General features: G+C 45.4%; 1 long non-coding RNA gene, 1 other non-coding gene and 1 pseudogene across 2 annotated transcripts; 2 read left to right on the top strand and 1 right to left on the bottom strand.

The window, feature by feature from the left end:
• The first annotated feature begins 39,892 nt into the window (after window positions 1-39,892).
• Window positions 39,893-39,952, top strand: LOC115934446 (U7 small nuclear RNA). Its single transcript, XR_004070241.1, has one exon. It is a non-coding gene; the product is annotated as a U7 small nuclear RNA (small nuclear RNA).
• Window positions 39,953-69,294: 29,342 nt separating this feature from the next.
• Window positions 69,295-107,553, top strand: LOC115934333 (uncharacterized). The gene is made up of 4 exons (XR_004070159.2): window positions 69,295-69,541; window positions 83,596-83,689; window positions 103,280-103,373; window positions 107,411-107,553. It is a non-coding gene; the product is annotated as an uncharacterized lncRNA (long non-coding RNA).
• Window positions 107,554-132,349: 24,796 nt separating this feature from the next.
• LOC101137329 (inositol-3-phosphate synthase 1-like) lies at window positions 132,350-134,283 on the bottom strand (annotated as a pseudogene).
• Window positions 134,284-144,179: the final 9,896 nt, after the last annotated feature.

Raw genomic sequence — 144,179 nt, 5'->3', positions numbered from 1 at the left:
AATGGAGTGAGCCTGGGCAAAGGTGTGAAACCTCATCTCTAAAAAAAAAAAAAAAAAAAAAAGATGTTTTGCAGCAAAGCATTCTGTGGCTCCCTGCTCCTTCCATGGCAGATTTCGTCACATTGATGTCTTCATATAGACTCCACAAGCCACACCAAGGGGCAGACCTGTGTGCGCATTGCTCATTCCTGCCTTTATCCATTTACATATGGGGAATGCCCTTGAAGTGCCCTTCGCTTTGCCTCTGGAGATCCGTCTTCTTTCAGGACTCACATCCTCCACAAAGATTTAGGGATCTTTTTCTCCTTACAGGCACACACCACCACACCCGGTTAATTTTTGTATGTTTAGTGGAGACGGGGTTTCGTCATGTTGGCCAGGCTGGTCTCCAACTCCTGACCTCAAGTGATCCACCTGCTTCAGCCTCCCAAAGTGCTGGGATTACAGGCATGAACCACCGTGCCCAGCACAAAGTTGTTTTAGCAGTGACAAATACATCAGGAGATTAAAACAGAGTTATGAGATAAAGAGGCCAATGATTAGAAACTGATCAACTTTAGCCTTCACTAAGTCAGGAAACGGAAGGCTAATTCAGATCTGGGTGGTCCTTTCTGAGATAGTGACCTGTGTGCTGAGACCTGAGTGACCAGAAGCAAGCCCCTTGTGGAGATTCAGGGACAGCATGTCAGGGAGGAGGGACAACAAGGGTAGACATGGAAGAAGGGCCTGGGCACATTGAAGCATGTGGCTCTAGAATGCAAATGAGGAAGCGCTGTGGCAGAGAAGCCCAAGCAAAGCCAGAGCTGATCGTACAGGGCTGTAAGGGGGCTCTTGTGGGTTCAAGTGCATTGAAGGGTCTCAAGCAGACAGAGGAATCCTATCCTCTGATTCATTCAGTTACCAGCTGACTCTGCTGCTGTGTGGAGAATGTTTGTAGGTCCAGGAGGAAGCAGGGATGCTGGCTAGGAAGGGACAGAATAGTGCCAATTGGATTCACATGGCTGTGAAAGATGAGGGTGACCAAAGACCCCAGTTTGCTGGGTCTGAGGGGTTTCCTGGGACACAGGAACTTCAGTGCTAAAATGAGAAAGTCCTTGGCAAACCTGGATGGGTGGTCATCCTAGGCCACCATGGGTAGAGATCAAGTCCACCTTACTCGCTGATGGATAGAAGGAAGGAAAAGAAAAAATTGACAGTGACTGATAGGAATTTAGCTTGAGCAACTGAGTGGCTGGTGGTGCCATTTACTGGGATGCAGAAAATGAGACTGGAACAGATTCAGAGAGAAAATCAAGAGTTCAACTTTCTGAGATACCCAAGGCGAGCTCCATAAATCTCTGCCAAATGGCAAAGCCACTGTTACAACCCTTGAGAGAGACCTTCTGCTCTCCCAGATCTATGGAGATCCAAAGTGAATACAAAAATAGGCAATCTAATCAACAGCAAAATTGCTCTGGGATCTCATAATTGCTGGCTAGCAGTCACAAAGGAGCCATCCTTCCCAGAAAGAGGGGGATGCATCCGTTTCCAACAGATATAATTTTAGCAAAATCCAGAAGTGAGCTGGGGGCCATGCTGACCCTGGCCTCTGCTGTCTCCTTACAGACCCCACCCCCAGCAATTTGTGATGGATGCAAATTTAATTCAAGATGGGGAGGGGAGGGCAGCAGGAGGGGTCACATCAAGTTAATATAGGAGCATCATTCTCTGTCTCTAGCTCCACCGAGATACTCCACCCCGGGTCCAATTATTTCTCTTTCGTCTGTCGTAGAACACCTTTCTCCTTCCTCTGACCTCAGCTGCCAATGATGCCTTTACAGCAAATGGGCTTCTAGAAGCCTTTCCCAACAGAGTTAGTCCTCTGTCCTACTAAAAGGACCACTTTCCTATCCCATGTGCTGGCCTTTCCCCCAAGACCTGCTCTTGGTAGCCATATGCTTCCCTTGGAGGGAATATCACCTCCTGCATTTCCTCCCACAAGCTCCTCCTTCTCCATTGCAGCAGCTATTCCTGCTGTCTGCAGAGAACCCTGCCCACCAGTCTAAAGTGAAGAAAAACCAGTAGGTTCCCTAGGGTGAACTGGGAGGGAAGGGAGGAGAAGCTGGACCGTCCTGTCTCCGCTTAACTGCCCGAGGCTGTTAGCATTCCTGCTTTTTCTTCCTTATGTCTGGTCCCACGTCTCCCACCCAAAAATATGTGTTCTCAGAGCAGGAGGAGGAGAGTAGTGATGCACTTGGCACAAATTCTTTATTTATTTAAATTTTATGGCCAGACGCAGTGGCTCACGCCTATAATCCCAACACTTTGGGAGTCTGAGGCAGATGGATCACTTGAGATCAGGAGTTTGAGACCAGCCTGGCCAACATGGGGAAACCCCGCCTCTACTAAAAATACAAAAATTAGCCAGGCGTGGTGGTGCACACCTGTAATCCCAGCTACTTGGGAGGCTGAGGCAGGAGAATTGCTTAAACCTGGGAGGCAGAGGTTGCAGTGAGCTGAGATCACACCACTGCACTCCAGCATGGGCAAAAGAGCAATACTACGTCTTATTGTTATTTTGTTCATTATGAATTGTTTGCATTAACTTAGATTACTTTTTAAATATTGCATTAAGATATTATTTTTCTTGGGTGCTGAGTTTTTTGGTATCCTTTAGATTTTGTGCTCCAGGTGAGTGACTCACTCACTTCACTGTAACCTGAGTCCTTCTGGTTTGCTGGAAGTGACACATGCATAAGGAGACTAAAACCTGAAAGGTAAGACTCTTTTTCGTTTGTTTTGGAGAGACAAGGTTTTGCTGTGTTACCCAGGCTGGTCTCAAACTCCTGGCCTCAAGCCATCCTACCACCTCGACTTCCCAAAGTGCTGAAATTACAGACATGAGCCACTGTGCCTGGCCTGGACTTCCAGTTTTATTTATTTATTTATTTGTTTATTTATTTATTTTTATTTTTTTATTATTTTTTTTGAGACGGAGTTTTGCTCTCATTGCCCAGGCTGGAGTGCAATGGTGCGATCTCAGCTCACCACAACCTCCGCCTCCCAGGTTCAAGCGATTCTCCTGCCTTAGCCTCCCGAGTAGCTGGGATTACAGGCATGTACCACCATGCCCAGCTAATTTTGTTTTTGGGTTTTTTTTTTTTTTTTTTTTTGAGACAGAGTTTTGCTCCTGTTGCCCAGGCTGGAGTGCAATGGTGCAATCTCAGCTCACCGCAACCTCTGCCTCCCAGGTTCAAGTGATTCTCCTGCCTCAGCCTCCCAAGTAGCTGGGATTACGGGCACGTGCTACCACGCCCGGCTAATTTTGTATTTTTAGTAGAGACGGGGTTTCTCCATGTTGGCCAGGCTGGTCTCAAACTCCTGGCTTCATGTAATCCACCCACCTCAGCCTCCCAAAGTGCTGGGATTACAGGCGTGAGCCACCGCGCCCGGCCTATTTATTTTTAGACGGAGTCTCGTTCTGTTGCCCAGGCTGGAGTACAGTGGCATGATCTCGACTGGGGTTCATATCCTACGAGAGGTCCCCAACTCTGTCCTGCAAAGTGCTCCCCTCTCCCAATCCATGCTGGTAGAGTGTTCAGCTTGTCTCCATCCCCCCGGCCTCAACTGATTGGCCCACAAGTAGACATCCGACCTGAGTGGAACCAATGGGTTCCTGGCCTCAAACTTTGAAATCATGCTAAGAGATTTCAGTGCCATGGTGGCTGGACCAGTCAAGAAATCCTAAGGCCTTGGCCAGGTGCAATGGCTCACGCCTGTAATCCTAGCACTTTGGGAGGCCGAGGTGGGCAGATCACCTAAGGTCAGGAGTTCAAGACCAGCCTGGCCAACATGGTGAAAACCCATCTCTACAAAAATACAAAAATTAGCCGGGCATGGTGGTGGGTGCCTATAATCCTAGCTACTCAGGAAGCTGAGGCAGGAGAATCGTTTGAACGGGTGGACAGAGATTGCAGTGAGCTGAGTTTGCACCACTGCACTCTACCCTGAGTGACAGAGCCAGACTCTATCTCAAAAAAAAAAAAAAAAAAAAAGAAAGAAAGAAAGAAAAGAAAAGAAAAAGAAAAAGAAATTCTAAGGCCTTTTCTACCCCGGGAACAATAATAGGTTGCAGAGACAGTTTTCAGGAAAAGAAAGAGAGAAGAGTGAAGCAGAAATATAATAAGGGCTGAAATGGGACTTGGAGACAGTCCTGTGGGCATTCCTGTCCCTGGCAAGTCCCCGGTCAGGGCCTCATGAGGTGCAGGTTTGTGTGTTTTTGGCTGCCCAGTACCCATTAGCTTCCAAAACAGGCCCCCATTTCCACTGTGAGCGCTATGTCTGAATGTTTATGTTTCCCCCAAATTCATGTGTTGAAATCCTTTTAAGGTGATGGTATCAGGAGGTGAGGGCTTTGGGATTAGTGGCCTTATAAAAGAGGCTCACAGGAGCTCATTCACCCCTTCCACCATGTGAGGATACAGGGAGAAGGTACTTTCTACAAACCAGGAACTTGGTCCTAACCAGACATCAAATGTGCTGGCACCTTGATCTTGGACTTCCCAGCCTCCAGAACCGTGAGAAATACATTTCTGCTGTTTGTGAGCCACCCAGTCTGTGACATTTTTAACAGCTGCCCAAATAAACTAAAACAGTGGGTCGCCTTTCAAAGAAGGGTCATTCCAGGCCACCTTCACCATACTGAGGGGAGCCAAATTCTTCTGCCCACAGCCAGGGACTGCCACACACAGGCACGTGTCTTCAGCTGGCCTCTCCCAGGTCACAAATCCCACACAAGTGACTGCAGTGGTGGCTGCCTGCCCATGCGATCCTGGTAAGTCTCCTGCCCACCCCTCCAGGCTGCCTTGGCTCTGCCTCAGCTGTCCTCAGCCTTCAGCCTTGTGTGCCCCCTTCTTTCTGTCTTTAAGTTCCCTTTTGTTTTAGCAAAACCAGAGTTGGTTTCTCTGATTTGCCACTGAGAGGTACCAACTGATATATGCAGTTATATCAGGTGCCTGAGTTCCATGAGACAGCCCTGTATACATCCCCCAAAGTAAGCTCCAGGTGTATTTCCATCTCTTGTGGTCAAGAGTCCTGCCGGGCGTGGTGGCTCATACCTGTAATCCCAGCACTTTGGGAGGCCAAGGTGGGTGGATCATTTGACATCAGGAGTTCGAGACCAGCCTAGCCAACATGGCAAAACCCCGTTTCTACTAAAAATACAAAATTAGCCAGGCAGTAGTGGCGTGTGCCTGTAATCCCAGGTACTCAGGAGGCTGAGGCAGAAAATTGCTTGAACCCAGAGGTAAGGCCGGGCGCGGTGGCTCACGCCTGTAATCCCAGCACTTTGGGAGGCAGAGAGGGGTGGATCATGAGGTCAGGAGATCAAGACCACGATGAAACCCTGTCTCTACTAAAAATACAAAAAATTAGCTAGGCGCAGTGGTGGGCACCTGTAGTCCCAGCTACTCTGGAGGCTGAGGCAGGAGAATGGCATGAACCCGAAAGGCGGAGCTTGCAGTGAGCTGAGATCGCACCACTGCACTCCAGCCTGGGCGACAGAGCAAGACTCCATCTCAAAAAAAAAAAAGAAAGAACCCGGAGGCAGAGGTTGCAGTGAGCCAAGGTCATGCCACCGCACTCCAGTCTCGGCAACAGAGTGAGATCCTGTCTCAAAAAAACAAAACAACAACAACCAAAAAAAAAAGAGAAAACAAAAAAAGACACAAAACTCCTTAGAGGTTAGCGGTGGACTCTGGACAAGTTATTTTACCTCTCTGAGCCTCTCTTTTCTTATCTGGAAAATGATGCTACTAATTCTTGCTGTGCAGAGTAATTGGACAAAACAGCAACAGCAATAATAAAGGTGATCAATAGCAAATGCCAGATTGTGCTTACTACGTTCTAGGAGCTATTCCAGGAGTCTACATCTAGTAAGAAACTCATTCCACCCTCATAACAACCCTTTGAAGTAAGTAATTTTTGCCTCATTTTAAAAGTTAGAAAATTAAGGAACAAAGGGGCTAAGTAATCTCCCCAAAGCCACACAGCTAACACGTGCCAGGGTGTCTCATACATATTTTGTTGTTGTTCAGTAAATGGTGGTTATTGTTTGTGCTCGTCAAAAGATTTGACAAACTCAAAAAGTCAATTTATGATGTAGGTTGCACCCCTTGTGTAAAGAAACGGTTGAGCTGGGTGCGGTGACTCACGCCTGTAATCCCAGCCCTTTGGGAGGTCGGGGCTGGTGGGTCATTTGAGGTCAGGAGTTTGAGATCAGCCTGGCCAACATGGAGAAACCCCGTCTCTACTAAAAATACAAAAATTAGCTGGGTGTGGTGGCGGGTGCCTATAGTCCCAGCTACTCGGGAGGCTGAGGCAGGGGATCCTTTGAGCTCAGGATTTCAAGGCTGCAGTGAGTTATGATCACACTACCGCACTCCAGCCTGGGTGACAGAGCAAGGCCCTGTCTCTAAAATAAAATAAAATAAAAACAACAAAAAATTAAATAAATAAAACAATTAAAAAGACAAACAGTGCATGTTTGCCCCACACCTGTCTGGTCTCCAGTGCTTTCTGCTCTAGTGGATGGTGTCACCATTCCCCCACACCTGTCTGGTCTCCAGTGCTTTCTGCTCTAGTGGATGGTGTCACCATTCCCCCAAGCTTCCTGAACCAGCTGTCCAAGGGTTGCCTCTGCTTCTTCTCTCACCCCAAATCCAATCAATCAATCACCAAACCCAGTCTATTCTGCCTGGATAATCCTCATCTCTCCAGTCCCTAGAGCAGACCACTGTCACCCAGCTGCTGATCTCATTTCCCACATCCCCCTCCAATCCAATCCCACATCACAGCCAAAATGATGCTTCTAAAGCACAAATCTGGCCACTCTTCCTAATCTTCAGTGGCTCCCCCTTGACTCCAATACAAAGCCAAACTTCTTTTGACAGTTTATGAAACTCCCTGATCTAGCCCCTGCCTACCCCTCCAGCCATCAACCTTAACATTTTCCCTCTGCCATTTAACAAAAATCTGTTGAGCTCCTAATGTGAGCCAAGCCCTGGAAGAATAAGAAGGCAACATGATTTCTGCTCTTATGAGGGCTACACTGGGCTGGGTGGCTCCTTTTTATCTTCCAGATATCAACTTAAATATCAGTTCCTCAAGGCCATGCTCCTTCTTTCTTTGAGTCCCTTGGTGTGTGTCTCCAGAATGCTTTGCTCTTCTCTACCATAACTTATCCCACACTTGATTGCTGCTCAACCTCTCTCTTTGCTGCCAGAGCCATGGGGATGGGCACTGGCTCTCTTGCTCATCTCTGTGTCCCCAGCACCCAGTGTGGTGCATAGTAGACATTCAAAAAGTAGTTGAGGTCGGGTGCAGTGGCTCACGCCTATAATCTCAGCAATTTGGGAGGCCGAGGCAGGCGGATCACATAAGATCATGAGTTCGAGACCAGCCTGGGCAAAGGAGCGAAACCCCAGCTCTAAAATATATATATGCTGGATCTGGTGAGGCATACCTGTAGTCCTAGCTACTCAAGAGGTGGGAGGATGGCTTGAGCCCAGGAAGCGGAGGCTTCAAGGAGCTGAGATTGTGCCACAGCACTCCAGCCTAGAGGATAGAGCCAGACTTTGTCTCAAAAAAAAAAAAAAAAAAAAAAGTAATTGATGATGCCAGGTGCAGTGGCTCACTCCTGTAATCCCAGCACTTTGGGAGACCAAGGTGAGAGGATCACTTGAGGCCAGGAGTTCAATACCAGCCTTGGCAACATAGCGAGATTCCATCTCTATTAATAAAAAATTTAAAAAATTAACCAGATGTGATGACACATACTTGTAGTCCCAGCTTCTCAGGAGGCTGGGGTGGGAGGATCGCTTGAGCCTAGGAGGTCAAGGCTGCAATGAGCCCTGATTGCACCACTGCAGTCAAGCCTGGGTAACAGAACAAGACTCTGCCTCTAAAAATGAATAAATAAATATTTAAAAATACAAACACAAAGTAGTCAATGAAAGCCAGGCATGGTGGCACATGCCTGTAGTTCAGCTATTCAGGAGGTTGAGGCAGGAGTTCAAATCCTGCCTAGGCAACATAGCAAGATATAGCAAGATCCCATCTTTAATTTATATGCATATAAATATGTATATATGGCCAGGCACGGTGCCTCACGCCTGTAATCCCAGCACTTTGGGAGGCCGAGGTGGGAGGATCACCTGAGGTTGGGAGCTCAAGACCAGCCTGAGCAACATGAACAAACCCTGTCTCTACTAAAAATACAAAATTAGCTGGGCATGGTGGTGCATGCCTGCAATCCCAGCTACTCAGGAGACTGAGGCAGGAGAATCTCTTGAACCTGGGAGGCGGAGATTGCAATGAGCTGAGATTGCGCCATTGCACTCCAGCCTGGGCAACAAGAGCAAAACTCCATCTCAAAAAAAAAAAAAAGTATATATCATATACATAATAAATAAATAATAGTTGATAAATGAATGTATAAATATATGAATGAATAGCACAATACTTATTAAATAATCATACTTCTGGTTTTCCTCCAAGACTATATGCTTTATTTTTTAAACAGGAAAGGTCATGTCGTATTTATATTTTTCTCCCAGTAGCTGCTACACTGATACTCAATGAGCCTTGGTTGAATGGGTGGACAAGTGTGTCCCTGTGTGGAAAAATGAGAGTTAGGAAGGATGGTCAAAGCAGAAAGGCAGTGCCTTTGGAGACCAAGGTAAGTGTGGGCACCCCCGGAACTTACAATCTCATGATCTGCCTATTCTCCAGAGAGGTGTGGAGTTCATTGGTTCTCAGTATTTGCTGAACATGGAGTCATGTGGGGCAGTTGATAAAATACCAGTTCTAAGGCCTCTCACCCAGAGATTCCAATTCAATGGGCAATGATGAGAGTTGGACACTGGATTTTTTACTTTTCTAGAGATGGGGTCTTTCTCCGTTGCCCAAGCTAGTCTCAAACTCCTGGACTCAAGTGATCCTCCCACCTCAGTCTCCAGAGTCACTGAGATTACAGGTACAAGCCACTGCACCTGGCTAGAAAATAGATTTTTTTTTTTAGACAGGGCCTCACTCTGTTGCTTAGGCTAATCTTGAATTCCTGGCCTCAAGCCATCCTCCTTCCTTGGCCTCCCAAAGTTCTGGGATTACAGGCATGAGCCACTGCACCCAGCTGAGCTGAAAATGAAACAAAATTTTTTTTGGAGACAGGGTCTCACTCTGTTGCCCGGGCTGGGGTATAGTGACACAACCTCAGCTCACTGCAACCTCAACTCCCTGGGCTCAGGTGATTCTCCCACCTCAGTCTCCTGAGTAGCTAGGACTACAGGTGTTCACCACTACGCCTGGCTAATTTTGTATTTTTAGTAGAGACAGCGTTTCGCCATGTTGCCCAGGCTGGTCTTGAACTCCTGGGCTCAAGCAATCCACCCTCGGCCTTCCAAAGTGCTACGATTACAGGCGTGAGCCACCGCACCTGGCCCAAAAATGGAATTTAAAAAAAAATGCTTCCTGGTTAGCCTAGTCAACAAGACCCCACCTCTACTAAAAGTTAAAAAAAAATAGCCAGATGTGGTGGTGCACCCCTGTAGTTCCAGTGACTTGGGAGGTGGGAGGATTGCTTGAACCCAGGAATTTGAGGCTGCAGTGAGCTATAATTGTGCCACTGCTCTCCAGCCTGGGCGACAGAAGGAGATTCCATCTAAAAAAAAAAAGCAAAAAAAAAAGCTTCCTGATGATTTTAATGTGCAGCCAGAGCTGGGCAGTTTTGGGGCCTCCTGGAATTTATAAGGCTTTGGTCAGATCTAGGCATGCAGATATGCAGACAGTCTGCCAGGAACTGCTGGGTATCTGCTGCAGATTGAGAGTATGACATCATCAGAGGTGAAACCAAGGAAACAAACTCAAAGAAGCCAGGACCAATTCACTATCCCTCCTAGATACACACGTATTGAATGAATGAATTAATGCGTAGTCTATAATGGTACTCCAACTTTCTTCTGATTAGAAAAAAAGAGAAAGAAGGCCGAGCATGGTGGCTCTGGCCCGTAATCCCAGCACTTTGGGAGGCTGAGGCGGGCAGATCGCTTGAGGTCAGGAGTTCGAGGTCAGCCTGGCCTATATGATGAAACCCCGTCTCTACTAAAAATACAAAAACTAGCCAGGTGGGGTGGCGGGCGCCTGTAATCCCAGCTACTTGGGAAGCTGAGGCAAGAGAATTGCTTGAACCCGGGGGCACGGAGGTTGCAGTGAGCCGAGATCACGCCACTGCACTCCAGCCTGGGTGACAGAGCGAGACTCAGTCTCAGATAAATAAATAAATGAAAATTAGCTGGGTGTAGTGGCATACAGTTGTAATCCCAGCTACTCAGCACACTGAGGCAGGAGAATCACTTGAACCCAGGAGGCGGAGGTTGCAGTGAGCCAAGATCGCACCATTATACTCCAGCCTGGGCGACAGAATGAGATTCTGTATCAAAAAGTAGAAATTTGGACACAAACACAGAGGACCCTGTGAAGTCACAGGATAGTCACCTAGAAGCCAAGGAGAGAGGCTTCAGAAGAAACCATCCCTGCCAACACCTTGATTTCAGACTTCTAGCCTGGAACTGAAAGAAAATACATTTCTGTTATTTAAGCCACATAGTATGTGGTACTATGTTTGGCAGCCCTAGCAAACTAATACACAGCTATAAATAAGACCAAGTCCCTGTCCTCCAGCACCTCTATTCATCAAGCATTCATTTTGTGAGGTTGAGTGAATAATTTTTACATATCTATTGCTATCTTTCAAAGCTGTGTAATCACGTGAATTTCATCCAAAAAGCCTTCATCGAAAGAGTCTCTTGGAGGAGGTGGGGGGAGGGAGAGCATCAGGATAAAAAGCAAATGTGTGTGGGGTTTAATACCTAGGTGAGGGTTTGATAGGTACAGCAAACCATCTTGGTACACGTTCACCAATGTAACAAACCTGTACATCCTGAACATGTATATGTATCCTGGAACTTCAAATAAAATAAAATAAAATAAGAAAGAGTCTCTTAATTCTTTTTTGTTTTGTTTTTGAGACAGGGTCTCACTCTGTCACCCAGGCTGGAGTGCAGTGGCATCATCACAGTTCACTGCAGCCTCAACCTCCTAGGCTCAAGCGATCCTCCTGCCTTAGCCTCCCTAATAGCCGGGACTACAGGCTCACACATTATGCCAGTCTAATTTTTTAAAAATTATTTCTTTCCTTTTTTTTTTTTTTGAACAGAGTCTCACTCTGTCACCCAGGCTGGAGTGCAGTGGCGCAATCTTGGCTCACTGCAACCTCTGCCTCCCAGGTTCAAGTGATTTCCCTGCCTCAGCCTCCTGAGTAGCTGGGACTACAGGCGCGTGCTTGGCTAATTTTGTATTTTTTTAGTAGAGATGGGGTTTCACCATGTTGGTCAGGCTGGTCTTGAACTCCTGACATCAAGTGATCCACCCACCTCAGCCTCCCAAAGCACAGGCATTGCAGGCGTGAGACACCGTGCCCGGACTGAAATATTTCTTGTAGAGATGGGGATCTCCAGCTGGATGCAGTGGCGGACGCCTGTAATCCCAGCTACTTGAGAGGCTGAGGCAGGACAATCGCTTGAATCCGGGAGGCGGAGGTTGCAGTGAGTCGAGATCGCACCGTTGCACTCTGCTTGGGCAACAAGGGCAAAACTCCGTCTCAAAAACAAACAAAAACACAAAAAAAAGAGAGATAGGAGTCTCACTATGTTACCCAGGCTGATCTTGAACTCCTGGACTCAAGCAATCCTTCCCTCTTGGTGACCCAAAATGCTGGGATTATAGGCATGAGCCGCCACACCCAGCCAAGTCTCTTAATTGTTAAGTGGCATTTTATCATTGTGTATATTTGTACTAAAAAAAGTCTCAGTTGGATACTAGCTTGCCTTTAACACTTTTCTAATACTTGCTAAGTTCCCTTTTTAAGCAGTAGAAAGGAAGCCATAGGCTTAGAACCTTCCTTAAGAAGCAATACCTGCATAGAATTGAAAAACATTGCTGTTTTATTTTTTCCATTATATGCACTTTCAGGGTTACTTCTATCTAAATACAAAGTGATAATAATATTCCATTTGTCACAGTAATAGCATGTTTTCATTTCAAATAATTTTTTTAGGCAAAAAGCAAGTGATTAGGCTTTAAGAATGAATATTCAATAAATAATAGTAATGTGATTTGTGTATACGGCAAAATCATGATGATGGTATGAAAATGACAGAAAATTGGAAAATACTGAATGAGGTGATTTCTGTGCTCCCCTACTAAACAATCAGAGAAATTGCTAGCTTTATCATTTTTATTCATGTATTCACTTATTCATTCCACTGACACTGATTAAGCCCACCCTAGCTTCCAGACATTACGTTAAGCATTTTCCCACAAAATATCTATTTCAGTGCAAAAATAGATGAGAAATATACACAGAACCACCTTTGTCTTATCCATTTCTGTATCGCCAGCACCTAGCACACTGTGAAGGCACTCAAAACTTTGCCTTTGCATTATAGGGGCATTTTTGAGTCAAGATTCAACCTTTTTTTTTTTTTTTAAGATAGGGTCTTGCTTTGTCGCCTTGGCTGGAGTACAACGGCACAATCATAGCTCACTGCAGCCTCGACCTCCTGGCCTCATGAAATTCTCCCTCCTTAGCTCCCCACACCAACCCCCACCCTCCACCAAATACATGGGATTACAGGGGCATACCACCATGCCTGGCTAATTTTCTTTTTCTTTTCTTTTCTTTTCTTTTTTTTTTGAGACAGGGTCTCACTCTGTCATCCAGACTGGATTGCAGTTGTGTGATCACTGCTCACTGCAGCAGCCTTGAACTCCTGACCTCAAGCAATCTTCCCACGCTGGCCTCCCAAAGTGCTGGGATTACAGACATGAGACACCACACCCTGGCCAGGCCAGGGGTTTTACCATGTCGGCCAGGCTGGTCTCAAACTCCTGACCTCAAGTGATCCTCCCGCCTCGGCCTCCCAAAGTGCTGCTATTACAGGCATGAGACACTGTGCTTGGCCCACTTAAGCAAATTATAAACCCCCTTAGGCTCCCAATCCCATCTCGCCTCTACTTTAAAGTCTAATGTGACCTTCTCAGTGGAGAGAGACCCATTCTTCCTCAGAACTCCTGCTCATTTAGAGTTTGTATACATAACATGGAGACTCAACAGAAAGAATGATACAATTGCCTCTTCTGTTATTGCCTCCAAATGGTTTTAGCTCATTTCCTTGTGTAGACTATGAGCTCCTTGGTGACATAGAATAGCTTCCATTTTATGCGCTCTTTCACAGGGCTCCAAAAAAGTCCCCCCTTTTCTGGAGATAACCAAAATCAGTTTCTGTTGCTTGCAACGAAACTACTCCCTGACTTATCCAGCATGAACAACAGGTGGGAAAAAATTTTTTGAATTAAGTTAAATAAATGCTACTAAGGACAATTTAACAGTCACATAGGGTGCTTAAGAGATTCCCTTACATCTCAGGCAGGGCCTATTTACTTATATTTTAAATTCATTCCTCACAAGCTCAATTATGCAGTTTTTATCAAAGTTAAAAATGAATATTAGGAAAACAGCTGTGGCAGGTGCTTCTATGAGAGAAAGAGCTGATAGCCCAGCCAAAACGAAGAGAGGAAAGCCACACGTGGCAGAGACAGCCAGAAATTCAACAATCACAGTGATTTGGGTAGAGGTTAAAAAAAAAATTCATGAGCTCAATAGAACTGGATGATAGCCCAGTATAATAGGCAGTGTTCATGATGGTGCCCTGAGTCATTTGGAGTAGGTTTAATTTTCTGGTATCTTCTATCTGCAGATAGCATGGAACTGAATAATTCATTTTAGAAAATTTCTAACCCAAATATCTACTTAAGAAAAAAAAAGTGTGGGGCGCTGTAGAAGGTTCACACTTGAAGAAATTCATACAATCATGAATTTCTTCATTCAACAAATATTTATTGAGCACCTACCCTGGACCAGGCACTGTCCTAGGTCAAGGATAGATGGATGATCAAGACAGATGAAGTAGATGCAGTGGGACACACCTATAGTCCCAGCTACTTGGGAGACTGAGGCAGGAGGATTGTTTGAGCTTGAGAGTTTGAGACTAGCCTGGGCAACATAGTAAGACCCTATCTCTGAAAAAAAGACAAATGAGATTCCTGGAGTTTATTTTATTTTATTATTTATTTATTTATTTATTTGAGACAGAGTCTTGCTCTATCACCCAGGCTGGAGTATAATGGCGCAATCTCAGCTCACTGCAAACTCCGCCTCCTGGGTTCAAGCAATTCTCCCGCCTCAGCCTCCCGAGTAGCTGGGATTACAGGCACCCGCCATCATGCTCAGCTAATTTTCGTATTTTTGTAGAGACAGGGTTTCACCACGTTAGCCAGGCTGGTCTTGAACTCCTGACCTCGGGCAATCCACTTGCCTCAGTCCCAAAGTGCTGGGATTACAGGTGTGAGCCACCTTGCCCAACCTGGAGTTTATTTTACATGGGGAAAAGACCATAGTCAAAGAAACCCTTAAATAAACAGGATTATTTTATTTTATTTATTTTTTGCAAGTTGTTTTATTTATAATACCACCTTTTAAAAGGTCACTAAAGTTAACTGGACAATAAACTAGGCAGACATTGCTTTACAAAAAAAAAAGAAGGAAAGCTCAAAATGTCACTTGTAGAGAACCCACAGTTCAGTTTTATTCACAGCAAAGAGAAAAGAAACTTTTGATCATACTAGAGGAAACTCAACCACAGGTTTGGAATATGTACTCAAACTACACATGCAGTGAGGACAATATTCTGCTAATACAATTGATATGCTGCTGCGCTTGTCTACTGTTTGTCTGATATTGACAATTATAAACAGGGCAGTGCAACCAGTATTTGAAACTATCCTTACAGTGTGACAGTGTCAGGCACAATATTTCACGTCTCTTCACACCACTGGTTCTCTTTGGGTATCTGAGCTTCCTCCAGTAAAGTCAGTTTTGGTATCAACGGAAGCCTGTTTGTGCAAATCTCTTCAGGAGCCTTCCCCTTGATCAAATAGGCAACAGTCTTGCATGGAACATCAAGCAAACCTTTGATGTCTAAGTAGCTTGCAGCCAAAATGACTTCAAAAAGTGTTCCTGGGTCAATTTTCAGGAATTTTTGGTCCCAAGCAGGGATAGCATCTGTTCGCTTTTCTTCATTCTCATCAGCCTCTGGAGGAGGAGGAGGGTTATCCTTTTGGTTGGTGCACCACTGAATTATCTTTTTTTAAAAAATCATTATTATTTATTTATTTATTTTTGAGATAGAGTCTTGCTCTGTCACCCAGGCTGGAATGCAATGGCGCGATCTCAGCTCACTGCAACCTCCCTCTCCTGGGTTCAAGCAATCCTCCTGCCTCAGCCTCCCGAGTAGCTGGGACCACAGGCATGCTGCCACCATGCCTGGCTAATTTTTGTATTTTTAGTAGAGACGGGGTTTCACCATCTTGGCCACACTGGTCTTGAACTCCTGATCTCATGTGATCCGTCGGCCTCAGCCTCCCAAAGTGCTGGGATTACAGGCATGAGCCACCGTGCCTAGCCTGAATGACCTTTTTAATATTGCTGCATTAACATTTGGCAGAGGAACTGGGTCATTATCTCCTTCATCATCCATTCCCAAATTTTCCAACATGATTTTGAGAGTCACAGATTGTTTGGCAATTTCCACATCAACTTCAAATAGCTCTCCATCAGAACTCAGCAACTTAATTGAAGGTATTATGGGTGTTGGGTCTTAAGGAGACAGCCAGCCAGAGGCTAAGGAGAGCTTGACGGCCCCAGTGGAGAAAGAGGAAAGGCAGAGGACGGGGCCTCTGCAGCAATGCAGCATCTGCTCAAACAGGATCATTTTAAATAGCAATGTGTTATACTATGTATGGAAATATATCAGAGTGATATAGTAAACAGTGCCTGGAGAGGGGGGGTAGATAAATTATGTTGGGTGATCTAAGGAAGAACATTTAAAATCATTCCTTTCTCCACTTTTTTCTTTTTTGAAAAAAAATTTAGGACTGGGCCCTGTGGGAGGGGTGACCTGGGAGGAATGACCTTCCCAGCACTTTGGAATGCCTCCCAGCACTTTGGGAGGCCAGGATGGGCAGATTGCTTGAGCTCAGGCATTTGAGACCCGCCTGGGCAAAACAGTGAGACACCATCTCTACCAAAAATACAAGAAATTAGCCGGGCGTGGTGGCGCATGCCTGTAATTCCAGTTACTCGGGAGGTTGAGGTGGGAGAATCACTGGAACCAGGAAGGCAGAGGTTGCAGTGAGCGAAGACTGTGCCATTGCACTCCAGCACTCCAGCTGTGTCTTTTGAGACACAGCAAGACTCTGTCTCAAAAGACAAACAAACAGAAAACCTATTTTTAATTATTATGTATACATGAAGTTGTACATAGTTATGGGAACTTCCTGCATTTTTACCCACCTAATCCCAGAGGTACCTGTTTTCAGCTGGAAGACTCTTTGCCTCAGAGAGCTATTGACAGCTTCCCTGAGCTGGAGAGAAGGAAACAAAATAACCACATCCTTTGGTCAAAGAGATATTTGAGTAAAGTTAAAAGTCCTGGCTTCTAGAAGGAAGTTCTTTTGCAGTACCTAGATCAACACATCCTGTAGCCAATCTGAAAGGCTGTCCAAACAGGACCCAGAACATAAGTCAGCAATGGGTTAAGGGCTGTCAGTGGAGAAGGCGGTTTTATTCCCCTGGTTTAGCAGTCAGGGGCTCGGCCCCCCACAGGCAAGAGTTAATAACCAAACAATGACTGTCACTAATTCACGGAAGGTTTGAAGCTGTTTTAGCCCCGATGTGCTCTGTGCTCAGTCATCCAGAAGTCACCTAGGGTGGAGGCGTTTCATGGTCTGACACTTTGACACAAAGCCATGTGACAAGCAATCTCTCAATGATTCCTCCAAGGCCAGCAACTGTCCCACCCTGGCTGCCAAGTACAATCTATGACCCCCATGCATGCCCTCCAGCTGCCGACTCTCTCAGCAAAGTTACTTCTTTGTCCATCAGAATATCTGGCATTTTCCCCTAAAGGCTGGTTATAAAACTTCCACCTGCTTCCAGCAAAAATACTCAAGCAGATTCCAATTTTGCTTCACATGCCGCAGGAATGTGAATAATCCCATTTAGGAAGATGCTTGATTAAGTTTTGAGAACCCGAATCAACTTGGTCATTCTTCAACCCCTAGAGCAGGGCTGTCAAGAGAAGAAACACTTCTACATCAACTATTGCCCAGAGAGGAGTCTTGTTAGGCTGGTTCCAAACAAAAGGAGTTCCTGTAAGAGGCAGTAATGCGATTTCCACATACGAAGTCCCTTAGACCAGTGCAGACTCTTTGGCCCCAGTGAACGTGTGCTCCAGGAGACAGCTGGCCTCTGACAAAAACCAATGTCCCCAACGCAGAGAGAAGAGAGAGCCTGTATCATCAGGACTATTATGTCATTCATCCTCCCAGCTGCCCAGCCTTATAGGTGGAAAGACTCAAAAACCAAATTTACTGAGCCATTACCTATATGAAAAGTGTGTTATCGACTGAGTGTAGTAGCTCACGCCTGTAATCCCAACACTTTGGGAGGCCGAGGCAGGAGGATCATTTGAGGCCAGGACTTCAAGACCAGTCTGGGCAACATAAGGAGACCCTGTTTCAATTTTTTAAAATTCTAAAGAAAAAGAAAAATATGTGATCACATCATTTAACAGGTTGGTAGCAAAGTCTCTCTCTGATCTCCCCCTATGCCAACTGCTGTGGTAGCTCCCTCCTGCAGGAAGCTATAAAAGAAGAAGGCTGGGCCAGGCACGGTGGCTCATGCCTGTAATCCTAGTACTTTGAGAGGCCGAGGTGGGTGGATCGACTGAGGTCAGGAGTTTGAGACCAGTCTGGCCGACATGGTGAAACCTTGTCTCTACTAAAAATACAAAATTAGCCAGGAGTGGTGGTGCACACCTAGAATCCCAGCTACTCGGGAGGTTAAGCCAGGAGAATCTCCTGAACCTGGGAGGCAGAGGTTGCCGTGAGCTGAGATCGCGCCATTGCACTCCAGCCTGGGAGACAGAGAGACTCCATCTCAAAAAAAAAAAAAAAAAAAAAAAAAAGAAAGAAAGAAAGAAGAAGCCTGGCAGCTCTGAGAACAGGTACCTCAGTCCTTGTAGTTCCCCGTGCCTGTCTCCCAAACCTGAGCTAAGACAAGCACATGGCTTCAAGGTGGCAGAGTCCTCATCACAGCCAGGAAGAGAAGAAAAGCCCTTGCTTTAAGACCTGTGCTGGGTACCTTGAAAACTGGTATGTTTCAACAGACAAGAATTCCCTTGCTAAATTCTTTTTTGTTGTTGTTTTTGAGACAGAGTCTTGCTCTGTCGCCCAGGCTGGTGTGCAGTGGCGCGATCTCGGCTCACTGCAACCTCCGCCTCCCGGGTTCCAGCAATTCTCCTGCCTCAGCCTCCTGAGTAGCTGGGATTGCGGGCGTGAGCCACTGCACTCGCGCCCCCCGCCCCCCTGCCCCGGCTTGCTAAATTCTATCAAAGGAATATTTCCCCCAGAAGGGTACCCGGTATGATCTTGCATATATGAATACCTAAATAGTTTCCCTCCATTACTGCAGAGGTGGCACTAAGGGGCCTATAAAGTGTGAAATGAGAAATGGTTGCTGTGTCGTTTAATGCTAATTACCACTCAGGTGATGTGGCTAAGGCTTCCACATTCTTACAGCTCCTGAAATCAGAATCTGGTTAGCGGCTATTTTAAGACTGCATTATAAAACCTGCCCCCAAATGCTTTCTAAATAAGGAGACTGTTATGGGCTGCCACCCATCTTTCCCTTCTGTTAATCATTTCAAGGATTTATGTTGTATACACAGGGTGACTGCTAACCAATTAAATCATTAAGGACATTTTTCAATTTGAATGATTTAGTTGAACTTTAGAACAATTCTCCTTCCCCACCATCCCCCTACATCTTTTAATTTAAGTACCTGAATTCTTCTGTCACTGTCTATTAAAGGTATAAATAAATAAGTTACGAGTCTACTGATAAAAGCTAGGGAAATGGTTTTTATTTTTAAATAACATATTTGTGTTAGAATGATTGGCTTCATTACAGAACTAAAAACAATTGTGAACCCTAAATTTTCTCTTCCCAAGTTGTGATGTTTTGATTGCTTCAGCGGTAGGATAACCAATCCATTCATTTTGTTCTATTTTCCAGGTTTCCAACTCTGCCATATTTACACTAAAAATCACTGGTGATTCTGCAAGACAAAAAAAAATTTAGTGACATGTAGTTCTCCCAATATCTTTATTGAGTTACAAAATTACTAATAACATTCATAGTCTTTCCCTCCAAGCTACTTTTCTTCTTGTGTCCATATATCTGCCCAAAGTCAGAAGCTAATTATTCTTAGAATATTGTTTCGACTTTGCAAAAATAAAAATTATTGTTTCAACTCTAATACCCACTCAGCCTCCACCCAATCCAATCAATCAACAGCCCAAGTTGATCCTATCTCTGAATTAACTCCTTTTTTGTTTGTTTGTTTGTTTAATAGAGATGAGGTCTCGCTATGTTGCCCAGGCTGTTCACAAACTCCTAAGCCCAAGCAATCCTCCTGCCTCAGCCTCCCTAAGTGCTGGGATTATAGCACTTAGTGAGCCACTGTACCCAACCTGAATTAACTCTTTAACTCTTTTTTTTGGGGGGGGGGAACAGAGTCTCACTCTGTTGCCCAACCTGAAGTGCAGCGACATATTCTCCACTCACTGCAACCTCAGCCTCCAGGGTTCAAGCGATTCTCCTTCCTCAGCCTCCTGAGTAGTTGGGACCACAGGCCTGTGCCACCAATGCCTGGCTATTTTTTGTATCTTTAATAGAGACAGGGTTTCACCACGTTGGCCAGGTTGGTCTCGAACTCCTGACCTCAAGTGATCTGCCCTCCTTGGCCTCCCAACGTGCTGCTGGGACTACAGGCGTGAGCCACTGCACCCAGCCCTGAATTAACTATTGAATCCACAGCCCCTCCCCAGGCCTGGTACCACTGTTGTAGCTCAGGACCTGGCTGTGTCTCACTGGAATAGTGAGTGTAATAGCCCAGTGGGTTCACCTTGACCACTGCCTAGACAGAGCCAATTTATCTGGACAGGAAGAATTGCAATAGAGAAAACAGTAAAGAGTAATTCACGCAGAGTTAGCTGTGCAGGAGACCGGAGTCTTATTATTACTCAAATCAGTCTCCCTGAGCATATGGGAATCAGAGTGTTTTTTTGGTTTTTTTTTGAGATAGAGTCTCGCTCTGTCACCCAGGCTAGAGTGCAGTGGCGCGATCTCTCCGCCTCCCGGGTTCATGCCATTCTCCTGCCTCAGCCTCCTGAGTAGCTAGGACTACAGGCGCCCGCCACCGCACCCGGCTAATTTTTTGTATTTTTAGTAGAGATGGGGTTTCACCGTGGTCTTGATCTCCTGACCTCGTAATCCGCCTGCCTCAGGAATCAGAGTTTTTAAGGATAATTTGGTGAGTAGGGGGAAAGCCAGTGAGTCAGGAGTGTTGATTGGTTGGGTCAGACATGAACTCACCTGGGTGAATTCCACAAGAACACAGATGGATGGGGGCCACAAGATCAGATGAGCCAATGTATGGATCTGGGTGGTGCCAGCTGATCCATCAAGTCCAGGGTCTGCAAAATATCTCAAGCACTGACCTCAGGCTTTATAAAGTGATGCTATCTCCAGGAGCAATTTGGGGAGGGTCAGAATCTTGTAGCCTCCAGCTGCATGACTCCTAAACCATAATTTCTAATCTTTTGACTAATTCGTTAGTCTACAAAGACACTCTAGTCCCCAGGCAAGAAAGGGGTTTGTTTTGGGAAAGGACTGTTATCGTCTTTGTTCTAAACTATAAACTGTAAACTAAGTGCCTCCCAAAATTGTACCTATGAATGAACAAGGACAGCTTGGAGGTTTAGAAGCAAGATGGAAATGGTTAGGTCAGATCTCTTTCACTATCCCAGTCATAATTTTGCAACAGCGATTTCATGAGCAGTCCCATAATTGTGCTCCCTAGTACCAGTCTGGCTGCCTCCACCCTGCTAGTGTGATGTTCTGGTCTTTTTTTTTTTTCTCTCTCTGTTTTGAGACAGGTTCTCGCTCTGTTGCCCAGGCTGGAGTGCAGTGGTTGGATCTTGGCTCACTGCAACCTCCGCCTCCCAGGTTCAAGCGATTCTCCTCAGCCTCCCAATAGCTGGGATTACAGGTGCGCACCACCATGCCCAGCTAATTTTTGTATTTTTAGTAGAGATGGGCTTTCACCATGTTGGTCAGGCTGGTCTCGAACTCCTGATCTCAGGTGATCCACCTGCCTCGGCCTCCCAAAGTGCCAGAATTATAGGCATAAGCCACTGTCCCCAGCCTGTTTTTTTGGGCTTTGACACAGGGTCTCACTCTGTCGCTTAGGCTAGAGTGCAGTGGCACGATCACAGCTCACTGCAGCCTTGACCTCTTGGGCTCAAGCAATCATCCCACCCCTCAGCCTCCTAAGTAGCTGAGACTACAGGCATGCACCACCACACCCAGCTAATTTTTGTATATTTTGTAGAGGTAGGGTTTCGCCATGTTGCCCAGGCTGGTCTTCAGCTCCTGGCTCAAGTGGTCCACCCACCCTGGCCTCTCAAAATTCTAGGATTACAGGTGTGAGCCACCACTGCACCCAGCCACGTGATGTTCTAAACACAAATCAGAACCCTGGCTCCGCATCCACCATATACGAAGTCCATGGTCTTTAGAATGGCCCATTGAGGCCATTTCTTGCCTCCCCCAGGCCAACTTGGGGCCCCTCTCTCAGACCTTCACATATGTCCCCTGCACTGGGGATTGCACAGCATTTTAATTCTTTGCTTGCAAAATTATCTCCCTCAAGGCCGAGCACAGTGGCTCATGCCTGTAATCCCAGCACTTTGGGAGGCCGAGGCAGGCAGATCACTTGAGGCCGGGAGTTCGAGACAAGCCTGGGCAAAGAAACCCTGTGACTACTAAAAAAAAATACAAAAATTAGCTGGGCATGGTGGCACATGTTTGTAATCCCAGCTACTTGGGAGGTTGAGGTGGGAGGATTGCTTGAACCCGGGAGGTTGCAGTGAGCTGAGATCACACCACTGCACTCCAGCCTGGGTGACAGAGGTAGACCTCATCTCAAAAAACAAACAAAAAAACAATCTGCCTCACTAGACTATGAGCATCCTAAAGGGGGGAACTATGTTTTTCCTGGCGCCCCACACTGAGAAAATGGTTTAAAAACAAACAAACAAACAAAAAATTACTTGTAGATAAAAAGAAAAGGCCAGGTTTGGTGGCTCATTCCTGTAATCCCAGCACTTTGGGAGGCTGAGGCAGGTGGATCACCTGAGGTCAGGAGTTCGAGACCAGCCTAGCCAACATAAGGAGGCCCTGTCTCTAAAAAAGAAAGAAAAAAAAAGAAGGAAAGAATAGAAGATGGGCAATAGGAAGCCCATTGAGCTTCACATATTGTGATAGTCCACAAAAGTGACTTGTCAGCCTGCCCACCTAACTTCTCGGCATGAAAAAGGGGATTCCAGTAGAGTGGCCATTGCTGCATCCAATCTATTTGGGGAGAGTCCCCTAGCAGCAGGCCAGCTTCAAGTATGTGTGACCTGTACCACCACACAGCATCCCACACTTAAAAAGCCCTTACATTTAATTTAACGTTCTTCTGTTACTATCTTGAAATTATTTTTTCTTTTTCTTTTTTTTTTTTTTTTTTTTTGAGATGGAGTCTCACTCCATCGCCCAGGCTGGAGTATGGTGCGATCTCAGCTCACTGCAACCTCTGCCTCCTGGGTTCAAGCGATTCTCCTGCCTCAGCCTCCTGAGTAGCTGGGACTACAGGTGCATGCCCCCACAACTGGCTAATTTTTTATTTTTAGTAGAGATGGGGTTTCACCATGTTGTCCAGGCTAGTCTCAAACTCCTGACCTGGGGTGATCCACCTGCCCCGGCCTCCCAAAGTACTGGGATTACAGGCATGAGCCACCTCGCCTGGCCTCAACCACCATGCCCGGCTGAAATTCTTTGTTTTTTTTGTTTTTTTTTTTTTTGGTTTTTTTTTTTTGAGATGGAGTTTTGCTCTTGTTGCCCAGGCTGGAGTGTAATGGTGCGATCTTGGCTCACCGCAACCTCCACCTCCTGGGTTCCAGCGATTCTCCTGCCTCAGCCTCCCGAGTAGCTGGGATTACAGGCATGCGCCACCACGCCCCGTTAATTTTTTTTTTTTCAGTAGAGACAGGATTTCTCCATGTTGGTCAGGCTGGTCTTGAACTCCTGACCTCAGGTGATCCACCCACCTTGGCCTCCCAAAGTGCTAGGATTACAGGCATGAGCCACTGCGCCTGGCCCGAAATTCTTAATAAGTTATTAACAATGAGCTCACATTTTCTATCAGCACTGAGCTCTGCAAACTGTAACCGGTCTTGCCTAGTGGTTATGGAAATCATAAGCGCTAGGGGCTCAGATCCTCCTGCTTCCTACTCCCCCTCTCATACTCTCATGCATATATTCACCAAGCAGTCATTATCTGCAGGCTGAGTGAATACTTCTAGTGTTTCTATCTACTGCTATTTTTCAGGGTTTATGTCATCACTTTTTTTTTTTTTTTTTTTTGGAGACAGGGTCTTGCTCTGTCACCCAGGCTGGAGTGCAGTGGTGTGATCTCGGCTCACTGCAGCCTCCACCCCTCGGGTTCAAGCAATTCTCCTGCCTCAGCCTCCAGAGTAGCTGGGACTACAGACGCGTGCCACCACGCCCAGGTAATGTTTGTATTTTTAGCAGAAACGGGGTTTCACCAAGTTGGCCAGAATGGTCTCGATCTCTTGACCTTGTAATCTGCCCACTTCAGCCTCCCAAAGTGCTAGGATTACAGGCGTGAGCCATGGCGCCCAGCCCTATGTTATCACTACTGAATGTAATAAAATACACATTTATTTGAAAGAGTTTCTTAATTTTATGTGACATTTTATCGCTGAGTATATTTTCTACCCAAGAAAGTCCTGGTTAAGTACCAGCCTGTCTCTAACACTTTTCTAACACTTGCTAAGTTCCCTTTGTAACTTAGAGGAGGCTACAGGCTGAGAACCTTCCCCAAGCAGAAATATCTGATTAGAATTGAACAGCTCCTGGTGGTACTTTTCACCTCCTGGGAGCCAGGAGCCCAGGCACACCTAAGCACTGTCACTTAGATGCTACTACCCAGGAGATGAAGAGGTGATGAGAAGCTCTCCCAGGGAGATCATGGTTGCAGTATCCCTGCTGGCCATCACCTGCAGGGCTCCTCTCCAAGGCTCCTTCTCAGCTCCTACCCATCTTCCCAACCTGCACCTTTGGGCACCCACTGATTGCCAGAGCCCCCACAGACTTCCAATAGATTCCATTTCCATTTGAGGAAGCATGAGTGGGTTGCTGCTGCTTGTCACATGGGAAAACTTTCTAAAAAGTGAAAAAAATCAAAACTGCTTTTGCTGCAGGTTCTCCTTCCTTTCACCTGTCGCCACTTGTCTAGTGAGAGGTGAAGCCAGCTGAGCTTCTGGGTCGGGTGGGGACTTGGAGAATTTTTGTGTCTAGCTAAAGGATTGTAAACGCACCAATCAGCACTCTGTAAAATTGCACCAATCAGCACTCTGTGTCTAACTGAAGGAATGTAAACGCACCAATCAGCGCTCTGTAAAATGGACCAATCAGCAGGATGTGGGTGGGGCCAAATAAGGGAATAAAAGCTGGCCACCCGAGCCAGCAGCTGCAACCCACTGGGGTCCCTTGCATGCTGTGGAAGCTTTGTTCTTTCACTCTTCACAATAAATCTTGCTGCTGCTCAGTCTTTGGGTCTGCACCACCTTTATGAGCTGTAACACTCACTGCGAGGGTCTGCAGCTTCATTCCTGAAGTCAGCGAGACCACGAACCCACCGGGAGGAACAAACAACTCCGGACACACCACCTTTAAAAGCTGTAACACTCACTGCGAAGGTCTGCGGCTTCACTCCTGAAGTCAGCGAGACCACGAACCCACCAGAAGGAAGAAACTCTGGACACATCTGAACATCTGAAGGAACAAATTCCGGACGCACCATCTTTAGGAGCTGTAACACTCACCATGAAGGTCCGCAGCTTCATTCTTGAAGTCAGCAAGACCAAGAACTCACCGGAAGGAATAAATTCCGGACACAGTAGGTAGGAGTGCATGGTGCTAGATAACACAGCTCCCTGCCTCCAGGGGGCTCAGCCAAGCTCTGCCCTAGCCCCTGGCCACATGGAGCAGGCATTTGACTCAACGTTTGGCATTTGACTCAACAGGTAGTTGTTGTTAGTTCCCCACCCTCTCTCTCTACCTGATCCACCTGGGAGTAACACCTAAAGGTTACTTTGGCCTCACCAGGTGCATAGTCTGTCCCGAACCCTTTGTGTGTGTGTGTGTGTATATATATATTTTTTTTTTGAGACAGAGTCTGGCTCTGTTGCCCAGGCTTGAGTGCAGTGGCGCTATCTTGACTCACTGCAACCTCCACCTCCCGGGTTCAAGCAGTTCTCCTGCCTCAGCCTCCCAAGTAGCTGGGATTACAGGCACCCGCCACCATGCCCGGCTAATTTTTTGTGTTTTTAGAAGAGACAGGGTTTCACCATGCTGGCCAGGCTGGTCTCGAATTCCTGACCTTGTTATCCACCCACCTCAGCCTCCTAAAGTGCTGGGATTACAGGCGTGAGCCACCGTGCCTGGCTCAGAGCCAAGCTCTTTTACCACTAAACACTACTGCCTTCCCCTGGACCATCTAGCTAGCTGTGGTCCACTGTGACCTCAGATTTCTTTCTAGATCTAATGCATTCATACCAATTCTGTGCCTGCATCCTACATGCATAAACATGCCATCTTATAATAGTGCCTACTGAATGGCATTATTTTTCACTAAGAGTCGCTCCAACTGCCCACCCCAATCTGTGAAGAAGGCTGGTGGTAACAGTTCAGAGTGGGGGCAAAGGTGGAAGTTCAGGGCTGGAAGACTGGGTGTGTAGAAGCTAAAAGAGATGAACAATATGGCTTCTGTGAGAAGTACATACAGTGGATGGATCAACATTTCCTGCCTTCTCCTAGGGTGGGTCTTTCTCCACAGCAGAGGCTGGAAAGTTAAGAACCACAATTCCCAGGCTCCAGGATTCCACATGCTGATGAGATTCCATCAACCAGCAGGAAGCAACGAGGATAAGACCACCCTTCTGCTGCTTCCACTGTTTCTTGTGGCAAGGGCCATTCCTGTGGAGTCTGGCTTTCCCACGGTGGCTTCCCAAGCCAGCCAGTAACATAAGAGTCAGTAATTTCCTTGCTGCCTGACCTTCCACTTCTTTTTTTTCTTTTTCTTTTTTCTTTTCTTTCTTTTTTTTTTTTTTTTTTTTGTGGTGGGGGCGGGATGGAGTCTCGCTCAGCCACCCAGGTTGGAGTGCAGTGGCGCAAGCTCGGCTCACTGCAACCTCCGCCATCACCCCGCCCCCCCACCCCACCCATTCAAACGATTCTCCTGCCTCAGCCTCCCAAGTAGCTGGGATTACTGGCTCACACTACCACACCCAGATAATTTTTGTATTTTTAGTGGAGACGGGATTTCACCATGTTGGCCTGGTTGGTCTCCATCTCTTGACCTCGTGATCCACCCGCCTCGGCTTGGGTGGGATTACAGGCGTGAGCCGTGAGCCACTGTGCCTGGTCTTCTTTTTTTTCTTTTCGATTCTTATTTTTTTTTTTTTTTTTTTTTTTTGAGACGGAGTCTCGCTCTGTCCCCCAGGCTGGAGTGCAGTGGCACTCTCTCGGCTCACTGCAACCTCCACCACCTGGGTTCAAGCAATTCTCGTGCCGCAGCCTCCCAAGTACTTGGGACTATAGGTGTGTGCCACCACGCCTGGCTACTTTTTTTGTATTTTCGGTAAAGACAGGGTTTCACCATGTTGGCCAGGCTGGTCTCTAATGCCTGACCTCAGGTGATCTGCCCACCTTGGCCTCCCAAAGTGATGGAATTATAGCCGTGAGCCACCGTGTCTGGCATATCCTCCCCCTTCTAAAGCTCAGAGTGGTACTTTCAGCCTCCTGATTGATTCTGTAATCAATATTAATTCTCCTTCAGCCTAAACTAGCTAGCCAGCCAGAGTCGATTATGTCTGTCACTGACTCCTGACCAGTACAGCATTGAGATGAAAACTTGACCATGACTGGGGCGGGGAGGAGATTTCATTGCCAAATGCTTTGTTCAAACAAAAAGCATAGAGAATAGCATGACAAACATCTTTGTATCCACCACCAAGTTTCAAAAATAAAACAGGCTGGGCGAGGTGGCTCACACCTGTAATCCCAGCAATTTGGGAGGCCGAAGTGGGCGAAATCACTTGAAGTCAGGAGTTCGAGACAGCCTGGCCAACATGGCAAAGCCCCCAACTCTACTAAAAATACAAAAATTAGGCTGGCATGGTGGCACCACCTGTAATCCCAGCTACTTGAAAGGCTGAGGCACGAGAATCGTTTGAACCTGGGAGGCGGAGCTTGCAGTGAGCCGAGACTGGGCCACTGCACTCCAGCCTGCATTACAGAGTGAGACTCCATCTCAAAAACAAATAAATAAATAACAAAAAATGACCAGGCACAATGGCTCATGCCTGTAACCCCAGCACTTTGGGAGGCCGAGGCAGGCTAATAACCTAAGGTCAGGAGTTCAAGACCATCCTGGGCAATGTGGTGAAATACTGTCTGTACTAAAAATACAAAAATTAGTCAGACATGGTGGTGGGTGCCTGTAATCCCAGCTACTGGGTAGGCTGAGGCAGGAGAATCGCTTGAACCCGGGAGGTGGAAGTTGCAGTGAGCCGCGATCTCACCACTGCACTCCAGTCTGGGTGATAGAGCCAGACTCCATCTCAAAAACAAGAAAAAAAAAAAAAAGAAGGAAATAAAATTGATGGCTCTGTTTCCTCTTTACCACTTAAAACCCCTACCTCTTATTTCAAAGACCTATCATCTTGAAGTGCCTCTGTATGTGTTTACATTTTTACCTCTTATGTAGCCCATATATCCCTGACTTTGTGTGCCTCCTACAACTTCCTTTTTTTCCTCAACATTATGTTTTAGAGATTTACCAATACTGATATATGGTCATCCCAGTTTATTCTTTTTTTTTTTTTTTTTTTTTTTTTTTGAGAGACAGAATCTTGCTCTGTCACACAGCTGGCATGCAGTGCAGTGGTATGATCATAGCTCACTGCAGCCTCAACCTCCTTGGGCTCAAGCGATTCTCCTGCATCAGTCTCCTGAGTAGCTGGGAGCACAGGCATGTGACACCACGCCTGGCTTATTTTTTTATTTATTATAAAACCAGGGTCCTAGCCAGGCACAGAGGCTCACGCCTATAATCTCAGCACTTTGGGAGGCTGGGGCGGTTGGATCGCCTGAGGTCAGGAGTTCGAGACCAGCCTGGCCAACATAGTGAAACCCCGTATCTACTAAAAATACAAAAAATTAGCTAGGCGTGGTGGTGAGCACCTGTAATCCCAGCTACTAGGGAGGCTGAGGCAGGAGAATTGCTTGAACCCGAGAGGCGGAGGTTGCAGTGATCCAAGATCACACCATTGCACTCCAGCCTGGGCAACAAGAGTGAAACTCCGTCTCAAAAAAAAAAAAAAAAAACCCCAAAAAACAGGGTCTTACTATGATGCCCAGGCTGGTCTTGAACTCCTAGGCTCAGGAGAAGCCTCAGCTTCCCAGAGTGCTAGGATTATAGGCGTGAGCTACCAAACCCAGCCCTCAGTTTATCACCCAGGCTGGAAAGCAGTGACTCAATTATGACTGAATTGCAGCACCTTCCTGGGCTCAAGCCCACCTCCCGAATAACTGGAACTACAGCCATGGCTGGCTAATTTTTTTTTTTTTTTTTGTAGAGGTAGAGTTCTGCCATTTTGCCCAGGTTAGTCTCAAACTCCTGGGCTCAAAGGATCTTCCTGCCTTGGCCTCCCAAAGTGCTGAGATTATAGGTGTGAGCCAGCATGCTCAGCCAGTTTATTATTTTAAACAGTTGGATGGTATTCCATGCATGAACATATTATCTGCATGGTTATATCATAGTTTATTCTGCTATTAATGAAGGACGTAGTTTAACTTTCTGAACTCTAACTGGGGATGGCATTTCAAATGTCTTCAGGACAGACAGATAAGAGAAATACATGAAATGCTTTGCAGAGTAACAATAATGGCCGGTGCCAATGGTGACCAAGGCATTCACTTTTCTGTCTTAAAACTGCACTGGCTGGGCACGCCTCATCCCTGGAGCATCAGTGTCCACTGTGGTGTCCCCAGTCTCTACGCTTACGGTTGAGGCTTCTTAAGACAAAGACCCATGACAAACGGTACCAGATCACTTTCAGGAAATGAAAATAAAGTGGGTGACTGGCTTCCCATCCCAACAGCTTGCACCTGAGTTCTGGGAAGATGGTGATGATTTCACTGACCAATCATGGAGCCGTTCTAACACCTTTGCCAGGAATTCTGGATGAAACCGGCAGCTCAGTGCAAACAATTCAGGAGTTTCTCAATAACCAGGGCTGGAGATTAGTTACTTTGTCACTCAAAGCTACTGAATCATGGAAATGGAGATGCATTTGCTATGGTTCAGTTCCAGTCGGCAGAACTTCCTTGGACACTGTGGGAAGAAGGATAAAAGAATGGCTTTGCAGACAAACATGCATAAATCCCAGTTCTGCCTCTTTCTTTGTTTTGTTTTTTGGATTCTTTTCTTTTCTTTTTTTTTTTTTTTGAGACGGAGTGTTGTTGTGTTGCCCGTGCTGGAGTGCAGTGGTGCGATCTCAGCTCACTGCAACCTCCACCTCCTGGGTTCAAGCAATTCTCCTGCCTCACCTTCCCGAACAGCTGGGATTACAGGCATGCACCACCACACCCGGCTAATATTTGTATTTTTAGGAGAGACGGGGTTTCATAGTGTTGGCCAGGCTGGTCTGGAACTCCTGAACTCAGGTGATCCACCCACCTCAGCCTCCCAGTGTATTGGGATTACAGGCGTGAGCCACTGCACCCGGCCCAGTTCTGCCTCTTTCTAAGTGAATGACCTGGTACCAACAGTTTCCTCTCTCTGAGCTTTGGTTCCCTTATATCTAAATGGGAAATTAAAATAATAACTGGGCCGGGTACGCTGGCTCATGCATGTAATCTCAGCACTTTGGGAGGCCAAGGTGGGTGGATCACCTGAGTTCAGGAGTTCCAGACCAGCCTGACCAACATGGTAAAACTCTGTCTCTACTAAAAATAAAAATTAAAAAAAATTAGCCAGGCGTGGTGGTGGGTGTTTATAATCCCAGTCACTTGGGAGGCTGAGACAGGAGAATCACTTGAACCTGGGAGGCAGAGGTTGCAGTGAACCAAGATCATGCCATTGCACTCCATCCTGGGCAACAAGAGCGAAACTCCATCTCAAAAAATAAATAAATAAATAAATAAAATAATAAAATAATAACTGGACATGGCTGGTTTGATTTCCTTTTCTTTGGGTAACAGCATCCGGATTTGCTTCTGGGGAAACACCCCTCTGCCACTCGTAGTCCATACATTTTGGATGGTGGCACCACTGCCCTTAACTTCAGAGGTAATATAGGACGCTGACCGCCAGCAAGACTTACCACATCCCTGGCCAAATCACTGGTTCACAGGCAGGCATTTCATGCAGTTAGAGCCAGTGCAATACAATGAAACTTTTATTGGAACATCAAGTGCTTTTCCTTGATGTACTTGAACTTGGGGAGGATGTGAGCCTACAGTTGCAGGAGTCACTAAAAGTGATTTTGTTCCTTTCTTGGAGACAGGGTCTCGCTCTGTCACCCAGGCTGGAGTGTGGTGCTGTGGTGTGTTCACAGCTCACCACAGGCTCCACTGCTCGACCTCCCTGGCTCAAGTGATCCTCCCACCTCTGCCTCCCAAGTAGCTGGACTACAGGCAAGCCACCATGCCCAGCCAATTTTTTTTTTTTTTTTTTTTTTTGAGATAGTCTCACTCTGTCACCCAGGCTGGAGTGCAGCGGCACAATCTCTGCTCACTGCAACCTCCGCCTCCCAGGTTCAAGCGATCCTCCCACCTCAGTCTCCCAAGTAGCTGGGATTACAGGCATGCACCACCATGCCCAGATAATTCTTTGTATTTTTAGTAGAGATGGGGTTTCACAATATTGGCCTGGCTGGACTCAAACTCCTGACCTCAAGTGATCTTCCAGCCTTGGCCTCCCAAAGTGCTGGGATTATAGGTATAAGCCACTACCCCAGGTCTTGGAGCCACCACAGTTTTGACCAAGAATGAAGGCAATACGGAAGACAACATTGCTGAGAGGGGGACAGAAACCAGGACCTAGTGTCATCATTTGAGTTTGCTGGAGCACAGAAACCAGTATATGGCACTTTGACATGGTAAACTGAAGAAGCCTCAAGGCCTCCCTGACCGTCCCCCTCCCCAGCCATCCCTCCCAAAGCACAGGATAACATTGAAGTTCCTTTATCTGACTGAAATCTAGACCTGCCAGAAAAACTACTGTGTTTTCTTTCCCCTCCCTGTTAGACCAAGAATGTAACCACACCTGAACAGACCTTTTCCCAAGATAATCTCCAAGTTTTTTTTCTTTTTTCTTTTTGAGACTCAGTCTCACTCTGACCCCTAGACTGGAGTGCAATGGTGCGATCTCAGCTGACTGCAACCTCCGCCTTCCAGGTTCAAGCAATTCTTGCTGCCTCAGCCTCCCCAGTAGCTGGGATTATGGGCGTGTGCCACCACGTCTGGCTAATTTTTGTATTTTTAGTAGAGACAGGGTTTTGCCGTGTTGGCCAGGCTGGTCTCAAACTCCTGACCTCAAGTGATCCACCCGCCTCAGCCTCCTAAAGTGCTGGGATTACAGGTGTGAGCCACCGTGCCTGGCTTGTCCAAGTTCTCTGTTCCCTGACCCACTCGTTCTTCCTAGTAATCCCCTCAATAGATTTCCTCTTTTCCCATCCTCCATAGGCTATTTTACCAGGATGGTATATAAACTTCTGAACCACTGTGTGGTTGGGTAATCACTCTGCGATTCTCCCCAAATACATATTAAGATTTGTGGCTGGGAGCCGTGGCTCCCGCCTGTAATCCCAACACTTTGGGAGGCTGAGGCGGGCAGATCACTTGAGGCTAGGAGCTCGAGCCCAGCCTTGCCAACATGGTGAAACCTCATCTCTACTAAAAATACAAAAATTAGCCAGGTGCGGTGGCATGCGCCTGTAATCTCAGCTAATTGGGGGCTAAGGCAGAAGAATCACTTGAACCCAGGAGGCAGAAGTTGCAGTGAGCCAAGATCGCACCACTGCACTCCAGCCTAGGTGACAGACTGGAAACTCTGGCTCAAAAAAAAAAATTAATTAATTTAAAAAAAAGATTTGTATCCCTTTTCTCCAATTAATCTGTCTTTTGTGAGTTCATTTTTTTTTCTGCAAATCTTCAAAGGGTGAAGAGGAAATTTCCTTTGGTCCCTACAAGTTCCTGCTCAAGTTATTTTCTTTTTGTTTTTTATTTTTTATTTTATTTTTTTTTTTTTTGAGATGGAGTCTCGCTCTGTCGCCCAGGCTAGAGTGCAGTCGTGCGATCTTGGCTCACTGCAAGCTCCGCCTCCCAGGTTCACGCCATTGTCCTGCCTCAGCCTCCCGAGCAGCTGGGACCACAGGCGCCCGCCACCACGCCCGGCTAATTTCTTGTATTTTTAGTAGAGACGGAGTTTCACTGTGTTAGCCAGGATGGTCTTGATCTGACCTCATGATCTGCCTGCTTCGGCCTCCCGAAGTGCTGGGATTACAGGCATGAGCCACTGCGCCCGGCCCTGTGCTCAAGTTATACTGAAGGCTCAGATCAACTGTGGGACTTTTTAGCTCCTCATTAGTGTATTTATTTGTTTTGCTTAAGCCAGGTTGAGTTAGGTTGTCTGTCACTTGCAGGACAGTAAGTCTTGACCAACAGTCGGCCTTAGTGTGCAGCTGTGAGGATTAATTGAGATGACATGAATTATTCCTACTATGAGCAAGATTCCTTCCCTTGTTCAGATCCAGAACTATTTTCATCTAACTCCTTTTTAATTTCATGTAATCCTAAAATCATTCTGAATTTCTAAAAACATCTGGAAACGATGACATATCAGAAACATGAAAAAATTAGAGATGCTTAGCTTAAAAAAGATTGTTTGGCAATGTCATCACTTTCTTGAAATAGTGAAGAGCCTGTCATATGGACAAGAATCAGAGTTGGAGAGCAGAATTGGGCAACCAGGTGGAAGTCAGCAGAAGATGCTTTGCTTCAATGTGACGAAGAACTTTTTTTTTTGAGATGGAGTCTCACTGTTGTCACCCAGGCAGGAGTGCAATGGTGTGATCTCGGCTCACTGCAACCTCTGCCTCCTGGGTTCAAGTGATTCTCCTGCCTCAGCCTCCCAAGTAGCTGGGATTACAGGCTTGTGCCACCACGCCTGGCTAATTTTTGTATTTTTAGTAGAGACGGGGTTTCACCATGTTGTCCAGGCTGGTCTCAAACACTCCTGACCTCAGGTGATCCACCCACCTCAGCCTTCCAAAGTGTTGAGATTACAGGCGTGAGCCACCGCACCCAGCCTGGAAGAACTTTTTGGTCAGGAAGCTCTGGACTGCTCCTCTGGGGCAGTGGATTTCCCATCGCAGGAGACCTTCAGGTGGAGAATGGACAATCACTTACTGTGATTTGTAGAGGGGATTTCAATTTCAAGGAGAGAGTTACAGGGATGGCATCCAAAGCCCTCTCAATTTTAGAATGCTATGATTCGAAATAAAGTGCCAAATATGAGGCCAGGCACAGGGGCTCACATCCATAATCCCAGCACTTTGGGAGGCTGAGGCGGGTGGACTGCTTGAGGCCAGGAGTTCAAGACCAGTCTGGGCAACATGGTGAAACCCCATCTCTACTAAAAATATGAAAATTAGCCAGGCATTGCGGCGCTCACTTGTAATCTCAGCTACCTGGGAGGCTGAGGCATGAGAATCACTTGAACCCAGGAGGCAGACGTTGCAGTGAGCCAAGATCATGCCATTGCGCTCCAGCGTGGGTGACAGAGTGAGACTCTGTCAAAAAAAAAACAAAAAACAAACAAAAAAAAACTAAATACAATGACTACTTATGTTCCTAATATCTCCAATGTTTTTCTTCATGAAAAAGGTTTTCAGCCAGGTGTGGTGGCTCACACCTCCAACTTTTGGGAGGCTGAGGTAGAGGGATCACTTGAGCCTGGGAGTTCTGAGGCTGGGAGTTCAAGACCAGCCTGGGCAACATAGTGAGATCCCTATCTCTGAAAAAAAGTGAAAAATTAGCTGTGCATGGTGGCATGTTTTTGGACTCCCAGCTACTCGGGAGGCTGAGGCAGGAAGACAGCTTGAACCCAGGTGGTTGAGGTTGCAGTGAGCTGTCATTTTGTACCACTGCACTCTAGCCTGAGGGACAGAGCTAGATCCTGTCTGAAAAGTAAAATTTAATTTAATTTACGAAAAAATTAAACCGTAATTCCAGCACTTTGGGAGGCCGAGGCAGGAGGCTCCCTTGAGGCCAGGATATTGAGACCAGCCTGGGCAACATCGCAAGATCCCATCTCTACAAATAAAAAATAAAAACCAGTAGTGGTGGCCTGCACCTGTAGTCACAGCCATGAGGGAGGCTGAGGTGGGAGGATCAGTTGAGCCCAGGAGTTCAAGACTGCAGTGAGCTGTGAGGAAAGCACTGCACTCCACCCTGGACAACAGAGTAAGACCCCATTTCTAAAATAATAATAAATAAGGCCAGGCGCAGTGGCTCATGCCTGTAATCCCAGCACTTTGGGAGGCCGAGGTGGGTGGATCACGAGGTCAGGAGTTCAAGAACAGCCTGGCCAAGATGGTGAAACCCTGTCTCCACTAAAAATACAAAAATTAGCCGGGCGTGGTGATGGGCACCTGTAATCCCAGCCACTCGGGAGGCTGAGGCAGAGAATCACTTGAACCTGGGAGGTGGAGGTTGCAGTGAGCCTAGATCATGCCATTGCCCTCCAGCCTTCGTGACAGAGTGAGACTCCATCTCCAATGTAAATAAACTAATTAATTAATTAATTAAAATAAATAAACTTTTAGGCATATAGATGAAATAGTCAAATGTCTATTCATACTTTTCTTTCTTTTTTTTTTTTGAGACGGAGTCTCATTCTATTGCCTAGGCTGGAGGGCAGTGGCGCAATCTCGGCTCACAACAACCTCCACCTCCACCTTCAAGTGATTCCCCTGCCTCAGCCTCCTGAGTAGCTGGGATTACAGGCACCCACCACCGCGCCTGGCTAATTTTTGTATTTTTAGTAGAGACAGGGTTTCACCATGTTGGCCAGGCTGGTCTCAAACTCCTGACCTCAAATGATCCGCCTTCCTCAGCCTCCCAAAGTGCTGGAATTATAGGCGTGAGCCACCGCACCTGGCCCATACTTTTATTATATCAGTTATACAAATCTTTACATTTACTTATTACATAAAATTATGAATAGGAATTTATAATTCTAAATTCTAAATAGGAATTTAGAAAATTTGCTTTTTCCAATTCTCTTTTTTTTGGAGTCAGGATTTCACTCCGGTTGCCCAGGCAGGAGTGCGGTGGCATGATCTCAGCTCCTGGGCACAAGCAACCTCTGTCTCTTGGGCACAAGCAATTCTCTTGCCTCAGCCTCCCAAGTAGCTGGGACTACAGGTGCATGCCACTGCATGTGGCTAAATTTGTATTTTTTGTAGAGACAGGGTTTCATCGTCTTCCCCAGGCTGATCTCAAACCCTGGAGCTCAAGTGATTCGCCCATCTTCGTCTCCCAAAGTGCTGGGATTACAGGCATGAACCACCAAGCCTGACCCTCAATTCTCTCATTTAATGAAATAACATTATTCAAGCCTTTCACATGCACTTAGACATTATTTTTTTTTTTGAGTGACTTTCGAACCATATGATGTTGGAATTCTCCAATTATGTTTAACTTTTAGAGCTGTGCCCTTATAACTATTAAAAAAAGTACTCTCGGATAGACATTCCAGCATAAAAAAATACCCTTTTTGAGGGAGTCTAAAACTTTCTAGCCTGTAACCTCTCTAGTTCCATTGTAAGTGATTTTTGATCAAGTGAGTTTTCTTGAAAACTGAACTACTTACTGCAATATGGCAGAACAAGCCATACTTAGTAGCTGGTAGAATGTCTTCTAAATAAGGCAAAATACCAAACTGCAAATATAGTCTGATCCAAAATACGATGAAAATTTAGATAACTAGATGCAAAAAAAGATGGAAAAAAAACAGAAGTTAAACAGTCATCACTAAATTGCGGTTACCATGCATGTCACTGTTTTATTTTTCATACTTTTTTGTATTTCCAAGTTTTCTAGAATCAGCATGAGTAACTTTTATAATCAGAAAAAAAGAAACAAGTTACAAAAATAAATGCGTGAGTGGTAGTTATAGAATCTAGACCACTATTCCAGCTTCTGAGAAGTTTACAATTTGCAGTTAGACCGAGGGTCACAAACTCAACCACTTCCATGTAACGTAAGTGACAGAAGTGGGCCAACTATGATATGATATAATATAATATAATATAATATAATATAATATAATATAATAATATATATAGTAAGTACAATGGGTACTGTGGCAAATTGAGGAAATTTGTCTAAACAGGGCAGCCAATTATTGCCATGTGAAAATGTGAGGCCAGTGTTATCAAATACTCTGATATTGGACATTTAGGTAAAATTCACTCTCCTTTTTTTTTTGTGATGGAGTCTCGCTCTGTCACCCAGGCTGGAGCGCAATGGTGAGATCTCAGCATGCTGCAACCTCCACCTTCAAGGTTGAAGCGATTCTTCTGCCTCAGCCTCCCAAGTAGCTGAGACTACAGGCCCTCACCACCACACCCGGCTAATTTTTGTATTTTTTAGTAGAGACAGCGTTTCACCATGTTGGTCCTGCTGGTCTCGAACTCCTGACCTCAGGTGATCCACCCACCTCAACCTCTCAAAGTGCTGGGATTACAGGCATGAGCCACTGCACCTGGCCGAGAATCTGCACTTCTAAGGAGTTTTTAGGTGATGCCAACACCATGGGCCATGGGTCACACCTTGAATCACCAGGGTTTAGAACAGCGATTCGTAGCTCCAGCTGTCCCCTAAGGTCACATAAGAGGCCACATCTAACCCTACTCCAGGTTGATTGAATCAGAGTCTGAGGTATTCCTGAGCACAAGCATTTCTACAAATCTCCCTGTGGCCTCACCCACTGCCCCGCATCTTTTTTTTTTTTTTTAACAGTGAGGTCAAACAAAATCTATGTTCCAGTTTGCCATTGTCAGTGACCTTTAAGTTAAAGTTTCTGGTCACTCTGACTTGATACTCAAACTTCTGGCTTTTACTCCCAGACTATAGATTTTAATTGCCCTGCCCAGCCAGGCATGGTGGCTCATGTCTGTAATCCCAGCACTTTAGAAGGCTGAGGCCAGAAGATCACTTGAAGCCAGGAGTCACAGACCAGCTTGGGCAACATAGTGAGACCACACTTCTACAAAAAACTTAAAAACGTATTATAATTGCCCTGTTCCCCTTCTTCTCCAGCCTCTCTATTAGCTTGTTTCAACATTAGTACCTAGGTCAGTATTTCCTGAAGTATATTCCAGGGAACACAAGTCCCATGAGATGCTCTGTTGAAAACAAAGGTAGGCAGAGGGTTCCATGGTTCGATGTGTTTGAGAAACACTGCTTTTTATATTTCCCATCCAGAGATTCCCAGTGTCCACTGGTGCTTTAAAATGTCTGAGAAGTCCTGCAGTTTACTAAGCAAGTAAACTTTGCGTAGTCTACTATTTTTTTTATTATACTTTAAGTTTTAGGGTACATGTGCACAACGGGCAGGTTTGTTACATATGTATACATGTGCCATGTTGGTGTGCTGCACCCATTAACTCGTCATTTACATTAGGTATATCTCCTAATGCCATCCCTCCCCCATCCCCTGACCCCACAACAGACCCCAGGGTGTGATGTTCCCCTTTATTTTCTAAGCTCACGTGGCCACAGAACCCTTTGGGGGCATAACTTCTCATATATATATATTTTTTTGAGATGGAGTCTGGCTCTGTCGCCCAGGCTGGAGTGCAGTGGTGCAATCTCAGCTCGCTGCAACCTCCGTCTCCCGAGTTCTCCTGGGAGGCGATTCTCCTGCCTCAGCCTCCCAAGTAGCTGGGCTTATAGGCGTGCACCACCATGCCTGGCTGATTTTTGTATTTTTAGTAGAAATGGGTTTTCTCCATTTTGGCCAGGCTGGTCTTGAACTCCTAACCTCAAGTGATCCACCTTCCTTGGCCTCCCAAAGTGCTGGGATTGCAGGTATGAGCCACCACACCTGGCACATTTTTTTTTTTAAGATAGGGTCTTGCTCTGTTGCCCAGGCTGGAGTGCAGTGGTGTGATGACAGCTCACTCTAGCCTCAAACTCTTAGGCTCAAGTGATCCTCCTGCCTCAGCTTCCTGAATAGCTAGGACTACAAATGCACATCACCATGCCCTGATAATTTTTTTATTTTTAATTATTTGTTGTAGAGACAGGGTCTTGCTCTGATGCCCGGGCTGGGTGTCAAACTCCTGGCCTCAAGTGATCCTCCCAACTCGGCCTTCCAAGGCATTGATATTCTAGGCATGAGCCACCACTCCTGGCCAGCATAGCTTCTATTAAATTGTTACTGCTGGCAGGGCACGGTGGCTCAGGTCTGTAATCCTAAGCACTTTGGGAGGCTAAGGCAGACGGATCGCTTGAGCTGAGGAGTTTGAGACCAGCCTGGGCAACATGGTGAAACCCCATCTCTACAAAAAAATACAAAACATTAGCCAGGTGTGGTGGCACGCGCTTGTAGTTTCAGCTGCTTGGGGGTCTGAAGTGGGAGGACTGCTTGAGCCCAGGAGTTTGAGTCTGCAGTGAGCTGAGATTGTGCCACTGCATTCCAGCTTCAGTGACAAAGAGACCCTGTCTCAAAAAAACAAAAAAGGATGGGCATGGTGGCTCACACCTGTAATCCCAGCACTTTTCAGAGGCTGAGGTGGGTGGATTACATGAGGTCAGGAGTTTGAAACCAGTCTGGTCAATGTGGTGAAACCCTGTCTCTACTAAAAATACAAAAATTAGCTGGATGTGGTGGCACACACCTGTAGTTCCATCTACTTGGGAGGCTGAGGCAGGAGAATCACTTCAACCTGGATGGTGGAGGTTGCAGTGAGCCAAGATTGCGCCACTGCACTCCAGCCTGGGCGACAGAGTGAGACTCCATCTCAAAACAACAACAACAACCACCAAAAAAAAAAAAAAAAACAGGCTGACAGGCCAGGTGTGGTGGCTGACGCCTGTAATCCCAGCACTTTGGGAGGCCGAGGCAGGCGGATCACCTGAGGTCAGGAGTTGGAGACCAGCCTGGCCAACATGGTGAAACCCTGTCTTTACTAAAAATACAAAAATTAGCTGGGTGTGGTGGCACTAGCCTGTAGTCCCAGCTACTCAGGAGGCCAGGAGGCTGAGGCAGGAGATTTGCTTGAACCCTGGAGGCAGAGGTTACAGTGAGCCGAGATCACACCACTGCACTCCAGCCTGGGTGACAGAGACAGACTCCATCTCAAAAAAAAAAAAAAAAAAAAGAAACAAACAAACAAACGGTGTTATAGCTAGCTCTTTTGGAATTTATCCAGCAGGCTTTCTGGCATTTGCCAGAAAGCCCTGCCCCCCAAAAGTCAATAAAAAAACAAAAACATGTTACTGCTACAGAAATTATAGACCATGGAACACAATTTGAGGAGCACAGATTTAGGTTACTTAAAGTTTTCTTTTTTTTTTTTTGAGACAGGGTCTTGCTGTGTTACCCAGCCTCACTACACCCTTTACCTCCTGGGCTCCAGAAATCCTCCCATCTCAGCCTCTGAAGAAGCTGGGATTATAGACATGCACTACAATGCCAGGTTAATTTTTAAATTTTTTGTAGAGACAGAGTCTCATATGTTGCCCAGATTAGTGTTGAACTCTGGGTTCAAGCAATCCTCCTGCCTCAGCCTCCCAAAGTGTTGGGATTACAGCTGTGAGCCACTGCACCTGGCCCATTTAGAGTTCTTGGTGGAAAAAATAATCTAAGCTACATGGATGTTAAGTCTATTTTCCTGAATGAGGAGATTCATGGGATGTCGCAAAGGAATGAGCAGAGATTGAGAATAAAATGCTGAAAATGTGCGTGTGTGTGCGTATGTGTGTGTGTGTGCGTGTTTTGAGATGGAGCCTCACTCAGTCACCCAGGCTGGATTGAGTGCAGTGAATGAGCCCAATCTCAGCTCGCTGCACCCTCTGCCTCCTGGGTTCAACCAATTCTCCTGCCTCAGCCTCCCTAGTAGCTGGGATTACAGGTGCCCACCACCATGCCCAGGTAATTTTTGTATTTTTGTAGAGACAGGATTTCACCATTGTTGCGGGAAGTCAGGGACCCTGAACGGAGGGACCGGCTGGAGCCTCAGCAGAGGAAACATAAATTGTGAAGATTTCATGGACATTTATCACTTACCTAATAATACTCTTATAATTTCTTACTCTTGTCTTACTTTAATCTCTTAATCCTGTTATCTCCATAAGCTGAGGACGTACATCACCTCAGGACCCTGTGATGATTGCGTTAACTGAACAAATTGATTGTAAAACATGTATGTTTGAACAATATGAAATCAGTGCACCTTGAAAATGAACAGAATAACAGCGATTTTAGGGAACAAGGGAAGACAACCATAAGGTCTGACTGCCTGTGGGGTCGAGCAAAAAGAGCCATATTTTTCTTCTTGCAGAGAGCCTATAAATGGATGTGCAAGTAGGAGAGATATTGCTAAATTCTTTTCCTAGCAAAGAATATAATATTAAGACCCTAGGAAAAGAATTGCATTCCTGGGGGAAGGTCTATAAATGGCCGCTCTGGAAGTGTCTGTCCTATGTGGTTGAGATAAGGACTGGGATACACCCTGGTCTCCTGCAATACCCTCAGGCTTACTAGGATTGGGAAACCCCAGCCCCGGTAAATTTGAGGTCAGACTGGTTCTCTGCTCTCGAACCCTGTTTATCAAGACAATACGTGCACAGCTGAACATAGGCCCATATCAGGAGTTTTTGATTTTGCACTTTGCCTTGTGATCTTTGCTTTGCCCTTTGCCTTGTGATCTTTATTGACCTCAGAAGCATGTGATTTTTGTGACCTACTCCCAGTACGTACACCCCCTCCCTTTTTGAAATCCTTGAAAAAACTCTGCTGGTTTTGCGGCTCAGGTGGGCATCACAGACCTACTGATATGTGATGTCACCCATGGAGGCCCAGCTGTAAAATTCTTCTTTTTGTACTCTTTCTCTTTATTTCTCAGCTGGCCGACACTTAGGGAAAATAGAAAGAACCTACATTGAAATATTGAGGGTGGGTTCCCCTGATACACCATGTTGGCCAGGCTGATCTCAAACTCCTGACCTCAAGCAATCCACCTGCCTCAGCCTCCCAAAGTGCTGGGATTACAGGCATGAGCCACCATGCCAGGCCCTAATTTTTGTATTTTTAGTAGAGATGGGGTTTCACCACGTTAGCCAGGCTTATCTCGAACTCCTGACCTCAGGTGATCGGCCTGCCTCTGCCTCCCAAAGTGCTGAGATTACAGGCATGAGCCACTGTGCCCGGCCTGAAAATGTGTATTCTGATAGGTTCGTGTGACACATAGTAACCACAGGTATGGTCCTCAAAGCCAGACTTCCTGAGTTCCAAGGCCTGGCTCTGCCATTTCTTAGCTATATCACCTTGGGCGAGTCACTTAACTTTACTGTGCTCAGGTTTCTTGATATATTAAATGGAGTTAATTATAGGCCCTCCTCAAGGAGTTGTGCAAATAATAAATGAATTATGTAAAATGCAGAAAAAATCCTGGCACATTGCAGGGGCTCAATAAGTGTTAGCTATTATTATGTTCACTTATCGGCTCACCACATTTGCTAGTGCATGAATAACAATAATGGCTATAGTGATATCATTACCTATATTATATTTTCTTTTTTCTTTTTCTTTTCTTTTTTTTTTTTTGAGACAGAGTCTTGCTCTGTCACCAGGCTGGAGTGCAGAGGCATGATCTCAGCTCGCTGCAACCTCTGCCTCCCAGGTTCCAGCGATTCTTCTGCCTCAGCCTCCTGAGTAACTGGGACCACAGGCGCACACCATCATGCCCAGCTAATTTTTTGTATTTTAGTAGAGATGGGGTTTCACCATGTTGGCCAGGATGGTCTCGATCTCCCGACCTTGTGATCCACCCACCTCGGCCTCCCAAAGTGCCAGGACTACAGGCACGAGCCACCATGCCTGGCCTACCTATATTATATTTTAATAGCTAACATATATTGGGAGCTTACTCTGTGTCAGACACTATACTAAATAAATTATCTCCCCACAATAACTGTATTTGGTAAGTATTATGATTGTTCCTAATTTATATTGGGAACTGAAACTTTGGAGAGTTGATGTGACTTGCTTTAGATTAAAGGCTTAGCATCAGTAGAGCTGGGATAAAATCGTGGTGGTTGGATTTGAAAGTCTCCCTTCATAACTGTTACATTCTGCTTGCTCAAAGGCCAAGCCTTGAAACTTTAAAACAGGAAGATTCCTTGAAGATGAGCTACAGGAATTCACTGGTTCCTCCATTTCACTGATGCAGAAAGGCCCAGGGGTTTGAATGACCCACCTGAGGTCAAATAGATGGGAGCAGAACTGGAATTACAGGAAAGAGGGACAGAAGAGAGGGATCCAGAAGGGAGAGAGAAGGATGAGACCAAGACTTCCATATTGGCCATAAAGAGGATCAGAATATGCCTCTCCAAAATATGCCACCCCAAAATATACGTCTCCAAAATATGCCACCCCAAAATATGCCTCTTTGGCAAGAAGATTATTTTGAGATGATGGCAGTTGAGAAACAGCAGACACAGGAAAAGCTCTCTACCACCCTCCTTTCTGTCTAAAAGCAGGGCATACATCTCCTATTGTGAAAGTTTCCCCCTCCCCTCTCCAATCCAGGAAGAGAAAACAACTTTTTTTTGGTTTTTTGAGACAGAGTCTCGCTCTGTCACCCAGGCTGGAGTGCAGTGGCAGGATTTTGGCCCGCTGCAACCTCCACCCTCCAGGTTCAAGAAATTCTCCTGCCTCAGCCTCATGAGTAGCTGGGATTATAGGCGTGTACCACCACGCCCAGCTAATTTTTGTATTTTCAGTTGAGACAGGGTTTTATCATGTTGGCCAGGCTGGTCTCAAACTCCTGACCTCAAGTGATCCGCCCACCTTGGCCTCCCAAAGAGCTGGGACTACAGGCGTGAGCCACCTCACCCGGCCTTCTTTCCCCCATATATTTACCTTCCCAGAATTACCTTCCCTAGAAGGCCACACCCTTTTCCTTCATCTTTTCACTTCTCTATAAATGTAACGCTCTTTGTTACTATATAAGCTCTCAGACCTAACTGCTTCTTTAGAGTTTTACTTCTTTTTCTATGAGATCCCTATGTACATGTAAAAATTAAAATATTAACATCAAATAAAATGAACATGGCTTTTTTCTGTTAATCTGTCATTTGTTTAATTTGCAGAGCCCTTGTCACTGACCTAAGAGGGTAAAACAAAATTTTTTAAATTTCTTTTTTATTTAAAAAAAAAAGCAGCGATGAGGTTTCACTATGTTGCCCAGGCTAGTCTCAAATTCCTGAGCTCAGACAATCTGCCTGCCTCAGCCTCCCACAGTACTGGGATTACAGGCATGAGCCACCGTGCCCAGCCAAGGGTAGAAGAAAAAGTTTTTCCTCCCCTGTAGCCACATCCAATTGGAAAAGCCTATTAGCTGTCTGTGAGGATGGAGAAGAGGTAAATTGGGTCTTCAAGCCTGGAGCTCAGGTGCCAGCTTGGGCCACATCTCCTAACCTGGTCGTCTACATTGCCAAATCCGTCTCCTACCCTGGGAGCCATCTAGACACTAACCTTCCCTCGCTCCTCACATTCCATGAACGCTTCAAGTCCTGCAGACCCCACCTCCACAATGCCTCTTCAGCGTATGCACTTCTCTCCATCCCTTTGTCACTACCTACGCAGGTCTATCATCATCTCTTCCATGGATGCCTAGACCAGCCTTCAACTTGTCTTTCTGACTTTAGGCTTGCCCCTTGCAATTCATCCTCCATACTCTAGCCAGGACAAATCTGATTCATACTCTTCTGCTTAAACACCTTCCATGAGACTTTCCTTTCCTTCAAACTGCAGGCTCACCAATGTTCTCGTTGGTCCCTGCTCAGCTCCCCAGTCGCTTACCCTCCAGCTGCACCCCACAACTTGCAGCGTCCTGAGGGTGTCATGTTCTTTCTCTTCCCCCTGCCTTGCTATGTGCTATTTCCTCTGCCTGGAGTTCTCTCCATTCCTCCCACTTGCTTCAGTGCACTAGTTTGCACTCATGCTTCAGGTCTTCCTCTAGAGACACCTTCCTGACCTTCACTCCTGGGTAAATGCCCTCCAAGGGTCCCCATAGCACCTTGTAGTTACCCTCATCAAAGCACTCATCATTTTGCATTATAATTGCCTTCACTCATCTGTCTCTCCTAAGGAGATTGAATCGAACAATTTGAGTGCAGGGGTGCATCTTTTTGCCCAATGCCTGTCACATAATAGGTGGACAAGAAATCACTTATTTATTTATTTATTTATTTATTTATTTATTTTGAGATGGAGTCTCGCTCTGTCGCCCAGGCTGGAGTGCAGTGGCACAGTTTCAGCTCACTGCAACCTCTACCTCCTGGGTTCAAGTGATTCTCCCACCTCAGCCTCCCAAGTAGCTGGGATTACAGATACGCGCCACCACGCCAGGCTAATTTTTGTATTTTTCTAGAGACGGGGTTTCACCATTTTGGCCAGGTTGGTCTCGAACTCTAGACCTCAAGTGATCTGCCCACCCCAGCCTCCCAAAGTGCTGGGATTACATGCGTGAGCCACCGCACCTGGCCAGAAATCACTTTTGAATGAATTAGTGAGTGAACAGCAATTTATACTAATTTACGACCCTGCATTTTAGATTGCCATCGCGCTGACCTCACTCAGCAGCTACTATTTTTATTATCAATAGATCACATTTGTTGCGTGCATTCAGTGTGAACACCAGCTGTGTATCTAAGTCAAAATCACCTACCACCAACCTTCTCAGAATGTGCTAGCAGTAACATTTCTACCAAATGTTATGTATAGCTTTTTGGCTCATGTTATGTGGCTCCAGGAAAAAAAATCTTTCCATGTTCAAATTCTAGGCTCCCAGATTCTAGCTGGCTACATTATTGGTGTACACTGTCTGGTGCCAGGAAGAGGAGAAACCGGTTTGCTCATTCCCATGAGATGTATTCATGGAAAATCGACTCTGTAGCCAAGGAGACAAGGAGGGTGTTGTGTCTGTCCATCTGGGGGAGTTTTAACAAAGGAACCTGAAAACCAATTCCTCTTGGCAGCTGCACCTAATGAAGCTGGGTGACCTACACTACGTCCAGATACCCTCGCGCCAGATACCCTGGTCGCTCTCTGGGAATGAGAATTTGGGTTACTGGATAAAAATATAGCACAACCAGTTAAATTTGAATTTCAGATAAACCACAGATTTTAAGTATGAAAATGCCACATGTATTGCAATGGAGCATACTTATACCAAAATAATTACTTGTCATTGTTCATCTGCAATTCAAATGTAAATTGGATGTCCTTTTCTTCTTCTTCTTCTTTTATTTTTTTTTTGGCTGTATGTGGCAACCCTAAATGAAGTTGAAGATTGGGATCCCAGCAGGCATTCCCAGTGCAAGCCTACCCAGCGATTATAGGCCAATCCCAGGGAATTCCAGAGCTTGGGAGGATGGATTTTAGCAGCCAGAAGGCTGTCTCCTGGCCAGACGAGGTGGCTCACGCCTGTAATTCCAGCACTTTGGGAGGCCAAGGTGGGCAGATCACTTGAGGTCAGGAGTTCAAGACCAGAATGGCCAACATGGCAAAACCCCATCTCTACCTGGGATTACAGGTGCGTGGTGGCACACACTTGTAATACCGCTACTTGGGAGACTGAGGCAGAAGAATCACTTGAAGCTGGGAGGTGGAGGTTGCAGTGAGTCAAGATGACACCACTGCACTCCAGCCTGGGCGACAGAACAAGATTCTGTCTCAAAAAAAAAAAAAAAAATAGCCAGGTGCAGTGGCTCACACCTGTAATCCTAGTACTTTGGGAGGGCCTAGGTGGACAGATTGCCTGAGTTCAGGAGTTTGAGACCAGCCTGGGCAACATGATAAAACCCCATCTCTACTAAAATACAAAAAATTAGCTGGGCATGGTGGTGCGTGCCTGTAGTCCCAGCTACTTGGGAGGCTGAGGCAGGAGAATCGCTTGAACCCTGGAGACAGAGGTTGCAGTGAGCCGAGATCATGCCATTGCACTCCAGGCTGGGTGGGTGACAGAGTGAGACTCTGTCTCAAAAAAAAAAAAAAGAAAAAGAAAAAAAGAAAAAAAAAAGAGAAGGCTGTCTCCACTCAGAGGACTGTGTCATTTGGGGCAGGAGAAAGGAAGAGGTTGCTTGCCTCTGCTGCACATTAGAATCACCTGCATGACTTTTACAAAGTCTCAAAGCGGTCGGGCACGGTGGCTCATACCTCTAATCCCAGCACTTTGGGGGGCCAAGGTGGGTGGATCACCTGAGGTCAGGAGTTCGAAACCAGCCTGACCAACAAGGTGAAACCCAGTCTCTACTAAAAATACAAAAATTAGCCGGGCATGGTGGCAGGCACCAATAGTCCCAGCTACTTGGGAGGCTGAGGCAGAAGAATTGCTTGAACCCGGGAGGAGGAGGTTACAGTGAGCCAAGATCGTGCCACTGCACTCAAGCCTGAGCGACAGAGCAAGACTGTCTCAAAAAAAAAAAAAAACCTCTCAAAGCACAGGCCACATCTATTTCAGTTAAAACCGAATCCTTAGGGCTGGAACACAGCCTTCAGTACTTTTTTAAAGATCCCTAGAAGATTCCATCGTGTAGCCAAGGTTGAGATTTACTGATCCAGGACCACTTTCCTCCCCTCTCACAAGTCACATGCTAATCATCTTTCCCCTTCACAGAGTGTGGTAAGCTGTCATTCAACTAGCAAATACTTATGGGAGGCTGGTGACCCTGATTATTGTGGTCTGGTATCTGGTGCCAGAGAGTTGGAGTTGCAAGGCCTGGGTGGACCCATATTGTTACTAGTAGAAGATGTCCAGGTTCTCGGCATCTCGAACAAAGAATTGGGCAACGGCTGGGTGTGGTGGCTCACGCCTGTAATCTCAGCACTCTGGGAGTCCGAGATGGGTGGATCACCTGAGTCAGGAGTTTGAGACCAGCTTGGCCAACATGGCGAAACCCCGTCTCTACTAAAAATACAAAAATTAGCTGGGCGTGGTGGTGTGCGCCTGTAATCCCAGCTACTCGGGAGGCTGAGGCAGGAGAATTACTCGAACCTGGGACGCGGGGGTTGCAGTGAGCCAAGATCGCGCCACTGTACTCCAGCCCTCCAGCCTGGACGACAGAGCAAGACTCCACCATCTCAAAAAAAAAAAAAAAAAAAAGGACAAAATGCACAAACAAAGCAAGAAGCGAGGAAAGCAAAAGCAGGGATTCATTGAGAATGAAAGCACCCATCACAGTGTGGGAGCAGGCCTGAGCATAGGGGCTCAAGAGCCCCAGTTACAGAATTTTCTGGGGTTTCAATACTCTAGAGGTTTCCCATTGGTTGCTTGGTGTATGCTCTATGTAAATGAAGAGAATGAAGTGAAGTTATGGAGTCATTTGCTAGGAATGCGCCCTGTGGAAATGGAGAGGATGTTACCTGTGTGTGATCTATGTAACAGAGAAGATGAATGTGAAGTTACAAAGTATAAACGGTGTAAATGGAGAGGATGAAGAGAGGTTACAAAGCCGTTCGCATTCCTATCATTGCTGAAGTGCTTTCATTTGATTAAGCCAGAGTGGATCAGCCTTATGTTCCCTGCCTGCAGGCCCTATTCTCCTGCCACAATACTAGATATGGGTCTTCAGAAAGAGGCCGCTTTGAGAGCCTCGGTCTCCACTTTGTCAAATAAAACCATGAACATGGTGCTATGATGCCTGGCCAGCCCTCTTTGCAGAGCAGGATGAGGTTTAGGGTTAGGGAAAATGCAATTAGGCCACTTCAAATGTCTGGCAAGCTCTGAATCACTGTAGAAATATCCATTATTAGCATGCTGACCTTCTAGTGGGCCCACGGACAGATCTCAGACTTAGGGTTTAAGAAGAGCTAAATCTAAATCTGAATCCATATGTTAACATGATTCCAGGTAAGATGCAGGCACATTGTTTGAGAAGTTAGGATGCAAATTTGGAGTCAGTGGGTCTTGAGTGGGGCTGAGAATCTGCACTTCTAAAGAGTTTTTAGGTGATGCCAATGCATGGGCCACACCTTGAATCAACAGGGTTTAGAATGGCGATTCTCAGCCCCAGCTGTCCCCTAGGGTCACATAAGAGGCCACATCTAACCCCACTCCAGGTCGACTGAATCAGAATCCGAGGTGTTCCTGAGCACAAGCATTTGCACAAATCTCCCTGTGCCAGGCGTGGTGGCTCATGCCTGTAACTCCAGCACTTTGGGAGGCTGAGGCATGAGGATTGCTTGAGCCCAGGAGGTCAAGACTGCAGTGAGCTGTGATCACACCACTGAACTCCAGAGCCTGGGTGACAGAATCAGACCTTGTCTCAAAAAAATAAAAAATAAAACCAAAAATCTTCCCAAGTTCAGCTACAACATGGATAATGGAGGAACGCCCTCTTCCAGATTCCTGGAAAACTGGGCTCAAAATCTTGAAGGCAAATTCAGCTCCTCTCTTATGCATGCTCCCTGGGTCTAACTGCTGTGGGGTCCCATCGATTGTCACACCACCATCTTCCTTCCATGGCTGGTGTACCATGGATACACTATCTTCCTTCCATGGCTGCTGCCCAGTCCTAAAATCGATCCCATCTGGGTGGCATCAGGCCTATATCAGGATTTGGACAATGGCCTCGGCCTCTTGTGCTGGGAAGTGCTCCACAGTTGCCCCCCATCCCTGTCATTAGCCAGGAACTGTGCAAATCTTGCAGGCAGCATCCACTCACAGCAGCTCTTGCTATTATTACTATTACAAGGAATAGTTGGCCGGGCGTGATGGATCACGCCTGTAATCCCAGCACTTTGGGAGGCTGAGGCGGGTGGATCACGAGGTCAGGAGTTCAAGACCAGCCTGACCAACATGGTGAAACCCCGTCTCTACTAAAAATAAAAAAATTAGCTGGGCGTGGTGGCATGTGCCTGTAATCCCAGCTACTCAGGAGGCTGAGGCAGGAGAATCACTTGAACCCGGGAGGTGGAGGTTGGGGTGAGCCAAGATTGCGCTATTGCACTCCAGCCTGGGCAAGAAGAGCAAAACTCTGTCAAAACAAACAAACAAAACTACAAGGAATAGTCTACAGGCTGCTTCTCCCTTCCTAAGGCCCTTCCCAGATGCCTAACCGTCCAGTTGCAATGCACACGCTTGCCCCCCAAGCTAGCCAGGCTGAGGAATGGGCTATGTCCGCATTTCTAATGTCCTGATCCTGAGCCTCCTTCCTGCGCCTCCTCCTTCCAGAACTGCAACAAGGTAAAACCAGGGGGAGTCCTGCTCTGTGACTTCTAATTAGTGTGTGGAAAGAGTCCTTTGTGATCCACAGATGAAAGGCCACTCTCAGCATCATTACCGTGATGAGTTTCCCCATCTGTAAAATGGACTTTAATGAGGCTGCTTGTTTATGGAGCTCCTGAGATGAAAAGGGTGTGATGGACAGGATGCTGATGAGTCTTGGCTTGGGGGTCAGCCTGAGGTTCCATGAGGGGAAGCCTCTTTCCTTTGCTCACTCTGGCCCCAACGGGCCAGAAAAGAGCATTGGCCAGCTCTATGGGGACAGAGCAAGGGTGAGAATGGACAGAAGGGAGGGGGTAGGGATAAGAAAAGGAGGTGATTGGTGGCCCACAAAGCTACATCTGAAAGGGAGGGAAGCCCAAGGGGGAAAGCAGAGGATTAGGCCGGTGTGTGTGTGTGTGTGTGTGTGTGTGTGTGTCTGTGTGTCTGTGTGTCTGCGTGTTTCTGTGAGTGTGTGTCTGCTTGTGTGTCTCTGTGTGCGTCTGTGTATCTGTGTGTGTGCCTCTGTGTGTTTCTGCATGTGTGTCTGTGTGTGTGTCTGTGTCTCTGTGTGTGTTTCTGTGTGTATGTCTCTGTGTATGTCTGTGTGTGTATGTGTGTATGTCTCTGTGTATGTCTGTGTGTGTATGTCTGTGTGTCTGTGTGTGTGTTTCTGTGTGTGTGTCTCTGTGCATGTCTGTGTATGTGTCTCTTTGTGTATGCCTGTGTGTGTGTCCGTATGTGTGTCTTTGTGTGTGTGTCTGTATGTGTGTGTGTGTGTGTGCGTGCGTGCCTGTGTGCATTCAACACCAAGGTGGACAGATAAGGTCCCAGTCTTGAGGTCAGGAAGAAACCATGTGTTTCTACCCCAAATTCCAAGAATTCATTAAGCCGAAGCTGAAATTAGTTATGGCTCAGATGATGTGACTGTTCCACTTTTCAGCCAGCACCCTGTGGAGCCCCTCCAGGTTTCAGATGCTGGACTAGGGAAGAGGAGGGGGAGGGATGAGGCTGGGGCACACAGCACCCCTCCCCCTTCAACCTAAACCCCACCTGTGGACCTGTTTTCACCTTAGACTTCCTTACAAGATTTCATTGGAAGAGAAGATTTCGGTGGCTTACAAATGCTTGCAAAACACAGTCTGGGGGCAGGAAAAAAATAAAGGAAATGAAAAGGGCTCTCCCCAGTGTCAGAATAGCATACTGGTAAGGAACACAATCCTTAGGAACAGATGGCCTGGCTCTTAGCTTTGTGATCTTGGGCAAGCTGCCTCACGTCTCTGTGCTGGTTCCTGAACAGTAAAGTGTGGCTAAAAATAGTAGCTGCTGGCCAGGCGCAGTGGCTCACGCCTGTAATCCCAGCACTTTGGGAGGCCAAGGTGGGCAGATCACAAGGTCAGGAGTTTGAGACCAGCCTGGCCAAAACGGTGAAACTCCGTCCCTACTAAAAAATACAAAAACCAACTGGGCATGGTGGCAAGTGCCTGTAGTCCCAGCTACTCAGGAGGCTGAGGCAGGAGAATTGCTAGAACCCGGGAGGTGGAGGTTGCAGTGAGCCAAGGTTGTGCCACTGCACTCCAGCCTGGGCAACACAGTGAGACTCCGTCTCAAAAAAAAATAGTAGCTGTGTTTTGGGGTTGCTGTGGTTGCTGTGAGAATTGCATGAGTTCATCCGTGTAAAGTTCAGGGTGCTGTGCCTGAAGCACCCATCATTGTTACCGGGAACCTCTATCTCCCCCTGTCAAATGTGTTGGGTACAGTGCCTGACACTTGCTTCCACAGATGCTTCTTTTTGTTTTATTTATTTATTTATTTATTGAGATGGAGTCTTGCTCTGTCGCCCAGGCTGGAGTGCAGCAGCACCATCTCGGCTCACTGCAAGCTCCGCCTCCCAGGTTCACTCCATTCTCCTGCCTCAGCCTCCAGAGTAGCTGGGACTACAGGCGCCCGGCTAATTTTTTTCTTAGAGACGTATTTAGTAGAGAGTATTTTTTTAGTAGAGACGGGGTTTCACCGTGTTAGCCAGGATGGTCTCGATCTCCTGACCTCGTGATCCGCCCACCTCAGCCTCCCAAAGTGCTGGGATTACAGGCGTGAGCCACTGAGCCCGGCCTCTTTTTATTTAAAAAAAATTTTTTTTTATAGAGACGGGATCTCACTATGTTGCCCAGGCTGGCCTCTAACTCCTGGGCTCAAGCAATTCTCCTGCCTTGGCCTCCCAAAGTGTGGGGATTGCAGGTGTGAGCCACCATGCCCAACCCACAGACACTTCTTTGTGGAATCCTCTACAAATATATGCTGACCCGTTGCACAGATAAGGACATCAAGGCTTGGGGAGGGAAATGGAAGAATCACAGCTGGAGCCCCAGCTTAGGTCTGCAAGCCAGGGCTTCCTGCTGCTACTCTTAGGACTAGAAGGGAGGGGCTGTTTCTCAGGCAGCTGCTGTCCCAGTACCGAGGTCGGCCCTTCACACTCTGGCCTTCTCCCCCTTGCTCTGTCCATCTGGGCAAGCAACCAGCTCACGATATGAGCTCATCAACCCCCAAACAACAGGAGCAGGAGGTCCCCGCAGTGACCAACAAAGGCTGTGACTGACCCATTGTTTAGGGGCCCTGGTAGGCACGGGCGGGATTAAAGTTTCTTTAAGCTGTGCCCATTCACTCTAGGTTAGTGTTTCTCCAAAGGTAATCTGTGGATCTTGCATTTCAGAACCTTCAGGGGCTCTCATTAAAACATAGATTTCAGCCCTGCACTGTGGCTCACACCTGCAATCCCACTTTGGGGGCTGAGGCAAGCAGATCACTTGAGGCCAGGAGTTTGAGACCAGCTCAGCCAACATGGCCAAACCCTGTCTCTACTAAAAATACAAAAATTAGCCAGGCGTGGTGGCATACGCCTGTAATTCCAGCTACTTGGCAGGCTGAGGCACAAGAATCACTTGAACTCTGGAGGTGGAGGTTGCAGGGAGCCAAGATCGCATGCCACCGCATTTCAGCCTGGGCAACAGAGTGAGACTCTGTCTCAAAAAATAAAATAAATAAATAAATAAATAAATAAATAAATAAATAAATAAAATAAAATACAGATTTCTTGGCCTCAAAAGGATTAAATTCCAACCTCTAGAGAAGAGGCCCATCTCATGGTAAATTGCTTTTGGGAAAAAAAAAAAAGAAAAGAAAAGGAAAGAGGCCGGGCGTGGTGGCTCATGCCTGTAATCCCAGCACTTTGGGAGACCGAGACGGGTGGATCACGAGGTCAAGAGATTGAGACCATCCTAGCCAACATGGTGAAACCCTGTTTCTACTAAAAATACAAAAATTAGCTGGGCATGGTGGTGCATGCCTGTAGTCCCAGCTACTTGGGAGGCTGAGGCAGGAGAATTGCTTGAACCCGGGAGGCGGAGGTTGCAGTGAGCCAAGATTGCACCACTGCACTCCAGCCTGGCAACAGAGTGAGACTCCGTCTCAAAAAAATAAGGAAAAAGAAAAAGAAGAAGCTGAGTGCGGTGGCTCCCACCTGTAATCCCAGCTCTTTGGGAGGCCGAGGTGGGCAGATCACCTGAGGTCAGAAATTCGAGACCAACTTGGCCAACATGGTGTAACCCCATCTCTACTAATAATACAAAAATGAGCTGGGCATGGTGGCAGGCGCCTGTAATCCCAGCTACTCAGGAGGCTGAGGCAGGAGAATTGCTTGAACCCAGGAGGCGGAGGTTGCAGTGAGCTAAGATCACACCACTACACTCCAGCCTAGGCAACAGAGTGAGACTCTATCTCAAAAAAAAAAAGGAAAAGTAAAAATAGAGAAGAAGCCCTACTGTCTAAATGTAGCAAGCACCCAGGAGATTCTGGTCTTCCCAGGGTAGAGATCCCTGGGTTCATGTCCTGTGTGGGGTGTGTGAAGGATGGGCTTGTTCATCTGACCTTCTCCTTGCCTCTAGGCCCAGGGTTGAGCCCCCCTCCTAGAACCCTGGCTCCAGAATAGTGAGGCCTTTTCTGGCTGAGGCCCAAACCCACCTCACATCACAAAATCCTGCCTGGCACGAGTGGATACTCAAGCCCCAGGAAGCTGTACTGAACCGAGCTTCATTTGTCTATCCTGGGTGTGGGTCTTGCCTCCACATCTCCTGTGTGTAATTTTGCCTCTTTCTTCTATTCCCTTTTGCCATGACCTCTTCTCCAACCCTTTCTGCCCTTAGTTGCCCTTTTCCCATCTGAAAAATGCAGGGGCTGCTCTTGTACTTCTCCTAGATTCTTTCTTACAAAATATTTAAGGAGCTGAGTAACCAGTAACTGCTGTCCATTTTGGAGATGCAGCACCCTCTCCCTGCCACACACACAGTTTCAAAGTGATTTATGGAGGGGGATGCGGGTGGCTACTAGAAGGAGTTGTGTGCACCAAGGAGGGTTTCTATGTCTGAGCAAGAACAGCCAGAAATTGCCTTGCCATGGACTAGACTGTGGCTCTCTTCCCTAGCAGAGGGTGCCATGACCTGGCCAAAAAAGGAAGGCTAAGGTGGGCCAGTTGAGAAGATAACTCCCAACAAAGTGAGAAGAGTGTAAGATCTAAGAGGAGGGCCTAGTGGTGTGCTCCTGCAGTCCGAGTTACTCAGGATCTGAGGCGGGAGGATCACTTGAGCCCAAGAGTTTGAGTCCAGCCAGGGCAACATAGCAAGATCCCATCTTAAAAAAAAAGATCTGAGAGGAATTTGTTGAGAGACGTTTTATAAAAAGAAAACATGCAGAAGTGAGCTTCATCTGTTAATTTGTTGTAAATGTTCTGATGTAAAATGAAGGTGGAATGGGATCTAATGATACAAGTCCAACTTAGTGCAGGTATAAGCCTGTATTGAGGTATAAGCCTGTGAGATCTCATTCCTCAAGAATTGTCCCCTTAATACAGGTATAAAGGATTACACCTCTCCCAGAACCCTGGCTCCAGAGTAGTGAGACCTTTTCTGGCTGGGGCCCAAACCTACCTCATGTCACAAAACTCAGCCTGGCAAGAGTAGATTATACCTGTATTAAGGGTGTGGTTTCTTTGTTTTGTTTTGTTTTTTTGTTTTTTCAAGATAGAGTCCAGCTCTGTCACCCAGGCTGGAGTGCAGTGGCACAATCTCGGCTCACTGCAACACCTGCCTCCCGGGTTCAAGCAATTCTCCTGCCTCAGCCTCCCAAGGAGCTGCGATTACAGGGGTGCACCACCATGCCCAGCTAATTTTTTTTTTTTTTTTTTTTTTTTGAGACGGAGTCTCGCTCTGTTGCCCAGGCTGGAGTGCAGTGGCTCGATCTCGGCTCACTCATGCTCCACCTCCCGGGCTCACGCCATTCTCCTGCCTCAGCCTCTGGAGTAGCTGGGACTACAGGCGCCTGCCACCACACCCAGAGAATTTTTTGTATTTTTAGTGGAGACGGGGTTTCACCGTGTTAGTCAGGATGATCTCAATCTTCTGACCTCATGATCCACCCGCCTCGGCCTCCCAAAGTGCTGGGATTACAAGCGTGAGCCCCAGTGCCCGGCCTGCTAATTTTTGTATTTTTAGTAGAGATGGGGTTTTGCCATGTTGGTCAGGCTGGTCTCGAACTCCTGACCTCAGGTGATAAGGGGTGCTTTTTGAGGAATGAGCAGGAAGCAGTGGAATGGAGTGAGGGCCTGGGCTTTGCCGTTGGATTCACCTGGGGATCAGTACAGGCCCATCACAAGCTGTGTGGCCTTAGGAAAGTTACTTCATCTCTCTGAGCCTCCATGTCCCTATTAATAAAATGGTGACAATCACAACACCACATGGGTTTGTGGTGAAGACCTAATGAAGTCATAATGTAGTATGCTTGGCACAGTTGAGTAATGTAGTATGCTTGGCATAGTTGAGTGTTCCATAGTCCATGATTCCCTGTCTTTCTGGACAGCTCAAAACTGATGGTAGAAGGGGGTACAGGACTTCTAGGCAAAGTCATTGACAAAAGACAAATGCAGGTTCCAGTCTTCAGGTATGAAGAAGGAAAAGAAGACGGGTGATTATGAACAATGATGAGGCACTAAATACCTTATTAAAATACGTAATAATAAACAGCTCCAGCCTGGGCCTAGGCATTTTTCCAACCAGCAGCAGCTTTGAGTCTGTTCAAATGTTCAAATTCATCCTCATTAGCAGCCTGTTTAGGAAGCTATCTTTCTCTCTACCTGCTAATCTTTTTTAATCTTTTTCTTTTTTCTTCTTTTTTTTTTTTTTTTTTTTTTTTTGAGATGGAGTCTTGCTCTGTTGCCCAGGCTGGAGTGCAGTGGCATAATCTTGGCTCACTGCAACCTCTGCCTCCTGGGTTCAAGTGATTCTCCCGCCTCAGCCTCCTGAGTAGCTGGGATTACAGGTGCGTGCCACCATGCCTAATTTTTGTATTTTTAATAGAGTCGGGGTTTCACCATGTTGGTCAGGCTAGTCTCAAACTCTTGACCTTGTGATCCACCTGCCTCAGCCTTCCAAAGTGCTGGGATTACAGGCGTTGAGCCACTGTGCCTGGCCTTTTTTTTTTTTTTTTTTTTAATAGTGATGGGAGTCTCTCTGTGTTGACAAGGCTGGTCTCGAACTCCTGGCCTCAAGTGATCCTCCCATCTTGGCCTCCCAAAGTGCTGTGATAACAGGCATGAGCAACCATGCCCAGTCCCTTTTTTTTTTTTTTTTTTTTGAGACAGGGTCTTGCTCTGTTGCCCAGGTTGGAGTGTAGTGGCAAGATCACCACAGCCTCAAACTCTCACACTCAAGTGTTCCTCCCACTGCAGCCTCCTGAGGAGCCAGGACTACAGGTGCATACCACCATGCCCTGCTAATTTTTGTTTTTTGTAGAGACAGAGTCTCACTATGTTGCTCAACCTGTTTTCAAACTGCTGGGCTCAAAGAATCCTCCTGCCCTGGCCTCTCAAAGTGTTGGGATTACAGGAGTAAGCCACTGCACCTAGCCTCTACTTGCTAATTTTCTGCAGGAAAGTTCAGTAATTTTACCAACGATAATATCAACCACATAGACAGCAATGATGACGGTGCCAGGACCTGGGCTGTGTGATGGATGACCATGGTCTCACTGAATCCTCTCGACCTTCTGAAGTGGTGGTGTGACTCCCAATCTCCATCTTCAGATGCCAGTGCTTGGAGGTCACCTTGCCTAAAGTCACGCAGCAGCAATGTGGCACCGCCAGGACTCGGATCCAGGCCTAATGGGGGTGGGGAGGGCTGGAGAGCACTCTCTCATGCAAACATGCCAATTTCAGAGAAATCGTCAGCAGGACAAACGTGCAGGGAAAGGGGGAGCAGGAGAGGAAGAAAGAGTCTGGAAAACTCTAAGGACTGCGTAATAAACATCCGCCTCCGAATCATCCACTCTGTCTCTGAAATTAAGAAAGGAACAACCAGCAACCAGAAAGCGGATGAGGAAGCTTTGGATCGGGGTTTGGATGGTGGTTTAATCTCTCACTGACATCCTGCTTTTTCACGTGATCCTTGTGATCTCCAAACACTTTGCAATCGGATTAAAAGCAAAACCAAACCTTGCAGGCTGGGAGAAGGTGGAGCTGGCAAGGTCAGAGGATTAAACCCAAACGCCCAGAGCAAAGTTTGACCGTGACAGCCTGTTTGTGCAGGGTGGCTGGTGGGTGCCCGCCTGGCGGCGGCGCAAGGGCTAAAAGGGCAACGCGCCTTCGCAGACAGCATCCTCAGGTGTTAGACCCGCTGCCACAGGCCCCCAGAGTGGGAAGACGTGAGGGACAGACAGGCTGACATCAAACCTGACCACCAGGGGCGACAGCATTGACCCTGCAGTGAGCAGAAGACTCAAGTTGTCTGGAAGGAAGGGGAAGGAGTTTCTTGGGATGAAGGTGCAGGGATGAAAGAAGCCCGACTGAGCTTTCTGCAGAGGGACTCACTGCAGGGATCAGCAGTGGAGTTGGGAGGCCAGGACAGAGCCTCTCCTGATGGCTGTAGCCCAGCCGCTTGGTGCCTACACAGGCAGTCCCTCTCACCTCTCAGGTATCATAATGATGCCTCTTCCTCTCAGGCCACACTAAATAGGATTTATCTGCAGGGTGTCATGGCCCATGCCCTATAATCCCAATACTTTGGGTGGCCTAGGTGGGAGGATCTCTTAGCCCGGGAGTTTGAGACCAGCCTGGGCAATATAGTGAGACCTCATCTCTATGAAAAAAATAAAATAAAATGTTAGCTGGGCGTGGTGGTGCAAGGCTGAGGTGGGAGGCTTACTTGAGCCCAGGAGGTTGAGGCTGCAATGAGCCATGTTTATGCCACTACACTCTAGTCTGGGCAACACAGCAAGATCCTGTTTCAAAAATAAAATAAAGAGGCTTTTTCTTTTTTTTTCTTTGAGATAGAGTCTCGCTCTGTTGCCAGGCTAGAGTACAACGGCGCCATCTCGGCTCACTGCAACCTCCGCCTCCCGCCTCCCGGGTTCAAGCAATTCTCCTGCCTCAGCCTCCCGAGTAGCTGGGACTACAGACGTGCGCCACCATGCCCAGCCTTTTTTTTTTCTTTTCTTTCTTTTTTTTTTTTTTGTATTTTTAGTAGAGACGGGGTTTCACCATGTTGGCCAGGATGGTCTCGATCTCTTGACCTCATGATCCGCCCATCTTGGCTCCCAAAGTGCTGAGATTACAGCTGTGAGCCACCGCGCCTGGCCTTTAAAGAGGCTTTTTCTACTATCATGTAGAAACTGGGAGGAAAAAAATGCTGCAAGACAAGATCTCCTGCAGTTCTGGAAGCCAGAGTAGGAAGGAAGAAAGAAAAGAAAGAAGAAAGGAGGAAGGCCTTAAATTTAGAGAGAAAATCAATTAACAATTGTTTTCTACAAAGAAATGGTTCAGGCCGGGCATGGTGGCTCACTCCTATAATCCCAGCACTTCGGGAGGCCAAGGTGGGCGAATCACGAGGTCAGGAGTTAGAGACCAGCCTGGCCAATATGGTGAAACCCCGTCTCTACTAAAAATACAAAACATTAACTGGGCATGGTGGCAGGCACCTGTAATCCCAGTTACTTAGGAGGCTGAGGCAGGAGAATCGCTTGAACCTGGGAGGCAGAGGTTGCAGTGAACTGGGATCGCGCCGCTGCACTCCCAGGCCACAGTGCAAGACTCTGCCTCAAAAAAAAAAAAAAAAGTTCGAATTTAACACAGTTTTTTTAAACTGGAAACTGCAATGGCCCTCCATATCTGTAGGTTCATCCTCAGATTCAACCAACAACGTCTGGAAAATATTTGGGAGAAAAAAATATATAACAATTAAAAAAATACAAATTAAATATGCAGTATAACAACTATTTACATTAGGCTGGGTGCGGTGGCTCACACCTAAAATCCCAGCACTTTGGGAGGCCGAGGCGGGTGGATCGCTTGAGGTCCGGAGTTGGAGATCAGCCTGGGTAACAGGAAGAAACCCCGTCTCTACTAAAATTACAAAAAATTAGCCAGGCGTGGTGGTGCGTGCCTATAGTCCAGCTACTCAGGAGGCTGAGGGCTGAGGCATGAGAATTGCTTGAACCCTGAGGGGTGGAGGTTGCAGTGCTATTGCACTCCAGCCTGGATGATAGAACAATACTTGGTCTCAAAACAAAAAACAAAAAACAAAAAAAAACTATTTACATTGTATTAGGTATTATAGGTAATCTAGTGATGATTTAAAGTATATCAGAGTAGCTGGGCATGGTAGCTCATGCCTATAATCTCAGCATCTCAGGAAGCAGGAGGATGGCTTGCACCTAGGAGTTCAAAGCTGTGGTGAGCTGTAATCGTGCCACTGCACTCATTCAGCCTGGGCGACAGAACAGACCCTATCTCTAAAAGAAAGAAAGTATACAGGAGAAAGTGCATGGGTTATATGCAAATACTATGCCATTTTATACCAGAGAACCGAGCAGGATTTTGGTATCTTCAGGGGGTCCTGGAACCAATTCTGCTCCATTTAAGCATTTGTTTGGAGATCCTTAGCTACACTGCAGCAGTGCAAATGGGCACAGAAACTTAAAATTCAAGGCATTTGGTCATCCACAAAAGACTGCTGAATTCCCAGACCAGCATAACAATAGTGTAGGTCACTGGGGAGGGGAAACAGCTCATGATTATGTAAACCATGGAAATTTTGTTTCAGGAAAAATCAAAGAGAGTTCTACTTAATATACTGGAAGACGAACTTGGAGAACTCACACACACACATACACACACACACACACACACACACACGCATATCCCAAACCCCCAGGGTGGATGGAGCAAGAATATAAAGGTGACAGAAAAACAGAGATCCACGATGAGTTGTCTATGCATCCTAAAAATCCTTTCCCCCTTGGGAACAACTGCCTTTCTGCAAAACAACCCTCAGAGCCACTGACAGAGGCTGAGAGCAACACATAATTGCAGAATGAGCACTGAATTTGGAGTCAGACAGCCCTCAGGTATAAACTCCAAATTCCACGTCAGACTCACTCCCACCCTAATTTGACCTCCTGCAAGTGCCCTAACCTAAGTTGGTGTTTTTTTGTTTGTTTGTTTGTTTGTTTTTGTTTTTTTGAGACAGATTCTCCTCGCTCCGTCACCTAGGCTAAGTGCAGTGGCACCATCTCAGCTCACTGTAACCTCTGCCTCCTGGATCCAAGCAGTTCTCCTGCCTCAACCTCCCAAGTAGCTGAGACTACAGGTGTGCACCACCACCCTGGCTAATTTTTGTACTTTTTGTAGAGATAGGGTTTCACCATGTTTCCCAGGCTGGTCTCGAACTCCTGGCCTCATGTGATCCACCCACCTCAGCCTCCTACAGTGTTGGAATTACAGGCATGAACCACTGCACCCAGCCACAGATTCACGTCCTTAACTTAAGCAGGGTTCACAGAATTGTAAGGGGGAAAAGATATTTAAATATTTACTGAGAGCACAATGGTGCACACCTGTAGTCTCAACTACTTAGGATTTGAAGCGGGAGGATCACTTGAACCCAGGTGTTCGAGGCCAGCTTGGGCAGGCAACATAGTGAGACCCTGTCTCTAAAAAACAAAGTATTTCCTGAGCACCAAGCCCTGTTTTAAGCAATGGGGACATACAGTAAACAAAACAAAAGTCTGCCTTCATGGAGTTTGTAACTGAGAGGGCAAGATGAACACTAAACACACACAGAAGTCAAAGCAGAGTGTATCAGATGGTGGTGAGAAGGGAGTGGGGAGAGTCGGGGAGGCTGCTGTTTTATTTAGGGCGGTCCGGGGAGGCTCATGTTAAGAAGACGTGAGGCAGGGCTGGGCGCAGTGGTTCACGCCTGTAATCCCAGCACTTCGGGAGGCCAAGGCAGGCGGATCACAAGGTCAAGAAATCGAAACCATCCTGGCCAACATGGTGAAACCCCGTCTCTACTAAAATACAAAAATTAGCTGGGCGTGCTGGCACAGGCCTGTAGTCCCAGCTACTCAGGAGGCTGAGGCAGGAGAATCGCTTGAACCCAGGAGGTGGAGGTTGCAGTGAGCCAAGATCGTACCGCTGCACTCCAGCCTGGGCAACAGATCAAGACTCTGTCTCAAAAAAAAAAAAACAAAAAAAAAAAACACGCCAGGTGTAGTGGCTCATGCCTGTAATCCCAGCACTTTGGGAGGCCAAGGCAGGCAGATCACCTGAGGTCAGGAGTTCGAGCCCAGCCTGGCCAGCATGGTAAAACTCTGTCTGTACTAAAAAATAAAAAAGACATGAGGCAGTCATGCAAATATCTAGGGGAAAAGGATTCCTGACAGAAGGAACAGCAAAAGCAGAGCCCCTGAGGCAGGGACTTTTTGTGGATTTCACGTCACGAGGAGACCAGTGTAGCAAGCAGGGGTGAAGAGGTGTTCAAATAGGAGGATGCAGGAAATATCTGGTTTTCACCCGGAGTGAGCTGGAAAGCCACGGAAGGCTATAGTTGGCTTCTATTTGAAAGGTTTGCTTAGTCTGCTGTGAGAGAGGTTGGAAGGATCAAGGGCCTGAAAAGAGAGACCAATTAGAGGCTACTGAAATAGTCCAGGCAGGAGATAATGGCTGTTTCAGTGTGACAATGGGGCGGAAGGACTGAGATGTGAATGGGAGAGGGGCACGTTTTGAAGGTAGGTTCAGCAGGATTTGTTGGAGTCTTAGCTGTTGGTATGAGAGAAAAGGGTCATTGATAACTGCAGTGTATTTGGCCCGAGCACCTAGAAGGATGGAGCTGCCACTAACTGAAATGAGCAAAACCACAGGAAGACTAGGTTGGCAGAGAAGAAAACAAGAGTTCAGTTTGGGCTAAGTTTGAGAAGTCTATTGGATATACTGGTCTATTGGTTTGGATGTGCTCACCCAGGGACTAGGTACAGAGGGAGAAGAGAAGAGTTCAAGGACTCTGGGCTTAGACATCAAGGAGACGAGGAGAAGCAAAGAAGACCAGAAGGAGTGGTCAGTGGGGTAGGAGAAAACACCAGGTCCCCAATGAGTCTGTGCCACGGTTTGGCAAGTTGGCCCATTAAGGGGCACATAGTAAATATTTTTGGCTTTGTGGACTATGTGGTCTCTGTTGCCACCTCTCAACACTGCCATTATAGTGCAAAAGCAGCCATAGACAATATGGAAGTGAATGGACACAGTTGTTTCAGTAAAGCTTTACTGGATTTGGCCTGCAGGCTGTAGTTTGTCAAACCTTGTTGAATCCACATGGCGCCCATGAGCTGTGCAATGAGGAGAAAGAATGGTAGCCATGGTGCTCTGGAAGCCAAGTGGACAAAGTGTTGCAAAGGGGAGTGATCAGTGGTATCAAATGTGGCTTACAGTTTGAGTCAGATGAAGAAAGAGAAGCAGCCATTGACTATGGGAACACAGAGATCACAGATGGCCTCAGCAGGAGCACTTTTCCTGGAGTGGTAAGAACAAAAGCCTGATGAGAGTGAGCTCTAAATTGTAAGCATGGGCATGAGCAGAAACAACTCTTTCAAAGAGTTTTTTAGGACTTGTTCAGTGGTGGAAACTGAACATTTTTCCATTGTTTCAAGTAACTTGTGCTATTTGTATTTGCAAGAAAAAATAGCCCTTAGGATCTAGAGTTAAGTTAGAAGCCATTAAAATATGGTTAAGAGGCTGGGCACGGTGGCTCACGCCTGTAATCCTAGCACTTTGGGAGCCCAAGGCAGGTGGATAACTTGAGGTCAGCACTTCAAGACCAGCCTGGCCAACATGGTGAAACCCCCCGTCTCTACCAAAATTACAAAAATTAGCCAGGCGTGGTGGCGGGTGCCTGTAATCTCAGCTACTTAGGAGGCTGAGACAGGAGAATCTTTTGAACCCAGGAGGAGGAGGTTGCAGTGAGCGGAGATCGTACCACTGCACTCCAGCCTGGGTGACAGAGTGAGATTCCTTCTCTTTTTGTTTTTTAATTTTTTTTTTTTTTTTTCAGACAGAGTCTTGCTCTGTCGCCTAGGCTGGTGTGCAGTGGCATGATCTTGGCTCACTGCAGCCTTGAGATTCCTTCTCAAAAATAAAATAAAATAAATAAATAAATATAAGGTTAAGATTTGATGGTGTGGTCCCAGGCATTATTTAGATGGGCCACTGTATTGCAGATCCCAAACACCCAATGCCTATTTATTTGTATGTTGCCCTGTGATAAAAAGTCTTTTTTTTTTTTGAGACAGGGTCTCACTCTGTCACCCAGGCTGGAGTACAGTGGCACGATCTTGACTTACTGCAACCTCCGCCTCCCAGGTTCAAGTGATCCTGCCACCTCAGCCTCCCAAATAGCTGGGATTTACAGGTGCGCACCACACCTGGCTAATTTTTGTATTTTTAGTAAAGATGGAGTTTCACCATGTTGTCCAGGCTGGTCTCAAACTCCTGACCTCAAAGTGACCTGCCCGCTTCGGCCTCCCCAACTGCTGGGATTATAGGCATGAACCACTGTGCCCAGCCTGAAAAAATCTTGAGACAAGTGTCTGCATCATGGTTAGAGGAAGTCCATGCCTGGCCAAAATATTCCATTCTGAACTCAGACAGTAGCCTGCACATTCCTGCTGTCTACACAGCCAAGCAAGTTTTTCATTAACTGGGGTGAGTTATTGGCATGAGGATCCATCCACTGAAAAAGCCAAAATTTAGCCATACTTTGTTTCCCAGAGAGCCCAAACTATTTCATGTAAATTACCTCATTGATCTCCAAAGCCCTTGTGTGAGATTTAGAATTATTACTTTTTTTTCACCTTGACACCCAGTCTGTAGGGGGGCAATAAATATTACATTCTGCTGTTCATGATGCAGGACTGAGGACCATGCCAGTGAACTTCGAATTGTGGCTTTTGCATCTGAGCAGAGCCCTGGTGCGGAGAGCTGAGTAGGAGAGGACTGGTCTCACAGACCGCCCTGGGCATGTGTCCTGGGCACACTCAACCTCAGATCTTGCCTGCTTGTGGGACCACATGTGGCATCCTATGACCCTGCTTTCTTCTGTACACCCCTTGCCAACCACAAAAGGATTGGGAATGGGGCCCGTCCCCAGTAGCCCCTGTCTATGTCTGGCATAGCATGATGAGCTGGGGCCAATCCTCTGCCTCTCTCGGGAAAGAGTCCCCCATCAGACACAAGGAGATGAGAGGAGCAGACACACAGAGAGCCCCCATCACATTGATGGTGCAACCCTAAGGTGAAAATCCATGAATTTCTGGATGCAAGAGGTCCCTGGTGCTAGCTTGGATGCAGATGCCCTATAACTATGCTTTCAGGGAGTCTACGTCCTCTTGCACTTCCTGCTCCTAGCTTTCCATGAGATTCTGTCCTTATGATCATCACACACACACAGCCCTGGGACCAACATTCTTTCTTTTTGAGGGAATTCCAGGAGAACTTTATTCCTTGTAACCAAGCACTTAGCTCCAACTCAGATGAAGCTGACCCACATCTACCAAGGCTTGGGAGCACCAAACAGCAAACTATTCAAGCAGCCTCTTGCTCTTGAAGTTCTGTCTGCTTAAAAACAGGCAGTAGTTGGAAGGGGCGAAAGAGTGCCACAGCAAGGTGGGTATTTTGGTGAGCAGGCACCCGGGGGCCTTCCTCTCTGGTTTGTTTTTCTTTCTTTTTTTTCCTAAGAGACAGGGTTGGCAGGTGCTGTGGCTCACACCTATAATCCCAACACTTTGGGAGGCCAAGGTAGGAGGATTGCTTGAGCTCAGGAGTTCCAGGCCAAGCACGGGTGGCTCACGCCTATAATCCCAGCACTTTGGGAGTTCGAGGTGGGAGGATCAGTTAAGGTCAGGAGCTCGAGACCAGCTTGGCCAATGTGGTGAAACCCTATTTCTACTAAAAATAAATAAAAATAAAAATAAATTAGCTGGGTGTGGTTGTGGGCACCTGTAATCCCAGCTATTTGTGAGACTGAGGCAGGAGAATCACTTGAACCCGGGAGGCAGAGGTTGTGGTAAGCCAAGATCCCACCACTACACTACAGCCTGGGTGACAGAGCGAGATTCCATCTTAAAAACAAACAGACAAGGGCCGGATGTAGTGGCTCACACCTGTAATCCCAGCACTTCGGGAGGCTGAAGCAGGCGGATCACCTGAGGTCAGGAGTTCGAGACTAGCCTGGCCAACATGGCAAAAAACCCGTCTCTACTAAAAACACACGAAAATTTAGCCAGGCATAGTGGGGGGCGCCTGTAATCCCAACTACTCGGGAGGCTGAGGCAGGAGAATCTCTCGAACCTGGGAGGCAGAGGTTGCAGTGAGCCGAGATTGCGACATTGTACTCCAGCCTGGGCGACAAGAGCAAAACTCCGTCTCAAAAAACCAAAAACAAACAAACAAACAAAACCTCTGATGAAAGGAGTTTGAGAACAGCCTGGATAACACAGTGAGACCCCAACTCTACAAAAAAATAAAATTAGCTGGATGTAGCGGTGCACGCCTGCAGGCCCAGTTACTCGAGAGGCTGAGGTGGGAGGATCTCTTGAGCCCCGGAGGTTGAGGCTGCAGTGAGCAATGATTGTGCCACTATACTCCAGCCTGGGTGGCAAAGCGAGATGTTGTCCAGGCTGGAGTGCAGTGGTACCATCATGGCTCCCTGTAACCTCAAACTGCTGGGCTTAAGCAATCCTCACACGTCCCAAGTAACTGGGACCACAGGCACATGCCACCATGCCTTGCTCCTGGTTTGTTTTTCTTCTTCCGAAAGTTCTGTATTATTCTAGGTCATCTCTGTTGTATAGACCCAGAGACCCACCCTGCCCTAGCTCATCATTTGTTCATTTATTCAACATTCACTGGACACCTACTATGAGCCCAACACCCTAGGCACTGAGGCTACAGGAGTGAATAAGTCAGACCCAATCTCTGCCCTTCAGGGCTACAGTGTAAAAAGAGAAACAGACGATTAAACAAGCAAGTGCATTATGATGTCCTGTGGCCTCAGAGAGGAAACTGTGGGTAGAGGAAACCCCAGGGCAGGCAAAGCAACTTCTTGTCTTGAGGAAGTCATGGGGGCTTCCTGGAGAAAGTGGCCCCTAAGCTGAGGCTTGACAGGGAGTTGGGGTTACTCAAGGAGGAGGCAGAAGGGTGTTGGAGGCAATGGAAGCCACACAACTGAGCAAAGGCCAGGCCAGGTCAAGGTCCCTGGAGCAATCGGATTAAAATGAGACACAATCCAGGGTCCCAAAATGCCCCAGTGGGAGAGGTGACAGCACATGCTCCAAGTTCCTGTCTTACTCATAACATTTTTTATTCTAAATGAAGCTTAGGATCCAGTCAGTCCACCTCGGAGCAGACCTACATTTCCATCCTGAGCCCAGAGAATCTTTTGGCTGGAAACCAAAGCAAACCGAGAGCAGCTCATTCATAGGACCCCAGTTGACCACATCCACAGCAGAGAAAGGGGGGCTGCGGCCCATAGACTTGGGGCTATGCCTGCTGCCAGCACAGGAGAAAACACACCAGGGGCTGGAGACCCCAAGGGTCCCCCAGAAGAGGGGTGATGGTGTATTTTCCTAAGAGTTTTTTCTCCACCATATTTCCTGGATGTATCTCCGGGGTTGATTCCACACATCTCGCCAGCCCAGAATGGGGAGATCTGGCCTTTATGTGTCAAAGGATCTATGTAGCAATGGGGTTCAGCTTCTGCTCTGCATGGCTTTAGGGATTGCCAGCACGTGCTCCCCTTTTTCATCCCATCACAGTGAGCTACAATTATGTTTGGAGCAAGCCAAAAAAATTGCATTCCAGCCTGAGCCACAGAGTGAGACCCTGTCTTCAAAACAAACAACCATACAAAAAATAGAGAGAGAGAGACACGGTCTTACTATGTTGGCCAGGCTGGTCTGGAAGTCCTAAGCTCGTGCCTTGGCCTCCCGAAGTGTTGGGATTACAGGCATGAGCCACTATGCCTGGCCCCATCTCTATTTAAAAAAAAAAAAAGAAGAAGAAGAGTGAAGCAGGCTGGGTCTGCATTAGAAACGTCTGAAGTTCATACCATAGGTTAGTGAGGTGAAGACAGACCAGGTTCCATCCTAGGCTATAGGCCACAGAACTCAACTTACGTCCAATAAATGATCACTGTGTGCCAGGTAGTTACTATCATTATTATTCCCTTTTACAGATGAGGAAACAAAGGCCCAGAGAGGTCAAATGACTTGCCCAAAGTCTCACAGCTAGGAAATGTAGAAGCTGAGATATGGATTCTGGTAATCTGCTACTAGAAGTCAAGGGTTAGAGGTCAGAACTGCATCGGTTTAAGTCCAGCCGGGAAATCTGATACACACACCTGGTAAGTGGGTTTTAAGGATGACATGCATCTTAAATAGCTCTTCATGGCTGCTCTTCAGGCAGCTGAGGCTCTGAAGAAAACTTAGCAGCTGGAATTGCAAATGTTTGTTGAATGAATTAATGACTGAACCAGGGTTATTTGGGGCCTCATCTTCCTTTCCATCTTCTTCCCTTGGCTTCTCTCTTAAAGGATTTTATCCTCCAAGACACTTCTTACCTCACTTGTCCACTCTGATAGCCAGTTCTTCCCCTCTCTGACCTCTCCCGTAATTCCCAGCCTCACTGGGACTCTGGGTTAAAGTTGTGGCTCTGCCACTCACTAGTTCTGCAACTTGGTGCAGTTTCTTTTCCTTTTTTTTTTTTTTGAGATGGAGTTTTGCTTTTGTTGCCCAGGCTAGAGTGCAATGGCGCAATCTCAGCTCACTACAACCTCCGCCTCCCAGGTACAAGCAATTTTCCTGACTCAGCCTCCCATGTAGATGGGATTACAGGTGTGTGCCACAATGCCTGGCTAATTTTTTTTTTTTTTTTTGAGACGGAGTCTCACTCTGTCATCCAGGCTGGAGTGCAATGGCACGATCTTGGCTCACTGCAACCTCTGCCTCCTGGATTCAGGTGATTCTCCTGCCGCAGCCTCCTGAGTAGCTGGGATTACAGGTGCCCGCCACCATGCCCAGCTAATTTTTGTATTTTTAGCAGAGACAGGGTTTCACCATGTTGATCAGGATGGTCTCGAACTCTTGACCTCAGGTGATCCACCTGCCTTGGCCTCCTAAAGTGCTGGGATTATAGGCATGAGCCACCATGCCCAGCCAGAGTTGGTGCAGTTTCTTAACTCCTCTGAGTCTCTACTTTCTGGACTGCTAAAAAGAAGTCGATGGCCCTATCCTCTTAGACCAGTGGATCAAATAGAATAACGCAGAGCATTGCTTGACAGCATGACTGTGCCCAGCTCATAGGAGGTATTTGCTCCCCTCCTCTTTAGCTTTCAAGCATAATAAACCTTTGGACTTTCCCTCTATCACTCCATCCATTCAAAGTTAATTTCTTGTTTCAATATATCCTGAAGGCATATGTTTCTTTGGTCTCGGCTGAGAACCAATTTTTTTTGTTTTTTTTGAGACAGAGGCTCACTCTGTCGCCCAGGCTGGAGTTTAGTGGTGCGATCTTGACTCACTGCAACCTCTGCCTCCCGGGTTCAAGCAATTCTCCTGCCTCAGCCTCCTGAGTAGCTGGGATTACAGGCGAGTGCCACCACACCCAGCTAATTTTTGTATTTTTAGTAGAGATGGGGTTTCACTATGTTGGCTAGGCTGGTCTTGAACTCCTGACCTCATGATCCACCCACCTCGGCTTCCCAAAGTGCTGGGATTACAGGCATGAGCCACCGCTCCCGGCCTGGCTGAGAACCAATTCTAAGCCACCACACAGAGTTGCAAAACCATAAAACAATTAGCAATAACTCTGCTATCAAACAGTTAATTACCAGGGAGTGTAAATATGTGCTCAAGGCTCCAACTTACAGACTAATAGGAGTTTTGAAGCTTGCCGTTTTTTGAAGGCTTATACAGAATAGTTTCCTGCAAACTCAAGTGGCTGGGAAGCCCAGCTGAAGGTTACTTCTACCCCAAGGCCATGTCAGCAGAAAGTGGCCAACAGGACTTGGGCCTGAAAAAGCTCAGACTGAATTTTAGGAGTGACATCTGAAACTGCTGGTTTCTCACAAGGAATAAAAGCTGTCTGGGAAGCTGGAGAGGCAGCTTGCTGTCTGGAGCAGGGACTTGCAAATGGGTAAGTAAATATCTGAGGAGATTAAGAGCCCAGTGTCAGCCGGCTGCGGTGGGTCACTCCTGTAATCCCAGCACTTTGGGAGGCCAAGGTAGGCAGATCACTTGAGGTCAGGAATTCAAGACTAGCCTGGCCAACCTGGTGAAACCCTGTCTCTACTAAAAACATGAAAAGATTAGCTGGGTGTGGTTGGTGGCACATGACTATACTCCCAGCTTTTTGAGAGGCTCAGGCAGGAGAATTGCTTGAACCCAGGAGGGGGATGCAATGAGCCAAGATTGTGTCACTGCACTCCAGCCTGGGCGACAGAGTGATACTCTGTCTCAAAAAAAAAAAAAAAAGAGTGAGTACAATATTGATTGGGGTGGTCTTCAGGCATGGAGCTCAGATGTTCTGTTTTTCAAACTGTGGCCCAACACATGACCACGGTAGAAGTCAACAAGTCTGAGTTCTTGGAACTGTCTTAAGATGCTGACTGGTTGGATTGCAGGGCCTTTGGTTCTTCATTTCTCTGCCAACTAAGATTTTCCAGATCAGCAGTAGGAATACTGGAAGCACCCTCTTTCCTGCTTTGACTGAGATAAGTCACCAAGGAATCTTTGGATTTCCCCAACATGAAACATTTTAATCAAACCTGAAGAGAAATTGAGATGTTTGAGAGATTAAAAGAGGACTTAAGATGTCTTGGTTCCATTCAATTTCTCTTAAGGGTCAACTCTTAATCATAAAGCAAATATGTTGGTATTTTGTAATATATTAGTCTTACGTAATTTCTCCAGACTTCCAACCTTTAAGAAGAAGGATTGAATATAAATTAAATGGTTTCTATTTACTCTAACTCAATAATACAGAGTTTGACTAGAAAGTAATCAAAGTGACTTTTAGAATAAACCCTCCAGGCTGGGCGTGGTGGCTCACGCCTGTAATCCCAGCACTTTGGGAGGCTGAGGCAGGCAGATCACCTGAGGTCAGGAGTTTGAGACCAGCCTGGCCAACATGGTGAGACCCAGTCTCTACTAAAAATACAAAAATTAGCCAGGTGTGGTGGCACTTGCCTGTAATCCCAGCTACTCAGGAGGCTGAGGCAGGGGAATCGCTTGAACCCAGGAGGCGGAGGTTGCAGTGAGCCGAGATGGTGCCACACTCCAACCTGGGTGACAGAGCGAGACTCCATCTCCAAAAAAAAAAAAAAAGAATAAACACTTCAAAACTGTCATAACAGAGCAAGTAATGGCTTTGGAGTGGATACCTTCAGAGCATATGTACCAATCTGGAAAGTTGTTATAGCTCAAAACACATTCTGCAGCCCCCTCCATCAAGATTGCCTTCAAGGCTAATTTACAACACACAAGTGAAAATCTACTTTTGAGTCCACATAGAGTTATGTGGCTTGTCTACTCTATATTAATCCCCAGATTTGGCCACAGATGGTTTGTGTCTATTTCTAAAAATCAAATCTACCTCCAAAGGACGAAGATTTATCATTCCCCCAAAGACATACAGAAATTTAAAAATGCAATGCAGGCTCTGAAGGTAATTCTCAAGCTCCGTTGCTAAAGTGTGAATAATAGAAGCATTGTTTGAAAGTCAAGGTTTCCCAGGTGGTGACTTTGAAGACTACATACCTCATTTGTATGCACTGGGTCACAAAATGCCAGACCTAGAAGAGGCCTTGAAGACAGGAGCAGGGACAAGGGGGACAGGATCCTTAGACTTTGTGTCCCAGGTCCCTCACTCTCCTCATCCTCATCCCAGTCTTGCATCAACATTTTCTAGCACACATTTAAGCTGCCTCCCTCCAACCCATCCCATTCATGGCTTTGTTAAGAGCATCAATCATGTTATTTTACATCACATCTCATGAATGTGGTTCTAAACAATGATAATAGGAGTTGAAAGAGAAAACCAGCTTGAGGCCGGGCACGGTGGCTCACACCTGTAATCCCAGCACTTTGGGAGGCCGAGGCAGGCGGATCACGAGGTCTGGAGATCGAGACCATCCTGGCTAACATGGTGAAACCCCGTCTCTAGTAAAAATACAAAACATTAGCCGAGCAAGGTGGCAGGCGCCTGTAGTCCCAGCTACTCGGGAGGCTAAGGCAGGAGAATGGCGTGAACCCCAGGGGGCGGAGCCTGCAGTGAGCAGAGATCGTGCCACTGCACTTCAACCTGGGTGACAGCGAGACTCCGTCTCAAAAAAAAAAAAAAAAAGAAAACCAGCTTGAGGCTTATGTTGGACTTAGTGCCTTCCACAGCCTAGTAAGATGCTCAGTAATGTTGATAAAATGAACTGGACTTGAGATGTGATACTAGGAAATATATTTTAGCTATGGAATATATCATCACTGTTATCAGTGCCAGTGTTCACCACTGCATTGCAGACTGTGGTGGGAATTACAAATGCCATGCTATTAAACCACCTCAGATAGATGTCTGTTGAATTTTTTTAAAGCTTCAACTATTTCTGGTATTGATTTTCCCGAATAAGGGGCTATTATCAAGAACTGTAAAGTACTCTGTTCAGTAGATAACCATTAAAATCCAATCCCTGCCAAGTCACAGAGAGAAGAGATGGGAAAATGTGCTTTGTCAGAGGCTGGCGGAAGTCAGCTGCAGGAAGAATTTGGGGGCAAACCTTAGGAAGAGCTCAAGTTATCAAAAGCAAAATCGCCAGCCTCATGCAACAGTGAATTGGCCATCCTAGAAGTATTCCAATAGAGGTCAGAGGACCCCTTTTTGGGAGACGGTGTCTATAGAGGGGCTTCTACAATAAGCTACAGAGCTCCTTGGTCCCCCTCAGAGGTTGAGTTTTTAGGATTCTTTAACACGGATTGCAAGATAAGAATCTATATAATACAGACATCAACAGATTCCTTGACTAAATCATTATCCTCTTTTATTCTGTTTTGATAGAACAATTTTTCTTTAGCTTCTTTCTTTCCTTCCTTCCTTCTTTTTTTTTTTTTTTTGAGACAGGGTCTTGCTCTGATGTCCAGGCTGGAGTGCAGTGGCACAATCTTGGTTCACTGCAACCTCTGCCTCCCAGGTTCAAGCAATTCTCATGCCTCAGCCCCCCAAGTAGCTAAACTGCAGACACATGCCACCACACCCAGCTAATTTTTGAATATTTTGTAGAGATGGGGTTTCACCAATTGGCCAGGCTGGTCTCGAACTCCTGACCTCAGGTGATCTGCCTGCCTTGGCCTCCCAGAGTGTTGGGATTACAGGCATGAGCCACTGCACCCGGTAGCTTTTTTTTCAATCAAAACTCTAATCCCGTTCACTAAAAGGAATCTTTCTGATTAGCCAAGTGAGGTATTGACTTCATACCCACTTCCCAAGTCAATCAGAACGGTCTTTGCCTTTTCATCAGGATTTCTAAACAGCAATAGACATTCATAGGGAAGGAAATGAGCATCTTGTTAAATCTTCACAAATACTCTGATAAGCAAAAATTCAGGTCCATGTTATGCAAACAAGGAAACTGTGGGTGAGGGAGCTCTCAAGATCTTACAGCTAGCAAAAGCTAGAGTGGGCACTCCTGCGCAGGTCAGCATGGTTCCAGAACACATGCTCTTTCCGTTATACCAGGATGTCCCGTGTCCACATGTGTGTATAAACACTGCACTGAGTCACCCAATCCACGTATTGTTATTTCAGTTTTTATCGATGCATCGACACTCTTCACAATACGATTCTTTTTTCTTTTTTATTTTTTGAGACAGAATTTTGCCCCTGTTGCCCAGGCTGGAGTGCAATGGTGTAATCTCAGCTCACTGCAACCTCCTCTTCTCAGGTTCGATTGATTCTCCTGCCTCAGCCTCCCGAGTAGCTGGTACAGGCATGCGCCACCATGCCCAGTTCATTTTTGTATTTTTAGTAGAGACTGGGGTTTCACCTTGTTGATCAGGCTGGTCTGAAACTGCTGACCTCATGTGATCCACCCATCTCAGTCTCCCAAAGTGGTGGGATTACAGGCATGAGCCACTGAGTTGGGCACACGATACGATTCTATGTTAGCCATGAAAGGTCATCTAGTGGTAGCATTGTCCCGAGCACGGCCCTGGGAGCTTACTGTAACAAACTCGTGGTTCCCTAGCAGTAGGTACTGTTGTCATCTCCATTTCTGAGATTAAAAACTGAGGCTGGGCCAGGCGCGGTGGCTCACGCCTGTAATCCTAGCACTTTGGGAGGCCAAGGCAGGTGGATTGACTGAGCTCAGGGGTTTGGGCAACACAGCCTGGGCAACACAGTGAAACCCCATCTCTACTAAAATACGAAAAATTTGCCAGGCGTGCCAGCATGTGCCTGTAATCCCAGCTGCTTGGGAGGCTGAGACAGGAGAATTGCTTGAACCTGGGAGGCGGAGGTTGCTGTGAGCCAAGATCTTGCCACTGCACTCCAGCCTGGGTGACAGAGCGAGATTCCATCTAAAAAAACAAAAACAACAACAACAAAAAAACCTGAGGCTTAGGGAGTTTAGGTGACTTGTACAAGTCACATGGCTAGTAAGTAGTAAAAAGAGGGTTTGAGCCAGGTGCAATGGCTCACACCTGTAATCCCAACACTTTGGGAGGCCAAGGCGGGAGACTGCTTGAACCCAGGCTGTGTTAGTGCCACTGCACTCCAGGCTGGGTGACAGGACAAGAGCCTGTCTCAAACAAAACAAAACAAAAAGAGGGTTTGAACCCAGACTTTCTGTCAGTCAGTATCCTTATCCGCCTTAACCACTAAACTATACTGCCTCTACCCTACTTGAGGAGGAAGAGTCATTTTACATTTTAACAAAGCATCCGCAGATAGTGTCATATTCATAGCAGGAAATTAATAAATATGGTATTAATTGGTAACGGGGGGGAGACAATCAAGGAAGGGAGGAAATAACAAATTACTAGGTGGGCAGGTAGTCAGAATGGTCTGGTGGATTGTCAGAGATCAAAGATGTTTGGCCGGGCATGGTAGCTCACACCTGTAATCCCAGCACTCTGGGAGGCTGAGGCAGGCAGATCACCTGAGGTCAGGAGTTCAAGACCAGCCTGGCCAACATAGTGAAACCCTGTCCTACTAAAAATATAAAAATTAACCGGGCGTGGTGGCACACACCTGTAATCCCAGCTACTGGGGAGGCTGAGGTAAGAGAATTGCTTGAACCTGGGAGGCCAAGGTTGCAGTGAGCCGACATCATGCCCTTGTACTCCAGCCTGGTGATAAGAGCCAAACGCCGTTTCAGAACAAACAAACAAACAAAAAACCAACTGCAGGGTCAAAACCCTTTGAGAAAAAGCTGTGATTATCCAAATGTAGTGTTGCCTTCTTGTTCCAGAAAACTGAACTGAGGGGCTGGAAAGAGGGAAGAGCTCCTGGGCACCCTTTCAGATCTGCAAAACTGGCCCTGCCTGTTTGATCTAATGCTTTTGAAGGGTTAAATCAGCTCCTTTGGCTCTCCAAGCATTCATTCAACAACAATAAAAAAATTTTTTTGAGATGAGGTCTTGCTCTGTTGTTCAGGCTGGAGTTTAGTGGCGTCGTCACAGCTCACCGCAGCCTCAACCTACTGGGCTCAAGTGATCCTCCCACCTCAGCCTCCCAAAGTGCTGGAATTACAGGCATGCACCACCACGTCCAGACATTCAACAAATATTTACTGAGAGATAACTCCATGCCAGGCACTGGGAACAAGCAAAGGCCCAAATACAGCCCCTGCCTCATGGAGCTTACATCAGAGGAGTCATGAGTAGAATATGATACTTCGGGTGAGGCTAATTGCTATGAAGGTAAACAAAACCATAGCGAGAGTAACAGGAGAGGAGTGCATTTTAAATAGAGTACTCAGGCCAGGTGCTGTGGCTCATGCCTGTAATCCTAGTACTTTGGGAGGTCAAGGCAGAGAGATCACTTGAGGTCACGAGACCAGCCTGGGCAACATGGCGAAATCATGCTGGCACGTGCCTGTTGTTCCAGCTACTAAAGAGGCTGAGGCAAGACAATCGCTTGAGGCCAGGAACAGTGGCTCACGCTTGTAATCCCAGCACTTTCGGAGGCCAAGGCAGGCAAATCACGAGATCAGAAGTTTGAGACCAGCCTGGCCAACATGGTGAAACCCCGTCTCTACTAAAAATACAAAAATTAGCTGGGTGTGATGGCGCATGCCTGTAATCCCAGCTATTCAGGAGACTGAGGCAGGAGAATCACTTGAACCCAGGAGGTGGAGGATGCAGTGAGCCGAGATCGCGCCACTGCACCACTGCACTCCAGCCCAGGTGACAGAGTGAGACTCCATCTCAAAAAAAAAAAAACAAAAAAGAGAGAGAAACACGTCATTAGGCAATTTCGTCATTGTGTGATCATCCTAGAGTGTACTTTCACAAACATAGATGGCGTAGCCTGCTACACACCTAGGATAAATGGTACAGCTACAAACCTGTACAGCATGTGACTGTACTGAATACTGTAGGCAACTGTAACACAATAAGAAGTATTTATGAATCTAAACATAGGCAATTGTAACACAATGGGAAGTATTTGTGTATCTAAACATAGAAAAGGTACCATGAAAATACAGTATTATAATCTTATGGCACCACAATCATATATGCAATCCATTGTTGACCAAGATGTTGTTATGTAGCACATGACTGTATATATTTCACTTGCTTGGAAAATTGTAATATATATATTTTTTCACATAACTTAAAACATATATATTTTATATATACTTTTATTTGAAAAATATGTGTCTATTTCACTTACTTGAAAAGACATCAAATGAAGCAATTAAGAACTTAAGGCCAAGTGTGGTGGCTCATGCCTGTAATCCCAGCACTTGGGAGGCCGAGGCAGGTGGATCACCTGAGGTCAGAAATTCAAGACCAGCCTAGCCAACATAGTGAAATCCTGTTACTACTAAAAATACAAAAATTAGCCTGGCATGGTGGTGCACACATGTAGTCTCAGCTACTTGGGAGGCTGAGGCAGGAGAATTGCTTGAACCCAGAAGGTGGAGGTTGCAGTAAGCCACGATCATGCCACTGCACTCCAGCCTGGGTGACAGAGCGAGACTCAGTCTCAAAAAACACATTAAAAAAAGAAAAGAATTTAGGCTGGGCGCAGTGGCTCACACCTGTAATCCCAGCACTTTGGGAGGCCAAGGCGGGTGGATCACGAGGTCAGGCGATCAAGACCATCCTGGCTAACGCTGTGAAACCCCGTCTCTACTAAAAATACAAAAAAAATCTAGCTGGGCATGGTGGCGGGTGCCTGTAGTCCTGGCTACTCGGGAGGCTGAGGGAGGAGAATGGAGTGAGTGAACCCAGGAGGTGGAGCTTGCAGTGAGCTGAGATCGCGCCACTGCACTCCAGCCTGGGTGACAGAGCGAGACTCCGTCTCAGTAAATAAATAAATAAATAAATAAATAAATAAATAAATAAATAAATAAAATTTAAAAATAAAATAAATTTAAAAATAAAATTAAAAAATAAAAGAATTTAACAACTGGGTTCTTGAGTCAGGCATCCAACTTTTGGCCTGAATCCTTTCTACTCTCTCTCTGTGTGGCTTGGGTAGAAACATATTCCTTTATTTTTATTTTATCTTTTTTTTTTTACCTGCCACCTATTCTTTGCAGAAACATATTTCTTTAACACTCCATTTTTGAGTTTGTAAAATAGAACTAACAAGAGTGCTGGTCGGGTGCAGTGGCTTATGCCTGTAATCCTAGCACTTTGGGAGGCCGAGGCGGGAGGATCACTTGAGGTCAACAGCTCGAGACCAGCCTGGCCAACATGGCAAAACCCTGTCTCTACTAAAAATACAAAAATTAGCCGGGTGTGGTGGCAGGCATCTGTAATCCCAGCTACTCAGGAGGCTGAGGCAGAAGAATCACTTGAATATGGGAGGTGGAGGCTGCAGTGAGCTGAAATCATGCCACTGTACTCTAGCCTGGGTGACAGAGCCAGACTCTGTCTTAAAAAAAAAAAAAAGTGCCTATGGAATGAGGTTATAAGGTTGCTTGAGCATGCACAGAATAGCTGCTCAATAAATGGTAGCTACTACATTATTATCACTATTATTAATATTAAATACCTACTCTCTGTCCAACATTTTGCATGTATTACCTCTATTCATTACCAAGAACCATAGAAGGTGAATATTATTATCCTCAAATACAGATGGAAAAAAATCCCTCAGCTGGAAAGGTTGAGGAACTTGCCCAAGGGGAAGGGACAGCTCTCAGGAAAATCTTTCAATGGTCCTAGGTTCCCATGACCACACCCACCGTGACTTTGCCTTCTCCAGTGAGCATATGTAACAACCCGTGACTTCCATGGTCTTTTCTTGCCCGCACACTCGCTGCATTAAGACTCTCTCTTTGTTTAGAAATCACTCTCCTTGATTTGCACTCCGTATCAGGGTTCTTTCTCTGTTTAGAAATCACTCTGCTTTGATTAGTTTGTTTCTATTAAAGAACTGGAAAACCGTTGTCCTTGATGTCTGAATGGCATAAGAGTTGTGACTGCATGGCCCCACGGCATCACAATTTCTGCCCCATGATCATAATAAAAGGAGTTGGGACCTCTGCCCTGTCAGAGCAGTAACCCATTGGGTCTTGGCAGGAGGGCCGGGCCCCACTGTGTCCTCATCCCAGACATTGAGAGTAATGGAGGTGGAAGGTGCCTCAATAGGAAGGATGAAAGCAGCAGAACTGCTATTTGGGTACGAGAATGAATAAAAAACAAGGGAAACCCCTTTTTTTTGTTTTTTGAGACAGCACCTTGCTCTGCCGCCTAGGCTGGAGTGCAGTGGCGTGATCTTGGCTTACTGCAGCCTCCACCTCCTGGGTTCAAGTGATTCTCCTGGCTGCACCTCTGGAGTAGCTTGGATTACAGGCGCAGCCACCACTTCTGGCTAATTTTTGTATTTTTAGTAGAGACAACGTTTCACCATGTTGGCCAGGCTGGTGTTGAACTCCTGACCTCCGCCCGCCTCAGCCTCCCAAAGTGTTGGGATTACAGGGGTGAGCCACCACGCCCGGCGGGAATCCCTTTCTCTATCCTTTGGGGCCATCTCCTTGAAATGAAAGGAATTAAAGAAGGGTGTGGCCCCAAGGGGAGAGAACCCCGGTTTGACAGAGCCTGGAGTGTCAAGGCTCTACCAGTATGACACATGGAGTCAGGACACCAGGTCCGGGTTCTTGGGCCTCTTAGCACCACACTTCACTGCCACTTAATCTTGAAATTCTGGAATAGTCTCCTGCAAAAGATGAGCCACGTTCAAACAACAATTTGAACCCAACCCGAGCTCTTGTATACTCTTAACTACTACGAGATCAATAACTTTCGCAATCCTCTCATTCTAAACATGAAACAATTTGCTTACTGGACAAAGAGCCATTCATCTGTTCCTTCATTCACTCAGTAAATATGCATAAGATCGTATGATGTGCCAGGCACAGTTCTCAGTGTGTGAACTATAGCAGTGGACACCACAGACAGAAATCCCTGCCCCATAGGGACCATGTGCTGTCAGGACTAGACCAACAATAATAAATACACAAATAAGTAAGTTATATTGGATACTGGAGATAATAAGAGATAAGAATTGAAAAGAAGAGAGAGAGAAAATAGGTGGAGTGAAGCCAGGCATGGCAGCATCCCAGCTACTACTAGAAAGGCTGAGGTGGGAGAATTGCTGGAGGCCAGGAGTTCAAGACAAGCCTGGGCAAGTAGCAAGATCCCATCTCTATTTTTTTTTTTTTTTTGGAAGAAGAGTCTTGCTCTATAGCCCAGGCTGTTGTAAAGTGGTGTGATCTTGGCTCACTGCAACCTCCGCCTCCTGGGTTCAAGTGATTCTCCTGCCTCAGCCTCCTGAGTAGCTGGGATTACAGGTGTGCACCACCGCGCCCAGCTAATTTTTGTATTTTTAGTAGAGATGGGGTTTCAGCATGTTGGCCAGGCTGGTCTTGAACTCCTAACCTCAGGTGATCCACCCACCTCGGCCTCCCAAAGTGCTAGGATTATAGGCGTGAGCCACCACGCCCGGTCACCTGTCTCTATTTTTTAGAATATGGGGGATGAAAGGAATTGAGGATACAGGTAGGGAGTGGTAGCTGATGTTTTCAGGAGGGAAGTTGGGATTGGCCACTTGGAGAGGGAATATTTAGATCTGGAGACTGTAAGGGAGTTAGCGTGTGCACACCAGGCAAAAGAACTCAAGTAGGCTTACAAAAAATGGGCATGTGACTCACGTTTTGTAAGTCTGATCCTACTTTTCCACCATGTTACATAATAACTGAAGATATATATTCCCAAAGAGGGAGAAATGATTCAAAGAGTAATAAAATAGAAATCATCATTGATGCAGGGAATATGGGAACATATGTTTTAAAGCTAAGTGACAGCATTTAACTAAAATCTAAACCACCATTCTTAATCAGTCCCTCCTGGAAATGCCTTGCTAAAGAGATTTGCACACAGTAGCAGCTGAGGAGGCATTCAAAGCTAAATGCTCTTCTTGCAGGAAGAACTTGGGGCTTGCTTTTCTTTTGCAAAAGGAACTTTTCAGAAGTGTCTTGCAGCTGCCTCCCTCTGCCAAACACTGAAAAGGACACAACCTCTCACCCGTGGTTCCCCTGGCTGAGTCTAAACCGTGGGCATACAGTCAGGCAAATCCAAACTGAGGAACACTGTGAAAAACAATTGGCCTGAACTCTTCAAAAATGTTAATGTCATAAAAGATGTAGATAGACAGATAGATAGATAGATAGATAGATAGATAGGCTGGGAGAGCTGTTCAAGAATAAAGGAAGCTAAAATGACATAACAACAAAATACAAGGCCTGATCCTTCATTGGATATGCTGAATTAATGTTTTTCTTGAAAAACCTAAACAACTATAAAAGACATCATTGGGACAACTGGAGAAAAGTGATTATGGGGCCGGGCACAGTGGCTCACGCCTGTAATCCCAGCACTTTGGGAGGCCGAGGCGGGTGGATCACGAGGTCAGGAGATCGAGACCATCCTGGCTAACACGGTGAAACCTTGTCTCTACTAAAAATACAAAAAATTAGCCGGGCATGGTGGCGAGCGCCTGTAGTCCCAGTTACTCGGGAGGCTGAGGCAGGAGAATGGCATGAACCCGGGAGGCGGAGCTTGCAGTGAGCCGAGATCGCGCCACTGCACTCCAGCCTGGGTGACAGAGTGAGACTCCGTCTCAAAAAAAAAAAAAAAGAAAGAAAGAAAAGAAAAGTGATTATGGATTATATGTTATTTTTATTTATTTATTTATTTATTGAGACAGAGTCTCGCTCTGCGCTCTGTCTCCAGGCTGGAGTGCAGAGGCATGATCTCAGCTCACTGCAGTCACCACCTCTCAGGTTTAAGCCATCTCAAGTCCCAGCCTCCCAAGTAGTTGGAATTACAGGAGCTCGCCACCATGCCCGGCTAAATTTTATTTTTTTAGTAGAGACATTTCGCCATGTTGGCCAGGCTGACTTGAACTCCTGGCCTCAAGGGATCCGCCCACCTTGGCTTCCCAAAGTGCCACTATATGTTAAATAATAGCATCTAATGATTACTAAATTTACTGAGTAACAATTTTATTATGTTTCTGAGGGAGAATGCCTCTGTTGTTAGGAGATGCGTGCTGAAGTGTTTAGGGAGATAGTCTTATGATTTCTGCAAGTAACTCTCAAAAGGTTCAGCAAAACCAAACAAACATAAATAAACAAGAGTGTATACATATACAGAGAGAGAGAGAAGAAATGTGGCAAAAATGTTAACAGTTGGTAAATTTAGGAGAAGAGTATATAGAGGCATTCATTGTCCTATTCTTGCAATTTATTTGAAGATGTAAACTTCTCATTTAAATTTTTTGAGACAGGATCTCTCTCTGTCGTCTATGGCTGAAGTGCAGCGGCACTATCATAACTCACTGCAGCCTCAAACTCCTGGGCTCAAGCCATCCTCCTGCCTCAGCCTCCTGAGTAGCTGGGACCAAAGGCTTATGCCATTTTTCTTTTAAAGTTGGGGAGAAAGAATCCTTCAACCAGTCTTCACTCTGTCTAGACATCCTTGCAGTGGTTTTTCTCACTGTATGACTTTATTGCTGCCTTATATCCATTTATTTTTCCTTTTTGAGATGGAGTTTCGCTGTGTCACCCAGGCTGGAGTGCAATGGCATAATCTCGGCTCACTACAACTTCTGCCTCCCAGGTTCTAGTGATTCTCCCACCTCAGCCTCCTGAGTAGCTGGGATCACAGGTACACACCACCATTCTTGGGTAATTTTTGTATTTTTTTATTAGAGATGGGGTTTCACCATGTTGGCCAGGCTGGTCGTGAACTCCTGACCTCAAGTGAACCACTTGTCTCGGCCTTCCAAAGTGCTGGGATTACAGGTGTGAGTCACTGCACCTGGACTGCTTTATATCCTTTAAAAACAGCAGCTTCTTTCCAGACACTTTAATTTTATTTATTCTATTTTGTTTTATTTTATTTTATTTGGTATTGCCAGACATTTTTAGTAGGGAACATGTGATTAAAAAAAAATATAGCCACCTTGCCATTTAAAAGTAAAAATACCTACTGTAAAAAAGACACAGCTACAGGACAGGCACAGTGGCTCACGCCTGTAATCCCAGCACTTTCGGAGGCTGAGGCGGGTGGATCACTTGAAGTCAGGAGTTCAAGACCAGCCTGGCCAACATGGCGAAACCAAGTCTCTACTAAAAATACAAAATTAGCTGGGCATGGTGGCACATGCCTGTAATCCCAGCTACTCGGGAGGCTGAGGCAGGAGAATCGCTTGAACCCGGGAGGTGGAGGCTGCAGTGAGCCAAGATCATGCCGCTTCATCCAGCCTGGGCAACAGACTGAGACTCTGCCAAAAAAAAAAAAGATACAACTACAGAGGCAAAAATCAGGACAGGGGCTGCCAAGGATTGGGATGGGGGAAGAGATTGACTACAAAGGGGCATGAGGGAACTTTAGGGGGAATGATGAAATATTATCTATGTAGTATCTATCGTAATTGTGGTGATAGTGGTACAGCTTACATTTGTTAAAACTTTAGATGTGTGTACCTAATAAATGCAAATTTTACTGTGGCAAGTTATATCTCAGTAAACCTGACTTAAACACACACACACACACACACACACACAATAACAACAACAACAACAACAACTGTTTTTCAACAAGTTGAGATGAGTCTGTATTAGAAACTTGTTCTAGGCCGGGTACAGTGGCTCACACTCGTAATCCCAGAACTTTGGGAGATGGAGGTGGGAGCATCGCTTGAGGCTAGGAGTTGGAGACCAGCCTGGGAAACATAGCGAGACCCCGTCTCTAAAAAAATTAAGAAATTAGCCAGGCATGGTTCTAGCTGCTCAGGAGGCTGGGATCGCTTGAACCCAAGGAGTCTAAGGCTTCAGTGAGCTGTGATTGTGCCACTGCACTCCAGCCTGGGTAACAGAGTGAGATTCCGTTGCTTAAGGAAAAAACAGAAACAAAAACAAACAAAAAAACATGTTCTAAACGAAGTCTTAGAATTGGTACTCTCCTTAAAAGGCAGAGGAGAGAAGATAGAAGTTTCTAACAGCAAAAGCATTTTCTGAATGTTTGAAAAATGCACACAGCATAAGCTGTTCATTGTCTGGGGTTGTTTGGAAGTCTAAATTAATAGATTAAATCTCAACTCTCTGCAGCAGGCAGGAGGCACTTTCAGGTCCCTATCGTAACTTCAACTGGACTCCATTGGTCAGGTTAAGACCCTTTAGGGATCTGCTGTATGGAAGAAAAGGAACAGTTTTATTTACCAAATCAATATGTTGGTGTGCAAATGAGGGCCACTGGGGTGGTGAAAAACAGATTACTCTCAGAAAGATCAAAAATTTCATCTGCAACATCTTTTGGACCATTAGGCATTGCACACTTATAGAACAGGCTGGATTCAAGTCCACCCCTCCTCCCCCAGGGCTAGGCATGTAGAATACTCAAGCCAGTAACTTATGGTCAATGCCTTTGTTCAAAGCCGGAACATTTGGTTCTGCATTGCAGGAACAGTGAAGAGAGACAGCATCTCCTTCCTCTGAAGATTCTGTTCAGAATGGATAAAGATTCAGCATCCTCCCTGGATGGGGCAGCTTAGCAGGTGAGTTCCTGACATGTCTGAGTAGACATGGGACTCCTCCATCCTCCAGTCCTCTACAGAAACTGCACACCAACTTCACTGGTCAGCGAGGCAGGCACCACACCCCACCCCTTTGCATCCAGGTGACAAACAGCCAGCACTTCTTCTAGGTGGGTTGAAGTGTTTCCAATAGTGTGGAAGGTGAACAGCACCAAGGATTAGTGTCTAGGCTCCGGACTCAGTGTCTGGATTTGATTCCACCATCTTGGGCCCTTAAGCAAGCCAGTATCCCTACATTTGCGTGCATTTTGCCATCTGTAAAATGGCAATGATAATACTAACAGCAAATGCTTGCATGTATCTTCTTCCTATCAGACACGGTTCTGAGCACTTTCCACATACCAGCCAGAGAATCCTCACACAGCAGTAGTTGAAGTCAGTAGCATTATTCTCCTCCTCCTCCCCTCCTCTCAGTGAGGAATAAATACATTCATACCATGAAGGGCTTGGAAATAGTTCAGGGCCCAAAACACTCAATAAGTTTAAGCTATTATTACTTGAGATGGTTTCAAAGGTCACATGGATAAGCATTTTTAGGTCCAGAGATGTGCATTTATAAAAATAAATGCAGCCCACGCATGGTGGCTCATGCCTATAATCCCAGCATTTTGGGAGGCTGAGGTGGGCAGATCACCTGAGGTCAGTCAAGAGTTCAAGACCAGCCTGGCCAATGCAGCAAAACCCCATCTCTGCTAAAAATACAAAAAATTAGCCAGGTGTGGTGGGCACACCTGTAATTCCAGCTACTTGGGAGGCTGAGGCATGAGAATCGCTTGAACCTGGGAGACCAAGGTTGCAGTGAGCCGAGATCGTGCAACTGTGTTCCAGCCTGGGCGACAGAGCAAAACTCTGTCTCAAAAAAGAAAAATTAAAATAAAATAAAGAGAGTCAGCAAAAATTACAAAGGTGGAATGCAAATGCCCAAACATGGAAAATACTGCTCTAGACCCAGAACAGCCAAAATAGTGTCTGCTTTTATTTACGTATTTATTATTTATTTATTTATTTTAGAGACAAGGTCTCTCTCTGTTACCCAGGCTGGAGTGCAGTGGTGCCAATGATAGTTCACTGCAGCCTCAATTCCTGGGCTCAAGTGATCCTCCCACCTCGGCCTCCCAAAATACTGGAATTACAAGTGTGAGCAGCCACCCTGCCCAGCCAGTGCCTGCTTTTAGTGGCCGTCTTCACTCCTCTCCTCCCTTACAAATGTCCACCTCTCTGTGGTCCAGCAGGCAAGAAAGAAGTCAACTGAGTTTCTTCTAGAGAAATTACAGAAAGAAAAAGAAAGAAAGAAAGAGGAAGGAAGGAAGGAAAGAAAGAAAGAAGAAAGAAAGAAAGAAAGAAAAAAGAGAGGCAGGGTGTGGTGGCTCACACCTGTAATCCCAGCACTTTGGGAGGCCGAGGTGGTTGGCTGGGTGGATCACTTGAGGCCAGGAGTTAGAGAGACCAGCCTGGCCAGTATGGTGAAACCCTGTCTCTACAAAAAATACAAAAATTAGCACAGCATGGTGGCACACGCCAGCTACTCGGGAGGCTGAGGCAGGAGAATCATTTCAACCTGGGAAGTGGAGGTTGCAGTGAGCTGAGATCACACCATGGCACTTCAACCTGGACAACAGAGCAAGATACTGTCTCAAATAAATAAATAATAAATTAATAAGAGGAAGGAAGGAAGGAAAGAAGGAAAGAAAAAGGAGAGAAGAAAGAAAGAAAGAAAGAAAGAAAGAAAGAAAGAAAGAAAGAAAGAAAGAAAGAAAGAAAAAGAAAGAAGAAAGAAAGAAAGGGAAAGAAAGAAAAGTTGACTGAGATATGGCCCATTCCCTCCCTGGGACCAGCCTCTTCTTTCCAGCTCAAGGGTCAAGACAGTGTCCCCAGGAAGAAGCAAAGGCTGTGTTTTCCACACTCTTATCTAGAGGTGAGCTGGCAGAAGCTCCTCCCAGACTGCATCTATCAGACAGGCAGACAATAACTGCTTGGGTGAGGAACAAAGGGAGGAGACACCAACTGTCCCCACTAATGACAGAAGATGTGGCAGCCTGAAGCCCTAATATTGGCTGTGGCCCTTTAAGATCCCTCCCCACTTAACTGTAACACCCCCCTTCTCCAGGAAATTGGCAAGGACCCTTGGCGCTGTTGGCCAGGGCTCTTGGAGACAGCCGGGACGGGGTTGGCAGGACTGCCTACACTGCTTTGAAAATATTTAACAATAGGTAACTTTGGCATTTTGAGAAGGTCTTGGATCACAGGAGTTGTGGAGGCCCTGGGAGATGTAGAAAAGACATGGTGAAAGATTTTGTTTTGCCCGGAAGGAAAACATGTGGATGTCTCAGTCATCTCAGACTTCTATTTGGCTGATGGGGAAGTCAGGGAGAGCTTGAGTGTTCACAGAATGCCACCTCTACCTTGTAGCTGCCACGCGGAATCATTCAATCTCTCATCTGACATCACCTTCACAGATTCAGTTTCATTCACAGGGAAAACACTGACCAAAAAAAAAAAAAAAAATACAGAAGTAACTTTCCTTTAAAGGGCTCCAAACCTCCTGCTACCAAAAACTAGAATTCTTGGTCTCTCTGGTTTACTGTCCCCCCCACCCCAGCTTTGTCCCCCCCACCCCAGACATCCACATGCTTTCCTTGAGGTCAGGAGTGATCCTCCCACCTCAGCCTCCTGAGTAGCTGGGACTACAGGTGATGCCACCATGCCTGACTAATTTTTTAAAATTTTTTGTAGAGATGGGGTTTCATCATATAGCCCAGGCTGGTCTTGAACTCCTGAGCTCAAGTGACCTGCCTACCTCTGACTCCCAAAGGCTTGAGATTACAGGCGTGAGCCACCACACGTGGCCTAGTTTTATTATTTAATTTTTTTTTAAGAATAGGGATTTGCTGTGTTGCCCAACCTGGTCTCTAATTCCTGGCTTCAAGTGATTTTTCTGCCTTGGCCTTCCAAAGTGCTAGGATTATAGGCATGAGCCACCACACCTGGCCCCAGCTAAATTTGAATTTCACATACACAGGAAATGATATTTTATTTCATTTTATTTTTAATTTGTTTTATTTTGAGACAGTCTCACTCTGTCGTCCAAGCTGGAGTGCAATGGTGCAGTCTCGGCTCACTGACTGCAACCTCCGCCTCCTGGGTTCAAGCAATTCACCTGCCTCAGTCTCCGGAGTACCTGGGACTACAGGCATGCTCCACCAACCCAGGCTAATTTTTGTATTTTTTGTAGAGACAGGGTTTTACCACGTTGGCCAGGCTGGTCTTGAATTCCTGACCTCAAGTGATCCACCCACCTCAGTCTGCCAAAGTGCTGGGAGTACAGGTGTGAGCTACCGCTCCCAGCCAAGGAATGATATTTTAGTATAAATATGTACATCCATTCAAGGGAATAAAAGTCAGGTTAGCAAAGATGAGTCATAAAATAATGTTATTACAGTTTTGTGATCGCTCAGGAAACAAGTAATATAAGCATAAAACATTATGACTTTACTATACTATTATTATTTTATTTTTATTGATATTAATTGAATCTTAGTAGACTAAAATGATACAGGTATTAACCAAAGACATGAATAAACATAGAGTGTGAGATGTTAGAGACTGTAACACAGATAGGTTATGTTGCAGTGCAGCACAAGAATGAATGTCTGTGTGTAGTATATATTAATTCTTTTCCCCATATGATTTTCTAGAGCTGGAGGGATTAAAAATAGGTCTATGAGGCCGGGCGTGGTGGCTCACGCCTGTAATCCCAGCACTTTGCGAGCCCAAGGCGGGGAGATCACTTGAGGTCAGGAGTTCGAGACCAGCCTGGCCAACATGGTGAAACCCCATCTCTATTAACAATACAAAAAATTAGCAGGACATGGTGGCACCAGCCTGTAGTCCCAGCTACTCAGGAGGCTGAGGCAGGAGAATCATTTAAACCTGGGAGACGGAGGTTGCAATGAGCTAAGATTGCACCACTGCACTCCAGCCTGGGCAACAGAGCGAGACTCCATCTCAAAAAGAAAAAAAAAGAAATTTGCCTTTTCTCTCTGAACACTTTCAGAATTTTCTTTTTCAACAACAACAACAACAACAATAGCATACCAAGGATAGGAATAATTGAAGAAATGTGCAAGATGTATGCAAAGAACATTGTAAAATCTTACCGAAGGTCACCAAAGACTTGAACTTGTATTTTCTCTCAATCCTCATCACAGTGCTTCAAGGTGGATATCATTTTATCTTTCTGCACTCAGAAAGATTAAATAAATTGCTCAAGTCCACAGAGCAGCAAAGCTGCAATTTAAACCAGATTCTCACATTTGTGCTCCATATGGTAACTCCTGCTAGCCCCAAGGAACTGATATAAGTTAATGAAGTAACCAAATGTGACTTTATTACTTTATTACTTTATTATTTACTTTATAATTATTACTTTATGTCAAGATTATTCCTACACGCACATGCTGGCTCACAAATTATAGGTTTCTCCTTGGTGGTAAAAATCGCATAAGTCATATTTGTGGCAAGAATCATGTAACAGTGCAAGGAAATTTTGAGATTTTTGGAGTAGATGTTCCTCAGATTCTGAAATGCTCAGGTGAGATAAGGATGTGCCTCCAGGCCCTTGCACTTGCTGTTCCCTCTATCTGGAAAGCACTTCCCCAGATACTGGCATAACTACCTTCCTCATTCCTTCAAATCTTTGCTTAGATATTTCCATCACAAAGAGTTCTTTCCTGGCCACCCTACTTATAATTACAACCTCTCCTGGCTTTATTTTTTCTCACAGTACTTATCACTATCTAGTGTATGTATAATTTACATTTTTATTTTGTTTACTATCTCCTCCTCAGCCTCTACCCACCCCTCTGCCCCCCAGAAAAATGTTAGCTCCAGGATAGAAGCAGAATTTTGTCTTTTTGTTTTGCCATCAGCTCTAAGAACAGTGCCCTATACAGAGTTGGTACTCAGTACTTGTTGAATGAATGTATGAGCAAATGAAACCAGAGGAACACAGCATATACACCACTCAAAGGAAGCCCTGCACTAGCAAATTATGAACTTGACTCCAAGGTCATCTCAAGATGGCAGGAGAGAGGAACAGAAACAGAGAGGAACACAGAACTGACTGGCTGTGAATATAGGTTCGTTCTACTGTATCTGTTTTTGCATTTTCTATAGAGAATTCATGATTTAGATGTCCTTTTGTGACCTCCTTCTGTTATTTATATTCTGATTGCAGGATTTATCCATGTTTTCATGTGCAGCTGTAAAATTTTGTTATTACTCTAGCTGTATGGGAACCATTGCAGGAATAATATACAATTTATTTATCCATTCTACTATTTTGGACATTTGGGTTGATTCTTCTTTGGGGCTATTTTGATCCATGCTGGTGTGACCACTTTGTCAAGTTTCAGGTGCACATGAGTAAGAATTTCTCTAGAAGGACAGGCATTTCTTCTATTTTGCCAAATAATATCAAACTGTTACCTAAAGTGGTTGTGCTAATTAACACTCCCACCAGCAGTGTATGGGAGTCACCATTGCTCCACATCTTAGCCAACACTTGTTATTATCAGACTTTTTTTTGTTTTTGAGATAGAGTCTTGCTCTGTGGCTCAGGCTGGAGTGCAGTGATACAATCTTGTCTCACTGAAACCTCCACCTCCCAGGTTCAAGCAATTCTTCTTCAGCCTCCCAAGTAGTTGGGATTACAGGTATGCACCACCATCCCTGGTTAATTTTTGTATTTTTAGTAGAGATGGGGTTTCACCATGTTGGCCAGGCTGGTCTTGAACTCCTGACCTCAAGTGATCTGCCCACCTCAGCCTCCCAAAGTGCTGAGATTACAGGTGTGAGCCACTGTACCTGGCCTATCAGATTCTTTAATTTTGCCCTTCTGGTGAGAGTAAAATGGTGTCTCCCTGTGGTTTTATTTTTATTTTCCCTGATTATAAATGAGATTAACAATCTCTTTATAAGATCAATTTGTGCTTTTTACATTTATTTATTTATTTATTTAGAGACGGAGTTTCACTCTTGTTGCTCAGACTGGAGTGCAGTGGTGCGATCTTGGCTCACTGCAAACTCCGCCTCCCCGGTTCAAGCAATTCTCCTACCTCAGCCTCCCGAGTAGCTGGGATTACAGGCACCCACGGCCACGCCAGGTTAATTTTTGTATTTTTACAAAATACAAAATATATAATACATAATACAGAAGGGGTTTCACCATGTTGGCCAGGCTGGTTTCAAACTCCAGACCTCAGGTGATCTGCCCGCCTCAGCCTCCCAAAGTGCTGGGATTACAGGCGTGAGCTACCATGCCCAGCCTACTTTCTTTTTTTTAATTTAATATTATCATACACTGTTTGCACGCAGCCATCTGTATTTTCTTTATTCATATGCATTAGTAAAGGAATAAGAATGTAAGTAAATACAAAATAATTTAAATTCTAGCCGGGCATGGTAGTCTATATTAATAATACAAAAAATTAGCCAGCCGTGGTGACACATGTTTGTAATCCCAGCTACTCAAGAGGCTGAGGCAGGAGAATTGCTTGAACCCAGAAGGCAGAGGTTGCAGTGAGCTGAGATTGCGCCACTGCACACCAGCCTGGGTAACAGAGTGAGACTCCGTCTCAAAAAATAATAATAATAATTTTAATTCAACTTTGGGATAGTCACTGTTTTGCCTCCATACTTCCCTTTTGAAATCAATTCTGCTTAATCAGTCATTAAATCTAATTTAGAATCAAAGACTTGGCCAGGCATGGTGGCTCATGCCTATAATTCCAGCACTTTGAGAGGCCAAGGTGGGCGGATCGCTTGAGCCCAGGAGTTCAAGACCAGCCTGGGCAACATGGTAAAACCCCATCTCTACAAAAAATACAAAAATTAGCTGGGCATGGTGACACATGCCTGTGGTCCCAGCTACTTGAGAGGCTGAGGTAGGAGGATGGCTTGAACCCGGCAGGCAGAGGTTACAGTGAGCGAAAGTCATGCCACTGCACTCCAGCCTGGGTGACAGAGCAAGACTCTGTCTCAAAAAAAAAAAAAAGAAAGAAAGAAAGAAAAAAAGAATCACAGACTTTAAAAGTGGAAATTGTGATATTGTAATAGCTAATATTTGTTGAGTGTTTATTATGTGCTAGTTATTGTGCTTTACATACAAAGGAATGAAAAACTTGCTATTTAAAATGACAACTTCCTTCTAAGGACAGGGAGTCTCTTATCTGGAAAGTTCACTGAGCACCTTGGCTCAATTACAAAAAGTGAGTGCAGAAGGAAATTTGGTGCTCAAAGCTAGAGAAAGCCGAACCACTCTGCCTCATGAAATGAGAAGAATGTGGAGTTCTAGGGTAAACACAGAGAGCAGGAATGAGGAGGAGAGAGGAGAGGAAACACGGGAGGTGGGGGTGGGGGGTTTCAGTCAATATGGTGATGGATGGATCTCACGGTGCTGAAATGATCAAGGGATCCTTCAATTTTCAGTACAACGTCTTGCACTGTATCTGTAACACAATGCACAGAGCCCTATGAGGGTGGCTTATGTTTTGGTGATTTTTTTTTTTTTTTTTGTAAAATTATTCCACATGGGCTGGGTGCGGTGGCTCATGCCTGTAATCATAACACTTTGAGAGGCCGAGGCAGGTGGATCACCTGAGGTCAGGAGTTCGAGATTAGCCTAGCCAATATGGCAAAACCCTGTCTCTACTGAAAATACAAAAATTAGTCGGGTGTGGTGGTTCATGCCTATAATCTCAGCTACTGAACCGAGATTGCGCCACTGAACTCCAGCCTGGGTGACAGAGTGAGACTCCGTCTCAAAAAAAAAAAAAAAAAAAGAAAAAAATTCCCACATGGGGAAACACATTATGGGAGAGGACCAGCATGTTGTTTTGCGTGTTTTGTTTTTGTTTTTGTTTTTTGTTTTTTGTTTTTGAGACAGAGTTTCGCTCTTGTCTCCCAGGCTGGAGTGCAATGGTGTGATCTCAGCCCACTGCAACCTCCGCCTCCTGGGTTCAAGCGATTCTCCTGCCTCAGGCTCCAACGTTGCTGGGATTACAGGCGGGCACCACCATACCCAGCTAATTTTTTTGATGTTTTTAGTAGAAACGGGGTTTCACCATGTTGGCCAGGCTGGTCTCCAACTCCTGACATCAGGTGATCGCTGGCCTCAGCCTCCCTAAGTGCTGGGATTACAGGCGTGAGCCACCATGCCCAGCCCAGCATGTTTAAGACATAGAAGCAATACTTAAACAGAGTTAATTCACCACATGCAGAAACTCAAACCCAAGATGAGCAGAAGGTAAGCCCTACCACCTCCCCACTCACTGCATGAAGGCTGGGGTTAAAGAACATTTTATCTAAAATTAAGGGAGTAGCAAGACCCCAGCTGATCTCTAAGTAACATTTCCATTATCTGCTTTCTTTAATCTTCACAACAATCCTATTAGGTAGATATTAACATTACTCCCAAAGACAGTTAAGGATCTCAAGGCTCAAAAGGGGCAAGTAATGTCCTATACAAAAAAATGGAATCACTGATTACTGAACCTCTAATTAATTTTGCAGATGGGGAGACTCTTCCATTTTCATCACATAGAAATGCCAGATAAAATTTAAACCCTTTGTCCCAGTTTTTAAATACCTGGCCAATTCTGAAAATAAGAAAAGAATATCCCCCAGACTTCAGGGCAGGGAGCAGGAGCTAAAAAGAAATAGTCCATGAAGGTATTAGAGCTAGATAAATACTGCAGAGACTGATGATTAACAAATGCTCAGAACCTCTCAGCCTATGAGAGGTGGGGAGCTGGAACTGACCACCCCCTCGCCCCAGCATAAATCTGAGCACCAAGAAACAGCCAACAGAAGTCCTTTTATTAGCCAGAAACACAGCAAGAAAGTTGACCATCTTCCAGGGCCATAGAAAGTATGAGAATCAAGCTGGGCATGGTGGCCCATGCCTGTAATCCCAACACTTCAGGAGGCCGAAGCAGGATTGCTTAAGTCCAGTTGTTCAAGACCCGCCTGGGCAATATAGTAAGACCACATCTCTACTAAAAATTTAAAAAGTGAACCTAGCGTGGTAGTTCATGCTGGTTGTCCCAGCTACTCAGGAGACTGAGGCGGGAGGATCACTTAAGTCTGGGAGGTTGAGACTGCAGTGAGCTATGATCACACCACTGCACTCCAGCCTGGGTGATACAGTGAAACCCTGTCTCAAGAAAAAAAAAAAAAGAAAATCACTTGAAAGAAAGAAGAACATCCACCTGCATCATACACAAACCTGTGGTCTTAATCCATGCTACCAATCAGTCAAAAGAACCCATTCCGAGAAACAAACATAAATCTGGTCAGGCGGGTGGCTCCCACTTGTAACCCCAGCACTTTGGGAGGCAGAGGCAGGAAGATCGCTTGAGCCCAGAGGTTCAGGCTGCAGCGAGCCGTGACAGCACCACTGCATTCCAGCTGGGGGAAAAGAGTGAGACTCTGTCTGAAAAACAAAAAACAAAACAAAACAAAACAAAAACCCAACAAAACAAAACAAAAAAACTGGTCTGGATCGATAAGGTCTGGAACAAGCACACGCATTTCACAGAAAATCACTGCCTGCAAAGATAAACTCATGGTAAAAAAAAAAATTACTAAGTTCATGAAGTAAATAACTGCTGTAAGAGAAAATTAGTAGCCACAGAAAATGCAACAGAATTTAGAAGCAAGAACTATACATATAAAGCAATATCAAATAGACCTTAAAATCGTATATTCAAGCAGGCAATAATACACAGGAATAAAATGCATGAAAGAAAGAAACAAAAGAAAATGAAAGAATACAACACAAAACTAGGATTGGGGGGACTGTGAAATTTTTGAAAAATTCAACTGAGCTAGAAATAAAATGAGAGTCATTAAAAATAAAACTTCAACGAACACATTATACAATACACTAAAGAAGTAACTCATAAACTAAAAGGTAGATTTGAGGAAATCCCACAAAATGCAGCTCATAAAGAGGTGAAAAGTATGAAAGAAGTCAGGAAACAGTTCATACAGAAGGAACAGATTCAGCATATATTTACTAGGAGTCCTACAGGGCCGATAGAGACAAGAGGAGGGAGGTAGTATCAGGCATACATGCCAAATCATTATGCAGGAGTGAGCAGAAAGAGATATTTCAGACACAAAAGGTTAGGGAATTTTACTGCAAACAATTCCTTATTAAGAGAAATAACAAAGATGATATCTCAGCAAGTAAGAAACCAAACCTATAAGGAAGGTGTATAACGCAAAAAGCCAATGATGAGTCAGGAATTGATTAAAAAGTTGATAAATCTAAACAATATTCACTGTAAAATTATGATAACTAACAATAATGAAGAGCAACTGGGAGGATTTACTTTTATTTTGTAAGTGAAACTAAAATATTGCCCAACAATATTACGGAAGATGGAAGGAGGTTTTAGGAGTAAAAGCATACAAAGTTCCTTGTATTGTTTGAGGAAATAATAGAGATTTTCATTAGCTCTAAACCTGCAATCATGCATGCTAATAATTAACCACCAATGAAAATAAATCAAATGTTTAACTTCTAAACAAGGGAAGAGGAAAGAGTGGATGAAGAAGCAAAGAAAAAGCACGGTACACATTATTGGCAGTGGCTCACACCTGTAATCCCAACACTTTGGGAGGCCCAGGCAGGCGGATGACATGAGGCTAGGAGTTTGAGACCAGCCTGGCCAACATGGTGAAACCCTGTCTCTACTGAAAATACAAAAATTAGCCGGGCATGGTGGCACATGCCTGTAATCCCAGCTACTCGGGAAGCTGAGGCAGGAGAATTGCTTTGAACCCGAAGGGGAGGTTGCAGTGAGGCAAGATCACACCACTGCACTCCAGCCTGGGCAACAGAGTGAGACCCTGTTTCAAAAAAAAAAAAAAATACTATAAAAAAAAGCTAAATAAGTAAAAACAAGCCCAAACATACCAGGAATCATAAGAAATATGAATGACTATAGAGAAATTCTCACACATATTCCCCCCAAAAAATATGCCAAGATGTGCATTACAGCATTGTTTTTAACGGGAAAAAAATTAGAAACAGTCCAGATTTATTAGCCTTAGGGCACTAGATAAATGCATCGTGGCATATTTATAATTTGAAACTCTCTAGAGGGGTTAAAAGTGAATAAAATTTATTTATATATGAAATTTGGGGGTTTTGTTTGTTTGTTTGAGACAAGGTGTCACTCTGTGACCCAGGATGGGAATAATTATGGGATCACGGCTCACTGCCGCCTGGACCTCCTGGGCTCAAGGGATGCTCCTGCCTCAGTCTCCTGAGTAGCTGGAACCACGGGTGTGCACCACCACACCCAGCTAATGTGTTATTTACTGTAGAGACAGGGCCTCACTATGTTGCCCAGGCTAGTATTGAACTCCTGGGCTCAAGCAAGCCTCCTGCCTCAGCCTCCCAAAGTGCTGAGATTACAGGTGTGAGCCACTGTGTCAGCCTGACATTTGTTCTTATATATCAAATCTGGGAGGTTTGATAAATATATATAGAGAGATAGGGCCCGAAATCATAACAACTGAAAAAAAGCCAAGTTGCAGAGTTTTGTGTATATATGTAGTATTATATATATATAACATATACTATATATTATATAATTAAGAATATAATATATATTATTATGTTATGTACTTGTATTACATATAATATAGCATATTATAATATAGTATATATTCTATATTTATATTTTATAATAAAAATTATATGCTATTATATTATATTTTACATATTATAATATATTATATATTCATGTTTTTATAGTTTATTATGAGCAATATATAGCTTTTTGAATATGTAAACAAATGGCATTATATTATATATAATATAGGATATATTTATATTAATAGTATATTAGTATAGTATATTAATAATATATCAATATCTATAGTATGTGACATTATACTATATGTAATATATTATTCTATTGGTAATTATATTACTAATATGTTATATTAGTATAATAATATATTTTGTTATTATACTAATAATAGCATAATTATATATTATAGGCTGGGCATGGTGGCTGAGGTCTGTAATCCCAGCACTTTGGGAGGCTGAGGCAGGCAGATCACCTGAGGTCAGCAGTTTGAGACCAGCCTGGCCACCATGGCGAAACCCCATCTCTACTGAAAATACAAAAAAATTAGCCGGGCATGGTGGTGTGCTCCTGTAATCCCAGCTACTCGGGAGGCTGCAGCAGGACAATCCCTTGAACCCAGGAGAGGGAGGTTGCGGTCAGCTGAGAGAGCGCCACTGCACTCCAACCTGGGGGACAGGGCGAGACTCCATCTAAAAAAAAAAAATTTTTATATTATAATTATATTAGTACTATTATATTCATAATATATTCTAATATATTACTATATTATATATAGTATAATGCCATATACTATAGATAATAATATATTAATAATTATATATAGTATAATGCAATTTGTTTAAATATTCAAAGAATGCTATATGTTGTTCATAAATAAACTATAAAGATATGGATGAGAAGGATACAGAAGCTTCTGGAATGGGGAAAGAGAGGTTCAGTTGTATCTTTTTTTTCTTTTTTGAGACGGAGTCTCGCTCTTTTACCCAGGCTGGAGTGCAGTAGTGCGATCTTGGCTCACTGCAACCTCTGCCTCCCAGGTTCAAACAATTCTCCTGCCTCACCCTCCTGAGTAGCTGGGATTACAGGCACCTACCACCATGCCCAGCTAATTTTTGTGTTTTTAGTAGAGATGGGGTTTCACCATGTTGCGCCAGGCTGGTCTTGAACTTCTGACCCCAGTTGATCCCCCCTGCCTTAGCCTCCCAAGGTGCTGGGATTACAGGCGTGATCCACAGCGCCTAGCCATTCAATTTTATCTTTAATGCATTACTTCTTTAAAAATGTCTGAAACAAAGACATCAAAAAATTAACAATATGTTCATTTCTGTTGGTACTTTATCATACTCTGTACTTTTCTGGATGTTTATGTCATAATAAAAATGCATTAATGACTCAAAATATTATAGAGCTGGAATGTTTAATAAATTAAATTTACATTAACATTTGAATTAAATTAAAATTTTAGTTTCAAAGTGGCTCTAGCCACTTTTCTTTCTCTTTCTTTCATCCTTTCTTTTTCTTCTTCTTTTTTTTTTTTAATAGATACAGGGTCTCGCCATGAACCGCAGCACCTGGCCACTTCTTATTTTTAATACTGTAGGTAGGTATTAGTGATAACAATATGCAAAATGTAGACCAAATGAGTCCTGAGCATGCAGCATAGATATAGACCCCTACGGGAACTTGGTTAAATGATATTATTCTGTCGTTTTATGTTTTATCAAATTACTTGCAGTTCCTAGAAGGCTCATGTCCAATTAATTGAGATTTTCCTACAGCATTTCAGCTGATAACAGCCACAGTAATTTAAAACTGGTAATAATGATAGGGTTGTTCCAGTTACTATATATTTGATTCCCAAACTGTTCCAATTCCACCCAGTGACTTGCCAAGGTATAAATCTGGTAAAATTAACACAAACGAAGACATTTTTCAGATTTTCTCATTTACTAAAGTAAGGGCTATAAACAGTTGTCTGGCCATTATTTCACTAGGAATTTCAGCATTAACAACAAAAACAACAAACATGCATTACAAAAGCATTGAGAAGGTTGGAAAACCCAGCACTGGCTTTAGGTAGGGAGAGATTTGAGACTTTGCCCTCAGACCACAGAATTACTGCAGGCCATTAATTTCTTTCCATTTGGGCTTTAATTGGCTTTCTCCCTGGCACAAATTCTCCTGAATCTCCTCTAACTGTCTAATCAAGGCTGAGCTGTGAAGTACAGCAAAGCAAAGTGAACTTTGTTCTGTATGTAGACAACTCCCAAAACATAGCAGTTTTATCAGCCATCATCAGGTTAGCACATGGAAAATTCCTGGGGCTACGGAAAGCTTTGGGGGATATAAAACTATTGATCATATCCTCCTAAGTAGCAAGTCAATTTCAATACTATGATTCCATGAATGGGTGAGATATATTTATTCATTCGTTTGGCAGTTATATTTTTGAGCACCTACTAGGTATCAGGCACAGTCCTAAGAGATACAGTGATGTAGACAGACACGGCCCCTGGCTTTATGTTGCTGATAATCCACATGGAAGAGCTGTCATCCTGGCCTGTGGTACAAGGTAATATATAAGTGAATCCTAGCCAACCAAAAATGCTAAGTGCTTTGCAGCTTGATGAATGGTGGAGTCAGGTTCTCTTTGTAAATAGAACTGGGGTCTTTGTAAAAGACAGCTGAATTTTTTCAGCTTCTTTGTAAAAGAAGCTGAATTTTTTCCAAAATTCCAGTCACTGGAAGTGTTAGCGAAGAAAATCTCACTCTTTGAGCCATACCTATGTTTTCTTTTCTAATTTTTAAAGTATTCTTTTTTTTTTTTCTTGAGACAGGGTCTCCTCTGTCACCTAGGCTGGAGTGCAGTGGTGCCATCACAGCTCACTGCAGCCTCATCCTCCCCGGCACAAGCAATCCTCCCACCTCAGCCTCTCGAGTAGTTGAGACTACAGGGGCACACCACCACACCTGGTTAATTATTTATTTTTTTGTAGAGACAGGGGTCTGCGCTATGTTGCCCAGGTTGGTCTCAAACTCATGGATGCAAGCGACCCTCCCACCTTGGCCTCCCAAAGTGCTGGGGTTACAGGTATGAGCGACCATGCCCGGCCATCCATGGTTTTTATTAAACACTCAAATCTCCCTAATTCTACCAGAATAAATATGCAGTCACCACCTTACAGACTTTCTGAGGAAGACCCAAATTGTAACAGAGGGATTGAATTAAAAGAAGAAATGAGATGTTCCCGTGTGGTTTAAGGCCAAAGATAATGCGTAAGGAGTAGAAGAGAGGAAAGCACAGTGATTGTGCGTCCCTTTGGAGCGGAAGCTGACCTTAATTGAGCATTTTCTTGGTTTCACGGGCCATTTATCCATCATTCATCCAATTCTCCCAACAACCCTGCAAAGTAGACACTCTCATCCCTATTTTACCACTGAAGTAAATGAAGTTCAGGTTGGGAGCAGTGGCTCACACTTGTAATCCCAACAATTCAGGAGGCTGGGGCCGGAGAATTCCTCCAGCTCAGGAGTTTGAGACCAGGGCAACATAGGGAGACCCTGCTTCTGTTAAATTTAAAAGAAAGAAAGAAAGAAAAGGACGTTCTGAGAGGGGGTGCCTCTCCAAGGCCACAAACTAAGGAGTCAAGAGCAGAACCCATGCATGCAGCTTCACCTTGGTGACTTTGAACTCACCTGGTCTGACTTATAGATACGCATAACCTCTATGACCCCTGCCAGTGTCTCTGAGTCAATGAGTGCACACTGTCGCTTAGCCTGAAGTCAGATGGAAATCAGGAGAGACAGTTAAGCTGCTGATAATTAAGGGGTTAGAAGTGTAAATCAAAATGAGCATTGTTTTATGAGTCTCTTTTTATTACTTTCAAGTTTTATTCACCTGATAAGGTAAAAAGAGAATAAAAACAATCAAGAAGGCGAGTCCTTCAATACCCAGGTTACTGCAGCATTTTTTTCTTGTGTTTTGTGGACAGATTAAGTATTAAATTATAAAACTAATCTGTTCAGATATCAGGAATAGTGTCAACTTTGATAAAGCTTCACTCACTCTGAAGATTACTTTCAAAATGACCTGATCTGACTCAATGAATAATTTAACAATTGATTTTCTGGCAGAAACACTAAAGAATGAAAGACAAGGCCTCCTAAGATGATCTTGGGAGGAAAAATTTCCTTTTCGCTGAGACCTTTGTTTCACCTTTAGTTTGCCTGCGATTGACTTTGACGGGAAGATTCCACCATTAGTTCCTGATGGACCAGAGATTTATAGCTTTTCAAATAGATGCTATTTATCTTGACGCGAAGATATATATCGAGGGAAGGGTTGCTTATCATGTGCCTGAACCTGGGTCAGGCACTAGGGATGCAGAAGCCAGCAGTGTGCATGGGTCCTTACCCTGGCAGAACTTAAGGTCTGGTGGCAGAGGCAGCAGACAGACAGAGACTCAGATGCAGTGTGAGCAACACTCTGGAAACCTAGAGGAGGTACTCTTCCTTCATACTCAGGGACACTCCTCAGATAAGTGCAGGAAGCACAGGAAGTGCAAAGGCCAGGGGGAAAGAGAACCATGGCGCCTGCAGGGAGCTGCATGCATCTGAGCAATATTTGGGTGGAAGTTTACCGGAAGCCACAAAGGAGCAGTCAGATGTTCTCACTGTAAGTGCAACAGCCACAGATACCAACCAATAAAGGAATGTGTTATTGCATTAACGGTGAAAATACTACAGGAGCCGTTGTCATCAGAAAATTTCATAATTTTCTAAATTATTGAACAACCCTCAGGTAAGTTCTCAATCTATGAAAGTATAATCAGCGTTCAATTTGTGTAGTATTTGCTTTTCTAGAAAATTCAGTATATAGTGCGTATAAAAACTGTAAAAGGCAGGGCACGGTCACTCATGCCTGTAATCCCAGCATTCTGGGAGGCCGAGGCAGGTGGATCACGTGAAGTCAGGAGTTTGAGACCAGCCTGGCCAACATGGCCAAACCCCATCTCTACTAAAAATACAAAAATTAGCCAGGCCTGGTGACTCGCACCTGTGATCCCAGCTACTCAGGAGGCTGAGGTGCCAGAATCGCTTGAACTCGAGAGGCAGAGGTTGCAGTGTGAGCTAAGATTGCGCCACTGCACTCCAGCCTGGGAGACAGAGTAACATTCTATCTCAAAAAGAAAAAAGAGAAAAGAAAAGAGAAAAAACTGTGCAAAAAGTACTTTCAGTGTGTAAAAGTAGATTAATGTTCTAGAAACAGATTATATATATATATGTACTTATTTATTTATTTTCTGGACAGAGTCTCAATCTGTCGCCCAGGCCGGAGTGCAGTGGCACGATTTCAGCTCATTGCAACCTCCGCCTCCCAGGCTCAAGTGATTCTCCTACCTCAGCCTCCTGAGTAGCTGGGATTACAGACGTGCACCACCACACCCAGCTAATTTTTATTTTTAGTAAAGACGGAGTTTCACCATGTTGGCCCGGCTGGTCTTGAACTGCTGACCTCAGGTGATCCCCCTGCCTCATCCTCCCAAGGTGCTGGGATTACAGGCATAAACCATGGCATCCAGCCTAGATACAGATAATTATAACCTCATTCACCTATGTATGGAATGTCCGATTAGATGTTCAAAGGTCATGCAAGATTCAGGAGAATTTTTTTTTTTTTTTTTTTTTGGGCAGAGTCTCACTCTGTAGTCCAGGCTGCAGTGCAATGGTGCGATCTCAACTCAAACCTCTGCCTCCCCGGTTCAAGTGATTCTCCTGCCTCAGCCTCCTGAGTAGCTGGGATTACAGACACCCGCCATCCTGCCTGGCTAATTTTCATACTTTTGTAGAGATGGGGTTTCACTATGTTGGTCAGGCTGCTCTTGAACTCCTGACCTCAGGTGATCCACCTGCCTCGACCTCCCAAAGTGCTGGGATTACAGGTGTGAGCCACTGCACCTGGACAATTCTTTCATGTGTTGAGTTGTTCTGTGTGTTTGAGGATGCCTGGTATCACAGTTCCCCGTACACTAAATGCCTCAGTGCCTCACAAACCACAAGACACCCCCAGGGAGTGGAGCCATCGTTGTTGGCTGAGGTTAGTGTTCCTGGTCTCTGTGCCCACTCTTCCCCATGGGAAAAGGAGTGACTTTTGATTGGTGAGTTTGGGAGAACCTCATCTCTTCTGTATAAATGCCTGGGAATTCCAGTTCTGCCCAGGACTGATGGGAGAGTTAACTCTAGGAAAGATAGCAAACCCATTAGGCTAATGATGTAAAGACATTCTCTACGCAGCTTTGTCAGTAATAAAGCTGACATTTTTCGCTCTCCATCTGCCTCCTCTCATTTTTCAAATGCTTGAAAGAAGCATTGAAGAAAGAAAAGAGCATTTGTTTATTGCCCCTCCACACACAGCACATTTGGAGAAAAGGATAGTCATTGTTACACCAGGAGGGTTGGGGCCATCCAGGATGCATGAGTGGAGTGAGGCGTAAAGACCCACATAGAACCTCATCACATAGGCTGTGGCTTCTCAGAGGCCCAGGATTCTGGAGAGGAGCTCTTGGGGATTCTGGGAGAGGAGATAAGAGGAGGGAAAGTGCCACCCATGATTTCAACCATAGCAACTGTGGTTTTCTGTGTTTTATATTGGGTTCAAATATACATAAAATCTCATTTGTTTAAAAAAAAAAAAGGTTCCACTGCAAAAAGAAAATGTTTGGCAACATCTGAGCTGAAGAGTTGGCAGAGAAAAGAAGAGCCCAGGAAGAGTGATAAGGAAGTGCCAAAAATGCAAGAGGAAAGAGGAATATTTGCAGACCAGGAAGCTGAGGAATGGAACTTTTCAAGAGGCAGAAAGTGGCTGAAGGTTGGGTAACACCATAGGGAGGTCAGGGAAGAGGAGGGCAGAAGAGTGACCACAGCGTTTATTGACATTGTGATCTTGGCAGGAACAGGCTCAGGGCAGTGTCAAGGGCCAACCCTAAATGGCAGGGGATTAAGAGGTAAGTAAAGAAGTGAGGAAGTTGAGACCATTTGGACTTCACTGTAAAGAAGATGATGGAGACCTGGCACAGTGGCTCATGCTTGTAATCCCAGCACTATAGGAGGCCGAGGCGGGCGGATCACCTGAGGTCAGGAGTTGGAGACCAGCCTGACCAACATGGAGAAACCCTGTCTCTACTAAAAATATGAAAATTAGATAGGCATTGTGGTGGGCACCTGTAATCCCAGGAGGCTGAGGCAGGAGAATCGCTGAACCGGGGCGGGTGGGGGTGACAGAGTTTGCAGTGAGCTGAGATTGCACCACTTCACTCCAGCCTGGGTGAAAGAGCAAAACTTCATCTCGAAAAAGGAAAAAAAGAGGAAGAAGATGATGGACCCTGGATGGTATTAGTTTCTCCAGTGCCTACTGGTTGTCAAAAAGGTCCATGCACAAAGGAAATTAAGTCGCTGCAATGTGCTGGACAATAGAGTATTATTCATGGTAGAAACAGAGAAATCCTTTTTTCAAATGTGGTCGAAATAGGAGAAGCAGGGGGTCTGGGAGGAGTAAAACAGCAAATCTTTGCCTGCTTTTCTGAAAGGACTGGTTGTAACCATTTTGTTGTTGTTGTTGTTTCATATTGAAGAGAGCATTAATCTTTCTAGGAAGTCTGTAGTTCAGATGGGAGCTGCAGTTAACAATGCCCCCTCTGTTGCAAACACGTTAATGAATGTTGAATCAGCAGGAGAGAAATGACTTCTCCTCCCCCATATTCCATATCCTGCTGATAGCAAGGACATAAATGCTGCTGACTGGCTGCCTAATGGCCCATGGAAGTCACTGAAGTGACATGGTTAGTGCTGGAGACCTCAAAAGGGCTTCTTCCTTCATTCTTAGACCCAGAGAAAAGCACTGGGAGGAATGAGAAAGTAGCAACTAGACAAAAATGAAAACTCTTTAAGAAGCATTGCTGAAGTTACAGGGGAAAAAGGTAAGAGTCTTAATGGTCATTTTTCTAAGTGCAGCTCTGAAATGGAAATGATGTTTGACCACTCCCACACAAAAACATGGTGAAGAGTGAGACGTGCTTGCATGGCCTTCTGAACTCCACTGGGCAGAAGACCTATACGAGACATGTTAGACCACTGGAAGGAACAAAGGCCCGTGTTCTTCTTCTGGCTCTAGTTCTGAGCTCGTAAGCCACTCTGTTTTCCAGCAGTTGCATTCTCTGTGTCTTCATCCACTCATCAACAAAGCCAAATTACAGGCCACTGTGTGGATAATTCAGTCAAGCCTGCCATGTTGCTCAACCAACAGAAGAGAGGAGATTCAAAGGTCAGATGGGAAAGGTGCTTCATGCACTTAAGTTTAATCTCTTAACAACCCGGACAGGCATTATTACCCGTTTTACAGGTGGTAAAACAGGCCAAGAGAAACAAGTCACTGGCATAAAGTCCCTCAGCTGGTAAGTGACAGAGCTGAGTCAAAAGCCCAGATATGTCTAGCTGTAAATAGTATAAAATGAATGAGTGATAACTGAGTGAATGATAAAAATAAGGAATTAAACTTATAATATGTTTTAGAGATTTTAAGTCTTATTAGGGACTTTTTTTTTTGTTTTCTTTTTTGAGACAGAATCTCACACTGTCGCCAGGCTGGAGTGCAGTGAGGCAGTACCTCTGTTCACTGCAATCTCCACCTCCTGGGTTTAAGCAATTCTCCTGCCACAGCCTCTTGAGTAGCTGGGATTACAGGCTCAGGCCACCATTCCCAGCTAATTCTTTTTTTTTTTTTTTGAGACGGAATCTTGTTTTGTTGCCCAGGCTGGAGTGCAGTGGTGCAATCGTGGCTCTCTGCAACCTCTGCCTCCCTGCTTCAGCCTCCCGAGTAGCTGGGAGTACAGGTGTGTGCCACCATGCCCGGCTAATTTTTTGTATTTTTAGTAGAGATGGGGTTTCGCCATGTTGGCCAGGCTGGTCTTGAACCCCTGGCCTCAAGTGATCCACTTGCCTCGGCCACCCAAAGTGCTGGGATTATAGGCGTGAGCCACCGCTCCTGGCCTAATCAGGGACTTTTGTTTCTTTCCCTGTTTACTTTCAGAATCACTTCTTTGCCCATAAACAACTGTGAGCCAGACAGTCCTGTCAGTGGTCAGAGATTCAGTGCTCAACAAGTGATAAGTAGGCAAGCTCTGGCATCTCCTTCCTGTGGCACAAAAATCTGTGCAAGATTTATGAATCTTAAATGTCCACAAACCATGGAAAATATTAAGTGGAAAGCAGATAACACTATTTTGTTGTTAAACACATTTTGATATATCCACAAAATGGAATGCAACCATTAAAAAACATGATGTTAAAGAGTTACGAATGGTTTATTATAATATAAAGTGGGAAAAAATGTGTGTGTGGACATTATTAATAATAATTGACATTGGGAGATGAGATCATGGGGAATTTTTTTCTTCTTTTCTGTACTTTCTTGTGTTTCCAAAATTTTCTTTAATTAGTATTCACGGTTTTTATGATTGAAAATATGGGCTGGACGTGGTGGCTCATGCCTATAATCCAAGCACTTTGAGAGGCCGAGAGGGGCGGATCACTTGAGTCCAAACCTAATGACAACTCAACTTTTCAGGGAAATGCAAATTAAAATTGTTCTGAGATGATCACTACACATTCACCAGAATGGCTAAAAATTTAGAGCCTGACGGTCTCAAGTAGGAGCAAGGAAGTGGAACCAGGGAACAGTCAAGCACTGCAGATGGCAAGGGTCCAGTGGGTGATTGGTAAAACCATTTGGCATTATCTACTGAAAACAAACAAATGCCTGTCCAACACCTGGCAAATCCACTCCTAGGTATAAATTCAAGAGAAATAAACACATGTATCTACAAAAATATGTATACATGAATGATTATAAGCAGCTTTAAAATTGAAAGTAATTAGTAGCCAAAACCAGGAAGCAGCCCAATGGCCATCAACAGGAGAATGAATATTGTGGTCTGTCCATACAATAGAACACCACACAACAACAACAACAACAAAAGAACAAATGACTGTTACACAGAATGACAGGAATGGGCCAGGCAGTGGCTCATGCCTGTAATTTCAGCACCTTGGGAGGCTGAGGCCAGAGGATTGATTAAGGCCAGGAGTTCGAGACCAGCCTGGGCAACATGGTGAAACCCCATCTCTACAAAAATATAAAAATTAGCCCAACATGATGGCAGGCAACTGCGGTCCCTGCTAGTTGGGAGGCTGAGGTGGGAGGTTCACCTGAGCCCAGGAAGCTGAGGGTGTAGCGAGCCTCGATTATGCTACTGCATTCCAGCCTGGGCAACCGAGCAAGATTCTGACTCAAAAAAAGAATGACAGGAATGAATCACACAGAGTGTTGAGTGAAATAGGCCCACACAAGAGAATAATACACAGTGTGCATGATTCAGTCGTGTGATAAAGACAGCTCATACTAGCTCATGAGAACAAATTATTACATATATTTTTAGGAATTTTGCAATCCAATCATTAAATACATGCTTTATTTAAACTTAAATTATAAACTTACAACTAAATAAATTGCATACAAAGGTAGTAAACTCAAAACTCTTCACTTCCTAATTATTTTACCACATTTTTACTCTTGTCTATGCAATTGAGATTATTTGCATCTATTGTATATATTTGGTGGAAAAATATATATAATTGTGTTGTACTGTACATATATTTCCAATACCATGTTCAATAATCACAGCTTGATTGCTTCGAATCAGCAGTGGCAATTGCTAGAAAAATTGACAAAGGAGGGCCGGGCGCTGTGGCTCACGCCTGTAATCCCAGCACTTTGGGACGCCGAGGCGGGGGGATCATGAGGTCAGGAGATCGAGACCATCCTGGCTAACACGGTGAAACCCTGTCTCTACTTAAAATACAAAAAATTAGTTGGGTGTGGTGGCGGGCGCCTGTGGTCCCAGCTACTCAGGAGGCTGAGGCAGGAGAATGCCGTGAACCCGGGAAGCAGAGCTTGCAGTGAGCCGAGATCGCGCCGCTGCACTCCAGCCTGGGTGACAAAGCAAGACTCCGTCTCAAAAAAAAAAAAAAGAAAAATTGACAAAGGTACAGATCAGGGCTCCTCCTCCTCCTCTTCCTCCTCCTCCTCCTCTTCCTTCTCCTCCTCTTCCTCCTCCTCCTCTTCTTCCTTCTTCTTCTTCTCCTTCTTCTTCTTCCTCCTTTTCTTCTTCTTCTTTTCCTTCTTCCTGTTCTTCTTCTGCTGCTGCTTCTTCTTTTTGTTTTGAGAGCTGGTTGTCAGACATGTATCAGTACAACACTGCTATGATTACATTTGTATGAAACTCACATATGGGGGTTAGTAGGCAGAAAGGAGATTACCTGGGGTGGTGCTGGGGGCTCCTTCCCAGGATGAGGCAGCAGGAACCTTACAGAGTGATGGTAATATTATTCTACATTTTGATCATGGTGGTGATTCCATGGGTATAAACATCTGTATGCACTTTATCTGGGTGATACCTCAATTTTTAAAATAATCTTTTTAAAACATGGGGTCTTGCTATATTGTCCAGGCTGGTCCCCCAACTCCTCAGCTCAAGTGATCCTCCTGCCTTGGCCTCCCAAAGTGCTGAGATTACAGGCATGAGCCACTGTAGCAGGCTAAAATAAATTTTAAAAAAATTTTCAAAACAGTTACCCTGAAAAGAGCTCCCTCTGTAGGAAGGTGGGAGGTCTAGCATCCCCACAGAATTTCATGTTCCATCTTCATGGGGCAGCTGATTTACAAGGGACCCTGGAAGGAGAAAGAGTCCTTTGTAACTATTTCCTGTGACTAGACCATGAGCTTGGAGGACAGGACCTGCATTGGCTTAAACTTTATAATTGGCCAATAGTCCCCTTCAGTGCAGATAATAATGATGGCTAATGCTAATGCGTTTTATTGAGAACTGTTCTGAGTGCTTTGTATGAGTTAACTCAATCTCCTTAAAATGTGAGAGGATTTTATGATTCCATTCTTCAGATTAAGACAACTGAGGTTAAGGGCCTGACTCCAGATCACACAGCAAGGGAGATGGCAAAATCAAGATTTCAACCCAGGAAACCTGCCTCCCATGCCTATGTTAATCACTACACCCTTCCCACAATAAATAATCAAATAAGCTATTAAGTTGTTAATTAATTTGCAGCGGATAACATGGTGTGGCCCCCACTTCTGGGTCTTCTGACTTATATCTGTGAAAGATAGATGAAGGTTCAAACACTTGGGCTCAGTCACCTGCATTCCTACCCTTACCTACGTGGCAGGTGTATTGCAGGACTTGCCTGATCTGAAGTTAAACAAAGGGGCAGTAGACATAAGTGACTGTAAAAGACCCAAAGGAAGAGACCCGAATGGCAGTTTTGGGTGCAGTTTGGTTGACTATGCCAAGGGAGGCCCTCTATTCCATCAGGGAAGTGGAAGCCCAAAGAGAACACATCACAGCACATTATCGCTGAACTCACCAGTTGAGTCCCACGCCCACAAGGAAAATATCGAAGTCTAAATATGTAGCCCCATTGCCCCTGGAAATTAATTAGCCTAAGCCCACCCTGTCTGAGCATCTGATTCTCCTTGCACACAAATAAATCTGCAGCAGGACCCGGGCACCATGAAATCCACTCTGAAACCACCTCCTAATTAGTTTGGGATGATTGATGGAATCAGTAAGCCAGACCTTGGATTTGCTTTAGGATCACAGAGCCTTTGCTTTTATGGGTGAGAAGACAGACATGCAGAGAGGAGCTGTCTAAAGGGGGGGTCCTCGTGAAATAGATAAGAGAACTTGGTCTCCAGACCCACCCATTTAGCTGGTGCACTGTCCAATGAGCATGGTGCCAAAAAGTGCTGCTCCAGTATCTAAGATCATGCCCTTGGAGTTATGACCATGGCCTCCACCAAAGCCCCGTGCCACCATGACTGCTCCATCTCAGCAATGGTATTTGTTGAGTGCCAACAAAATCTGGGAAAGCAAACCAGAGCCAGTCTCCGGGTGCAGATGGTGGCAGGGCTATGCAGTGTGCTGAGGGAAGATTGCAGGGATCTACTCCTGGAGCTGGGGCCAGGGCTCAAGGGAGGACAGGGCAGAGCCCAGTTGGATCCTAGCAGGGTAAAATTCCATATCCCCTTAGCCTTCCTCCAAACCTACATGCAACCTCTTCTCTTTTGGACACCGTCTCCTCTCTCCTCTCCTCCCCTCTCCTTCCCTTTCCTCCCCTCCCTTCCCCTCCCTTCTTCTCTCCTCTCTTTCTTTTCTCCTTGCTCTTATTTTCCCTGTTTCCTCATGAGACAGCAGAAATAAATCAGAATGCTACAGTGCAAACAGGTTCTGGAGTTACATATATCTGCCTGAGACCCTGACCAGCTTACTCACAGGTCCTCAGTGTTCCTTATCTGTCAAATGGGGAGGCTCGTGGGATTATTAAAGGGTTTGGAAGAGACAAACGTATATATACACGCATGCACTGCTTTTTTAAAAATGTGATAGACTCACCAAGAAAAATAATAACAAAGTCTCCTTTATCATCTCCATCCTCATCCTTCTCCCACCCCCAGCAAAAGAGGTTATGCTTTCAATTCAGAAATGTTGCCCCTGGACCCAGTTCAAGGACTCTGGATTTTTAGGGCCCTTTGATCTCTCAGTCTTTACATAAGATGGTCCCTCGGCCTGGAACTACTTTCTGCCTCCCCTTCTTTATCTGGCTAATTCCTACTGACACATTAAGACTCAAGAGTCTTTTCTTCCCGGAAGCCATCCATTATCAAGAAATCCTCCCCATTCCGGAGTCCCTGAGCTGACCTCTTTCTAATCATACCTGTAAGCCTGGGGACACAGACACATCACTGAGAGTTTCTGCTTGGCGATCCCTTTCTCAACTGTCATTTGATGGGGGACATGAGACCTTCATTAACCATAGTATCCACAGGTCTAGCAGGGCACTGGCGCAGAGTGGGTGCTGTGGATGAATATCCTGGGGCCCAAAACAGGGCCATGAAATGTACGAATTCACCCTGAAGTGTTAGTGCTTAAGACTGCCTTTCCTAGTGACCGTGCTTACAGCAGGATGAAGGAAAGGCAACACAGAAAGATAATCTACTAGTGGTAAAATTTCTGGTACTAGTGGAAGATAGATAAGCACAAAGATGGGGGTCTTTGCTAAAGCCCTTGAGATAAGAGACACAACTTTTCCACCTGGAAGGAAACTAAGCAGCCATCAGACTTATTTATTTATTTATTGAGATAATAATCTCAATAAATACATTCAATAAATATATTTTGTTTATCCATTTATTTATTGAGACAGAGTCTTGCTCTGTCACCCAGGCTGGAGTGCAGTAGAGCAATCTCAGCTCACTGCAACCTCCGCCTCTGGGGTTCAAGCGATTCTCCAGCCTCAGCCTCCGGAGTAGCTGGAATTACAGGCATGCACCACCACACACAGCTAATTTTTGTATTTTTAGTAGAGACAGGGTTTCGCCATGTTGGCCAGTTTGGTCTCCAACTCCTGACTTCAGGTGAACCTCCCACCTCGGCCTCCCTAAGTGCTGAGATTACAGGCGTGAGCCATCGTGCCCGGCCAGATTTCAGTTGTTTTTCAGCTGTGCTCTGTGGATTTCCTAGATTCCTGGAAAGCATGGGGAGTGGGAAGGGCGGTTCCAGATTCCCCTCCCCCAAGTCTAGAAATGAAACTCTGCTACTATCTGAGCTTGTGTGCAAGATTTTCCATTCTGGGCTTGTGTGAGAGATTTTGTTTGAAGAAAGAGTTCTGTTAATGGAAAAACCAAACTCTGTAAAATATATATATATATATGTGTATATATATATATATACACATATATATGTGTATATATATATATACACATATATATATGTATATATATATATACACATATATATGTGTATATATATATATATACACATATATATATATATATATTTTTTTTTTTTTTTTTAAGACGGAGTCTCGATCTGTCTCCCAGGCTGGAGTGCAGTGGCGCGATCTCGGCTCACTGCAAGCTCCGCCTCCCGGGTTCAGGCCATTCTCCTGCCTCAGCCTCCGAGTAGCTGGGACTACAGGCACCCGCCACCACACCCGGCTAATTTTTTGTATTTTTAGTAGCGAGGGGGTTTCACTGTGTTAGCCAGGATGGTCTCCATCTCCTGACCTCGTGATCTGCCCGCCTCGGCCTCCCAAAATGCTGGGATTACAGGCGTGAGCCACCGCGCCCGGCCTTCTGTAAAATATTTTAAAAAGGTTTGTTCTGAGCCAATAGGAGTGACCAAAGCCTGGGAAAACACAAACCCAAGAAGCCTCGAATGAGGGGTCCCGAGGCGGTTAGGACACAATTCTGTTTTACACATTTTAGGGAAGTTTAAGTTATAGAAAAAGTCATAAAAAATCAATACATAGAAATTAGGTCGGGTACAGTGGCTCACGCCTGTAATCCCAACACTTTGGGAGGCCGAGGCAGCAGGATGACTCGATCCCAGGAGTTTGAGACCAGCCTGGGCAACGTAGTAAGACCTGCCTCTACAAAAAATTTAAAAATAGTCAGGTGTGGTGACATGCATCTATAGTTCCAGCTGCTGAAGAGGCTGAGGCAGGAGGATTGCTTGAGCCCAGAAGGTAGAGACTGCAGTGAGCCATGATCACACCACTGCACTCCAGCCTGGGCAACAGAGCAAGACCCTATCTCAAAAAATAAAAGAGAAAAGAAAAAAAAAAACATGGGGGTTATACACTGCTTGGCCCAAAAAGTCAGAATATCTTGGGGCTTACAGGTTATAGGAGTTTTTTTTTGTTGTTTGTTTGTTTGTTTGTTTTTTTAATAGAGGCAAGGTGTCATTGTTGCCCAGGCTGGTCTCAAACTCCTGAGATTAAATGATCCTCCTGCCTTGGCCTCCCAAAGTGCTGGGATTATAGACATGAACCACCACACCTGGCCTAGAAATTCTTTAATGTGCGATTGGTTGAAGCTTTGTCTAAAAATATGGAGCCTGTAGAAAGGAATGCTTTAAGTTAAGATAAAGAAGTCTCTTGCCTAATACACTGTGTCAGAATGACCTGTAGGCATGGTAAGAGTGTATGACTTCACTCTTGTCTGGCATGGCCTTAGGTCCTGTTTATAATTTGGTATTTTGTCATCATAGTCTGTTTTGTTAATCATATGATCTCTATTTTAACATAATGTTGATTAAGTGCCTACACTCCAAAAGGGAGGGGAATGTAACAAAGGTTTCTTTGACCTGCCTTCCTGTCATGACTGGGAATTAAGTTTTTAAGATTTTTTAATTTTTTTTTTTTTTTTTTTGAAACAGAGTCTTGCTCTTTCGCCCAGGCTGGAGTGCAAGTGGTGTGATCTCAGTTCACTGCAACCTCCACCTCCTGGGTTCAAGCAATCCTCCCGCCTCAGCCTCCCGAGTAGCTGGGACTATAGGGTGTGTACCATCATGCCCAAACTTGTATTTTTAGTAGAGACAGGGTTTCATCGTGTTGGCCAGGCTGGCCTAGAACTCCTGACCTCAGGTGATCTGCCCACCTTGGCCTCCCAAAGTGCTGGAATTATAGGCATGAGCCACTGCACCTGGCTGGGTTTTTAAGATTTTTCTGGCCGGGCACGGTGGCTCACACCTGTAATCCCTGCACTTTGGGAGGCTGAGGCAGGTGGATCATGAGGTCAGGAGATCGAGACCCTCCTGGCTAACATGGTGAAACCCCATTTCTACTAAAAATACAAAAAATTAGCCAGGCATGGTGGCACGCACCTGTAGTCCCAGCTACCTGGGAGGCTGAGGCAGGAGAATCACTTGAACCCGAGAGGTGGAGATTGCAGTGAGCCAAGAGGGCTCCACTGCACTCCAGCCTGGGTGACAGAGTGAGACTCCATCTCAAAAAAAAAAAAAAAAAGGAAAGGAAAAAGAAAAAACAATTTTTTTCTAGGGTCCTATTGGCTAAGAGGGTGTCTGTTCAGTTGGTGAGGGTTTAGGATTTTATTTCGAGTTTACAGTTCTATTGCCAAAAAAAAAACAAAAAAAAATCAACCTTGTCCAACTCACCCATTTTATAGTTGAGTATGCCAGTAGCCCAAAATGACACAGTAGATGACCGGATCTTTCCATTTTCCCACCAGTGCTTATTTCACTACCTGCATTGGTCTCCAAAACACATTGCACTCAGCAGGCTGCCAGCAGGCAGGAAGGGCTCCTGGCATACCCCACACCTCCAGGGCAGTCTTCTGGCCATAGGGCAGTCTTCTGACCATAGGCCTCCCGGGTCCCTTTCCAAAGTCATCCTCCCTTAAAGAGGAGGGGCAAGTTGATAGGGCAAAACCATCTGATCTTACTGTTCTCTTATTTATGTATTTATTTCAGACGAAGTGTCGCTCTGTTGCCCAGGCTGGCATGCAGCTCATTGAGTAGCTGGGATTACAGGCGCCTGCCATCACACTCGTCTAATTTTTTTAATTTTTAGTAGAGATGGGATTTCACCATGTTGGCCAGGCTGGTCTCCAACTCCTAGCCTCAAGTGATCTGCCCTCCTTGGCCTCCCAAAGTGCTGGGATTACAGGTGTGAGCCATCACGCCGGGCACTGTTCTCTTTTTTAGATGACAAAACTGGGGCACAGGTTCTGTAGCTCATCCTTAGTGAAACCCAGGTCTTCCTGACTCCACTATCACACAAGGCTGAGTGTTCGCCGGGTAATGTGGACACTGTGTGTTGAAGGAGCTCAGAGAAGGCTGTTTGGGCTGGAGCTGAGGAGGAGAGAGGGATGGCCAGATGAGGGTTGGGGAGCAGATTCCCAGGCCCATTGAAAGTGAGAGAAAACACCATGGCCTGCCAGGCGTGGTGGCTCACACCTGTAATCCCAGCACTTTGGGAGGCCGAGGCGGGCGGATCATTTGAGGTCAGGAATTCCAGACCAGCCCTCTGGCCAACAGCCCATGGCCAACTCTACTGAAAATACAAAAAGTTAGCTGGGTGTGGTGGCAGGCACCTATAATCCCAGCTACTCGGAGGCTGAGGCACGAGAATCGCTTGAACCCAGGAGGCAGAGGTTGCAGTAGCCGAGATCGTGCCACTGCCCTCCAGCCTGGGTGACAAAGTGAGAGACTCAAAACAAACAAATAAACAAACAAACAAAAAAAACACCATGGCCAAGGGTGAGCTTCAGAATTACAGCTGCTGCTTCCTGAGCCTCTGGGGGGGGAAAAAAAAAGTTTCAGTCATCACTGTTTCAGTGTTCCTCCTGCTAAGACCATTTGGAATAATTCTCTCTGTAAATGTTAAGGTCCTTCCGGGTGCTTATATCAAATTAAATATTGCCTACTGACTCAGGCCTGCCTGCCACAGAGCCAAAGAAGCAATGCAAATAAAAGGCACACAGGGCTCTACCATCCTGGGGGATGTTTTCTTTATTTGTATCTTCTGGAAACCAGCTGACCGAAGACAATAGTCCTTTAAGGATTTACCAGCAACTAGGGCTGTAAATTACCATAGGTGCCTCCTGAAAGCCCAAGACAAAACCTTCCCCAGGGAGAAAATAAACAAGAGCTATTTCTTTTTATGTGAATCCTGACTCTTCAAGTGCCCTTTCCTTCTAATAAGATTTTTTGCATTTTTCTCCAGGCCTCCAGTTTGTCTGCATTATTGTTAAATGTGGGAAATACAGTCCTGTGAGCTGAGCTCAAGTCAGGAGCCAACTGAAATGTGTGAGATGCCCTCAAAAGAAATAATAGTAACAGCTAGTGCTCTTGTAAATACTTTACCTGAGAGAATGTATTTAATGCACAGGAGAACTCCATGGGGTGAATGCTGTCCTCATAATCCTCATTTTAGGGTGAAGGAGACGGAGGCACAGAGAGGTTAAGCCACTTTGTTCAAAGGCAGAAAGTGTGTGAGAAGCAGAGCAAGCTTCAAACTCAGGCAGTCGGGATCCCAAGCCATAATCTAAACTACCATGCTGCACAGTCTTTTTTATTATTCTTATTATTTTGAGGCAGGGTCTCATTCTGTCACCCAGGCTGGGGTGCAGTGGTGCAATCACGGCTCACTGCAGCCTCGACCTCCTGGGCTCAAGCCATCCTCCCACCTCATTTTTGTTGTTGTTGTTTTTTTTTTTTTTTTTTTGAGGTCTCACTATGTTGCCCAAGCTGGTCTCAATCTCCTGGGCTCAAGCAATCTGCCTGCCTTGGCCTCCCAAAGTGCTAGGATTACAGGTATCAGCCACCGTGCCTGGTCCACCCCATAGTCTTTTTTTTTTTTTCTTTTGAGACAGAGCCTCACTCTGTCACCCACGCTGAAGTACAGTGGTGCAATCTCAGTTCACTGCAACCTCTGCCTCCTGGGTTCAAGCGATCCTCCCACCTCAGCCTCCCAAGTAAGTAGCTGGAGTTTCAAGAGGTGCGCCACCACACCCGGCTAATTTTTGTATTTTTAGTACAGACAGGGTTTCACCGTGTTGGTGAACAGGCTGGTCTCAAACTCCTGACCTCAAGTGATCCGGCCACCTTAGCCCCCCAAAGTGCTGGGATTATAAGTGTGAGCTACTGTGCCCAGTCCACCCCACAGTCTTAAGCGCTTAGCACAACTGCAGGTCAGGGTGCTCCTGCTGGAGCAAAGCAGAATCCACAAGATAGTGAGATGACTGGGACCTTGTCCAATTTCATTGAGAAGGGTGAGTAATCATTCCTTTGGACTGGGACCAGTATCGATTGGAAGGCTGACTCTGACATTTACTAGTGGTGTGACCTTGAGCAAGCTGCTTTCTCTCTGAGACTTCCTTTCCTAATGAGTGAAATGGAGGTGTCAGTATCCTCGTCTGCGGGGCCCTTGCTGAGGATGAAAGCATGAGCACACTGTAAGCAGCCAGCTGCTGTGGATTCCTCCCCTGTCCTCCTGTGCCCACCCCACTCCTAGCCTTTATTAAATTAAAAGCTGCTTCCTTGAAACCTTCACCTTTTGACACTGCTTAGATCCTATATTCGTTTGCTAGGACTGCTGTGACAAAGGACAACCAACTGGGTGGCTTAAACAACAGAAATGCATCGTCTCAGTTCTGGAGGCTAAAAGTTCAAAATCAAGGTGTTAGCAGGGTTGGTTCCTTCTGAGGACTGTGAAGGAGAATCTGTTCCAGGCCTTTCTCCCAGTTTCTGGTAACCTCAGACACTCTTTGTAGATGACATTCCTTTTCCCTGTGGCTTCGTAGCATCTTCCCTCTATCTTGACTGTCTTATCTGTCTCAGTATCTGAATTTCCCCCCTTTATGAGGGCACTAGTCATATTAGATTAGGATCACCTTTAGTGACCTCATCTTAATCATCGGCAAGACCCTATTTCAAATTAGATCACATTTACAGGCAGTGGGGAGTTAGGACTTCAATATCTTTCTTTTTTTTTTTCTTGAGACAGGGTTTCATTCTGTTACCCAGGCTGGAGTGCAGTGGCATGATCTTGATTCACTGCAACCTCCGACTTCTGGGCTCAAGCAATCCTCCACCTCGGTCTCCTGAGTAGCTGGGACCACAGGCATGTGCCACCACACCCGGCTAATTTTTTGTATTTTTGGTAGAGACGGTGCTTCACCATGTTGGTCAGGCTGGTCCGACCTCAAGTGATCCACCTGCCTCAGGCTCCCAAAGTGCTGGGATTACAGGCATGAGCCACTGCGCCTAGCCCAGGACTTCGACATCTTGTTGGGGTACACAATTTGACCCATAGCATGCCTCACGAATTATGCCAAAGAAGTCACCTTCCTGCTCCAAACCTCAGTACTTGGAACACCTGGACACAGCTATTATGTCTCCTGTTAGTCTCCCCATTCCGTTTCTGGAGAGATCTTTCTTATGGTCAGATTTCTAGAGGATCTCCTTTTAAATGCCAGTCCCAAGGCACAACAGGTTTCTCCATAGGCAGCCCATCCACCAGGCAATATGAGGAATCTACCACTTCCCAAGAAAGAAAAACTTTTGTTCAATTAATGCAGGCAATCGAGCTGGTTTCCCCAGCCTACCCATGCAGTTGAATTTTTGAACTTGGGTACAAGAGTTTACATTTAAGGCTAGGTGCAGTGGCTCACGCCTGTAATCCCAGCACTTTGGGAGGCCGAGGCAGGCAGATCACTTGAGGCCAGGAGTTTGAGACCAGCCTGGCCAACATGGCAAAACCCCATCTCTACTAAAAATACAAAAATTAGCTGGGTGTGGTGGCTGTGCCTGTAATCCCAGCCATGCAGGAGGCTGAGGCAGGAGAATCACTTGAACCTGGGAGGCAGAGGTTGCAGTGAGCCAAGATTGCACCACTGCACTCCAGCCTGGGCAGCAGAGCGAGACCTTGTCTCAAAAAAAAAAAAGAAAAAGAAAGAGTTTACATTTAAAATTGATTGGTTAAAATAGAATCTAATGATCCCAAAGAGTTTTTGTTTTGTTTTGTTTTGTTTTGTTATTGTTTTTGTTTTTTAATTGAGACAGAGTCTCGCTCTGTTGCCCAGGCTGGAGTGCAATGGCATGATCTTGGCTACCCAGATCCTCCATCTCCTGGGTTCAAGCGATTCTCCTGCCTCAGCTTCCCAAGTAGCTGGGATTACAGGAGCCTGCCACCATGCCCAGCTAATTTTTTGAATTTTTAGTAGAGACCGGTTTTCGCCATGTTGGTCAGGCTGGTCTCAAACTCTTGACCTCAGGTGATTCACCTGCCTCGGCCTCCCAGAGTGCTGGAATTATAGGTGTGAGCCACCGCAACCAGCCCCAAAAAGTTTTGAATCTGCATTTGATCATCTGTTATGTCCCCCATCCCTCTCAATGTTGTTTCATCTGAGGGTCAAATCAGTATACCTTTCCTGCCCTCCTCTTGTTGTGACCAAGCGAGTTACACAGAAATACCACACTTTGAGACAGATTAGAGAGTCCTTTATTAGCCAGCGACCGAGAGGCAGCTAACGCTCAAAATTCTCGGCCCCGAGGAAGGGACTAGTTTTGTTTCTATACTGTGGTCTAAATAGGGGAGTGGGGATTTTAGCTGAAGCAATTTTTACAGAAGCAGAACTGGCAAAAAGTTAAAAAATTAATTGGTTACAAATGCAGTTCCAAAAAAATAAACAGTTCCAGGTGCAGGGGCTTAAACTATCACAAAGAGATAAATGCAGGGGTTTTGGGTGCCATCCACCGCGCGCATCCCCAGGAGCTGCTGGTGCAGTTTGCCTCAATATCTTATCAGTAGGTGCATTCCTGGACGTGCTTTGAGTCAGTTTACACTAGTTATGCCTTAAGGGAGGGAGGTGAAAGGGGGCTGCAAGCAAAGAAACTAAAATGGAGTCTGTCCGGCTCTCTCTCTCTGCTAGGAGAGAGTCACTCAGGTTAAAACAAGGTAGGGTATCACACTCTTTAAGTCATCAAGAAGAATATTGGGAGTATGCAACCCCTCAAAGAGGATGACATCTCTCCAAGGGGGCAAAAAACCTTTTATTCTTTTTATATAGAAAGCACAGATATGCATACGGTCCATAAACAGATTGATGGTATATCATCTGTGGTGTTGAAATTTCATAAGGGGGGTGGGTATTCAGGAAAAACAATAAGGGTCCTCAGGGGAATGATAATTTTTTAAAGTTTGAGAAACAGTAGTCTAGAGGATAAAGCTCTCGACAAATATCACATGAGTCTGCTGGACATCTCCCCAGAGCTGCCAGACTCCTTAAATGACATGGCTCTAGCTGCAGCAGGGCCTTCTGGCTCCATCAGGGCCAGCTGACCATTTTCAGATAGGTAGGGATGCAGGAATGTTTTTTTTTGTTTTGTTTTCTTTTCTTTTCCTCTCCTCTCCTCTCTTTTCTTTCTTTTCTTTTCTTTTCTTTTCTTCTCTTCTCTTCTCTTGAGATGGAGTCTTGCTCTGTCACCCAGGCTGGAGTGTGGTGGCACAATCTTGGTTCACTGCAACCTGTGCTTCCTGGGTTTAAGCAATTCTCGTGCCTCAGCCTCCCAAGTAGCTGGGACTACAGGTGCACACCACCCACAACTGGCTAATTTTTGTATTTTTAGTAGAGATGAGGTTTCACAATGTTGGCCAGGCTGGCAGAAATGTTTTCATATACACTAAGACATTGTGCAACGATGCCTTCTTCAACAACTAAGAGGGCACAAGGATCAATGATCAATTCACTCAAGCTCTAAATGGGCATTAAATCATTATCGATTCATGCATTCATTCATTCACTAAATTTGAGTGTTCTAGGAGCTGGGGATACAACAATGAACAAAATAGATTTGTTTTAAAAGGTCTCCACTTTCGGCCGGGCGCGGTGGCTCACGCCTGTAATCCCAGCACTTTGGGAGGCCGAGGCGGGTGGATCACGAGGTCAGGAGATCGAGACCATCCTGGCTAACACGGTGAAACCCTGTCTCTACTAAAAATACTAAAAATTAGCCGGGCGTGGTGGCGGGCGCCTGTAGTCCCAGCTACTCGGGAGGCTGAGGCAGGAGAATGGCGTGAACCCAGGAGGCGGAGCTTGCAGTGAGCCGAGATCGCGCCACTGCACTCCAGCCTGGGCGACAGAGTGAGACTCCGTCTCAAAAAAAAAAAAAAAATAAAAAAAAAAAAAATAAAAGGTCTCCACTTTCATGAAGCTTACAGTCTAGAAAAGGTTGAGATATGGGGAAGACAGACAATAAAGAAACAAACAAAAACTAAATTGTATTGTCAGATGGAGATGAAGTGCCAGGAAGAAAAAAAAAGCCTCTTAAGAGCTGTGGTCTGAGGGGTTTTTAGGGAGGTAAAACCATTCTGTATGACACAGTAGTGACAGATACATGTCACACTGCATTTGTCAAGACCCACAGAGCCATGCAACATAAAGAGTGAACCTCGTGTAAACTATGAGCTGTAGTTAATCATGTATCAGTATTGGTTCATTAAGTGTAACAAATGTACCATATTAATGGAAGATGTTAATAATGGAAGAAACGGTTAGGAGCTGCAGGGGAGGTGGGGAGGGCATGTTGAACTCTGTACTATCTGCTCAATTATTCTGTAAATCTAATACTGTACTACATAAATAAAGTCTAGTAACTTTTTTAATGCCAGAGTCTGAGCCCATGCAAAAAAAAAAAAAAAAGCCACAGAGAAAAGAAAGGGCACCACCGGTAGGTTTGGAATCAGAAAATTTGGCAAGAAGAGAATTGAAAGGGGTGTGTGTATGAGTGAAATTGACTTTGGCCAGGTGAAATGAATCCGTGTGCCAATAGGAGTCAGGTGAAATAGTGCAACTAGGAAGAAACGAGAGGAAATTGATTCCAAGAGATGCTGCGAAACAATGAGAGCAGAAGAGCTCAAAGAAGCAGCGCATAGCAGTTTTGAAAAGAGTTTTAATGATAAAATATAGAAGCCACAACTACACAAGGAGGAGAAAAGAAAGAAGTCAAGCTGTGATCAATTTTAAAGGGAAGTTCTGTGCTAGAAACAAGGGCGATGGTAATCATGCACATAGAAGAATTTAGGAATTAGGAGTGGAGAGGAAATTACATGCCATTTTTATCCTTCTCTCAGACACGATTTCCAGCTTATAATTAATTAGAATTAGTTTTCTGAGTTTTCCCAGCTATACCAAACTGTGAGAAATAATAATGAAGAAAAGGAACATTTCATTATACCTAGATTAATTCATCACAGGAGTCTAAACAGCTGACAAATTTTTCATTGCAGGGACTTGAAAGGCCACATGCTTGCAATAACAGAAGACTTGTAAGGAAAGGAATCAGACCTATGGGTAAGCTAAAGGCAGGAGTGACTTCATCAATCCATAAGCAGCACAAGTGAACATTGAGTCTCTATGCCCTACGTATCCCAGAAAAGCTCTAGGGACTGTCAGTTACACACAAGGGGCACAATCCTGCCCCTGCCCTCAGGGGGATTATAGTCTTATTGGAAAGACTAGACTTGCTCACCTGAAATACAGAGAATAAAGGTGAATAAAATAGTATTTCACTCAACAGATAGACGAGAGTGAGTGCTATGGACTGCAGGTGTGTGTCCCCTGCAAATTTGTATGTTAAAGCCCTAGTCCCCATTGTGATCATATTTGGAGCTGAGGCCTTTGGGAGGTAATTAATGTCAGGTGAGGGAAGAGGGTTAGCGCCCTCATGATGGAATTAGTGCCTTTGTAAGGAGATGAAGGGACTAGTGCATTCTCTCTCTCTCTCTCTCTCTCTCTCTCTCTCTCTCTGCCATGTTAGGATACAGCAAGGTGTCTTTCCACAAACTAAGAAGAGAAATCTCTCCAGGAACCCCATCAGTTGGCACCTTGATCTTGGACTTTTCAGTCTTCAGAACTGTGAGGAAATGTCTGTTGCTGAAACCATCCAGTCCATGGTGTTTTTGCTGCAGCAGCCCAAACTATAGCTCAAAATAAAAAGGGAAGTCAGATTATGTGGGCTAAACTATGCTTCTACTTTCTGTCCAACAAGAGAAAGTGAGCAAAGAATGGAGACTTCAGGAGGTTAGGACTACTGCAGCGACTATGGTCCTTTGGTCAAGGAACCCAAGGATGACATTGAGATAGAGATACCAACCAGATCAGCAGTTCTCAAATGAGAGAGGCAACCTCACATCACCCTCAACCCCAATAGACTTCTCCTATCCCTGCTGTTAGCCAAGTCTTCCCTTCTGCCCGTAGAGCTCTCAGGCTTCTCTGTGTTCTACACAACCTTTAAAACCAAGTTCAAGTTCCAACTCTTCGGCAAAGCCTAACATTGATCTCATCTTTCTCAGAATTCCATTGATACACATGATGTATACCATTTGCTTACTATCCTCATATGAAACGTGGTGTGACAGGCAGCATTGAATTTGCAGTAATATCTGGATTCCACTGGAGAGTCACTTCTCACTAGCTATGTCAACCAGAGTGGATTATTTAGCATCCTGAAGCCTCAGTTTCCTGATTTGCAAAATGGGAAAAGTGAGAGGATTCAAAGCCTCTATCCTGAGGACATAGAGCAATGGGAACTCGCATATATTATTGGTTGGGTGTAAATTGATCCAAGCCCTTTGAAAACCATTTGTTAGTGTCTCCTAAAGTTAACTCTATGCCTATTCTATGAGCTAGCAATTCCACTCCTAGGTATATAACCAATAGAAATGAGCACTTAAGGCTGGGCGCAGTGGCTCACACCTGTAATCCCAGCACTTTGGGAGGCCAAGGCAGCAGATCACCTGAGGTCGGGAGTTTGAGACCAGCCTGACCAACATGGAGAAACCCAGTCTCTACTAAAAATACAAAATTAGCCAGGTGTGGTGGCACATATCTGTAATCCCAGCTACTCGGGGGGCTGAAGCAGGAGAATCGCTTGAACTCAGGAGGCGGAGGTTGTGGTGAGCTGAGATCATGCCATTGCACTTCAGCCTGGGCAACAAGAGCAAGACTCCGTCTCAAAAAAAAAAAAGAAAGAAAGGAAAGAAAGAAAGAAAGGAAAGAAAGAAGAAAGAAAGAAAGAAAGAGAGAGAAAGAAAAAAGAAAGAGAGAAAGAAAGAAAGAAATGAGTGCTTAACAAAGGTGCCAAGAACATACATTGGGCAAAGGACAGTCTCTTCAATATATGGTGCTGGAAAAACTGGATATTCATATACAGAAGAATGAAACTAGACCCCTATCTCTCACCATACACAAAAATCAAATCAAAATAGATTAAAATGGATTAAAGACTTAAACCTAAGACCTCAAACTATGAAACTACTACAAGAAAACATTGGGCACATCAAGTTAAAAAGCTTATGCACAGTAAAGGAAACAATCAACAAAGTGAAGAGACAACCCACAAAATGGGAGAAAATATTTGCAAACTATCCATCTGACAAGGAACTAGAATATATAAGAAGCTCAAACAATTCTATAGGAAAAAAATCTAATAATATTATTTAAAAATGGGCAAAAGATCTGAAGAGACATTTCTGAAAAGAAGTCATACAAATGGCAAACAGGCATATAAAAAATGCTCAACATCATTGATCATCAGATAAATGAAAATCAAAACTACAGTGAGGTACCACCTCCAGTTAAAGTGGCTTTTGTGCAAAAGACAGGCAGTAACAAATGCTGGGGAGGATGTGGAGAAAGGGGAACCCTTGTACACTATTGGTGGGAATGTCAATTAGTACAACCACTATGGAGAACAGTTTGGAGGTTCCTCAAAAAACTAAAACTAGAACTACCTTATGATCCAGAAATCTCACTGCTAGGTATGTGCCAAACAGAAAGAAAATCACTGTATCGAAGCGATACCTGCACTCCCATGTTTATTGCAGCACTGTTCACAACAAGCAAGATTTGGAAGCGACCTGTGTCCATCAATAAACAAGTGGATAAAGAAAATGTGGTATGTATACACAAATGAGTACTATTCAACCATATGAAAGAATGACATCCTGTCATTTGCAACAACATGGATGGAACTGGAGGTCATTATGTTAAGTGAAATAAACCAGACAAAAAAGGGCAAACTTCATATGTTCTCACTTATTTGTGGGAGCCAAAAATGAAAACAAGTGAACTCATGGAGATAGAGAATAGAAGGATGGGTGCCAGAGGCACTCCTAGTCAGGGACGAGGAGTGGGGATGATTAATGGGTACAAAAATATAATTAGATAGAACAAATAAGGTCTAGTAGTTGATAGCACAACACGGTGACAGAGTCAACAACAATTTATTGCACATTTTAAAATAACGACTTGGGTGCAGTGGCTTATGCCTGTAATCCCAGCACTTTGGGAGGCAGAGGTGGGCGGATCATTTGAGCTCAGGAGTTTGAGACCAGCCTGGGCAACATAGTGAGATCTCATCTCAGCTAATTTTTAAATTTTTTTGTAGAGCTGAGGTCTCACCATGTTGTCCAGGGTGGTCTTGAGCTCCTGGGCTCAAGTGATCCTCCCGCCTTGGCCTCCCAAAGTGCTAGGATTACACGTTTAAGTCACTGCGACTGGCCTATTTCAACTTTAAAAAGTAAATAAAAACGGAAAAGAGCATCTGGCCTTAGCCAGAATGTGGATCCTCAAAATATGTACCCATGATGGCCAAAGGGGAGGGGTGGCCAGGGTTGGGAGAGGAGTGGAGAGCTGCCTGCCTGGCTCCTTCAAGTCCCAGCAGCATGGAGTCGGAAGCCACCCTCCCACCTCCACCCCTAACCTTGATATGGTGCTGGATCTTGGGAATGCAAAGATTCATATGACACGTTTCCTTCCCATGAGGAGCTCACAGTTGTCCACGGTGGCTGATTCAACCTTAAAAGGTCCATAGAATCCCGATACTCCCCACTGCCTGACACCCATTGTCATTCTCCAGGTTTGTTCAGCAGCCTCCTACCTAGTCTCCCAGTCTTGGGGAGCCACTGCATTGCCGCCACTGACTTGCTGCAAAATGCATGTAACCACATTGCCTCCTGCTTCAAGCCTCCTTTGCTTCCTCCCACCAAGTTCGAACTGCTCAGGATGGCACAGGCTGGCTCCCAGCCGCTGTGCCTGCCCCGCTTCCCTCTGCTCTCCTCCCAACCCCGAGTAACCCCTCTTTATCTCCACTCCTCTCTCCACAACATTCAGCCCCTGCATCTCCCTCTTATCCTCCTGGGTCTTTGGCCTCTTTTCCAGCCTCCCAAACACCCTGGGAGACATCTCCCTGACCAACGGGCCTATCACTTGAATCACTGGAGGGAGGCCAGACACCATGGGAGGCTCCTCTCAAGTTGTTTAAAAAACTTTCAGGCTGGGGGTGGTGGCTCATGTCTGTAATTCCAGCACTTTGGGAGGCCAAGGTGGGTGGATCACGAGGTCAGGAGTTCGAGACCAGCCTGGACAACATGATGAAACCCCCATCTCCACCAAAAATACAAAAATTAGCTGGGCCTGGTGGCGCATGCCTATAACCTCCACTACTCAAGAGGTTGAGGCAGGAGAATTGCTTGAACCCGGAGGCAGAGGTTGCAGTGAGCCGAGATCACGCCACTGCACTCTAGCCTGGGTGACAAAGCAAGACTAAATTCTCAGAAAACAAAAACAAAAACAAAAAACTTTCATTGTTTTTCTTCTGCTTTTTCTAAAATACATGCACATATTTTAGATTATTCAGAGGTCAAAAGAAGAAACCAAAAGTCACATGTCACCATCCAGATATCACAACTGTTAACGTTGAGGTAACCAGAATGGCAATGACAATGACCCAGGGTCACTGTCTCTTGGCTGTAGTTTCTTATGGCCACCTTAAGACGACAGTTGTCCACTCTTTTTCTCTATGCTGTTTAAAAAAAGGGGATTATACTGAACATTGTTTTTTGTAAATTGCCTTCTCTCCCAAATGTACACATAGTAGTTGTTTGGTTCAAGGGCAGAATAGTGTGTAGCAGATGTTCAATCCAGCCAGATCTAGAAACTCAAGCCATTAAAAAATACAGCTAGCAGCAAATCATGCAAGAAAATATGTTTCAAGGGCACTTCAAGAACAATGAGTACTTTCTCAAGACAGACAGACAGAGAGAGGAGGTCAGATTCATTAAGGTTTTCGGGCCGGGCTTGGTGGCACACGCCTGTAGTCCCAGCTACTCCAGAGGCTGAGGCAAGAGAATCACTTGAACCTGGGAGGTGGAGGCTTCAGTGAGCCAAGATCCCGCCACTGCACTCCAGCCTGGTTGGCAGAGCAAAACTCTGTCTCAAAAAAAAAAAAAAAAGAAAAGAAAAAAGAAAATATTTGAATAAGTGTATTACAATGTCACATAAGTATATTTAAAATTTTTTGAACTGAAGTAATTAATTGATGTGTTAATGTGTAACATTAGGAATAATGTTTTCAGCTGGGCATGGTAGCTCACGCCTGTAATCCCAGCACTCTGGGAGACCGAGACGGGCAGATCATTTGAGGCCAGGAGTTCAAGACCAGCCTGGCCAACTGGTGAAACCCCGTCTCTACTAAAAATACAAAAATTAGACAGGTGTGGTGGCAGGTGCCTGTAATCCCAGCTACTCAGGCAGCTGAGGCAGCAGAACCGCCTGACCTGGGAGGCAGAGGCTGCAGTGGGCAGAGATCATGCCACTGCATACTGCTCTGCAGCCTGAGCCACAGAGTGAGACTCCATCTCCAAAACAACAAAAAGAAAGGGAAAAAAAGAAGTGATGTTTTTGCCCTACATGTGAACTACAATAATGATATCTTATGTAATGCAATGATTAATGTGAAATGTAGTTTAGCAAAACAGTAAACTGTTTTCATAGAAAAATATTATAAATGCTTCATTTTTTAAATTAAAATTAAAAATTCAGGCTGGGTGTGGTGCACTTTGGGAGGCTGAGGTGGGCAGCTCACAAGATCAGTAGTTCAAGACCAACCTGGCCAACATGGTGAAACCCCGTCTCTACTAAAAATACAAAAATTAGCAGGGCATGACGCACCTGTAATCCTAGCTACTCAGGAGGCTGAGGCAGGAGAATTGCTTGAACCCAGGAAATGGAGGTTGCGGTGACCCGAGATCACACCACTGCCCTCCAGCCTAGGGGACAGAGCGAGACTCTGTCTCAGAAAAAAATAAATAAATAAATAAATAAAAATAAAAAATAAAAAAAATTCAGTTCTGCAGTCTCACTAGCCTCACTTTTTTTTTTTTTTTTTTTTTTTGAGACGGATTCTCATTCTGTCCACACTAGCCTCATTTCAAGTGCTCAGTAGCCACCTGTGCCTCTAGTTCCTCTACTGACTGATTATAAATCTGGGTTATGCAGTGCTCTGAACATCAGGCTAAGAAATTTAATTTTTTTAAATTTTTATTTTATAGAGACGGTGTTTTGCCATGTTGCCAGGCTAGTCGTGACAGGCTAAAGAATTTGACCTGTATCTTTGGCAAAGGAGGCAGTCACGCAGGTCGGCAGAGGGTGCCAGAAGGAATTCCTATTTGGGAAGCTTGAATGGCATTAACTTAGCTGTCCACAGGGTCAGGGAGAGCCCAGAGACCAGTCAGGAACAGGGGCAGAAATCTGGACTTGGGTTTACAAGGGTTACACAAAAATGCAGGGAGCACAGAGGAGAAGATGCATTTAGAGGGCCAGAGAGGGAAGAATCAGCAGGTTTTGGGAGATTCGATGGTAAAGGACAGAAAGAAAAAGGAGAGTCAAAGTTTTGCAGTGTGAGTCACTGGAGAAGAGTGAGGGTCCTGGACCTTCAGCTTGAAGTTCAGTTTCATTTGGTGCTATTCAACTCAATATTTGTTTTTCATGTCTGCTCCATGCTGGCCCTGTGTTGGTTTGTGGGGTACAGGGTGGTGAACCTCAAGCACTCAGCTGAGAGGGAATGAGCACCATGGTTATCCTGACTCTAGGAACTCAGTTCTTGAAGCCAGTCCTGAAGGAATAAAGACTACAGAGTAAAATCCTAAATTTTTTTTTTTTTTTTTTTTTTTTTTTTGAGACGGGTTCTTGCTCTATCACCCAAGCCGGAGTGCAGTGGCACAATCTCGCCTCACTGCAACCTCTGCCTCTTGGGTTAAAGCCACCATGCCTGGCTAATTGTTTTGTATTTTTAGTACAGATGGGGTTTCACCATGTTGGCCAGGCTGGTTTCGAACTCCTGACCACAAGTGACCTGCCCGCCTGGGCCTCCCAAAGTGCCGGGACTACAGGCGTGAGCCACCGCGCCCGGGCTATTCAAATATTTTCTGCAGGCCGGGGGCGGTGGCTCATGCCTGTAATCCCGGCACTTTGGGAGGCTGAGGCGGGCGGATCATGAGGTCAGGAGATAGAGACCACCCTGGCTAACACGGTGTAACCCCGTTTCTACTAAAAATAGAAAAAATTAGCCGGGCGTGGTGGCGGGCGCCTATAGTCCCAGCTACTCGGGAGGCTGAGGCAGGAGAATGGTGGAGATCGCGCCACTGCACTCCAGCCTGGGCGACAAAGCAAGACTCCATCTCAAAAACAAAACAAAACAAAAAAACAAATATTTTCTGCAGACAGTAAGAGGTAGATTGAAATACTGATTTTAATTATAATGCAATTAAATTTGTTTAGCTTAAAAAAAGTATGGGCAAATTTAAAAGTTTTAAGCAAAGGCATCTACTGATGCAGAATTGAGTGGAGATGCAGAAAGTAGTACCTGAAGAGTAAAGCCAAAAAAAGATGACGAAAGGTAATTGCAATTTGCTCCAGTAAATTGTTGTTTGTTTTTTTGTGTGTGAGAGAAAAAAAACTTTTTAAAATAATAAAGTGGCTGGGTGTGGTGGCTCACTCCTGTAATCTCAGCACTTTGGGAAGCTAAGGAGGGTGGATCATGAGGTCAGGAGTTCGAGACCAGCCTGACCAACATGGAGAAACCCCATCTCTACTAAAAATACAAAATTAGCCGGGCTTGGTGGCACATACCTGTAATCCTAGCTTACTCGGGAGGCTGAGGCAGGAGAATCCCTTGAACCCGGGAGGCGGAGGTTGCGGTGAGCTGAAATGGTGCCATTGCACTCCAGCCTGGGCAACAAGAGCAAAGCTCCATCTCAAAATAAATAAATTAAATTAAATAATAAAGTGGACAATATTAAGAGACATTTTCAGCATATGCATAGTGGATTTGATAAGAAGTTTCCTCTCAATAGTAAAAAAAAAAAAAAAAAGAATCAACAAAATTAGTTACCTAAAAACAGATTTAACATTAAACAAAAATTTGTTGAGAGTTTTTGGGTAACTTAAACATTTGACAAAAATTTGTTGAGTATTTAATTTTTTTCCTATGTGAGAAGATATCAAGCAATAATGTTTATTTTATTTGAGACAGGTTCTCATCCTGTCACCCAGGCTGGAGTGCAGTGGTACAATCTCAGCTCACAGCAGCCTCTTCCTACCTGGGCTCAGGTGATCCTCCCACTTCAGCCTCAAGTATAATAGCTGGAACTAAAGGCATGTGCCAACATACCCAGCTATTTTTTTTCTTTCTTTTCTTTTTTTTTAGACATGAAGTCTTGCCATGTTGCCCAGGCTGGTCTCAAACTCCTGAGTCAAGGTATCTGCCCGCCTCAACTTCCCAAAGTGCTGGGATTAGAGGAGTGAGCCACTGCACCAGGTCATCAATAATGTTTAATTTTAAAATAATTGTTAAACAAATCTAAACAGGATCTGTGCTTATAAACTTAGCCAGCTGTAAAAAGACTGGAATTCTTTCACAAAAGAAAAACACTTTAAAATATATTTATTTACTTATTATAGACAGGGTCTCACTATGTTGCCCAGACTGGACTCGAAGTTCCAGGCTCAAGTGATCCTCCCCATCGCAGTCTCTCAAGTAGCTGGGACGACAGGCACGTGCCACAGTACTCAGTTGAAAAACACTTTTAGGTGAAGAAATGGTAAAATAAATTATTTTTTAACAATGGAAATATTGTTAGAAAATTCTGAGGAAAAGATTTTAAAAGATACTTCACAAAAAGAGAAAGCTCTTCAATTGAGCCCTCAAATAATTGTCCATAAAATATGAAGACTTTTCTAACAATAGCAAAGACCAATCAATAATCTTGAAAAATCACAAGTACTTTAGCTTTAGATGAGTCATTTGATATAATAGACACTGCCCAATTAATACTTTGGGTACATTTTGTCTCAAAGGACTTCAAATTTATGAAGAAATGTCAATTCATGGCCTAAAAGAAACTAACACGCGGCATGGATATTTTTAAATCTTTTATAACTGTCAAAGAAGAATTCCAGCCAGATAAGAAAAAAATTAATTTCTTTCACCACAAATGGTAGTTCCATTATGCTGAATCAAAAATTTGGATTTATTAGAATTTTCAAATAAGAGACTAATATTTTCCTTATTGCTTAGCCCATTAGGTGATTCATTTTGAAAATAGTTGTGCTTAGTTTTCTGCAGCCGACTTTGTGAAAAGCATCATAGATTAATATCGTTCATTGTATTCATTCAAATGCTATGAATCGTCTTCAGCTTAAGGAACAGTTGAAACAAATAGGAGATGACAGATTTAATGATCTTGTGGCCTTTGTCAATGCTCTTTGAGTCACGGAAGAGCTTTACAAAGGGTTACTGTATTTTTAACTCCAATTCAAGATTTTCTTTAAACAAAGGGAAGCTTGGCAAATTATCCCATAATCAAAGACAAAAAATGGCAGCGTGATTTATGTTCTCTCATCAAAATTACACTGCATATCTGGCTGGGCGCAGTGGCTCATGCCTGTAATTCCAACATTTTGGGAGGCTGAGGGAGGCAGATGGCTGGAGCTCAGGAGTTTGAGACCAGCCGGGGCAACATAGTGAAGCCCTGTTTCTATCAAAAATACAAAAAATTAGCCAGGTGTGGTGGTGCATGCCTGTAATCCCAGCTACTCAGGAGGCTGAGATGGGAGGATCACTTGAGCCCAGGAGGTGGAGATTGCAGTGAGACCAGGTTGTTCCACTGCACTGCAGCCTGGGTGAATGAGCAAGACCCCATCTCAAAAAAATGAAAGAAAAAAAAGAAAAGAAAGAAAAAATTACACTGTACATGGAGGAATGGATGAGCTAAATTTGAAACTCCAAGGTAAGGAAAAGCTTATTTGTTACATAGCTAGACATTTAATTAATGTTGAAACTGAAACTTAAAATACAAATCAATACAATGATTTTATACTTTTTTCTAAATGAAATTAATAGGCAAGTTATTTTCATTTAATTGAAACATGTTATGTAAGTTAAGCTGCAAAGACAGAAAAAAATGTGAAGGACATGATTATCATTGATAAATTTTGAGTTATTTTTCAATTATGTAGTATGCTTCATTCAGATTTGACTCAAGAGTTGGTGAATTTACTTAACTTGAACAGATATAGTTTTGAAACTGATATACTTTTGCTCCAAAGTCAAATCCTTCTAGAAAGGATGAACAAGTTTTGTCAATATGAATGCAAATATTAAGGAAAAATTGTTTTTGGTATTTTTTTGGTTAGTGGAAAATATTTAAGTATATCTGGAACCTCTTAGTGATGAGTCTACTTTTTCAACTATAAATGTAATGAAATATAATACAGATGAAGTATTTCCAATAAAAATTTTGCATTGAATCGAGATGTACTGTAAGTAAAAACTAAACACTAAATTTCCAAGACTTAACATGAAAAAAGTACATAAAATATTAATTAATATTTATATTAAGCACATGTTGAAATGATATTTTGGATGTGTTAGGTTAATTTCACTTATTCTTTTAATATGGATACTAATTTTTTTTTTTTTTGAGACAGAGTCTCGCTCTGTTGCCCAGGCTGGAGTGCAGTGGTGTGATCTCGGTTCACTGCAACCTCTGCCTCCTGGGTTCAAGGAATTCTTCTACCCCAGCCTCCTGAGTAGCTGGGATTACAAGCACCTGCCATCACGCTCGGCTAATTTTTGTATTTTTAGTAGAGACAGGGTTTCGCCATTTGGCCAGGCTGGTCTCGAACTCCTGACCTCAGGTGATCCGCCCACCTCGGCCTCCCAAAGTGCTGGGATTACAGGCATGAGCCACCGCACCCGGCCAGATACTAAAATATTTTCAACACACATGTAACTCACATTACGCTTGTATTGGACAGCTCTGATAGAGAATATAACAGCCGTGATAATAAGACAAAAGTGCAAGACCTTTGCCTTGTTCATTGTTATATTTTCAGAGCCAAAAACTAGTGCCTGGCACATTCTAAGTGCTCAGAAAATAACAACTAAATAAATTAATCTACTTGTACCTCGGTAGTATAAGGAAGGGTCAGTAGCAGGAAATCGAAACCACTCCAATTATTTTAAGCAGAAAGGGATTTCAAATAGGAAATTAAGAATTTACAAACAGGTGGGCATGGTGGCTTATGCCTGTAATCCCAGCACTTTGGGAGGTCAAGGCCAGCAGATCACTTGAGGCCAGGAGTTCCAGACCACCCTAGTCAACATGGTGAAACCCCATCACTACTAAAAATACAAAAATTAGCCGGGCATGGTGCAGGCACCTGTAGTCCCAGCTACTCAGGAGGCTGAGGGAGGAGAATCTCTTGAACCGAGGAGGCAGACATTGCAGTGAGCTGAGATTGCACCACTGCACTGCAGCCTGGGCAACAGAGCGAGACTCCGTTTCCAAAAAAAAAAAAAGAATTTACAAATATCACTGAAAGGGCTGGGGCAGTGGACTCTAGACCAGGCCCCAGGACCAGCCTACCAGGGACGCTGCCACCACTAGGAAGGCAGGACTGCTGAAGCTGCTGGCTTCAGGAACACACCTCTTCAGCTGCTAAAACTCTGAGTATTAGATTTAGAGCCACACCACACCTGAGAGATCCAATCCAACAAAAAATAGATGAGCCTCACCCTGCCTCTCGACTCCCAAGAAGCTGATGCCCAGACAATGAAACGTGTTCCAGAAAAACCAGCAATGATATACTACTCATGGCACCATGCACGTGCCTTCCAATTCTCAAGCAAGTGTATCTGATTTATAAAACCAAAATCACACCCAAAAGCAACTACAAAGAAGCCTCTCCCACCTTCACATTTCCTTCACTGGGTAAACTCAGATTAAACATCCCTTCCTCCAGGAAGCCTTCCCTGACTTCCCCAAGACTATGTTAAGTTGGCATTCCATGTGATTTATCTACATTTTTTATCAAATTTATTTATTCTAATGATAGGCCATTAGCTGCATGAGATGGGGCTGTGTCTGCTTATTCTCCGTTGTATCCTCCCCACCTAGTGGTAGATGATAAATTCACATGAGTTGAATGAATTAATGAACATGAGCACAAAGATTTTTTTTTCTTTTTTGAGGCAGTCTTGCTCTGTTGCCCAGGCGGGAGTGCAGTGGCATGACCTCGGCTCACTGCAACCTCCACCTCCCGGGTTCAAGCGATTCTCCTGCCTCAGCCTCCCAAGTAGCTGGGATTATAGGCATGTGCCACCATGCCCAGATAATTTTTGTATTTTTAATAGAGACGGGGTTTCATCATGTTGGCCAGGCTGGTCTCGAACTCCTGACCTCAAGTGATCTGCCTGCCTCGGCCTCCCAAAGTGCTGGGATTACAGGCGTGAGCCGCCGCACCCGACCGCGAAGAGCTAATTTTATTTTATTTTTTTTGAGAGTGGCACCGGCTTTACTGTCTTTGTGGGGGCCTGGAAAGGTTGGGTCCTGGGGGGCAGCAAGGAAAGGCCGGGAAGCTGTGTGACCAGGGCCTCAGGTGGTGTGCATCTGGGGTTCCTCCACTTGTGGGTGTCCATTGGTATCACTGGTACAGCCATTGGTGGCAGCGGGTACCGGTCCTTTCTTGTTCGACACAGGGCAGGCGGCAGCCACGGGTCCGACTCACTTGAGGCCAGGCACTGGGAGCTCCATCTTGTGCACCAGGACCACGTGGTTCTGTGGCGGAAGCCCCACACAGGCCCTGTGGATGTTCTCGATGCAGCTGAGCTGGCGGAAAAGCGCACTGACCACCGGGCTGCCCGGCGGCACCTTGAAGAGATGCTAAGCAGGGACGGCATGGGGTGGAAGGTCTGTGGCTCGGTGTTGTCATTGGTGCAGAAGCTCACGCAGTGGCACAGCTCGGTCAGCAGCGCCAGGTCCAGGATGATGGGGGCGGCCAGCAGCGAGTCCTCGCACGTGTTGTGCAGTACCAGCGTGTTGGTTACGCCCAGCATCAGCTCCAAGGTAGACTCATCCAGCGCACGCTTGGGGTCACCCGCGTACGGCATGTACTTGATGACCGCGCAGCGGTCAGGCTCCTCGCCAGGCGCGTAGAGCACTGGGTGTCTTTGCGCCATGTCGTCCACTACGTTGCTCTTGGACACCGCCTCAGAGGGAACAGCGATGGCGCCAACAGGTTCTGCCGGTCGTTGTTCCCCAGGTGGTTATAATTCACAATCGACTTGGTCTTGAGGCCATAGCCGATGAGGAAGTCCACGAGCACGGACTTGACTTTGGTCTGGCCTGACTTGAAGTCATCTCCGCCCACGTAAACCTGGCGCTGCCACGCGAGCTCAAGGGCTCCGGGCACCAGAGTGTTCTGTGGGGACCCAGAGGAAGGCACAGCCCTCCAGGATGCTGGCCACGGCGAAGAGCGTGGAGGGCGACACCTTCAGACCAAGCTCGATGGTGCGCAGCAGGGTCTCGGCCGTGTTGTTGAGACCTGGGACCACCTCACAGAAGCGCCCCATGTTCGCCGTTCACAGCGCTATGACTTTGTCCAGCCCTGCGCTAGACCGGAAGTCATCGGATGTCCCGGCGGATCTGCTCTAGCTGCTGCGCGCGCGTGCCCGGGATGAGACTGTCTGCGCGCGCGTTCTGGTTGGCCGCGATGAACTGTGGGATGTATACCAAAGGCCGGGGCTGCAGGGCCTCCATGTGCGGCCACAGTTGCTCCTGCAGCCCCCAATCCAGCACCTTCGCAAGCCGCATCGCCTCGGCCAGGTTCGGCGACAAGATGTCCCAGCCATCAAACACGAGGTCGTTGAGCGCCACCATGGGCAGCAGCCGCGGAAGGGCGCGAACACCTCCTGGCCCTTGGCGTCCAGGCCCGGGCTCACGGTGCCCACCTGAGACAGTGAACCGTAGTAGTTGGCCCCCTTGCGACCCCTGCGCGTGGGCCAGGACAGACGCAGTAGGTTGGCCAGCACCGCGGCGGTGAGCGTGGAACCGTTGTTCCCACCGCAGGCGACAAGCATGACCCGTAGCCTGGGCACATGCGGGCCGGGCGGTCCGGAAGGTGAAGTGCGTGGACTTGAGGTGCACCTCAAGGACGCCGCCCTTGCTTCTGACGCGCGTTGTCTGGTACTTGTACTGAGCCTCGATGGCCTCGAGGCCACAGACCACGTCCCGGCTCTGGACCAAGAACTGGACGGCGGCCTCCATCGCGGCAGTCGCCGCGGAGTCGGCTCAGGCAGCGGCGGTGGACAGCGCGCTAAATTCTTTACCTAAGATTATCTTTCACTTTTAACAACCCTGTGAGTTAGACGGTATCCCCTTCATGTGATGCATGAGAAAACTGAGACTCAGAGTGTGACATGCCCAAGGACATCCAGGTGAAAGAGGACTTCGAACTTGGCTCTGTCTGATTCCAAAGCATGTGTGGTAACCACAGCACTATGTTGCCTGGGTTCAGGACCTGGACTTGACACTTGTCCTGGGACAAGTTGCTAATCTTTCTATGCCTTAGTTTTCTCATCTAAAAAATGAAGAGAGGGTAATAATGATGAATGAGTCAATGCCAAGGAGTTTCACCAGCTGTGAAACTGTTCAAGTACCACTGTTTGCACGACCCCGGTTAACTTCCAGGTCCCTCACGTGGGCCTGCGTGACTTCTAAAGAAGACCTGAGACCACCCTGGGCAGCATAGTGAGACCCTGTCTTTACAAAAATAACGATTAGCTGGGCATGGTGCCTGTAGTCCCAGTTACTCAGGAGGCTGAGGTAGGAGGTTGATGCTGCAATGCTGAGACTGCAACATTGCACTCCAACTTGGGTGACAATGAGACCCTGTCTCAAAAAAAAAAAAAAAAATGGAACACCCAACGTCCTTACAAGCCACCCTGGTACCTTCACTCAGATTTATTATGTTCATTGCACTTCCCACTACTGCCTTGATCATTCCTTTAATTTTTTTCTATATTGTTTTTCTCTCCTACTATAGAAGAAAAGCCCTGTGAGAGCAGGGGCTTCGTTTTTTTCACCAAAGTCTCCTAGCACCTCCAGTAGTACCTTGCATAGAGAAAGCTCTGGAAAGACAAATTTGCCTAATGGATAAATGAGTGATTTACATATTATTACGTCTATATGATGTATCAAAGTGTTAAAACCTGTTATAAGAGGAATGTAGAAAATGTGGTATGTTCATATAATGGAGTAGTACTCAGCCATGAAAAAGGAACAGCTGATGCACACACAAGGAGACTGAGGCTCAAAACATGTTGAGCAAAAGAACCCAGCCACAAAAGAGTATGCACTACATGAGTCCACCCATGACATGCCAAGGATAGGCAAGAATCAATCTTCGTATCAGGAATCAGAACAGTGGTCAGTCACCTCTGGGGTTGGGACCTGGCTGGACGGGGCATGAGAAAACTTTCAGTAGTGATGAAACTATTTTATCTTGATTGGAATTTAAGACACATAGATTTATATGTTTGCCAAAACTCACCAAATTTGTACATTTCAGATCTGTGCATTTCCATGTTACGTATATTTTTCTTCAAAAAAAAAAAAAAAAAAAACCAGCTGGGCACGGTGGCTCACGCCTGTAAACCCAGCACTTTGGGAGGCCGAAGTGGGTGGCTTAGTTGGGGTCAGGAGTGCAAGACCAGCCTGGCCAACATGGTGAAACCCTGTATCTACTAAAAATACAAAAATTAGCTGGGCATGGTGGTGGGCACCTGTAATCCCAGCTACTCAGGAGGCTGAGGCAAGAGAATCGCTTTAACTCAGGAGGCAGAGGTTGCAGTGAGCCGAAATTGCGCCAGTACACTCCAGCCTGGGTGACAGAGTCAGACTCCATCTCAAAAAAAAAAAAAAAAGAAAAAAAAAGCAAACAACCCTATTCTTGAAAGCAAAATGAACAGGTTCTTCAAATCAAATAATTTCGAATGAAAACGCAGTTTGATTTAGTTCCAGTTAAGAGAGTATTTTGAAATTCTAGGTTCGTTTGTTTTAGAATTTCTACCTCAGGAGGCTATTGCCACAGTCCTGAGCACATGGGCTTTAATTTGTTTTGTTTTTAAGACAGGGTCTTGCTCTGTCACCCAGGCTGGAGTGCAGTGGTGTGATCTTGGCTCACTGCAGCCTCTACCTCCTGGGCTCAGGCAATCCTCCCAGCTTAGCCTCCCAAGTAGCTGGGACCAAAGGCACACACCACCACCCCTGGCTAATTTTTTGTATTTTTTGTAGAGATGGGGTTTCACCATGTTGCCCAGGCTGATCTCGAACTCCTGGGCTCAAGCCATCCTCCCGCCTCAGCCTTCCAAAGTGCTGGGATTACAGGCGTGAGCCACCACACGTGGCCTTGTTTTTTTTGACAGGGTCTCACTCTGTCACCCAGGCTGGCAATGATCATGGCTCACTGCAGTCTCAACCTCCTAGGCTCAAGTGATCCTCCCACCTTGGCCCTCTCAAAGTGCTGGGATTACAGGCATGAGCCACTGTGTCAGGCCCACGCAGGCTTTAGAGTCAGCCAGACCTGAGTCCAAACCCTACTGTGTCACTTACTGGCTGCATCATCTTGGGCACCTTCTTAACCTCTCTGAGCCTCAGTTTCCTCATTTGTAAAATGGAAATAATAACAATGGTTACCTTTCAGGGTTTATCGTGAGAACTAAGTACATGCAAATCACTGAGCAGTGCCTGGCACATAAAAGGGTTGCATAGATGTTATACATTTCCTAAGCAAATGCTTTAATAAGTAGATCCCATAGCACACGTGATTAATTTAACAAGACGATTTGATGTGACTGGGCGATTTAATTAACTAGAGGCTAAATGGATTTTCCTGAATCACTAATCCAGGAACACAGCCTCTCCGGTTTGCTGAAATGTAGCCATGCCTATGGTAATTTCTGGAAATATTGCTTATTCATAAAGGGACTTTCTCAGTACAGTGTGTGGAGAAGCCTAGAATTGAGGTAGAGAAGGAAAGCCAAAGGGCTATATTGTCTTCGATTATTCAAAAAACTGGTCTGCAAATTAAGGATTAAGTTTATTCTGTGGTTCCCTGAGGGGTGGAATTAAATCCAATAGGAGAAAATGACAGAGAACAGATTTCTACTCAGAATAAGGAAGGACGTTTTGTCCATCAGAGCTTTCAAAAAAAAGGGTGGGGGGAGGCTGTCTCTGAAAGTAATGAGCCTCCTGTCACTGGAGGTGACCAACCCTAGGCTGCATGAGCCCTTGGCATGAGCCCTTAAGTCCTATGTCTGTGTAGTGTTTTAGAGCTTCATATACATGCATGAGCTCGAAAGGAAGTTTATTGTCCTTATCCCCTTTTTACAGATGAAGAAATTGAGGTTTGGGGGAATATGCCCCTTGCCAGGTGTCACACAGGTGGGAGGTGGCACCACCAGGATGGGACCTCAGGTCTTTTAACTTCAACACAGGTGCTCAGTCCACTCAGGCAAGCCCCAGTGAGAGCGGTTATTCACCAATCCTGGCTCATCACTGGGTCACTGGGAATGCTTGGGGAACTTTTTTTTTTTTTTTTTTTTGAGATGTGTCTCACTCCGTCACCCAGGCTGGAGTGCAGTGGTGCCATCTCGGCTGACTGCAACCTCCGCCTCCCAGGTTCAAGTGATTCTCCTGCCTCAGTCTCCTGACTAGCTGGGATTACAGGCACGCACCACCATGCCTGGCTAATTTTTGTATTTTTAGTAGAGATGGGGTCTCACCATGTTGGCCACGCTGGTCCCAAACTCCTGACCTCAAGTGATCTGCCTGTCTCAGCCTCCCAAAGTGCTGGGATTACAGGCGGGAGCCACCTCGCCTGGCCTCCATTTCTTAAGCTAAGTGGAACACAGGATGATGTGGTGACTCAGCCCCTCCACTGTTTTATATGACTGAGCTAATTCACTATAAAAATTTTAAGGCTTCTCATTGATGCTGTAAGCAACTAGGTTTGGGATCCATTAGGTGATCTCTAGGGTCTTTCTCAACCCTAAAATTATCTGACTTAAACAGCTGGAATGTGGGGGCAATTTCTGTAGCTCTACTGTAATTAGACCTGGTTCCCGCTGGGTTTACTAGTCACAGTTGTCAACGCAGCGCCCACGAGCCCACTCCTTGGCACAGAGTCAGAGATTTCGCTGTTGATCCAGACATTCAGCCAGCCCTGATGAAACCAGCTGCTCTCAGCAGTTCCAGAGCCATCATCACCTCTCTGGCTGCTGGAGCATCTGAGAGCATCCTGCAAAGTTTCTGGGTTGGCCCATGTCAAGAAGAGCAGCTGCTGGCAGCAGGGGACTTGGTCAGTGTGTGTCCTACAAACCTCTTTAGGTAATTCTGCTTTAATCTGCTGCTCTCACATTTGGTTACAAGGATGACTGGTTTCACAGCACAGACTGACATGCAGCTGTCCCCACCGGCCACTGTCTCCGGGAGTTAAGCTCTGCGGGAGTTGCTTAAGCACAGGGTGGCAGGTGCAAGGTAAGAGGCAGAGCCCGTGTAGCCTCCATCCTTAGGAATGACTGAGTAGGACTGGCCAGGAGCTTGGGACTCCCGGCCCCACATTCAGCCTGACCTGATTACTGTTTACAAGCAGAGAAGCCAAGAGGTTTGTGTAGAAATGAGAGTGTGCATAATCCAAGCGTGGAAGAATCCACCCACCCACAGTCCTCCAAGATTTACAGAGCATCTCAAGAATCAGAATGCCCAGGGACATAGTATGTTCCTATCATTGCTTAAGCCAGCAGTTTCCAAAGTGGGGGTGAATGCACCCCAGACATCACAAGACAATTCATGAAGGTGAAGGGACATAACAGAACCTCTATAATCTTGATCTCTTTTTGTTTGTGCTTTTTTTGTTTTTTTTGTTTGTTTTGAGACAGGGTCTTACTCTGTCACCCAGGCTGGAGTGCAGTGGCACGATCTTGGCTCACTGCAACCTCCTCCTTCTGGGTTCAAGCAATTCTCCTGCCTCAGCCTCCCGAGTAGCTGGGATTACAGGCACATGCCACCATGCCTGGCTAATTTTTTTGTGTTTTTTTGGTGGAGATGGGGTTTCACCATGTTAGCCAGGCAGGTCTTGAACTGCTGGCCTCAAGTGATCCACCTGTCTCAGCCCCCCCCAAGTGCTGGGATTACTGCCTATCTTAATCTTAAATTTATAATTTTAAAGTATTTTATAAGGTACCTATTTTGCTGCACAATAATCATCATAATAGGTAATGTCAATGAGTTTTTATTCTATGTCAGGCAACATTCTAATAGCTTACATATATCATTTCATTGAACCCCCACAACTCTATGAGGTAGGTATTATTAATTCTACTTTCCAGGCACAGAAAGGTCAAGCTATCCCTCTAAGATCACATAGTAGACAGGTGGCAGAACTGGGATTCGAACTCCATGGTCTGCCTGGAAAGTTTACATTCATAACTACTACTCTATTCTGTCTGTCATATCTAAGTATAATTTTCACATTTTAAGCAAATATATATTGGGGTTTCATGTTCAAGTTGTTCATTGTGGTTGGTTTTGTTTTTGTTTTTTTGTTTGGTTTATTGAAGAAGGTATTCAGAAGAAAACAAACAAAAAACAATGTTTGGAGAATATTGGCAAGTTGAGATAAAATTAAACTATGTTGGCCAGGCGCAGTGCCTCATGCCTGTAATCCCAGCACTTTGGGAGGTTGAGGCAGGCGGATCCCGAGGTCAAGAGATTGAAATGGCCAACATGGTGAAACCCTGTCTCTACTAAAAATACAAAAATTAGCTGGGCATGGTGGTGCACACCTGTAGTCCCAGCTACTCGGGAGGCTGAGGCAGGAGAATCGCTTGAACCCGGGAGGCAGAGGTTGCAATGAGCCGAGATCAGGCCACTTCAGTCCAGTTTGGGCGACAAAACGAGACTCCATCTCAAACAATAACAACAAAAAGCTATATTCATTCCATGAAAGTTTCTGGAGAAGGAAGAATAGTGGTCAGGTTCTTCTTAGAGTGCCATTATGAACTCAAGAGCTACTAGACTTGTGCCTCCAAAGACCAATCATTTGTATGCCACCATCAAAATGCTTGCCATGCTTTCCAACACTTTTGTCTAATTCATATTTTTGTTTAATTCAACTTACATTTTAAAACATAAATTATGAATTTTTGAAATAAACACTGCATTACCACTATAAATGGAAACGAGTATCCCTTGCAGAGAGGCCACCATCTCATTAGAAAGAATTATAAAAATTCTATTCTAAAGGTCCTGATTTTGAAAAAATAATAGCTAATACACACACACTCACAAACACAGACATACACAAACACACACACACACATATAGTGCCAGGTACTGTTCCAAGTATTAGAAATATACTGAGCTTATCACCATACTGGGTAGGCATTAACATTGCCCTATTTTACAGACGAGGAATGGGGACTTTCAAAAATTTGCATGAGTTCACACTGCTAGTGAGGCAGAGGTAGGATTTCAACCCAGGCAGCAGAATCAATGTGGTGCCCACAACATACACAGCGACAATGTAGCCCACAGCACTTAGTGCACTGAGAGAGAGTTGGGAGGGGAGTGCCCTCCTAACCTCAACCCAGTGAGAGAACCTTCACCTGACCTTGCAAAGAGCTCAGGGCACCTGTAGCTGGGCCTCCATGGACCAGCCTCGCTCCCTATGGCTGAGCATCTGGGAAGTCTCTTCGCTCCTCCCCTTCAATGGTGGGTCAGAAGTGGCTGAACTTCCCTCTAACACAAGGACCAGACATGAGCTTGCAGTAAGAATATGGTCTGGCTCATTTTAGAAGAGATTCTTCCAAGATGGCGGCCTACAGCTAGAGAAGACCCTGGTGGTAAGAGGCTGTGATGTGAACCATTGGAGGTAGAAACTGAGGCTATGTCAGGAGCAGCCAGGGGCAAGAGAAACACTCCCTGACATTCTGGAGTTGCTGTTGAACACCTCTAGCAAGGGAGTCTCCAGAAAACCCATATAAGTGCCCACAAGAGAGAGCCAGCTCCACAAACCTCCCAGGTCTGCAAAGCATGGGGTCAGATTATTCTAGTACCAGCCAAATAAGAACTCTCTATCCCTTACCTCTCTTCCTTCCTCCTGCTTCCAGCCCCAAAGGAAGAGAGGTTTAAAGAGACAAGCTGGCCACTACTACTCTCCTTCCTAGACCAGAGGTCTGAAGACAGAGATATGACTGAAAAGGACCACAAGGCTTTTTATTACCAAAAATTGCCAGAAATGTCATGCCTTTGTTTTCATATAGGGGAAGGAAAATCCCCACAGACACTTTAGAATGGACTTTCATGATTATATGCAAAGAATCTTGAATGTTTCATTTCTAACAATATTTTCTCCACCATATCCTGAGGCCGTAGGAATTCATGGAGCTAGACTCATGGAAATTGCAACACTTGGCAATAGACTGACAAAGATAGTGGATGAGAATACACCCCTCTCTCTGGCCCTCTGCATTATGATATTTCTGACATACACCATGATTCAGGAAACGATCTGACAGATGGGCCAAGTGGGGCACTAGTGACAATCAATATACCAGCTACCTAGTACCCAAGCTGTTTCTTTCTTAATTTTTGGATTAAGAGTAAATAGAATGTCTAACACTTCCTGGACCCCAATATAACATCCACAAACCTTATTTTGAAAATTCACTGGTGAACTCTTACAGGTTCTTAAGCAAAAAAGAAATATGATAAAATCTGGGCTTTAGCTTGACCTTGGAGACTTGGAAACTAGAAGCAGGAAGGCATAGAAGGAGCTGATGGGGGAGAGAAAGGGATCATGGCAGAGGAGATGGACAGAGTTTGCTAACTCTGATTCAGATGCTCAAGGGGCTCTGAGAGGGAGGCTTACTGACAAGCAGTCACCCTTTCCAGAACATCCTAAATAACAGTGACTGCCCCTCTCACAGAAACACAGGACAGTCTACATCCATCAGTCAGAAGGCTGGGCATGGTGACTCACACCTGTAATTCCAGTAATTTGGGAGGTCAAGGTAGAAGAATCACTTGAGCCCAGTAGTTCAAGAGCAGCCTGCACAACACAGTGAGATCCCACCTCTACAAAAAACTTTTAAAAAATTAACCAGGCATGGTGATGTGTGTCTGTAGTCCCAGCTACTCAGAGGGTGAGGTGGAAGGATCAGTTGAGCCCGTGAGGTGGAGGCGGCAGTGAGCTGTAATTGTGCCACTGTACACAGTGGCACTGTACACAGCCTTGGTGGTGGAGTAAGACCTAATCTAAAAAAAAAAGAAAAGAAAGAAAAGAAAAGAAAAAGAGGGGGACAGAAAAGGAAATAGCAGAGCAGGTCAAGCCAGTCAAGCCAAGCCTGACCTGGCCCACCTACAGCACAATCAGACAAGTCAGAGGGTTTACCCACACTCCGTTCTTTCTCCCTGTCACAAGCAAATGAGAAAGGGGAAGAGGGGGGGCATGCTAGGATTGACGATGGGGCAACCAAGCCCAGCTCTCCACTGGCTGGAAATTAGGGCCACCCCAGGAAACTCAAAAGCCAAGGAAGAAGGCAGAAGAAAAAGCTAAGGAGGAAGATTGCTCCTCAAGAGTTCATGAGAAGGAAGGCATGTGACAGCTTTGTGACCCATTCTCCATCTTCACTTCAGGACCTTTCTACTGAAAAGACCCTTTCAGACAATCTGTCCAGAAACAAACACATCAAAAGCACAAAGAATACGTGAAGTGACTTTAGGAGATGAGGAATCATGCTAGTTCCTGGAGAGATAAATGGTGGCAGGTGTGGGAGCCAGGTTAGGTCCATGTTGGAACCTTAACTCACTTCTGAGCCATGAGATTTGGGCAGGGTGCTTAAATTCTCCAGTTTTTAGTGTCTTCTTCTGAACAATGGTGTCAATCACCACTGCCTCAGAGACTTGATTTAAAGATGAAATGAGGGCCGGGTGCAGTGTTTCACACATGTAATCCCAGCAGTTTGGGAGGCCAAAGTGGGTGGATCACCTGAGGCCAGGAGTTCGAGACCAGCCTGACTAACACGATGAGACTCCATTTCTACTAAAAATATGAAAAATTAGCCAGGTGTGGAGGTGCCTGTCTGTAATCCCAGCTACTCAGGAGGCTGAGGCAAGATAATTGCTTGAACTCGGGAGTTGGAGGTTGCAGTAAGCCAAGATTGTGCCATTTTGCACTCCAGCTTGGGCAACAAGAGCAAAACTCCATCTCAAAAAAAGAAAGGAAGGAAGGAAGGAGAAAGAAAGAAGGAAGGAAGGAAGGAAAGGAAGGAAGGAAGGAAGGAAGGAAGGAAGGAAGGAAGGAAGGAAGGAAGGAAGGAAGAAAGGAAGGAAATGAAATGAGATGATACAAGTGATGGGTCCAGCACAGGATCTCATGCACAAGAGGTTATCAAGGACTTAAATATTATTTTCCAGGGTCCACAATATGTTACAAATATTTTCTTCTCATCTGTCACTTGTCTTTATATTTTGTTTGTATGCTTATTTGTCATACAGAAGTTTTGTTTTTTGTTATTACTATTCTTTTTTAATTAGAGACAGGTTCTTGCTCTGTCACCCAGGCTGGAGTGCAGTGATGTAATTATAGCTCATTGCAACCTTGAACTCCTGTACTCAAATGATCTTCCTGCATCAGCTTCCCAAGTAGCTGGGACTACAGGCACATGTCACCATGCCTAAGTTTTTAACTTTCAGGTAGAGATGGTGTCTCGCTATGTTGTCCAGGCTGGTCTCAAACTCCTGGGCTCAAGTGATCCTCCTGTCTCAGCCTCCCAAAGTGCTGGGATTATAGGCATGAGCCACTGTGCCTCGCCAAGTTAATGTAGATTCATACTTTTCTGGATTGCTAAGATTTTTAATCAGGTATTGGTATTAAGTTTAATTAAATACCTTGTCAACATTTATTCAGATGATCATATTTTTTTTCTCCATAAATCTATTGCTGGAAAAGATGGCAATAGATTCATTTCTTCCTCCCTTCCTTCCTTCTTTCCTTCCTTCCTCTCTCTCTCTCTCCCCCCCTTCCTTCCTCCCTCCCTCCCCCTTTCTTCCTTCCTTCCTTCCTTTCTTTCTTTCTTTTCTTTCCTCCTTTCTTTTTT

This window comes from Gorilla gorilla, chromosome 3, assembly GCF_029281585.2.
Source record: "Gorilla gorilla gorilla isolate KB3781 chromosome 3, NHGRI_mGorGor1-v2.1_pri, whole genome shotgun sequence".
Lineage (NCBI taxonomy): Eukaryota > Metazoa > Chordata > Mammalia > Primates > Hominidae > Gorilla > Gorilla gorilla.
The sequence above is the reverse complement of the archived record's forward strand: the minus strand, read 5'-3'. Positions and strand labels throughout refer to the sequence as shown.